The sequence below is a fragment of the Thunnus maccoyii genome, chromosome 22 (genome assembly GCF_910596095.1).
Source record: "Thunnus maccoyii chromosome 22, fThuMac1.1, whole genome shotgun sequence".
Classification (NCBI taxonomy): domain Eukaryota; kingdom Metazoa; phylum Chordata; class Actinopteri; order Scombriformes; family Scombridae; genus Thunnus; species Thunnus maccoyii.
Genome location: NC_056554.1, coordinates 21,181,026 through 21,323,494, shown reverse-complemented (window position 1 = coordinate 21,323,494; position 142,469 = coordinate 21,181,026). Strand labels below are relative to the sequence as shown.

Below are 142,469 nucleotides of genomic sequence, written 5' to 3'. Positions count from 1 at the left end.
GAGGGAAAGTCCGAGGGCGGGGCCTGGGAGAAGTGAGAAGTAAGTAGGAGGTGGAGAGGGAGTGCACTCTGTTTGTAGTCACCCTCACAGCTGAGTGAAGTTCCCTTCATTAAGGTGTAGGGTATAAACACAGCGGCAAGCTTAGGGACTAACTTCCCTTTTTATTTGTGAATTTTGTGTATGTTTGTGTGTTTTTTCTGTTTCTTTTTGTTTCTTTTTTATTGTATTTTTGTATTTAAGTTGTGGGCAGTTCTCATTTCACAAAAAATGATGGTCCTGATTTTGTTAATTGTCCAAATAGCCCATTAAAACTGTGTTGACTGGCCATATAAACCTGTGTGTTTACTCTTTTCATCTTTAGCACTACAAACTCACTGGGTTATATTTGCATTTACTACGTTTCGCATGTAACTGCCAATCCAATGGCACTCTAACACTGCAAGTATAAGTGGAGTACTGAAAGCCTGTTTTGCATTACTAGAATTTATCTGTGGTCATTAATGACATTAATGTTTTCCCTCTGAAACAATAAATGTGTTCACCTTTTCCTTTATGGCACCTAAGTTTGTGGTCAGGAGTATAGTGTAGATAATACAGGTCATGACATTTATTGGGATATAACAATCAGAGGTTGTGAACATTCCTGTCTCAGGAGATATGAAGGATACACGAAGGGATTGTTGTTAGAATAGAGTTATATATCTCTTAAAAAACTAATGATTATCTTTAAAAAACGACAAAAAAAGCTTAAGTACAAATAATTATTAGTTTTATTACAAAACGTAATGTAAATCTAGGCCTATTTGCATATAAAACAAATAAAAAACATGTAATTTTACTTTGCAAAAGTGCACGTTTAAATTAACTGTCAGAAGTTTTGCGAAAAAAATCTGTCAATTTTTAAATTTTTTAGAATTTAAATACATTAATAAACTGTCGATATAAATGTTTTCTTTCTCTAAATGTAAGTTAACTGTACTTTTACACTGGAATTCTTCATTTCAAAAATAAGCTGCAAAAATGAATTCTTATTAAAGTAGAATAAGATTTGTCTGCATAATAACTTTAAACACTGAAATAAACAATGAAATAATGAAAATTTGCAGGAGACCCCCCCAACAGATGTTATACCATAGAATTAAAACTTAATGCCTGTAGCAACAATATGAAAATATTTAACAATACAAATTAAAAATTACACCAGAGGTCCTTTTTTCTTTTTTATTGATATAAATCCCTTCACAACACAAAATTTAAAAAAAAGATGACAAATCAATCTCTAAAATGTTTTTTTTCTGTTGGAACAGCTTATTCTATAATACAATAAAAAAAAAAGAAAGGAACCGTACCTGTTCTCTCACACACGCTACATAAACACACATACATATATACACTAAATTAAAGAAATATAACAAAAAAATTCAAATATATTTAAATGGTAAAGCATAATTAATCTGCAATGGGACATAATTTGCAATCAAAAGCTGACAAACCAATCTCTTAAAACATATCAAACCATCCAAGATACAAATAATAATAATAATGATAAGTAATAATAAAAAGAAGAAGAAAAACAACACGCATTTTGTATATAAATAAATAAAATATGCATACAAACTAATAAAAACAAAAATAATATTTAATACAAATATGTAATACATATTAAAAAATAAATAATTAAATAAATTAAAATAGTAAAGCAGAATGAACTTGCAATGGAAAATCTGAACAAGGGCTGAGTGATATGGACAATATCCAATATGACATTTTTGACCTAATACCAATATTGTGATATATTGGTTCTTTCACAAAATATTTCCACAATTAAATTTTTGATGAACAATACTTAACAATTTAGATCAGATGACCAAGCAAGTAGAAACAAATAATAAAATGGCTACAAAAGTCTAATAAAAAATTAATACGAAAAACTGTACCCTTTATTGCAATGCATCCTTTTAAGCTCGTAAAAAAGGCATCTGAACGCAGCCTTTCACAAGCATTTAAACACAAGAAATCTGACATCAATCCAGGTTTTAAAGGGTTAAAATGAGTAAAAGAAAAAGATAACTCTTATGCTTTATCACAATATTATGGTATCCAAAATTCCAGACGATATGCAGTCTTATATCATGACATTGATAAAACATTGATATACTGTTCAGCCCTAATTTGAATATTTAAACATTAGACATTACAAATCAACAAACAAACTAATATCCAAATTAACAAATTCAACTTGAAATGGCTTTTGGAACACACTTGATTATACTTTTGAACTGTACGTGTAAATTTAAGGATGCATTCACCACCAAATCCGGCAATGTGGCATCTTTTCGAAGGGTTGTGTGGAGGTGTGGGAGTGTTTATTTGTGCTTTAGCTAGCTCACTCGACCACCAACGCTTTCTCTCTCTCTGTCTTCTTCTCTCTTTTTAAAATGAATTGGGAAGCCAACTTTACTTTTGACTTTATCAAATGAAGAGAATAGCCTCCCCTCGTCTTAGTAATGTCTTTACTCCCTCACGCTACAATGAAAAATGTAATCTAAACACAAAGGCTCTTCCGGTCTGTGTGCCATAAATCATTTCATCTGATTTCGCAGGGAATAGAATTAGACAGAATAATTATATAGAAATGGCCAATCTTCTCTCTGATGGTCTCGTCTGCTTATGTTGGTCATACAGAGGCTTCATGACACTGTTTCATAACCAGTTAAAAGTTCCTTGTAGTAACTTTAATCTTATGAGGGACAAATGAAAGTTAATTTCCTTAGATATTTGGCTTTATTAACATTTCTTTTAATATCAATGGAACATTTCCAACATATGACAGCATCAATATCTAGACGGCACATAGAACTAAACAAAACAAACAAAAGTTAATGGTCATTTTCAAAGATACTTAAACATTTCTTTTCAAAAACTAAAACTACTGTAAAAAAAAACAAAAACAAAGCAACAACAACAATAAAAAACAGTAGAAAAATGACTGATATTAGTTCAGTAAATGTCAGACAACTGAAAACAAAACTTCCCTTCAGGGGTCAGTAGAGTTTCACAATGAACCACCAGCAGTTGTGTTGCTGACTTCCAGCTTCATGCTGCTCACCAGGCGTAGAGAGATGTCTGATGGCAGCCCACGTCTCACCAGTTCATCCTTAAGCTGGAGAGGGGAACAAAAAGTGGTGCTGAAATATGATCACTGTTATCTGAGATATGATATTATGATGTGGCAGAACTGATACAGATTACTCTGAACAACTTTTGTTTTCAGTCAGGAGGAACAAAACTATACTGTGCTTATATGAAACATTCTCTCTTGACACTTTTGATCTCAGATGGATACTGACATCAATATATTGTGTATGTGTGGTAAATTCAACCAAGTTCTTGGTACCCCCCCGAGGTTTGGTCTCCCTGCCTTGAAGAGCTGTTAACAACACCAGTTTTGGCTTAAATGAAGGGCTGACTTGAGTTTCAGTGCTCTAAGAACTCATTGAAACATTACTTTTTTCTTTCCAATTTGAAATTTTGTGTAATAATGAAAACCAACTTAAAGATCAACACAAATTAAAGCTGCAAGCAGTGTTGGTTGGAACCTCGCACTCTGGCCCGTCGGGATCAGATCATTTTGCTTTTTAAAAATGAGGGATATTGTGTGGTGTGCTTTTATTTTGAAAGATTGATTGACAGGATGAGAATTTTCTGCAGGGTGAGACATGTCTGTCTTGCTCACACCTGTGTCATCAAAATCATGCAAGTTGTGGGCCCATTCATTCGAATTTCAATTAGTAAATTGAAAACTCTTGATGAGTTTGTCAAACAAATTATTTTCCTAATTTTCATCAAGTCTATTTTTAGAAAAGGAAAGACTTTTAACCCACATCACCTGGTCAAAGTTTGATTTGAATGGAGAATGTGAGCGAACCCACACCTTTATGAACATTTACTGCTTCCACATAGTTTTAGATACAGTCTTCATTTGAACTTTGAGTGTGTCATGAGACTTTGACCTACAAATCTTGAATTTACATGTTTTTTCTATCTTTTATTGTTTTTGAGATATTAGAGTGTGAGTTTTAAAGTCTTTTCTTGCTCCTCCTGTGATTTTATAATGAGTGTGTATTGCGGAATGTTTCACAGCACTGTGGGAGTGACATCATCAGGAGCAGTTGGAGAGGAGGATTTTAGAGTACACTTTTTGTGAAATCTCCTCATAAATCCCATGACTTTGGTTACATCTTACATTAAAAATCATTTTGTAGTAGGAAATTTTGTGGTGAATCCATTGATACAGGTTTGAACATGGTCAGACTTATAGTTTAGATGTCAGGAGCCTTTGTTTGACACAAAGTTCATGCCCATAGATCCCCATTGGTTTACATTGTAAGGTGTGATTTGGCACTGCAACTTTCAGGGCTTACAGAATCCAAACCGGTCAGTTATTACAAAGTTTTTAACAACTTTTTTTCAGCACAGTGTCATAAGTCATGTATCAAAGTTTGAAGCAGATACCATTAACACCCTCGGAGGAGATAGCGTTTGTTCGGGGTCCAAAATTGGGGCAAAGTCTTATTTTGAAAGGCTGATTGTGGACTTCCTGTTGGATTTAGGTACTGTTTTACAGTAGTCCTCTGCCTTTTGGGCTCGGTCCCTAAAAATATGCTGACACCAAGATGACGGGAAGTGTACACTTTTTTTAATGATGTACAGTATGAGCCCATATTTATTGAAGGCTTTCTACTTTTAATCATCTACGTTGGTGCCTGTGATTGGATTTTTGGTGCCACACTCTGCAATTTATAAAGGCATATTTTATTTCCTTTTTAAATTTACAACATATTGTCTGTTAGTAGCACTGACTTTCAAAACAAAAAATATCAGCACTGACCTTCAAAATACCATATTGTACTGTTCATTTGTAATGTGAAAAATATTTCTATGTGCCTCAATGAGCTTGTGTGCTCTGGTTTGATCAATCTCAAAAAGAAGTTATTTCTAAAAGACATTTCTGCTGCATTGCAAACATAGTGATGAGAGAAGTCTGGCAATGTACCAGTGCTACTATTATGTAATTAAAAACGTGTCAATGAGCCACGCCACTACACTGGATCACACGTTCCTTCATCATGAAGAGTATGGGCACGTTAGTCTGTTTAGAAACGGCTCCAAAGACTAAGACTTCTTATGACTTCTTCAAAGACTTCTAAAGGCTTCTTATTTTCAGGTGATTATACACTAATTAAAACAAACTTATGAATATTATATTCCATTTCTGCCAAGTCTGTTCCACTAGTTGCCACTAAGTCCACACACTGCACCTTTAACTTAAAAGATTGTGATATTTATCGTTAGTGTGCAGGCATATGTTACATGACATTGTCTCTCAAATGACACACGTTGGTACCTACCCTTGTTTATTCATGTATTTGTTACAAATTCTATATCAGTATATCAGTAAATAAGATATCCACAGCATCCATCTGATGCTTTGACACGATTGGATGAGAAGAGATTTACCTGCTGTATGACAGTATTTCTGATGTAGTCCTCAGATAGTGGAGATGAAGAGGAAATCCTCATATTCAGACCTACAACAACTAGAAACACAATGGCTACATTACAATGAAGGCCAGAAGGGTGCTGAAACTAAGTAATACAGTAATAAAATACATTCACAGGCCACTCAGTGATGGTTAAAACATCATCATTCGTCATACTCACAGTTGTTTGAGATGTTGAGAGTTGTGTCTTGAGGTTTAGCAACTGAATGTGGACTTGTTGAACTTTGTGTAATAGATGTATTGTTTGGTGTTGCGGTCTGTGGTGCAGTTGCTGAAGAAAAATTGGTTGCACTTGCAGTTGTAGAGGGGACGTTTGTTGAACTTTGTGTAGTAGATGTATCATTGGGTGTTGTGGTTTGTGGTGTAGTTGTCGAAGAAAAAGTGGTTGCACTTGCAGTTGTAGAGGGGATGTTTGTTAAACTTTGTGTAGTAGATGTATTGTTGGGTGTTGTGATTTGTGTTGTAGTTGTCGAAGAAAAATTGGTTGCAGTTGTAGAGGAGACGTTTGTTGAAGTTTGTGTAGTAGATGTGTTGTTGAGTGTTGCGGTCTGTGGTGCAGTTGCTGAAGAAAAATTGGTTGCACTTGCAGTTGTAGAGGGGACGTTTGTTGAACTTTGTGTAGTAGATGTATCATTGGGTGTTGTGGTTTGTGGTGTAGTTGTCGAAGAAAAAGTGGTTGCACTTGCAGTTGTAGAGGGGATGTTTGTTAAACTTTGTGTAGTAGATGTATTGTTGGGTGTTGTGATTTGTGTTGTAGTTGTCGAAGAAAAATTGGTTGCAGTTGTAGAGGAGACGTTTGTTGAAGTTTGTGTAGTAGATGTGTTGTTGAGTGTTGCGGTCTGTGGTGCAGTTGCTGAAGAAAAATTGGTTGCACTTGCAGTTGTAGAGGAGACATTTGTTGAACTTTGTGTTGTAGATGTATTGTTGGGTGTTGCAGTCTGTGGTGCAGTTGTTGAAGAAAAATTGGTTGCACTTGCAGTTGTAGAGGGGACGTTTGTTAAACTTTGTGTAGTAGATGTATCATTGGGTGTTGTGGTTTGTGGTGTAGTTGTCGAAGAAAAAGTGGTTGCACTTGCAGTTGTAGAGGGGACATTTGTTGAACTTTGTGTAGTAGATATATCATTGGGTGTTGTGGTTTGTGGTGTAGTTGTCCAAGAAAAAGTGGTTGTCTTTTGTGGTGTAGTAGTAGAGGGAATGATGGTTGTACTTTTAGTTGGTGTAGTAGTTATTGGTTCTGTAAACAAAAGTGAATATAAAAGATGGATTATACATTCATTTTATTAATTCAGGAAATCATCAATGGAATTTAAAACATGAAGAAACAGGGAAGAGCTCTACTCACCAGTTCCAACGGTCACAATGACACATCTAAACTCCGAGTGATATTTGGCTGAACTGTGGAGATAAATCAATACTGTAGCTTATTTACAAAATGATGTTGCAAATTATTTTTAAATATTTTAACAGACAGTTTTTTGTTCAAGAGAGAAATGTAATGCAGATGTAAGTGTCCATACATACAGTGCTCAACAGTTAATTTTATTTATGGCTACTCTTGCAGATGTGACAAAACTTGCTATCGCAAACATTCTTCCATTTTAAAGGAATAGTTTGACATTTTGTGAAATACGCTTTCTCTCTGAGTGTTAGATGAGGAGATTGATATCACTCAAATTTATTTTTTACACATTAATTTTTGTACCAGTTAAACAAGATCTAATGTGTTAATTCATGAGCATTAGAAGTTTTCTACCTTCAGACAGAGCCAGGCTAGCTGGTTCCCATCAGTTTTTAGTCATTATGCTGAGCTAAACTAATTTCCTGGCTGTAGCTTCGTATTTGCTGTACAGACATAACAGTGGTATCAATCTTCACAAAATGTGAAATTATTCCTTTAAAGTTCAATAACCAAGACTACACAGAAGTAATGTTATGAGTGAATTTTGAAGGAAAAAGTAAAAATTAAAACAGATAATGCTACTCTCTCAACTGATAACATTCCCTAAAACACCTTTCTTTTATAATATCTGAATGTATGCATTAATGACCTGAAATGTATTTTGTAAGCAACACAGTTTAGTTCTTAATTAAGGTACTTCTACAGTTATTCCATATACTTTTCTAAAGGATAATGTTCATGGGACTGACTTCAACTTTGCCTGGACGACAAAACAGACAGGGTAGCTTTTTCCATTTTCACTCTCAGACGGTGTCCATCTCAGGATGAACTGTCCTGTTCCCAATGTAGTCTCATCTATGTTGTGTGGCCCGCTGAACAGCAGCTCAGAGATCCTGTAACAAAGAGAAGAGAAAAAAAGGCTTGTCAAGTTAAATACACATTTCCAAATCCTCCCCACCCACGAATGGAGTAAAGTTGTTTTCCGTGATGGCATGATTGTCGCTTTGGCATCTGACTCGGCTTTCTCTTTAATTTTGTTTCCTTCATGACAGTTGAGTCAAATGAGCTAACCATTATTAGCCTTTAAAACTCTACACTTGTGAAACTAATTCTGAATCATGGTGCAAAGTCAGCAGGTGCTTACACACAATGTATTGTAGGAAGTATTTCAGGTATTATTTTGGCTTTGAATGCATACTGTTGTTTCTAATTAACCTACTGTCTGTAAGGCAAGGCGACGCAAGTTTATTTGTATAGCACATTTAACAACGAGCTCAGTGTTTCACATAAAACATTAAAAGCATTAAAACAAAGTGCAAAAGCAACACATAAAGCAACATTTAAATACAATAAAAAATAATTAATAAAGAGTCGGGAGAATCCAAAATAAAAATAAGCTTATATAGCATAAGATAGATCAAATATGAGAATTAAAGTTACAGTGCAGTGCAGGAAACGAATCAAAAGCCTCAAATTTGATTTAATCAAGGCAGTGGCAAACAGAAAAGTCATCAGCCTTGATTTAAAAGAACTGAGAGTTGCAGCAGACCTGCAGTTTTCTGGGAGTTTGTTCAGATATGTGGAGCATAAATCTGAACACTCCCTGCTCATGTTTAGTTTTGACTTTGGGATTGAAGGCAGATCTGTCCCAGATGACCAGAGAGGTCTGGAAGGTTCATAAAGTTGTAGAAGATCAGAATTGTATTTTGGTCCTAAACCATTCAGTGCTTTACAATCCAACAGCAGTATTTTGAAATCAATTGTTTGACAAACAGGAAGCCAGTGTAAAGACCTCAGAACTGCAGTGATGTGATCCACTTTCTTAGTCTTAGTGAGGACTTGAGCAGCAGTGTTCTAAATCAGCTGCAGTGGTCTGATTGATTTTTTAAGGACACCTGTAAAGACTTTCTTGTAGTAGTCAAGTCTACTGAAGATAAACGCATGGAGAAGTTATTCCACTTTTAGTCGTTCTTTCTTGGCTCCAAAAACAATTACTTCAGTTTTGTCTTTGTCTAATTGAAGAAAATTCTGGTACACCCAATCGTTGATTTGTTCAATGCACTTACTCAGTGCTTGTATGGGATTATGGTCCCCTGGTGATATGGTTATGTAAATTTGTGTGTCGTCTGCATAATTATGGTAACATATTTTGTTGTTTTCCATAATCTGAGCCTGTAGGAGCATGTAGATGTTAAACAGAAGAGGCCCCAGAATGGAGCCTTGGGGAACTCTGCATGTCATTTTTGTCCTCTCAGATGTGTAATTACCTATAGACACAAAGTGGCTCCTGCTTTTTCAGTAAAAATTCACACCGGTTTGGTCCCATCCAGTTTTCCCATCTAGTAATATGTTGTAGTCGACAATGCTGAATGTAGCACTGAGATCTAGTAATACTAAGACTGAAATTCTGCAACTGTTTGTTTTTAAGTGGATGTCACTGAAGACCTTAACAAGAGCTGTCTCAGTGCTGTGATGTGGTTAAAATCCAGACATCCTAACATCACTATACAACTGGTACTGTTGCACTCTTGTCAAACCAGCCTTGTGTATTGGCACTGGGGTTACACAACACAACAGATCAGATTCCTTGTGCACCAAACATGGATAACTACTTCTTGTCTAATCAGAGAGTGTTCCACAGGAGATCATTTGCCTGTCGTATTTTATATTTATATTTCTAAATCCTTTTAAAAGTGTTTTCTTTTGACTTACGTGGAGTTATTTGCTTGTGCATTGATTCTGATTTCCAGGGTCTGACTGGCAGGGGTGTACAGTTGAGCTCTGTTGGCTGGGGTTGGAGGCAGGAACTTGGGCAGGTAGATCCCCTCTGTGCAGGATGGCACCACAGGATCCACTGGAACAATAAAGAAAAGGTTGGTCTGTCCATTAGTCAATCTACCATTTTGGTCTGGACTACAATATCTTGGCAACTGTTGGATGGATTGCCATAAAATGTTGTTTGTCCCCCAGAAGATGAATCCTAATAACTGGTGATCCCATTGTGTTGCCTCTAGTGCTACAAGCATGCACATTTTCAGACAGTTTCTCCTGGACGGAAACAGTTGTTTAAAGAAATAAAAAACAGCGCTTGAGAGAGAAGTTAAATCCTGACTCCTTTCTCACGTCCCAAGAACAGGCCAACCATAGCGTGAAGTGGGTGTGAATATTGGATTGTCAGATTCGGAAAACTACAGAAATTGTCAAAGCCCTCCTAATTCCGATATCGGCCAAAGTGTGGGTGGAGGGTAGGCATTTCCAAAGCTGTTTGGCCACCTTAAAAGCAGTTCTGTCAAAGCATACTGTCCCCTTAAGAGTCTATGGCTTAGACATTTAATGTCAGCGTGATAACATGCTTATGTTTTGCTAGTATAATGTTTACCTTGTTTATCATCTTCCTTTAGCATTTCACCATGCTAACATTTGCTAATTAGCATGAAAAACAAAGTACAGCTGAGGCTGATGTGAATGTCATTAGTTTTGCAGGTATTTGGTCATAAACTAAAATATTGGACAAAATGAAATTTTGGCCTGATGATGGGGTTATATATAAATGTCTGTAGCAAAATTCTTGACAATCCATCCCATAGTTGTTGAGACATTTCACACCACAAATGTCAACCTCATGGTGGCGCTAGAAGAAAAGTCAGGGAATCACGAAAGTCATTAGGATTAATTTTCTGGAAACCACGAACATTTGTACAGTAAGCAGTTATTGAGATATTTCAGTCTGAACCAAAGAGGTGGACCTACCGACCGACAGACAAACATTGCCATCCAGGCTATAAATCCAGGCTATCAAAACATCAAATCTTACCCTTTAATGCAAACTGGACAGGTATTTTGCTGATAGCATTGCTGGTAGTTTTCACCTCCTGTGAACCATTGGTTTGAATCAGTTTGATCGTCTCTCTGGGAAAGTCCTCCATCACCAGCTGCACGACGTACGCACCTTCATTACTGCTACTGGTGGGGCTGAATGACAGAGTACAAGACTGCAAAAGAATAAACCAGAGTCAGAGAAAATTAGAGACAACCTCAAAACCACTAGTTCAGTTCATGTAATAAAATTAAGGCTATAAAGCTATTTTAACACCAGTCAAAATTATGATCAGCTTTCGTTTTTTTACTTGTTTTCAGTTTGGAAAACTGGAACAATGTGGTCTCCACACAACAAGGCTGTTCACCATTGATATAATGGTGTTTTCATAAATTGTATTCTCACTTGAAAACCACGATAAATATGTGTTTTTTGGACTGACTTTACTTATTTGCCCCAAATATGTTGACTTGGATTATAATGGTGTCATCTTCAAGCGCTAGTGTCTGTTGCATCAGTATCTGCCCAGTTTGTTATAAAACATGAGATTCACTTACATAAGAGTTGATGTAGACAATGGCTACTCACTGATGAGAGGTTGAGAACAGACGGTGGTGTGCAGGGGTTACACTCTTGTAATGTGTCATTTCCATATCTGCATTTAACCTCATCTCCATCAGGGTCGAACGCCAAAAGGTTGAAATCTCTCAGACAGTTTGAAGGAACTCTGAGAGAGTGTGTGTGTGTGACAGAGAGAGAGAGAGAATTTTTTTAAATGCCTTTTATAATATTGTATTTAATTATATTGTTGATATTTACATATTATTGTGTAAATATTAATCATCCGTCAACGTTTACAATTTTTTGTACTGCTTTGGCAATATAGGTTTCTGATCTGTCATGCCAATAAAGCTTATTTGAATTTGAATTTGAATTTGAATTTGAATTTGAGAGAGAGACTGTTTGGCATTGTGCATGAGTTTCCATGTAAGGCATTTTTCAGGCAGCCAACCTGTGCCAAAATACATGTCAGACCTGTTTTTAATGAGATAAAGGTAAAGGTCAACTGTCAGTCTAGTGAATGACATTCTAATTGAATTCTATGGAACCTTAATTACTTTTTCTTAAATGTTTTTCTCCAGGAAACTACCATGCACCTTTTTGAATTTAGGCTTGAACTTAAACACAAGTCAACAGATTTCCCCTTTAAAAGGTGTTTGCCCATAAAGCTGTCATTTTTAATACCTTCTTTTGTGCATAACAAGTTTCAATCTCGGGGATAAAATAAAAAACCCTACGAAGTTCACCCTATGACATAAACTATAGCAAAGAATGCTGGAGGTGATACTTGAGCTGCAGAATACATTAGCACACATTTTTATATTGTGAAATTGGTATCTATAGATATATCTTTTTGTTTTTGAATGTTTTTTTAATTAATGCAGCATTTACACATATTATTTAATCAAATGAAAAATCCAATAATGCATTTAAAGTTCTGTTCATTGATTTGCAACACCCAGAGATACTAAAGGATAGCTACCACAGTATAAACATCTCTGAGGGATGACAAATTTATATTGTTTGATGGAATAAACAGCTGTTTTCAAATGAAAACACAAACACCATCAATCTGACCTCGTTGCTTACCAGGCTATGTAAGTTACTGAAGTGCTAAATATATTTTGATAGCAAAATGTGACCCAGCAAAATTGTTTAAATACATACAGTAATTAATAAAGGAAAACAGTGAGTAGGCTTACCTCGCAACAGGCAGTATGGTAGTCTGTGGTGATGTGTTGGCTTGGCCGGTGTCTGACCGGTTCCTCAGTTCCACCAGAGTCACAGCTCTCCAATATTCAATGTTATTTTTAGTATTGTTTATCCAGCTATTGCCCGCCAACCTTTGGTGGAAGTTCATGGAAAAATCAGTTATTATTTTGCTGCACAGAACCTGTATCCATGTGTAAATAAATAATTGGCTTTCCAGGAGGCACCAGCACATCAACACTGACCTTTGGCATGAAAAAAAAAAATCCAAACCACCTCCACCAAAGTGTGGAGGTGGTTTGGATTCCAGGTGGAGGTGGCCTTCAGTGACAATTCGAAAATGACAATGTTTGGCCTGCCGTGAAACAACGGATGGATGGACTTTACCAATTAAAATTTTTACAAAGTACACTCACACCAGCTGAAACGGAGCGTTGCTGGGAACCAGCCGAGTTGAGATTCCCTCTGTCTGACACCATGCACCGCTCTCCTCGTCGATGTTGCCCGTCACTAAGCTCTCATTTCCACAATTCCCGCTGAGGCACGTCCACGCTTCTTTTGTGCAAGAGTGAGAGTTTGACTTATAGCGAACTACCACCTGTAGTATTATAATGAAGAGATGTTATGGCATTAATGACAACAGCCATGATACAAAAGGGATGTTAACTTGGGAAAAGATGATACTTTGAGGACATTTATCTGTGAACCTGCTGATATACAAAAGTATCTTAATAAAATTATCTATATTGTTTTCTTGAGATAACAGGATAAGTATCACAAGATCTGGTTTCCAAACAGAGAAATCACATTGTTTTATGCGGGTGATTAAAAACAACAAGAACCTCAAGGAAAGATGTTTTCAAAAGTCTGTGAATCATTTTTTGGAAAAAAAAAAATCTAATTTGAATCCTTTATTGTACAGTTTATTTTTGAATAATTATATAATTACCCAAATCCCAGAAATATTGTTTTTTCTGTTTCTATTCCTTAAAGGTCAAACTTATTTACAGGACACTGTCACAAGTTTATGTGCTGTCAAAGTTCTTCTTATTGCATTTTCAAAAGGTGAACAACTTGGATTAGAAAGAAAATGTACGTACCGTGACAGATCCATCTGCGTGAGTGTTTTTTGGGTAGTAGGTCATCACTGTCCCATAAAAATGACTGGCCTGGGAGCTGCAAACCAGCAGCAGCAGCAGCAGCAGAAGGTGCAACATAGTGAATATAATCACCACACTACAGAAAGATGATAAATGAATACCAACACTAACCCATGTACTTCCAAAGACAGCCTCTTTTCACTCTCTCACTCCCTTTTTATTTATCTGTGACCTACACGGAAGAATGATTAGATTGAAAGCAAACAATACACAAGGTCTGGAATAAGGAAATGTCTCATGTCCTGGTTAAAAGTTTATGATTAGAATTGACAAATATAAAGAGAAACATTAATGTAAACAGAAGATAGAAATCTACCATCTCATCCAAAAAAAACATCTCTTTGATGACTGGTCTGACTGCACCACTGGTGAATTGGGAGCTGTTGATGTTGAGAGCATATGAAAGGATATCGCTGACAGTTTTCTACACTGGAACACTAATCTTCCCCAGGTTTGCTGTATCTCAGTTAGGCTGTGATAATTTGACTAAATTTGACTAGGCAAATTTTAGTTTGTATATGCTTCAGAGGCACGAAATTACCACAAACTAATTACCACTCACCTTGGGCCCTGGATTAGATGTGATGTTAAAAGTTTAAAAGTTTTTGTCTTAAATATCAGAGGCTTCTGGCTGTTATTACTATGAGGAAAATCACTTCATTGGTAGCTGGACTGATTCCAAAACTTAGTCTGGAGCAAAGAAAGACAGTCAAATTTGTGTCCCAACAATGAACAATGAACCATCTGAAAAGAATCAGCACCTGGGTAGACACATGTCTGAAAACCATTACCATCAAAAGTCTGATAGGGTGGAGGGACCAGTTCTTAGTGTGCGTTCAAAAGAAAATGCCACTGTGTCTAAAAATGCAAAGGTTGGCGTGAGAAAATGTAATTCAATCCAGAAACCTCTGTTTTCAATGATTTCAAGGTAAAAAACAAAACAAAAAACATATGCGCATTTATATATATAATGTATGTATGTGTGTATGGGGACTTTTGGAGATTCTGTACTTTTGACTGATATATATATATATATATATATACCCAAGTGTGTGTGTGTGTGTGTGTGTGTGTGTGTGTGTGTGTGTGTGTATAGGTAAAGCTACTGCATATTTAATTTATTTTTTATTCATTACTTCACCTATATAACATATACATGTATAACTTAAGCTATGTCTATAAGAACCATTACTTCTGCACATACAGTATTTTGCACAACTTCTATTTTTAAAACCCACAAGTCAGGTCATATATAGTCTAAGTATTGTAATATTTATATAATGTTTATAATGTATAATAATATTATAATGTATATCGATTTAATTAACTTGACTTTTTATTTTGTTGTGTTTATTACGGTACTCCTAGTTCTGTTTCCTTGTTTCCTGCACTGCTGTAACATGCAAATATTCTCTCTAGAACTTAATAAAGTCTTATCTTATCTAACACGCACACACACACACACACACACACACACACACACACACACACACACACACACACACACACACACTCTCTCTCTCTTTTTCTCCTATACACTTACTCACCCCCCACCAAACACACACACTCTTTTCCCCACTATACAATATTTATATATTTAGCAGAAGTATTTATCTCCCATCACTTATGTGCAGTACACGTATTTATATATTTACCATTTATGTGCAATGTTGCACCTTTGCACCAACTAATGTGCAATATAATGTATATTTGTATATATTTTATCTCGTCTCTCTCTTATCTTCCTCTTCTCTCTCATTTTATTATATATTTTAAGATATGAAAAGAGGCCAAATTTCACTGCCTTCATTGTTGCCACCCGCTGTGTTGCTGTGCATGTCAAGTCAAGTCAAGTCAAGTCAAGTCTAGTCAAGTCAATTTTATTTATATAGCGCCAAATCACAACAGAAGTTATCTCAGGGCACTTTTCACATAGAGCAGGTCTAGACTGTACTCTATAATTTACAGACACCCAACATTCCCCCATGAACAAGCACTTGGCAACAGCAGCAAAAGAAAACTTCCCTTTAATGGCAGGAAATCTTGAGCAGCACTGGTTTGGTTGAGAGAGAAAGAGGGAGGGGGAGAGGGGAGAAAGAGACAGAGAAGCACAGCAACAACAACAATAATAATAATAGAAATATAATAATAATAATAATAGCAGGCATGGGACAATAAAACATATTGACTCTCTTGAATCTTATCTTACAGTGTCCCAAATCTTAAATGTTTTATGATCCACCTTTGGTTTTTTAAATTTCTATACAAAAACAAAGGTGGGTTGTTAAACATTTGAGATAACATTACTGTGTCCCGCTCACTTTTGAAACTAAACCTGAATGGAAAGTGGGTATGGAGAGCCCTTTAATTCAAAACCCTACCCAAACTGCACACCACCTATCCAGTTACCAGACACCAGGGATCCTCACCAGACACCACCTATCCAGTCATCCTGTGCTGCCACCCAGTGGACAATGGGTGTCAGCACTACTTTTTAACTTAAGCAGTGTTTACATTAGCAAAGAGTAATAATTGTTAGCTTACGGATAGATTAACAGGACATTCCATAGATGTTGGGCCTATATGCTTTGAACTCAGCCACATCATTACATATTTTTGTTTTTTACATCTTTGAACTGTTTTCAATAGAAAAATGACTACTCTAGTTATTACACAATATGGGGTGCTGAAATTGAGTAAAGGAGATTATATACCAGGTACAAACTTTAAGCACATCCAAATTCCTCTTTTAAAAAAAAATCATCTGAACAAAACTTGATATAAATAGAAAACCTGCACACCAATGCAAATGGGGATTTTTTTGTCCAGAAAATAAAATGGAACCCTCATACAGTGATGATTCTATGACTCTTGATATCAAATATGATATACAGTGTCAAGTTCAGGGAAAACAATGCAGCAACTGATGTTGTGACGTCTGTTTTCATCGTTTTTACCTCTTGTTCCTACTTATAGACATCACATGGATGATCACAGCATGAAACATACATTTGTCATACTTACAATCGTAGGACTTTGGGTACTTGTTGTTGCTGTTGGTGTTGTTGTAAAGGCAACAGTCGTAATTTGTGTGGGTATGACAGTTGGTGTTGTGATTATGGTTTCTGGTGTAGTTGTTACTGTAGTTGTTGAATGAGTGGATGCAGTTGTGTTAGTTGTCGGGTCCATAAACAAAATTGAAAATTAAAGATTGATTATATATTAGCTTTATCAATCCAGGAAACCGGGTGTTCAGTACATGTACAACTAGTTTGGAGCCAGAAGAAAGAATAAAAATTGTCACAGGTGGTGTGTATCAGGCAGCAGGGTAGGGACCCAAAAGCAGACTATACAGTCAGGCATGGACAGTTCAGTAAATTTATTGTCAAAAGTGAAGATACAAAAGCTCACAGGCATGAGTAGCAAGTCCAAACAGTCTAAATAGCAGTAGTATTAAATCCACAGAGGTGCAGGGATGAGATATGGAGAAGTCCAGACAGGCAAGTAGGTGCAGATATTGTACAGGTCCAGGTAACCGAAAACAAACCCCGAAAGCACTGACAAAAAGCAACATGACATCAATAATGAACTGACAAGGGAAAAAAAAGGATCTGGGCCAGTATATGAAGTAAGTGGCTGATGAAGGAATGAGTTGCAGGTGAGGATGGGTGGAGTAGGTGAGGTAACTGCAGGACTGATGAGTGAAGTGGGAACAGCTGTGTCGATGGGGAAAGGAGGGAAAGTCTGAGGGCATCTGGTGGACAGTTTGAGGATGACAGGTCTGGGGAGGTGGAGGATGGTACAGTACATGGCCTGGGGAGGTGTTATCAGTTGGTTGCAATCTGCAACCTCACCTCTAGATGCCACTAAATCCTACATACTGGTCCTTTAAAAGACTGTTCTACTTCAGCTGTTTTTACACAACATTTTAACTCAGTACGTTCGCCTTACAATGATGAAAGTTGGGAAGTCAAAGAAAATTCAATGTGTGCTATCCAGTACTTGCAATTTGTGGCCACAAATAGGTCCATGGTGTACACAAAATCAACAGCAACAGCAGCAAAAACACTGAAGACAGTTGTTGGTTAGCAAAATAAAAACTTTTTAAAAAATTCTTCAGCAGAAACATGTTTTTACATTCATACATAAAGCCATTACAACCACAGGCTTAAGTAGTTTGTGTCTTTGAAGGTTGCCAACCTATTGGAGGAAAAACAGCCAGAAGGAGCAGAATAAAGGACCCTGACTTTAAGGGGAGAAAATGTGTTATACATTTATTTCCTCCAAGCAGATTTAACATCCCTAAATCTCTCTGTGAGGTTTGGTGTCTGACTGTATGCTACAAATAGAAAGCAGTTGATTGCACTTTCTCGCATTGTTTAGATTTTAAATACTCAATTCAGTTGCACCATATAATTTTAAATACTGATAATAAATTGTTTCACTGTAATTAAAAGTGTGAGCATGCACAATGATGTTGTGTTATTTGAAACATGGAAGCCATCTGAATCATTATTATTTTATACACAAACAGAAGAGTAATAAAGTGGTTGACTAATCAATTTGATTATCTAATTCAAAAGAATGCTCTATATTAAAAATAGTGAGTAAAAATAATGTTATGTGTGTTGCTAATTTCTGCTCACACACAGGCTGTACATCTAAACTGCAAACATTATGCTAAAAAAATATTCACATTTCTTTTCAAAAACTAAAATTACTGTAAAAAACAAAACAAAACAACAACAACAATAAAAAACTGTAGAAAATGACTGATATTAGTTCAGTAAATGTCAGACAACTGAAAACAAAACTTCCCTGCAGGGGTCAGTAGAGTTTCACAATGAACCACCAGCAGTTGTGTTGCTGACTTCCAGCTTCATGCTGCTCACCAGGCGTAGAGAGATGTCTGATGGCAGCCCACGTCTCACCAGTTCATCCTTAAGCTGGAGAGGGGAACAAAAAGTGGTGCTGAAATATGATCACTGTTATCTGAGATATGATATTATGATGTGGCAGAACTGATACAGATTACTCTGAACAACATTTGTTTTCAGTCAGGAGGAACAAAACTATACTGTGCTTATATGAAACATTCTCTCATGACCCTTTTGATCTTGGATGGATACTGACATCAATATATTGTGTATGTGTGGTAAATTCAACCAAGTTCTTGGTACCCCCCTGAGGTTTGGTCTCCCTGCCTTGAAGAGCTGTTAACAACACCAGTTTTGGCTTAAATGAAGGGCTTGACTGGAGTTTCAGTGCTCTAAGAACTCATCAAAACATTACTTTTTTCTTTCCAATTTAAAATTTTGTGTAATGATGAAAACCAACTTAAAGATTAAAAATCTTTAAGTTGGTTTTAAAGCTGCAAGCAGTGTTGGTCGGGACCTCACACTCTGGCCCGTCGGGATCAGATCATTTTGCTTTTTAAAAATGAGAGATATTTATTACAAGTATGGTGTGCTTTTATTTTGAAAGATTGATTGACAGGATGAGAATTTTCTGCAGGGTGAGACATGTCTGTCTTGCTCACACCTGTGTCATCAAAATCATGCAAATTTTGGACCCATTCACTTGAATTTCAATTAGTAAATTGAAAACTCTTGATGAGTTTGTCAAACAAATTATTTTCCTAATTTTCATCAAGTCTATTTTTAGAAAAGGAAAGACTTTTAACCCACATCACCTGGTCAAAGTTTGATTTGAATGGAGAGTGTGAGTGAACCCACACCTTTTTGAACATTTACTGCCTCCACATAGTTTTAGATACAGTCTTCATTTGAACTTTAAATGAGTCACGAGACTTTGACCTACAAATCTTGAATTTACATGTTTTTTCTATCTTTTATTGTTTTTGAGATATTAGAGTGTGAGTTTTAAAGTCTTTTCTTGTTCCTCCTGTGATTTTATAATGAGTGTGTATTGCGGAATGTTTCACAGCACTGTGGGAGTGACATCATCAGGAGCAGTTGGAGAGGAGGATTTTAGAGTACACTTTTTGTGAAATCTCCTCATAAATCCCATGACTTTGGCTACATCTTATATTAAAAATCATTTTTTAGTAGGAAATTTTGTGGTGAATCCATTGATACAGGTTTGAAAGTGGTCAGACTTATAGTTAAGAAGTCAGGAGCCTTTGTTTGACACAAAGTTCATGCCCATAGATCCCCATTGGTTTACTTTGTAAGGTGTGATTTGGCACATGCAACTTTCAGGGCTTACAAAATCCAAACTGGTCAGTTATTACAAAGTTTTTAACAACTTTTTTTCAGCACAGTGTCATAAGTCATGTATCAAAGTTTGAAGCAGATACCATTAACGCCCTCGGAGGAGATAGCGTTTGTTCGGGGTCCAAAATTGGGGCAAAGTCTTATTTTGAAAGGCTGATTGTGGACTTCCTGTTGGATTTAGGTCAGGGGTGTCAGCGTATGATTTGTAGGTCTTGATGAGACAAATAATTTTGAGTTAGTTGAGAGTTTTGGTTTGATCTCTCTACGACATTCCTACGGGCCACGAAAAACAATAGGGTCCTCGCCCTTAGGCGAGGACTACTGTTTTACAGTAGTCCTCTGCCTTTTGGGCTCGGTCCCTAAAAATATGCTGACACCAAGATGATGGGAAGTGTACACTTTTTTTTAATGATGTACAGTATGAGCCCATATTTATTGAAGGCTTTCTACTTTTAACCATCTACGTTGGTGCCTGTGATTGTATTTTTGGTGCCACACTCTGCAATTTATAAAGGCATATTTTATTTCCGTTTTAAAATTACAACATATTGTCTGTTAGCTGCACTGACTTTCAAAATAAAAAATATCAGCACTGACCTTCAAAATACCATATTGTTCTGTTCATTTGTAGTGTGAAAAATATTTCTATGTGCCTCAATGAGCTTGTGTGCTCTGGTTTGATCAATTTCAAAAAGAAGTTATTTCTAACAGACATTTCTGCTGCATTGCAAACATAGTGATGAGAGAAGTCTGGCAATGTACCAGTGCTACTATTATGTAATTGACAGTAGTACTGGTACATTGCCAGACGTCTCTAATCACTATGGGTAATACAGACACTAATAAAAGTAGCCAAAGTAATAATTGTGGTTGTTGTAGCAGTCAAGTAGTAAGAGCAAGAAAACTTCACTTTCAGACTTATGACAACTAGAAGAACAGTATTAGTACCAGTGCTAGTAGTTATGGTAGTAATGACATTCCCATCTACCCTTTCTGGCTCCAACAGATTCACCAGCTCACTCTTTTTCAATGGAAACAGCTGTCTTTGGTCCCAGTTTGTCAAACAAACACATCAAATAGGTTCACTAACAGAAAAACAATTACATTTCAGCTATAATCACTATCTTGTGGAACTGCACTCTGCACAATCGAACACATCTGTCAGCTTTGTAATATGATTGATGGCTTCTGGCTGCTGTTCAAAACACCACAGATTTACTGTACGTCAGTTCTACCTTGTTCAAGCTTCCTCATTTCACAAATTTAAGCATCCAAAAATGATTAAAACATGTCAATGAGCCACGTCACTACACTGGATCACACGTTCCTTCATCATGAAGAGTATGGGCACGTTAGTCTGTTTAGAAATGGCTCCAAAGACTAAGACTTCTTATGACTTCTTCAAAGACTTCTAAAGGCTTCTTATTTTCAGGTGATTATACACTAATTAAAACAAACTTATGAATATTATATTCCATTTCTGCCAAGTCTGTTCCACTAGTTGCCACTAAGTCCACACACTGCACCTTTAACTTAAAAGATTGTGATTGTTATGGTTAGTGTGCAGGCATATGTTACATGACATTGTCTCTCAAATGACACACGTTGGCACCTACCCTTGTTTATTCATGTATTTGTTACAAATTCTATATCAGTATATCAGTAAATAAGATATCCACAGCATCCATCTGATGCTTTGACATGATTGGATGAGAAGAGATTTACCTGTTGTATGACAGTATTTCTGATGTAGTCCTCAGATAGTGAAGATGAAGAGGAAATCCTCATATTCAGACCTACAACAACTAGAAACACAATGGCTACATTACAATGAAGGCCAGAGGGGTGCTGAAACTAAGTAATACAGTAATAAAATACATTCATAGGCCACTCAGTGATGGTTAAAACATCATCATTCGTCATACTCACAGTTGTTTGAGATGTCGAGAGTTGTGTCTTGAGGTGAAGCAACTGAATGTGGACTTATTGAACTTTGTGTAATAGATGTATTGTTTGGTGTTGCGGTCTGTGGTGCAGTTGCTGAAGAAAAATTGGTTGCACTTGCAGTTGTAGAGGAGACATTTGTTGAACTTTGTGTAGTGGATGTATTGTTGTGTGTTGCAGTGTGTGGTGCAGTTGTTGAAGAAAAATTGGTTGCACTTGCAGTTGTAGAGGAGACGTTTGTTGAACTTTGTGTAGTAGATGTATTGTTGGGTGTTGTGGTTTGTGGTGTAGTTGTCGAAGAAAAATTGGTTGCACTTGCAGTTGTAGAAGAGACGTTTGTTGAACTTTGTGTAGTAGATGTATTGTTGGGTGTTGCAATCTGCGGTGTAGTTGTCGAAGAAAAATTGGTTGCAGTTGTAGAGGAGACGTTTGTTGAAGTTTGTGTAGTAGATGTGTTGTTGAGTGTTGTGGTTTGTGGTGTAGTTGTCGAAGAAAAAGTGGTTGCACTTGCAGTTGTAGAGGGGACATTTGTTGAACTTTGTGTAGTAGATGTATTGTTGTGTGTTGCAGTGTGTGGTGCAGTTGTTGAAGAAAAAGTGGTTGCACTTGCAGTTGTAGAGGAGACGTTTGTTGAACTTTGTGTAGTAGATGTATCGTTGGGTGTTGTGGTTTGTGGTGTAGTTGTCGAAGAAAAATTGGTTGCACTTGCAGTTGTAGATGAGACGTTTATTGAACTTTGTGTAGTAGATGTATAGTTGGGTGTTGTGGTTTGTGGTGTAGTTGTCGAAGAAAAATTGGTTGCACTTGCAGTTGTAGAGGAGACATTTGCTGAACTTTGTGTAGTAGATGTATTGTTGGGTGTTGCAGTCTGTGGTGTAGTTGTCGAATAAAAATTGGTTGCAGTTGTAGAGGAGACGTTTGTTGAAGTTTGTGTAGTAGATGTGTTGTTGAGTGTTGTGGTTTGTGGTGTAGTTGTCGAAGAAAAAGTGGTTGCACTTGCAGTTGTAGAGGGGATGATTGTTAAACTTTGTGTAGTAGATGTATTGTTGGGTGTTGTGGTTTGTGGTGTAGTTGTCGAAGAAAAAGTGGTTGCACTTGCAGTTGTAGAGGGGACATATGTTGAACTTTGTGTAGTAGATGTATTGTTGGGTGTTGTGGTTTGTGGTGTAGTTGTCCAAGAAAAAGTGGTTGTCTTTTGTGGTGTAGTAGTAGAGGGAATGGTGGTTGTACTTTTAGTTGGTGTAGTGGTTATTCGTTCTGTAAACAAAAGTGAATATAAAAGATAGATTATACATTCATTTTATTAATTCAGGAAATCATCAATGGAATTTAAAACATGAAAAAACAGGGAAGAGCTCTACTCACCAGTTCCAACGGTCACAATGACACATCTAAACTCCGAGTGATATTTGGCTGAACTGTGGAGATAAATCAATACTGTAGCTTATTTACAAAATGATGTTGCAAATTATTTTTAAATATTTTAACAGACAGTTTTTTGTTCGAGAGAAATGTAATGCAGATGTAAGTGTCCATACATACAGTGCTCAACAGTTAATTTTATTTATGGCTACTCTTGCAGATGGGACAAAACTTGCTATCGCAAACATTCTTCCATTTTAAAGGAATAGTTTGACATTTTGTGAAATATGCTTTCTTTCTGAGTGTTAGATGAGGAGATTGATATCACTCAAATTAATTTATTTTTTACACATTAATTTTTGTACCAATTAAACAAGATCTAATGTGTTAATTCATGAGCATTAGAAGTTTTCTACCTTCAGACAGAGCCAGGCTAGCTGGTTCCCATCAGTTTCCAGTCATTATGCTGAGCTAAACTAATTTCCTGGCTGTAGCTTCATATTTGCTGTACAGACATAACAGTGGTATCAATCTTCACAAAATGTGAAATTATTCCTTTAAAGTTCAATAACCAAGACTACACAGAAGTAATGTTATGAGTGAATTTTGAAGGAAAAAGTAAAAATTAAAGCAGATAATGCTACTCTCTCAACTGATAACATTCCCCAAAACACCTTTCTTTTATTATACCTAAATGTATGCATTAATGACCTAAAACGTATTCCATAAGCAACAGTTGAGTGCTCAGTTTTTAATTAAGGTACTTCTACAGTTGTTCCGTATACTTCTCTAAAGCATAATGTTCATGGGACTGACCTCGACTCTGCCTGGATGACAAAACAGACAGGGTAGCTTTTTCCATTTTCACTCTCAGACGGTGTCCATCTCAGGATGAACTGTCCTGTTCCCGATGTAGTCTCATCTATGTTGTGTGGCCCGCTGAACAGCAGCTCAGAGATCCTGTAACAAAGAGAAGAGAAAAAAAGGCTTGTCAAGTTAAATACACATTTCCAAATCCTCCCCACCCACGAATGGAGTAAAGTTGTTTTCCGTGATGGCATGATTGTCGCTTTGGCATCTGACTCGGCTTTCTCTTTAATTTTGTTTCCTTCATGACAGTTGAGTCAAATGAGCTAACCATTATTAACCTTTAAAACTCTACACTTGTGAAACTATTTCTGAATCATGGTGCAAAGTCAGCAGGTGCTTACACACAATGTACTGTAGGAAGTATTTCAGGTATTCTTTTGGCTTTGAACGCATACTGTTGTTTCTAATTAACCTACTGTCTGTAAGGCAAGGCGACGCAAGTTTATTTGTATAGCACATTTTAACAACAAGGCAATTGAAAGTGCTTCACATAAACACTAAAAGCATTAAGACAAAGTGCAAAAGAAACACATAAAACAACATTCAATTAACATACAATTAAAAATAGTTGGTAAAGAGTCTGGAGAATCCAAAATAAATATAAGCTAAAATAGCATAAGACATGATAAAATATGAGAATTAAAGTTGCAGTGCAGTGCAGGAAATGAATCAAAAGCCTCAAATTTGATTTAATCAAAGGCAGTGGCAAACAGAAAAGTCATCAGCCTTGATTTAAAAGAACTTAGAGTTGCAACAGACCAGCAGTTTTCTGGGAGTTTGTTCAGATATGTGGAATATAAAAACTGAACACTTCCTCTCCATGTTTGGGGAAAGAAGGCAGTGATAGCATGATTGTCACTTTGGCATCTGACTCAGCTTTGTCTTTAATTTTGTTTCCTTCATGACAGTTGAGTCAAATGAGCTAACCATTATTAACCTTTAAAACTCTACACTTGTGAAACTATTTCCGAATCATGGTGCAAAGTCAGCAGGTGCTTACACACAATGTACTGTAGGAAGTATTTCAGGTATTCTTTTGGCTTTGAACGCATACTGTTGTTTCTAATTAACCTACTGTCTGTAAGGCAAGGCGACGCAAGTTTATTTGTATAGCACATTTTAACAACAAGGCAATTCAAAGTGCTCCACATAAACATTAAAAGCATTAAGACAAAGTGCAAAAGAAACACATAAAACAACATTCAATTAACATACAATTAAAAATAGTTGGTAAAGAGTCTGGAGAATCCAAAATAAATATAAGCTAAAATAGCATAAGACATGATAAAATATGAGAATTAAAGTTGCAGTGCAGTGCAGGAAATGAATCAAAAGCCTCAAATTTGATTTAATCAAAGGCAGTGGCAAACAGAAAAGTCATCAGCCTTGATTTAAAAGAACTTAGAGTTGCAACAGACCAGCAGTTTTCTGGGAGTTTGTTCAGATATGTGGAATATAAAAACTGAACACTTCCTCTCCATGTTTGGGGAAAGAAGGCAGTGATAGCATGATTGTCACTTTGGCATCTGACTCAGCTTTGTCTTTAATTTTGTTTCCTTCATGACAGTTGAGTCAAATGAGCTAACCATTATTAACCTTTAAAACTCTACACTTGTGAAACTAATTCTGAATCATGGTGCAAAGTCAGCAGGTGCTTACACACAATGTACTGTAGGAAGTATTTCATGTTTTCTTTTGGCTTTGAATGCATACTGTTGTTTCCAATTAACCTACTGTCTATAAGGCAAGGCGACGCAAGTTTATTTGTATAGCACATTTAACAACAAGTTCACAGTGTTTCACATAAAACATTAAAAGCATTAAGACAAAGTGCAAAAGCAACACATAAAGCAACATTTAAATACAATAAAAAATAGTTAGTAAAGAGTTGGGAGAATCCAAAATAAAAATAAGCTTATATAGCATAAGATAGATCAAATATGAGAATTAAAGTTACAGTGCAGTGCAGGAAATGAATCAAAAGCCTCACATTTGATTTAATCAAAGGCAGTGGTAAACAGAAAAGTCATCAGCCTTGATTTAAAAGAACAGAGTTGCAGCAGACCAGCAGTTTTCTGGGAGTTTGTTCAGATATGTGGAGCATAAATCTGAACACTCCCTGTTCATGTTTGACTTTGGGATTGAAGGCAGATCTGTCCCAGATGACCAGAGAGGTCTGGAAGGTTCATAACGTAGTAGAAGATCAAAAATGTATTTTGGTCCTAAACCATTCAGTGCTTTACAATCCAACAGCAGTATTTTGAAATCAATTGTTTGACAAACAGGAAGCCAGTGTAAAGACCTCAGAACTGCAGTGATGTGATCCACTTTCTTAGTCTTAGTAAGGACTCGAACAGCATTGTTCTAAATCAGCTGCAGTGGTCTGATTGATTTTTTAAGGACACCTGTAAAGACTTTCTTATAGTAGTCAAGTCTACTGAAGATAAAGGCATGGACAAGTTATTCCACTTTTAGTCGTTCTTTCTTGGCTCCAAAAACAATTACTTCAGTTTTGTCTTTGTCTAATTGAAGAAAATTCTGGTACATCCAGTCGTTGATTTGTTCAATGCACTTACTCAGTGCTTGTATGGGATTATGGTCCCCTGGTGATATGGTTATGTAAATTTGTGTGTCGTCTGCATAATTATGGTAACATATTTTGTTGTTTTCCATAATCTGAGCCAGTGGGAGCATGTAGATGTTAAACAGAAGAGGCCCCAGAATGGAGCCTTGGGGAGCTCTGCATGTCATTTTTGTCCTCTCAGATGTGTAATTACCTATAGACACAAAGTAGCTCCTGCTTTTTAAGTAAAAATTCACACCGGTTTGGTACTGTGCCAGAAAGTCCCATCCAGTTTTCCCATCTAGTAATATGTTGTAGTCGACAATGTTGAATGCAGCACTGAGATCTAGTAATACTAAGACTGAAATTCTGCAACTGTTTGTTTTTAAGTGGATGTCACTGAAGACCTTCACAAGAGCTGTCTCAGTGCTGTGATGTGGTTAAAATCCGAACATCCTAACATCACTATACAACTAGTACTGTTGCACTCTTGTCAAACCAATCTTGTGTATTGGCACTGGGGTTACACAACACAACAGATCAGATTCCTTGTGCACCAAACATGGATAACTACTTCTTGTCTAATCAGAGAGTGTTCCACAGGAGATCATTTGCCTGTCGTATTTTTATATTTATATTTCTAAATCCTTTTAAAAGTGTTTTCTTTTGACTTACCTGGCATTATTTGCTTCTGCATTGATTCTGATTTCCAGGGTCTGATTGACAGAGGTGTACAGTTGAGCTCTGTTGGCTGGGGTTGGAGGCAGGAACTTGGGCAGGTAGAGTCCCTCTGTGCAGGATGGCACCACAGGATCCACTGGAACAATAAAGAAAAGGTTGGTCTGTCCATTAGTCAATCTACCATTTTGGTCTGGACTACAATATCTTGGCAACTGTTGGATGGATTGCCATAAAATGTTGTTGGCCCCCAGAAGATGAATCCTAATAACTGGTTATAAAACAGCGCTTGAGAGAGAAGTTAAATCCTGACTCCTTTCTCACATTCCAAGAGCAGGCCAACCATGGCGTGAAGTGGGTGTGAATATTGGATTGTCAGATTCGGAAAACTACAGAAATTGTCAAAGCCCTCCTAATTCCGATATCGGCCAAAGTGTGGGTGTAGGGGAGGCATTTCCAAAGCTGTTTGGCCATCTTAAAAGCAGTTCTGTCAAAGCATACTGTCCCCTTAAGAGTCTATGGCTTCAACATTTAATGTCAGCGTGCTAACATGCTTATGTTTTGCTAGTATAATGTTTACCTTTTTTATCATCTTTCTTTAGCATTTCACAATGCTAACATTTGCTAATTAGCATTAAAAACAAAGTACAGCTGAGGCTGATGTAAACTAAAATATTGGACAAAATGAAATTTTGGCCTGATGATGAGGTTATATATAAATGTCTGTAGCAAAATTCTTGACAATCCATCCCATAGTTGTTGAGACATTTCACACCACAAATGTCAACCTCATGGTGGCGCTAGAAGAAAAGTCAAGGAATCACCAAAGTCATTAGGATTCATTTTCTGGAAACCACGAACATTTGTACAGTAAGTAGTTATTGAGATATTTCAGTCTGAACCAAAGAGGTGGACCTACCGACCAATAGACAAACATTGCCATCCATAGTGCCAACTAACATAGATATGCACTCCAAAACAAATGTTTTCACTCAGTCAAGATCAGCTATAAATCCAGGCTATCAGAACATCAAATCTTACCCCTTAATGCAAACTGGACAGGTATTTTGCTGATAGCATTGCTGGTAGTTTTCACCTCCTGTGAACCATTGGTTTGAATCAGGTTGATCGTCTCTCTGGGAAAGTCCTCCATCACCAGCTGCACGACGTACGCACCTTCATTACTGCTACTGGTGGGGCTGAATGACAGAGTACAAGACTGCAAAAGAATAAACCAGAATCAGAGAAAATTAGAGACAACCTCAAACCCACTAGTTCAGTTCATGTAATAAAATTAAGGCTATAAAGCTATTTTAACACCAGTCAAAATTATGATCATCTTTCGTTTTTTTACTTGTTTTCACAATTTGGAAAACTGGAACAATGTGGTCTCCACACAACAAGGCTGTTCACCATTGATATAATGGTGTTTTCATAAATTGTATTCTCACTTGAAAACCACGATAAATATGTGTTTTTTGGACTGACTTTACTTATTTGCGCCAAATATGTTGACTTGGATTATAATGGTGTCATCTTCAAGCGCTAGTGTCTGTTGCATCAGTATCTGCCCAGTTTGTTATAAAACATTAGATTTATTTACATAAGAGTTCATGTAGACAATGGCTACTCACTGATGAGAGGTTGAGAACAGATGGTGGTGTGCAGGGGTTACACTCTTGTAATGTGTTTGTATTTCCATATCTGCATCTAACGTCGTCTCCATCAGGGTCGAACGCCAAAAGGTTGAAATCTCTCCGACAGTTTGAAGGAACCCTGAGAGAATGAGAGAGAGAGAGACTGAGATGAGATTGAGGTTCTTTGGCATTGTGCATGTTAATCATTTTTCAGGCAGCCAACCTGTGCCAAAGTACATGTTGGACCTGTTTTGGAGAGATAAAGGTAAAGGTCAACTGTCAGTCTAGTGAATGACATTCTAATTGAATTCTACGGAACCTTAATTACTTTTTCTTAGATGTTTTCTCCAGGAAATTACCATGCACCTTTTTGAATTCAAGCTTGAACTTAAACACAAGTCAACAGATTTCCCCTTTAAAGGTGTTTGCCCATAAAGCTGTCATTTTTAATACCTTTTTCTGTGCATAACAAGTCTCCTCAGGGGTAAAATAAAAACCCTACAAAGTACACCCTAAGAAATAAACTATAGCAGGGAATGCTGGAGGTGACACTTGAGCTGCAGAATACATTACTACACATTTTTATACTGAGAAGTTGATATCTTTATAGATATATCTTTTTATATTGTAAATTTTCTGAGCAAATTAATTGATAAAATAACTGGACAGAAATGTTGTCGTTTTTTTTTAAATTAATGCAGATTATTTAATCAAAATGTGACCCAACAAAATTGTTTAAAGACATACAGTAATTAATAGTGAAAAACAGTGAGTAGGCTTACCTCGCAACAGGCAGGATGGTAGTCTGTGGTGATGTGTTGGCTTGGCCGGTGTCTGACCGTTTCCTCAGTTCCACCAGAGTCACAGCTCTCCAACTTACAATGTTATTTTTAGTATTATCTATCCAGTTGCCGCCTGCCAACCTTTGGTGGAATTTCATGGAAAAATCTGTTATTATTTTGCTGCACAGAACCTGCATCCATGTGCAAATAAATAATTGGCTTTCCAGGAGGCACCAGCACATCAACACTGACCTTTGGCATGAAAAAAAAAAAATCCAAACCACCTCCAAACTTTGGTGGAGGTGGCCTTCAGTGACAATTCGAAAATGACAATGTTTGGCCTGCCGTGAAATAACGGATGGATGGACTTTACCAATTAAAATTATTACAAAGTACACTCACACCAGCTGAAATGTAGTGTTGCTGGGAACCAGCCGAGTTGAGATTCCCTCTGTCTGACACCATGCACCGCTCTCCTCGTCGATGTTGCCCGTCACTAAGCTCTCACTTCCACAATTCCCGCTGGGGCACGTCCACGCTTCATTTGTGCAAGAATGGAAGTTCGACTTATAGCGAACTACCACCTGTAGTATTATAATGAAGAGATGTTATGGCATTAATGAAAACAGCCATGATACAAAAGGGATGTTAACTTGGGAAAAGATGATACTTTGAGGACATTTATCTGTGAACCTGCTGATATACAAAAGTATCTTAATAAAATTATCTATCTTGTTTTCTTGAGATAACAGGATAAGTATCACAAGATCTGGTTTCCAAACAGAGAAATCACATTGTTTTATGTGGGTGATTAAAAACAACAAGAACCTCAAGGAAAGATGTTTTCCAAAAGTCTGTGAATCATTTTTTGGGAAAAAAAAATCTAATTTGAATCCTTTATTGTACAGTTTATTTTTGAGTAATTATATAATTACCCAAATCCCGGAAATATTGTTTTTTCTGTTTTTATTCCTTAAAGGTCAGACTTATTTACAGGACACTGTCACAAGTTTATGTGCTGTCAAATTTCTTCTTATTGCATTTTCAAAAGGTGAACAACTTGGATTAGAAAGAAAATGTACGTACCGTGACAGATCCATCTGCGTGAGTGTTTTTTGGGTAGTAGGTCAGCACTGTCCCATAAAAATGACTGGCCTGGGAGCTGCAGGCCAGCAGCAGCAGCAGCAGAAGGTGCAACATAGTGAATATAATCACCACACTACAGAAAGATGATAAATGAATACCAACACTAACCCATGTACTTCCAAAGACAGCCTCTTTTCCCTCTCTCACTCCCTTTTTATTTGTCTGTGACCTACACGGAAGAATGATTAGATTAAAAGCAAACAACACACAAGGAAATGGTCTGGAATAAGGAAATGTCTCATGTCCTGGTTACAAGTTTATGATTAGAATTGACAAATATAAAGAGAAACATTAATGTAAACAGAAGATAGAAATCTACCATCTCAGCCACATTACCCCTGCTCTTTCGTCAATTATGAAGTATTGGTATGTTGTATTTCTACATCTGCTACAACTTTCTGTTCATTTTTATACTGCTGTTTTCTTTAATGTCCTCTTGTGAGTCTTGATAAGCTCACAACATCAACAGTTCAAAAAAAAAATCATCTCTCTGACGACTGGAATGTGAGTTTTTGTCTGACTGTGCCATTGGTGATTTGGGAGCTGTTGATGTTGAGAGTATATTAAAGGATATGGCTGACAGTTTTCTACACTGGAATACTACACTTCCCCAGGTTTGCTGTGCGTCAGTTAGTCTGTGATCATTTGACTATATTTGACTAGGCACATTTTAGTTTTTATGTGCTTCAGAAGCACGATTTACCACAAACTAATGAGAAAAACCACTTCATTGGTAGCTGGACTGACTCCAAAACTTGATCTGAAGCAATGAATGAAGGAGTACATACAGACAAATTTGTGTCTCAACAATGAACCATGTGACATCTGAAAACACTCACCACCTGGGTAGACACATGTCTGAAAACTATTACCATCAAAAGTCTGATAGGGTGGAGGGACCAGTTCTTAGTGTGCATTCAAAAGAAAAATGCCACTGTGTTTAAAAATGCAAGGGTTGATGTGACAAAATGTAAATCAATCAATCAGAAAATGCAGTGTCAGGAATCTGTCTACTATGAAAGCAGGATCTTATAGCTCTGGAAAGTTATCAAGGTGTCAGTAACTTATAATAATAATATCTTTATTTATATAGCACCTTTAAAAACAGAGTTTACAAAGTGCTTTGTGAGACAAGTCGACAATGTCAGTACAATGCAAAGCAAAGACACGACACATAAAGCAATAACAAGTCTGACATTAAGAAGACGGCAGTAGAAGACAAAGAAAAACAATAGAGAGATGATAAAAAGGTTAAAAGATGGTAGAAAGATGATCGAAAGACAACATTACATAAAAGCAAGTCTGTAGAAATGGGTTTTAAGAAGTGATTTAAAAGAGGTTACTGATTCTGCGAGCCTTATCTCCTCTTAACTTAACCTCTGCTTTCAATGATTTCAAGGCAAAAAAACAAACAAACAACATACATTTTTGACTTTTGACTGATAGGGTGTACATATATATATATATATATATATATATATATATAACAAATATATATATATACCTTGACTTTTTATTGTTGTGTTTATTACGGTACTCCTAGTTCTGTTTCCTTGTTTCCTGCACTGTTGTAACATGCAAATATTCTCTCTAGAATTTAATAAAGTCTTATCTTATCTAACAGACAGACAGACACACACACATACAGTGTCTCTCTCTCTTTTTTCCTATGCACTTACTCACCCCCCACCAAACACACACACTCTTTTCCCCACTATACAACATTTATATATTTAGCAGAAGTATTTATCTCTCATCACTAATGTGCAGTACATTTATTTGTATATTTACCATTTATGTGCAATATTGCACCTTCGCACCAACTAATGTGCAATATAATGTATATTTGTATATATTTTATCTCGTCTCTCTCTTATCTTCCTCTACTGTCTCGTTTTATTACATACTTTAAGATACTCGAAGAGGTCAAATTCCACTGCCGTCATTATTGCCAGCTGCTATGTTGCTGTGCATGTCAAGTCAAGTCAATTTTATTTATATAGCGCCAAATCACAACAGAAGTTATCTCAGGGCACTTTTCACATAGAGCAGGTCTAGACCGTACTCTATAATTTACAGAGACCCAACATTCCCTTCATGAGCAAACACTTGGCAACAGCAGCAAGGAAAAACTGCCCAGTCTCTCTCAAGAATCGGATGGGTAGAGAGAGAGAAAGAAGGAGGGGAAGAGGGGAGAGGGAGACAGAGAGAAGCACAGCAACAACAACAATATTAATAACAACAATAATAATAGTAGGAATATGACTAATAATAATAATAGCAGGCGTGGGACAATAAAACATCTTGACTCTCTTGAATCTTATCTTACAGTGTCTCAAATCTCAAATCTTAACTACCCACCTTTGTTTTTTAAAATTTTTATACAAACAAAGGTGGGTCGTTAAACATTTAAGACAACTTTACTGTGTCCTGCTCACCTCTGAAACTAAACCTGGAGGAAAACTGGGAGCTGCCTTGACTCACTGGTTGTAAAAGGTATTACAAACACCCAGCGAAGGACGCTTTGTATTAATATTTGAACGCGGCCCATCCCGACCGTCAAACAGCGCGATCAACCAACGTCTCTTTGAACCCGCCCACCTCCTCACCGAGGCCGCTCATTGGTCGAGCGCGCTGTCCATCACAGGTGTGACTCAGATCACAGTCATGTGACACATGTTTTTGTTGTTTCGCTTCCGCCTTCAGCCTTCTCGCCGTGTCATGTGGATGTCAAAAACCCTTAACTGACAGGCTCCGGGTGTTGAAATCTCCTGTACAGATCTTCCAGGAAATCTCCACCGGGGGTCCGAGGACTTCCCGCCGCTGCAGAGGCTTTTCCTGAGGGTGTTTGGAGCGATGGCGGACGGGGAACGGTCGCCGCTGCTGTCCGAGCAGCACGACGGGACCAACGGCTTCTCTCCCGGGGGCAGCTCGCATGGATATCCGTCAAAACCTCAAAGTATGTCGGCTGTTTAGTTTGCCACCTAAACAGCACGATACATACATATTTATATGTTTTATAACTGCAAGACAGAGCATTTATAGTTTGTATTTAGGCTCGAGAACTTGTAAACAAATGTCAGTTTGCAAGCTAACTTAGCTAGCTAGCAGTAAACAATGCAGTTAACAGACTCGTACAGGAGATTCAACCCCTGCTAATAAAGTTAATTAACGTCTGTAGGCTGTCACCAACCTTGCTAATATCATACTCTCGAATATTAACACACCCTAGTAAGTATTATTAAATTGATATGTAGTATATAAGATGGCTAAAGACAGAAGTGAAAGCCTTTCTGTTAGTTGACTGGGAGGTGGTTTACATTGTTGACAAGAGGTCAAAGCTCACCCAGGCTTTCTATTTGCTGTAATAAAGCTGTTATAATCTTCATATAGATTATTTATCCTGCAGCAGAGGTCGATTGATCAATAGTTGATCATCAGAAACTTAGCTGACAGCTATTTTTATACCCAACTAATAGTTTTTTTTTACTCTCTATTTTTATTGTTCTTATACGCAAATTAATAACAAACACGTGAGGGGAAAACCTCTATAAATCAAGTCAGAATTATGTATATGTCAAACAGATCTTTGTCAATTTACATTTAGGTACAGTGTTGCTTTCTCCCTTCAGTATAATGTCAAGTCCTCCCACTTTGTCTCCATTTGGTTTTCTTGCAGTGTCATAATGTGTGTCACTTCTTCCATTAAGTAGATTTCTTCAACCATCTGTATCCATTAATCCAGAGTTGGCAGGTCAGCTTTGCCCCATCTCCGCGTTGTAGCCTTTATACAAGCCACTATTAATATTTTAGCCAGATATTGATCATAGAACCACTTGTAAAATAACAAAAGTAAAGCAGAGAAACATCCATAGAAATATTGTATCTTACTATTCTTTTCATTGCTGTACATGCTGTTTACTAAATTAACTGTTTGAGTCATTTATGAAGTAAAAACCCCAAATATTCTCTGGATCTAGCCTCTTAAATGTGAGGATTTGCTGTATTTTTCTGTCTTTATATCAGTGTAAATTGAGTATCTTTTTGTTTCGGGCTGTCGGTCAAACAAACATTTGATCACATCAGCTCTGATTCTGGGAACATGTGATGAACACTTGATCTTAATCTCTACGGTATCTCTTCCTTCTAATTCTCCCCTTTATGTGTAGTTTCCTCTTAACTCTGAACTTAAATCGTCATTGTCACAATCGGCCTCTATCTCTCCTCCTGTCCTGTAGTACACTTGATAAAGTTTGGCCTTTGGGTGCGTCACTCGCCGATAACTGATACTGATTTGCAGACCAATGAATGACTCACTGCGAAAGGGGTGCGATAAGTTGTTAGCTTATGTTTGAAGAGGGAATTAATGGTGCAAATGATGTAATGGATCGTCCTGTGTGGTTACAGCAGGGAGGGTGGGGGTTATTTATATATATTTTTGGGAAATGTTTGTTTATACAAAAACTCAGGTGCTGTATTGACAGTAGTCCAGAAATGTCAAACAAAACTACCTAACAACAGAAAACATTGTCTCAGTATAATTGAACCATTTCCTCATGGTTGTTCCTCTCCAGGTTTGGCGCCGTTCCCCAGTGCGGTGGTGCCTGGTGAGCCTCCGCCCCCCTACTCACCACAGGGAAGCCCGGACAGCAGCAGCGCTCCGGTCATCAGCTGCAGGGTCTGTCAGAGCGCCATATCGGTGGAGGGCAAAACACATCAGCATGTGGTGAAATGTAGCATCTGCAACGAAGCTACGGTGAGTCATACAGACGCAGGTTCAGACACACAGTAGATGAGTCTCGTGTTATGCTTTCAGGATGTTCAACTGGTGGATTTGGCCTTTAATCCCGAAAAACAAGCATATTCTCGCTCACAGCTGACTGACATGGTTGCACAGTCATAAAATTTGTTACAGTATATTATTATATCACATCTCTTCACCCTGGAATGAAACAAGATGCAGCAATTAAGTTAAAAATGAAAAAGACACACTCTAATTTGAAAAACAATTTGTGTCTGACATGGATTTTCCACAAAAAAAAGTTAAATTATCGCGTTAAAATATATGATTATGTAAATATTGTTCACTTCAAAAGTTTAACCGCTGGACATAAGGCTTCAACTTTACACATCAGCCTTGTAGAAATTAAATACTGGACCACGATTGGCTACAGACTAGTTGTGATGTCACAAGTCATCCTGGTAAGTACAGGCCTTAAACTCAGGGTTTCGGAGAAGCAGAGAGAAACTTTCCCCCTTTTAGGCAGACAAATGTGACAACAGTGAAGCTTTGACAACCAACCAACCAAGAAAAACACATTTTTAGGGGGAATTTTTTTAGAAACATTTCCTTTCAGTTTTACTCAAGTTCTGGCGTTTTGTTCTGTTTTTGATTTTTAGACCATATCAGCACTTTAACTCCTACACGTCTGTGTCATGTTTTCGCTCTGAAATGATTAGTTTTGCATGTTTTTACGTTTGTAATTTCCGCTTATTATGTGCTGTGTCATGTTCTTTTTTGCTGCTTCAGCATTTTAGTTCCCCTACAGAAACATTTTCATGGGGGGGCGTCCTGGTGGTCTAAGACGCAAACCACATAACCGCAACAGCCACGAGATACGTTAACATTTTAGCATGTTGGAAATGTTTCAACAGGCTGCTGTTTTGAGTGCTCATCAACCAGACATCGGCATCTCGTCTTTCCAAGCTCTATCGATCGTCTCATCTGGGAAGATGTGCAGAATTTCTGCTTGGTGGCGTCACAGTTACTCAGAACCCCAAAGATCAGGAAAATCTATACACTGACAGTGAAAAATTTTGCGGCTTAGGTTTCTTATTCCTCTCTCTGGTTTGTGTCTTTGTTCTTTCTCTCTGCAGCCGATAAAGAACGCTCCCGTTGGAAAAAAGTACGTCCGCTGTCCTTGTAACTGTCTGCTGATCTGCAAAGTCACATCGCAGAGGATCGCCTGTCCGAGACCATACTGGTGAGACAGGAAAAAAACAGTGTGGGATTATTTTTCACCCATCTCAGTGTTGGCTTGTAGTCATACCATCTGTGCAGAAAAAAAAAACCCAGCAGTCATTCAGCAGTAGTCATGGATGAGATGCTGTTATTTTAGCTGCACCACACAGACACACAGGTTCTGCAGAAATCAAGTCATCACTGTTAGTCACACAGAGAAGTTTCATTTCATCATGACACCCTTTTTCTTTTGTGAACGCTGGATTGAAAGTGAAAAAGTTGTACGTGGAAAAACAGATCTGAAACAGCAGAGAGTGAGCAACACTCACCAATGTTTCCTCATCTCTTTTGGTATAAATGATGTTATAATGTTATTTAAGTTGTTGTTTCTACAGTTGAAAGTCAAACAGACTTTTGGGGCTGTCAGTGTTTTATCGAAAATACGTACATATACAGTCAAAGTCAAAGGTTTGGACACACTTCCTCATTAAAGTGAATGGGAAGGTGTGTCCGAACCTTTGACTGGTGCTGTATTTCCCCAAAGACAATGAGAAAAAAGTCAAAACAACCAGACAGAAAAAGCTCTGACATTTTTAACTGAGAAGTGTGACTGAGTAACATGATTTCTGCAAAAAAAAACTTGAACTAACTAAGGAAGTCAAACTTTGTCTAAACACAAGCAGCTACACAAGTCTGAAACTGACCAAATCCTAATAAATGAAGAATAATCAGAAACATTATGAATTTTACCAAACATGATGGCAGTTTTTGGTACTTGATGGTTTTAAGACTCAATTTCTCACACTTGATCACATATTCAAGTGTGAATAAACACCAGATGTTGTTGAAAATCATCACTTTTTTTTTTTTTTTTCTGCCAGTAAACGCATCATCAACCTGGGACCAGTTCACATCGGCAGGGACAGTCCTGAACCGCAGCATCAGCCCGTCGGCATCAGAGTCATCTGCGGACACTGTTCCAACACATTCCTGGTAGGACACACACACACACACACACACACACACACGAAAGCAGTCATGCATTAAAAAATGACAAAACAAATTTCACTTCTTTTATTATTTTATTTTTAATTTACCGCAGTTGCTGCATAACGTAATTATTTGCTGCATTTAATAAGATTCAGACCCATAACTGACACACACACACAGACCTTTCACTTCCTCTTTCTCTCCCAGTGGACAGAGTTTTCAGACCGGACCTTGGCGAGATGTCCACACTGCCGAAAAGTGTAAGTACTTCTCTGTATCTGTGTGTGTGTGTGTGTGTGTGTGTGTGTGTGTGTGTGTGTGAGAGTGCTGCTTGTTTTGAACACTACGGATGTTCTTTTTAAACTCATTTCTCCGTCTGTGATTTCCAGCTCTTCTGTCGGCCGACGGTACCCCAGGAGGAGGAGCCTGCTGTGCTTCCTGCTCTTCGTAGTGCTCGCCGCCTCCACTGCAGGACTTGTGGTATGTGTTTATGTGTGTGTGTGTGGAGAGTAACTATGGTTTTGTGATGACTCAGAAGTTGGTAGAGCAAATTTAGTATCAATCTAGTTTTAGTATTTCAAGCTAATCTTCTGTAAAACCCAGAATAAGATGTAAAATGATGAAGGCATAAATATCAAAATCATTCATGTGTGGCCAGCAAATCTTGTTTTGCTTTTTGTTTTTTTTAAAAATTAATTTAACCTTTATTTACCCCTAGAAAGAGCACTTTGAGGAACAAGAGCCTGTTGCAAGTTTTTAGCAACCAAGTATTGTGACAAAATAATGTCAACTCAATGCTTTTCTGAGCTCAGGGTATCTGTAGGTCAGCATTTAATTCAATTTCCTCCAAAAAAAATAAAAAAAAGCAGACTTGCCAACCTGTAGGCATCTAACAGCAAGAGGCAGCAGTGTGTAGCCTGACGAAAAGCAATAGAAGAAGAGTTTGACTGATCATAGAGCCGGATTCATTTCTCCAGCCTTCATCATGGATGTATAAACTGGTCACAGGAAGACAGCGGGCTTTGAAGCAAATTTGACAACCAAACCATATAATTACAATGTCATGTGATGCACACTGGCCCAAAAAGACTTTTTCCCATAGATTTACATTGTGAAAGAGACGTCTGTAAATCAGCAGATACATTTTTTTGAGCGTCACAACCCCCATGAAATGACTTGTCTCACTATCAGAATTTGATCCATTCAGTCCGATTACATTTCAAAAGCCTAAAAGAGCCGCATGATTGAATTGTTTTATCCAATTCAAGTTAGCCGGAGGGCTAAACCAGAAGTAGCTGACTCATCCAGCAAAAGTCACTACTGCGCTTGCTCTATGGGCCGCACAGATGCAGAAGCAATTCGGAAGAAGTTGAACTTTCTTGGCTTTATGCGCCACTGAGCAACTTTCATAGGAATGAACAGGGCGTCACCGCCGACGCTGTATCCAGTTCTCTTTATCCATCCATGCCTTCAGCCAAATATTAAGTGGGGATGATCATAATTGACAAATGCGTGTGTGTGCGGGTCTGTCATAAGCTACTTTTGGGGCCAAATTTCTGACTTCAAACCATTTAATTGGGGACGGCTAGTCCAACTGGGGACAAAAGTCAATTGTTCCCAATTGGTAAAAGGTTAATTTTTGGGTCGGTGGTCATGGTTAGGGTTAGGGTAAGTCTCCAGGAAATTAATGTAAGTCTATGTAATGTCCCCAAAAGTGACCTATGATGTGTGTGTGTGTGTGTTGGGACTGTAGTCTATAACTTTGCCTACTCCAGGAAAATTTCAAGGAAACACCCCCTCACTGCAAAAAAGTACAATATGTAAGGAGGGATGTGATGACCCTTACAGTTTCAACAGCCATGTTCATATTCAGCCTGTATTGTCATTAGGTCATCACACCATTAAATAATAGCCTTCCTATAATGAGAACAGTTTGTATTAAACAGCTCTAAAATATTTATTTCATTGTTGCCACAAAATAGTCTGTTGAGGCTGGTTTGGGTTTTACAGCTACATTGTCATCATCTGTTCAAATTAGCTGAAAATCATGTTTTCAAAAATCAAATTGGCTTAAAGTTTGATCATTGTGGAGGTTGTAAACAATAGAAACTATATAAATGCAGCAGTAGTGGCAGGTTAGTGTGTAGCCTGAGTGAAATAGTGTTCCTTGGTAAGCTGTGTGAAGTGGCATCTGCAGATATTTTTGTAAACAATCTGATATCGGTATCAAGAATTTTCATATCACTGTATCTCTTAAATTTTTGTCCGTTTGACTGCTGCATGTATGCAAATGATGTACGCATGTTTGCAAATTATGTACCATTATTTATTGTGCGAACAGCAGTGATTTGCATCTGATGAATCTAAGTCAGGGAAGTGGAACTCAAAAAAATTCGTCCAGGGTTGCCAGGTCTGAAATGCCATTAGGAGATATTTAAAAGGCTTACATAACTAGAAATTATTGTTTATACAGCTTGGAAGTATTGAAAATATGACATAAATGTCTATAAATTCATGTAGTTAATTAATAATTGTTATTGTCCCCTTCTGGTTCCATACTTTGACTAGTATGACAGTGAAAAATGTATTAAATTACTTTCTATGTGGTATTAAAAATGTCTTAAAAACTTAATTAGCGAATGGAATTGGCTCAGGTGTTAAATATGGAACTTGGTCATTTAATAACAAATATTCAATGTTAAGAAGTGGTTTAGTCATTAATGAACTTCCATACACAATTTTACAAAGAATTAGCGCAAAATCTGGTACAAAAATTACATTTTTCATAAACTGGCAGGAACTATTTTCACTGTCACTGGTTGTGGGTGATGTAAGACTACGCAAAGCATGAATATATTTATGTAATAGTAAAAAAAAAAAGACCATCTGAAATATTGATAGCGGTGTTTCATTAAACTATTAATCTGCAGCAGTGCTTCCCAACCTTTTTTGCATGTGACCTTTGAATACAAAGCAGTGTCTACTTAAGCAAGCGCAACTGACGAGAGGTTTTCATTTCTCAGACTGTTTCATTTGAATCATTTTTTAAATGCTTTGGAAATTGTAGTTTAACAAAAAAAGAGGAAAGAAAAGAAGAAAAAAATTCAGAAAATAGGCATGATTTTATGTAACGGACTTTGTCTACTACCCAGGAAATTATCTCATGACCGCGTAGATTCATGTTGAACCTCTGATCTACTGATTATAAACACTATAAAACATTTTAGTACTTATCAGCATGATTTTCTGTTCCTTCAATGTGTTCAAAGTCTTATAAACTCCTGTATGTGTGTGTGTCTTTTGTCAGTATGGTACTTTGCAGCGCGCCAGAGAATCTAAAGGGATCTACGTGTCATGGGCTCTGCTGATCCTGCTCGCTCTGTTCACCATGGCGAGAACCATCTACTGGAGGTGTCTGAAAATTAGCGACCCGATATCCAACATCACGTAGAGGGACAACAAGAGAAAGAGAAGGGAAGGAAGGAAGGAAGGAAGGTTAGAAAGTTGGTTGATATGTAGAGAAGGAGGGTAAACAGTGGTTGGTATAAACTGTGGTCACCTGAAAGAAGAAAAGTTGTATTTAAGATATTAAAAATTAACTCAGCATTTAAATCGGATTTAATGAGCTGCCAGTGGTGGAAAGAAAAGTGCTCATTGTCCTAGTTGATTACAAGGACTCTATTTACCATCACAAATTGGGGATTGTTGTTACAAGTGTGCAAAGAGGTTGATCTGATGTGTTCACAACGATATTATATTCATTGTTAAATGTCGACAGAAATACAGGAAGGTTTTTGTTAGTCTTTAAGTTATATAATCAAACCAAAATAGAGGGAAAAAAACAATAATAAATTGTAATCAAACTAAACAAATTGGAAGAAAGAGACAGGATGAGTTTATTTTTGTTATTTTTTAATTAAGATTCATTCCAACCTTTGACCTAACTCGATGTTCTTGTGTGTCTTCGCTCTCTGTGAAAATTTTCTGGGTCCAGTTGAAGAGTTTTGTTCCAAACCAAACGAACCCGCCACTGAATCCCAAATTACCTTTTTTTTTCTTTATGTCGGCATTAGTATTTAAATTTCAGCTGAAAAGTGCTGGATGATAAATTTGGATTGAACCGTTTATTCTGGGATCACCCAGACAAAATCAAACGGCCAGTAGTAGTTAACCAGTGTTTAACTACATTTCTTTTTTTTTCATCTTGCAGAACAATGATCAAACCGGTGAATGAGTGAATAAATCTTCCATTCATTCACCATTTTAACTTCTTTTCAATGACCAAGCACTAAAAATATCTCATGAACTTAAAATAAGCCAAATTGCACATATCATTTCATGTAAATACAATTTACACGTAGAACTACATATGCTTGATGTTTCGGGGACATTTAAGGCGCTCTGTGGAGTTTTTTTTACAATGGAGCAGTTTTGTTTATCTAATGCACGGGGATGCACATGCATGCAGGTGAGGCAATACACAGTCCTGCCGATGTTTACACATTATTCCACTGATCTACAGGTGGTGGCAACGCACCAAGAAATGGCGGCAATGTGCCAACAAAGACCTGGAAGAAGCTACAAGCTACTAGTATACAAGGATGTAAACAATGCAGGTTTTAAAAAATACTGAAAAAATCGGCTTTGCAAATGTTTTACATGGAAGGAAATACACTGAACACGAAGAATACACAATGCGTTTTGGTGAGAAACATTCACTGTAAACAACTTTTTGTTCCTTTTACGAGAAAACTCCACAGTGCGCCTTTTTAAAGGGAAAATGGGAAAAAAAACTAGCTTTCACTGATTTAAATTGTGACAGATTATTGCAGTTAAAGTAATTTTATTTTGTTTTATTTTAATGATCATGATGTTAATTATCAACATTCAAACATGATGTAAATGATACTTGATTAACACAGGAAGGCTTTCCTTGATAAGAGTTTATCTGTGATAAAACACGCTAATTAGACCAGATAATATTTAAAAAAAAACAGCTTTTAATAAGTATAAAGAAAATAAGCAAAACTAGTGGAAACTGGTATAGAATTTGATGAGTTAGTCTATAATGGATGTACAATGGGAAACTTGTAAATCAATAAGCAGGCATTAACAGTAAGTGGCATCATTTTTTGTTCAGTTCTTAGAAGTCAGTCTAGTAGCATGTCAGCATTCACATCATCTCACACAGGGATTATGGAGCATTTAATTTGATTTACTTATGTTTTGTTTCAACAGCTGTTCAATGAAAATGATTTGTGTCACAGAAACTAAAACATATTCTGATACTTTAAGAATCTGGGTTGATAAAGGGATAACTTTTCCACCTAAAAAGGACAGAAATAAGTGAAAATATTACAACATGTAAGATTTCAGAAGAAAAATGCTTTGTAATCAAAATCTAAAAGTGTTGTTTTCCTGTTTGAGTCACTCTTTAACATGAAATGACACACAGGGAATGATTGATTGATTTCAAATAATAATCCATGCAGTATATTACTTGAAACTAAATTCAGCTAAACTAATAAATGGAGTGTCTCCTTCTCTGTTTAAGTGTAAATATATTCTGTGGATGTTTTGGATTATACAGATTTATCAGAGCTGTTGCTTCCCCCTTGTGGCTGATTAATGTAAGTATCCGCTGACTGTGAAACATGTTGCACTACACTGTACTGATGTACTACTACTGTATGTTTCTGTCACAGTTATTCAGGTGAGTGGATTGTTGTTGTTTTTTTGTACATTGTGAAACAAAGTAATACTTTTAACAAGGTCCTCTTGGCTTCAGTGTGTCTTATTTTAAACTATTAATCATGTGTGTAACGGGTTTAGATGATTTTTGTTGTAGAATTTGTGTTTAGGATAAACCTAACTGCTGAAAAAATATATAACAACCTGTAATTGTAGAGGATAAACCTAACTGCTGTAAAAATACTATTATTATTATTATTATTATATAATACTATTATTTATGTTTATAGAACCTCAATAATAAATAGTTAATTTTCTTATTTTATACTATTAATCATGTGTGACAGGTGTAGATTTTTTTTTTTGTAGATTTAGTGTTTCAGATAAACCTAATAACCGTAAAAATACATAAGAAACAGTAATTGTGGAAGATAATTTGAACATTTTTTAGATTATAAAGAGTATATCTTATTATTTATTTTAATAGAACCTCAGTAATAAATACTGAATTTTCTTATTTTATACTATTAATCATGCGTGACAGGTGTAGATGATTTTTTTGTAGATCTAGTGTTTCGGATACCGCTAATAACAGTAAAAATACATAAGAAATAGTAATTGTGGAGGATAATTTGAACATTTTTTAGATTATAAAGAGTATATCTTATTATTTATTTTAATAGAACCTCAGTAATAAATACTGAATTTTCTTATTTTATACTATTAATCATGCGTGACAGGTGTAGATGATTTTTTTGTAGATCTAGTGTTTCGGATAGCGCTAATAACAGTAAAAATACATAAGAAATAGTAATTGTGGAGGATAATTCCAACATTTTTTAGATTATAAAGAGTATATCCTATTTTTTATTTTAATAGGACCTCAGTAATAAATAGTGAATTGACCTTTCAATATTTTATCATTTAAGTCTAATGTTTCACAACTCACCAAAGATTACCAACAGTTATGTCCTTTAAATAAGTTACATGTTAATTATAAGCAAATCATTGATTACTTCAGTTAATATGTTCTCATTTTTAGATTAAATGCGGAAGTATATTTAAAAATTCATGACTGAAACTATTTGTGTTTATATGGTTCTTTAAAACCACTTCTATAAATCTGTCATTGTGGAATTAGACGCACGTGCGCAAGCCTCATATCCACTCCTACAATTAGCCATAAACAGAGCCGTTTTCATACTAATACACTTCCTGCTCCACCAGTATTAACACCTGTTATGGAAACAAATGGGGAAGAAACTAAGGAGGTTCCCCCAACAGCGCCAGAACAGTTGTCATTGCGCACGGCTACGCAGCTGTTTATAGCGTCCATATCATTAAATCATTATATAGGCCTGTTATTAAACGTCAGAAATGTCATCAGTGCTCAGTTTGTAGCGCCCATATTGAAACAGTTCAGGGTGTGTCACAATAAAGGATATTATCAGCGTAATAAAATTATGAAACAGATTCTACAAAAGTAATTAATCACTATTACGCTAAGTGTATAAGTGTGCCTATGACATTTTTACAGATCTATGTGTAAATGTATAAAAATCACACATCAGGGCAGTTGATTATCAACCTAAACTAATAGAGAAGTAACAGGTGCGCTGCTGGTTTCCCTCGAACCACCAGTGCTCATGGAAGGAAATAATATGAAAGGAGCAGAATTATGACCAAAAAATGGCATAAAAAATCCAGGTCCGGACACTCAAGGTAGGTTAGAAAAATAAAATTCTTTACACCCTGAAGAAGGCACAAGCCGACACGTGTTGGTGTGTTTTTTAATGCCTCTAGTCCACTGAAATAAAGGCCTTTTATTTCTCTAACCTACCTTGAATGCCTGGACCTGGATTTTTTATGCCATTTTTTTGGTCATAATTCTTCCGCTCTTCTTCAGTGTTTCATTATATTTAGATTCTCATTTTTCCACCTTCGCTTCATCATATACACATCGTTTACACATCTGAAGTTTCAGACATTCAATCTCAGAGTCACTTCAGTGTAAAAATATATGTAAATTTTCCTCCTTCACAGAATTTACAACATACTGGCATAAAAGTCGGATGCAGTTAGCTCAAACCTGTGTAAAACAATAGATATAGAACATATCTATGGTTTAAATGTCACATATAAACACAGGCAATACATTTTCATGTACTTGTCACAGAGTACCACATGAGGTCACTATTCAACCAGACAGTGAGGGAATTAGACACTGGTGTCAACCTTTTTGCTGTTGCATCTTATGGTTTATAGTCATATATCCATTCATGGCATATGTGTCTTTTCCACATTAGGCTCTATTTTACTGGGCAAACACACTTTTACCCAGTTTTTTTTGGATTTTTACCCAGGCACTAGTATCTAATTTTTGCGTCTGCACCTGTTTGGTAATTTTCTGGCACCGAATGAACAAATACTTTTTTGCTTTAAAACCTCCTCAGACCACCTGTTATCGCACGTTAATTTTAATGGCTTCAGTTGTCAGAAGCAACTGAACCAACAAAAAACGCACACAGACCAAATACATTTCATTTATATGAAGTTTGGCCTCTGTTTGGTTGCTACTATCAAAATACAATTTATTTAATCCATTGTTAAATTATTATTTCTTCTCTTATTGAAATAGAGATACTGTAAGGTAAGAACAGGAGCCAAAAATATGAAAATGTTTTACACTTTCAAAAAATAGATAAATGTCTTAATGCGACTACAGAAGAGTCTTACCAATAATATCATCCACGTGTCAAGGAGCGTAACTAAGTGATCCTAAACCTTGTAGGAACCTCAATACTGATGTTCTGTTGTGATTAGTGAACTGTATTGAAGAGAAGATGACAGCACACTGTTATTCCAGTTATTTGATTGTACAGCTGATGTTTCAACCACGCTTGTATGATTTAAAATGGTCACAATACAGTTTGATTAATAACAGATGTATTCTAGGGAAATAACGCTGGTAAAACTCGGTAGTAAGTGAAGGATTGTGACCCTTTTTTTTTTTTAGTACAACTTATATCCCCGTCTCTCTCTCTCTCTCTCTCTTTCGTCTCTCTCTCTCTTCCTCCAGCTGCTGGCTCAGTGGGACGAGCGTAGAGCAGAGCAGCGTTCCTCCTGATTCGCTTTTCAGTCTCTCGCAGCTCAAATCCCTCTGAGCCACTAATGGCTTAAGCCCTCAGAAATCCAAAATGCTTGAGGTCTGGAATACCTGAAATTTTGGAATATACAAATATTGGTGGACTTTTGGGGAGCTAAGAAGATTTATTGACCCTTTTTTTGCATTGGTTTATTTGTTTTTTTAACTTTTTATCCAGTATTAAAGGTGGTTGGTGATGATCTTTGCAAGCACCCTGTGAAAGCGGATAAGTTGCCTTAATATTGTGGAACTATGTGAGGATTTGTAAGCTGCGTTCAGGAATTCTTTCTTCTGGATTAAACTTTTTATAAAGAAATTGAACAATTTTTTTTTGTATATATGGAAATAATTCAAACTAAATAGAAAGAGAAAGGTTCTCTTTTTCATGTTTTTGGGATTTAACCTCATATCTGGAAGTGTGCTTCTCGCCCAAAAATCTGCATCAAAAGGCGGCCTTTGTGAACGTGTATGCATATGTGTGGTTAGAGAAAAAGAAGCATATTAGAAGCGTTACGGAAGTGTTTACTTTGTGAGTGTGTGTTTGGGCACATATATGTGTATGTGTGTGTTTGGCCATGCTGGAAGGAAAGAAGGCCAGCGGTTCCCAGCAGCAGAGCTCAGCGGATGTCGGTCACCAAAAGGCGTCAAAGATCAACAACCATAACTCGACCACTGGCAAAACTACCAACCAGAACTTGCACAGCAGCAACACCATCGACCCTGCACGCCGGTGAGAACAGATATGTTTTTTTTTCTGTGTAAAAGAGAGCAATACCAAGTTTGTGCAAAATTTGTCACTTTGTTTTACATATGTCTTCACTCACATTCAAGTCCAGCAGGAGATGTATGACAATTATTGTAAGTAAAGAAAAAAACAGAACTGCTGTAGAAAAAGTTCAGGATTTAGAAAGCTAGATTTTATCTTAACCTAGCTTGTATCTCATCACCTTGCTTTCGCAGATTTTGTGGAACAATTCAAAAAGGTAGCAATGCGACTGACATAAAATCTGGTAACATTACAGCACAGGGTCAAAGTGAACATCTTAAACTATAGTTACAGTCAACAGTTGAGCTTTTAATGGCTAATCTAACATCTAGCTAACATATTTACAGTGATATTGATAAAAGTGCATTCCTTGTAAAAGATAAATTAAAAATGAGTAAATAAAATAAACCATTGCTTATAATACATTAAACTGCATGTAGTATTTGAAAAAAAATGTGAAAACATTCACAATCCCAAAGAGATAAGTTTACCATACATAATAGCCAAAACAACCTAAGGAAGACAGCCAGGTTATGCTAGCTGTCTAATAATTGCTAGCTTATCAAAAGAGTGTGAAAGCCACAAAAAGCTCCTGAGCTATTAACCTTAAAACAGTGCTTGTATAGGCCTAGTTTTGTACTTAACTGAATGTCACGTTAGCTTGAACCAGCAACAGAAAATACTACTGAACTGACAGAATCAGCGCTGAAGAATATGGCGGTATTAACGTTGATGTGTTCACTTGCTGCTGTAGTACTGAAGTCCAGCTAGTTGAATAATGGGGTTAAAAAGTGATAAAAAAGCAAAATTACGTAGTCGTGACAACAAATCTTTGAACTGAACTGAACAGTTATAGTTGTAAATTCTACCTCTACATTAGCTAACATTTTTAGCTACCGTTACAATCCTTCTTCTCCTGCTCTTTATAATGACACATCTTTAGTTAAATGTTTATTCTCTATAAGAAAACACCACAAATATGACAAAGTGCCAATTCAGGCCTGAAAATAACTAAATGGTAGTTATGCTAAGTTTAGTAAAACAAAAAAAAGTTTGGTGACTTAGCTAGCTAGCATACAAATGTTAGCCCAGCATCTTCTGTCTCTATCTTTCAGAGATAATTTTACTTGTGTAGGTTCGTAAACCAGTATGTTTTTAGGGTAGAGAAAGGCAGTTTGATGGGAAGGATGGGGAATTACATTTTAATTTAGTGACTTTTATTGTTGCATCAGTCGTCATATAATTGTTAGTGATGTTGTAGAGTTACGCTAAAAGGCAAAGAATCATGTTTATTTAGGTATGACCTCAAACTTTTACACCTCATTCAAATATTACAAATTTTCAAATTCCTTGATTTAGGCTGGATATTTCCGTCCCACTTGAGAAGGAAATGCACCACAAAAATACATTGTGAATACATTTTCTATCAATTGGGAAAAAAAGACAGGTGTTATTGGGCTTCAGAAAGTATCCCAAGTGATTCAACCTCCATCACATTTGTGTGGCGTTAGTAACAGGATCAAACTGTCTCAGCCATGTTGGGTAATATGTTGACTTTTAGACACAGTGGGTTTGAAGCGCCCTCATTCTTCTATGGCCATGTGTGCTTATGAAGCAATTAGCAAGTGTGAAATAGTCATCTGGTATTACCCTGGCTACCCCAGCTGACCTTATAGCTAAAACAAGAGGACAACTGTATGTGACTCAGTTATGCATGTATACGCGGGCGTCTCATCTGTCTAAATCCAAGGCTTTAAAAGTTTTCATCTGCTATGCGTGTCACACATACTGCCCAGACACAAAGTATCACCAAACGTGTTGGTCAGTTTCAGCCGCAGAGCAGAACATGATGAAAACAGGTTTCAAGAAATGTATTCAAATGTTTTAAACTTTAGCTGTGCCTTTTGAACGGGCGTTACACCATAAATGAAACAACTGCTCCAGTTGTATGTGATCCAAACCAAGTACAGCAAAGGACCAAAAGCACAAGAGTAGATTATTATTTTCAGCTACTTCTTCAAGTGGTATAAAAAGAGAATTTTAAGAGCCCAGACCGATCAGTCATGCAAGGCTTTATTACAAAAACTGGAATTTGTGATTGGATATTATAAACACAAACAAACTAAAATTTAAATAGTTAAATAATGGACCAAGGAATACAAACTGTAGCTGTAATTGCATATTTTCTTGGACATTAATGTCAAATTAGAAAAAAAGAAACCCCAAAGAGATGTTTTCTTCAAGTTATTCAATCAGTCTTGTTTAGAAATTGGGATTTTTATGCCCTGAATTCAACCTCACAAACATTGGCTGTACACAGTGGTAAACAAATTCGACCAATTAAGTGCTTTTGGTTAGAGATGAGTGTAAGACTTGGCTAGAGTGAATAATTCAGGATTTAGTTTGCAATTAGAAAGCAAAGCTCAAAAGTCCATTGACAGATAACAGTCCAATATTTTGGCAATAACTGAATAGGTTTGGATAAAGATGTTACTTTGCTGCTCTGATTTTTGTCCATTTCCTCGGAGTTAAGTTGAGACTCAAAGTTTTCTAACAGAAATCCAGGACAGTTTGTTAATTGTCATCAGAGCCAAAAATTTTAAAACCTTGTGACAACTTCATTGTCACCATGACAGCTTTTTATAGTCTGACCTTTACTCTTCAGGTCAAATCAGTCCTCAGTTGGCTTAACTTTGCCATCAGTCTCATTTATCCGCATGTGCTGCTTTCATGCATTTTATTTTAGTTTACTCAGTTCAGAGTAAACTCTAGAGATTAATTCATCTGTTTTTCATTCATTCATTCATCCTCCGCTTGCAGTCACTGCTACATACAGGCATTAATTCATCATTTGTTATGAATAAACAAGAAAACCCAATCATTCACTCATTGATTTATCAATTCATATATTTATTCGTTCATTCGTTCTTGCCTACAGTAATGTATTCACCACAGAATTTGGAGAGTAATTTAAACTTAGTGTCCAAAGAAGGTTTTCTACATTTTTTTTGCTTTTAAATTATATTTTGAATAAATGCAAAATGAAAATTTACAAAAAATGGACGAAACCAAGAACAAATACAGTTAATCTCATAATCTCTTCTCCAAAACACATTCAGTGACTTTCCAACAATCAGAAAGCAGAACAACATGAATTATTAATTTAAAATTGTTGGTATTTAACTGTCATTCAAGAATTCAACTTGCCAACTACCTTTAAAAAAAGCACCAGTATTACCACTCTCCATCACTTTATATCTGTTATGTTTGTTTGATTTTTAATAAACCTAACTTCAACCCCTCTTTTTCAGTTTCACAGTTACAAAATACTAACAGCAGAAGCATTCATTTAAAAAAACCTTTCCTCAGATATCGGAGCCACTCGAGAGGCATTTATTGCTCTGTTTTTGTGTGTGTGCTTGTGTGTGTGTGTGTTACAATCGCTTGCCTCGAGGCCATTATGGGTTTGGCTGGTCTCTGATGGTATGATAGTAAAAAGGGAACTAAATACCAGAAGATACTCCCCGGTGTGTGAGTGAATGTTACATGAGCTAAAGTTGAGGAAAGGGAATAGAAAAAAACAAGGGTGGGTACAAGATTCAAGCAGTAAACAGAGATGGCAAAGATGGATAGAAGAAAAGATAAGAGTAAGAGTGTGTGTGTGTGTGTGCGTGTGTGTGTGTATGTGTGTCTGCGGGAAGGAGAGATGTTTTTACGTAAGGTGTGAAATAGCTTCGGTCTGAAGCAAGGCTTTGCTCTGAGCTCTCTGTTGCTGAGGATTTAGACAGATGGATTTAGGAGTGTTTATGCATGTGTGTGTGTGTGTGTGTGTGTGTGTGTGTGTGTGTGTGTGTGTGTGTGTGTGTGTGTGTGTGTGTGTGTGTGTGTGTCTGTACACATAAGTAAATTTGATTTACATCTGTGTCCTCCTGGTCTATATTTTCAGGTTTATCACAGCTCTGTCATCTGATGCTTGTATCACACTTTATATAAAGCCTGATTTACAGCCACATGTGCACACATACACACTCACACACACACATACAGGGTTTTGAGGTGTTTCTATTCCTTCTTAGCACTCTCTGATTTATAACTGTGTGACAGGCTGTCGTCTATATTTGAGTCTTTCATTTGGATCCCGGGTCATCACCTCTCCATTACACACACACACACACACACACACACAGATGCATGTGCATGCATTGGTGGCAAAGGTTGCACTTATGAAGTCATTTTGAGATAGTGTCAGTAGATACACTACTGTGGCGGTCACACCTAGCCAACAGCTAGTTATGTGCAGGATCGCTTGTAGGCACAGGCGAGCTATGTGGTCACCTAGGACGCCAACCTAGTGGCAAGTACAACAGCTTGAATTGCAAAATGCAATGCCACTGATGGACGCTAGATGCTGGCTCCAATAGACTCCCCAGTTATTTATTTCAACAAGTCATTATGGTCTCAATCGCTAAATTTGGGTCATTTACTAAGTGTTCTGGTAGTCATTTTGGAAATGATTGCTCCGTAAATAGATTTGAAGACTTATAGTAGCTTTGATGTCTGCCCAAGTGGCAACGTCCAGAGCTGAAAAATGAAACCAATGCAGAAGTGCCAAAAACTGGCAAAACTGCAGTTCCTCAAACAGACATTTGGCTCCAAAAGCGAGTCAATCCCCATAGGCCCCCATGTTAAAATGCCAAACTTTACAGCACAAATAAACATGTTTACAATCTAGTACAAAAAACGGTTTTGCTCTATAGGTAATTTCCCCTTTCATGACAACTGTATGGGGGTTGAACTTTTTTATAACTCACCCGTTTAAATTTTACTAAGCCATAAAGTTATACATAATTAAGGACGTGGCTGCTTTGAGTGACAAGTCGCTAGCTGCTAGGTGGCTTGTTTCAGCAACCAGGCTTCATTTGGTTCGCCTCAGCTCCACCTCTTTGCCCATTTTGGATTAACTGGGAGTTAAGCAGTGTCAGGCACTGCCAAGATGGCGACGGCCGGAGCCGCCCACTTTGAGCTTCAAAACCGCTCTTCAGAAACCAATGGGTGACGTCACAGTGGCTACATCCATACTTTTTACAGTCTATGTGTCTGCCGTTAGCTCACGTGCTGCTCTCCCCGGCCCCTGTTTTTCACTTTAGTGGATATGAGTGTTAAGGCTGGTTTTGCAGCAGTAAAAGACTGAGTTTCAATCAGGAAAGTCAAGATCAAGTCGAGCTCAGCTGCAACCTGAACTGAAATAAAACTTTGAAAAGAACACATTGATGCAACAAAAAGCTCAAAAACACACAGACCTTGTATTGTGGCCTCTGTAACACCGTTGTCTCAGTCGCACACACATTTAGCCTACACACTCACCATATGACCAAACACCTCATAAATATTTGGGAAGGTTTCAATTTTAGGAATGCAATGGGTGTCATTGTCACTGTGTGCGTGTTACAAAGAGAGAACAGGTGGATTTAAAAGTGCAGCTGCTGCATTTCCTACATTTTGTTTCCTTTTTCACCATATCTTACATTCTTTTCATTGCTTCCGTCCATCTCTCTCTTACTGTCTCTTTGTCAAACGTACTGGATGTACTTAAGTTTACACCCTTGTCTTTCAGCGTCCTGTTGTCCTCCCGCTGTGCTCTCTCCCACCTGTTGACCATTAACACTTTAACACAACGTTCCACGCAGTCCTCATCCAGTCTTGCTGGTATCACAGCTGAGATCCAGAGATATGTTTTTGTCTGTTTTGAGATCAGTTGATGAGTTTACTGGTCATCATTTTGACAAACATGAGGTAATAAAATTAAGTTCAGAAAGAAACTGATCATTTTTATCAAGAACTCCCTCCCTTAGATTCTAAACCCATGCAAAGATATCAACTTGGCACTGTTAGCCTTGGTGTAGTGTGGTGATCAGGTCACTTTGTGTTGGACTCAATTAGTTCATCCAGTTGTGAAAAGAGTTTCTGGGTCAACCAGCCAGTCCAGGCACAGAAACAGTTATCAACTGTGATAACTGTGGACAGGACGTCATCGTACACAGCCACGACTCACTGACATGATTTTAACATTGCATGTGTATGAGGATAAAAGGAAGACAATAGAGATGCTAGAGAGTGAGAGAAAAGGATAAACTACTGTTGTGTTTACATTTAGATTATGGATTGTGCCTTTAAAAAGGATCCATTCCTAAAACGAGTAAGCATGAAGCAAGTTTAGAGGTTATTTTCACAGGTTCAAATCATAAAACATACATTTATACTTTTAAATTGATTGTATTTTTTCTTATGATCTGATTTATTTCATATTAAAATATGAAATAAATCTTGATATATCCCTCTAATCTCTGTTTTACTCTCTTTGGCTCGGTTTATATTTTTTTAGTCTCCTAAAATAGTAAAATCCCTGAAGCTATCTTACCGTATCACTTGTTATGGTGTCAAATGTATAAGACAGGATGACACATACTGTTCTTCGATGGTGATGAAAACTTTCCTCAGCTGATGATGTAACTCGAACTAGACACACACACACACACATTCACACTATGCTCGTGCCACATGATGCAGTATAATTTTCTGCTGTCCCATCCTGTTCAAGCTCCCTGTGAAGTTGGAGAGAAAATATAAAGATTATACATGAGAGATTTCAAACTGACGTCAGTCTGACCCTGAGCTCACACTTAGTGTTTCCAGTAACTGTCCAAGTGGCTATCCAAATAGCTTGTTTTTCTTCTTCTTTTTGGCTTTATTTGCAGTAGTTCCATTCAATTCAATTTTATTTATATAGCACCAAATCACAACAGAAGTTATCTCTAGGCCGTACTTTTTATTTTACAGAGACCTAACATTCCCCCATGAGGAAGCACTTGGGGACAGTGGCAAGGCAGAAACCTCAAGCAGAACCGGGTTCTAGGTGGGCAGCAATCTGGTTGGGTTGAGAGAGAAAGGGAGGAGGGAGGGCGAGAGAGAGACACAGAGAGGCTTAATAACAACAATAATGAAAATAATAATAGAAATATGACTAATAACAATAACAGCAGGCATGGTCATCAAGCAGGTCCTCAGAAGCCCACCGTCCGTAACTAGGGGGTCCATGACCATGATCCATATGAACCTGTGAGACGAGAAAGCACAAAAACTCCGGGGAAGAAGCCAAGTTAGTAACATGCATTAATGGTACATGAATGCATACAGATAAAGAGGGGGAGGAGGAGAGAGGAGTTCAGTGCATCATGGGAAGTCCCGTGGCAGTGGCAGTCTAGGCCTATAGCAGCATAACTAAGGGCTGGTCCAAGGCCCTAACTATAATCTTTATCAAAAAGGAAAGTTTTAAGCCTACTCTTAAACGTAAAGAGTGTGTCTGCCCCCCTGGACCGAATCTGGAAGATGGTTCCACAGGAGAGGAGCCTAATAGTTGAAGGCTCTGCTTCCTGTTCTACTTTTGGAGACTGGAACCACAAGTATGCCTGCAGTCTTGGAGCGCAGTGTTCTAGTGGGTAATAGGGTACTATGAGCTCTTTAAGATATGATGGTGCCTAACCGTTAAGGGCTTTGTAAGTGAGGAGAAGGATTTTAAATTCTATTCTGGATTTTACAGGAAGCCAATGCAGCGATGCTAAAATGGGAGAAATGTGATCTCTTTTCCTAGTTCTTGTTAGTACACGTGCAGCTGCATTCTGGACCAGCTGGAGAGTCTTTAGAGACTTGTTACGGCTGCCTGATAATAAGGAATTGCAATAATCCAGCCTAGAAGTAATAAATGTGTTGACTAGTTTTCTGCATCTTTTTGAGACAGGGCGTGCCTGATTTTTGCAATGTTAGGTTGGTGAAAAAGGCAGTCCTACATACAGACTGCACTGCAAAGGAAGCCTGCAGACACTACTCGGGGCTTAAAATGTATAATAGCTTTTCTGTATGTTTTTGGGATAAAAACATATTTTTTAATGCCAATATGGCAATGACAATATGTAAGATAGTAAAAAAGGCAGTAAAGATAAGTATAGTATTTCTAGCTATATTATATATCAAAGTGTAAGGTCTTTTTCAAGTAGAGGTTTGATAGAATATCTAATTTTTTGTTATATAATAATGTGATATCATAATTTATACAGACAAGTGATAAATTAAAGGAATAACCGGTACAGGTCTGAATGCTTGAACCCTACAGTGAGGAGATCTGGTGGCTCTGTTATGATGTGGGGGGCATTTTGCTGGCATAGATTGGGTCCACTTGTGCCCTTAGAGGGAAGGGTCACTGTAAATCAATAAAAGTTGTTCTGATTGATCACCTTTATTCCATTTTTATCCTGATGGGAGTGGTCTCCTCCGGGATGACAATGCCTCCATCCACAGGGTACAAGAGGTCACTGAATGGTTTGATGAGTATGAAAATGATATAAATCATATGCTATGGCCTTCACAGTCACAAGATGTCAACCCAGTCGAACACCTATGGGAGATTTGGACCGATGTGTTAGACAGCACCACCATCATCAAAACACCAAACGAGGGAATATCTTTTGGAGGATGGTGTTCATCCCTCCAGTAGAGTTCAAAGACTGTAGAATCAACACCAAGGTGCATTGAAGCTGTTCTAGCAGCAAGTGGTGGCCCAACACCTTACTAAGACACTTTATGTTGGTTTTTCCATTAATATGTCACCCGTCTGTATATATATAGGTAATATTGATAGGTATTGAATATTGTTCTTAGAAAAATATATGTATATATATAAGTTATTTAGGAGAAGTAGTACTTTACATATCATGACCAACACACAACATTTTATGTATTTTTGGCTTTAGTTGTGCGAACATTTTTGAATGTTACTTACAGTAAATCACAGAGGCCTTGACACTCGACTGTTGTGAGACCTCTTTGGACTTGTCTTTGACCTTTCTCGATTGCCTCAACGCTTGACTTGAACTTGCCCCAAAAGACTTAAAAACAGCTCTATGTAATAAATGTTGAGTATTTATCACCAACACACCACATGCGCATACTGGAGTGCACTGAACCATACACGAAATTGTGATACGTCGATGCCACCACTATAAATACTTCATTACATCTCCTCACACACAGTCCAAGGACAAATAAACTATTTTGCACTGTAAAGACTTGTGTGACTGTGTGTGTGTGTTTGTATGTGTGTGTGTGTGCACCATTTACCAGGAGATCTTGTGGTGCTGAGTGATTGCAACTCTCTGTTTGAGCCAGCGTTGATTTATTTTCATCAGCGCTCATTAGACCCTCTGCTAACTGCTCCTCAGAGGATGGCAGTGGCTCTCGCAGAATCCACACACACACACACAGAGAGACACACATACACAGCAGACACAGTATGTAGAACTGTGCACAAATTAATGAAAATAAAAAGAAACGCTCTGTACGTTTCTAAATTTTCATGTTACCTCCAAACTTATTTTCTTTTCTTTTCCACACATATTAAAAAAGATATTTTGGCTTAGTTTTTTCTTTTTTCAGAACATTCCTATCCATTTAGTCTTTTAAGGATATGAGATCGGGTTTACTTGCAGAGGTTAAAAATACAAACATACAAACATAATTTATTTTCTTTGTGATCAACTTTTTATTGATATATAAAGTATAAATATATATCTATATCATAAATAAATAAACCCAAAAACACATATAGACAAACTAAAGATACTACCAGATAAATGACAAAGTACAACATTTACATGTTAACAGAATAATAACAGAATAACAATATAAAAATAATGGATATAAACTGAAGGGGGGAGGGGGGCAAAACATTATGTAAGAAAGAAAAATTATAAAACAAAAAGTTCAAATTTTCTGTGAAACTTTAGGAAAAATGTCATTTCAACATGTAAGACTCTTCATCCGCCTCCCTCGAATCATCAATCATCGTCAAAAACATCAAAGTGTACTAAACCACAAGCGCTGCAGAGAGATTTATAACTCTGACATGTGTAGCAGCAAGGTTTGCCTGGTGTAAGTTACTGTGTGCACTCTGTGTCCCCACTGCACGATGATTTAAACCCATCTGTCTGTCGCTGGGTGCGTCGCCGACGGTACGGGGACTCCCAGGACTCACTGAGGTAACCACACACCCATGTCACATGACCTGTCAGGCATTAGAGACTGGGAGGGCATGTTGGGTGAGATTGACCAGATAAAAGGGGTGACAATTAGGGTTTTCACAGTCCGGCAGCTTATAATGACTACAAAAATATCTGCACAGCATCAATAGATAGATAACTGTAGTAATCCCATGAGGGGAAACAAGTTTTATCTTACATTTAAGTGCAAAAGTGTTAGGTACTAAAAGTAAAGTGAGGATGCTTTCAAAAATAATGCCATGAATATTTTTTATTATCAATTAGCTTCATTAAAGTTCATTAAACAGAAGAAACCTAAATGAAATCAGTATTTGGTGTGAGCAGCTTTGCCTTTAAAACAGAGGCCTTGGTACACCTGCACACAGTTTTTCAAGGTACTTAGCAGGGTTGGTTGTTCCTGCATCTTGGAGAATTTGCCACAGTTCTTCTGTGGATTTCGGCATCTCAGTTACTTCTGTCTCTTCATGCAAGAGTTGATGTTGAGATCAGGGCTCTGTGGAGGCCATACCATCCATTGCAGGACTCCTTGTTCTTCTTGTTGCTGTAGGTAATTTTTTTATGACTCTGACTGTATGTTTGGGGTCACTGTCATGCTGCAGAATAAATTTGGAATTGATCAGATGCCTCCCTGATGGTATTGCTGAACGGACAAGAATCTAAACATCTAAAATGCCTCAAACTTTTGCCCATTACTGCAGTACAAACTGACACCTGTTCAGTTAAATCCTTCAAGAATAGTGTGACATTTTGGGAAACACACGTATTTGTTTTCTTGCTGAAAGTTAGATGAGAAGATCGATACCACTCTCACGTCTGCACGCTAAATATAAGTGCCTTGCTCAGCGGTACCTTCTCATGTCTGGAGGGAAAACATTCCTTGGTGATCTTCCCTGCCCAAATTTTCACTTTTGCCTAGACAAGGAAATAGGAGCCATTTATTCTTTCTAGAAATATCCATCCAAGTTGAAGACAGATAGTAATTTGAGATTTCGCATTCCCTTTTGGCAGATTTCACATTCAATCCTGGGGGCAGTCGCCGTCCGTCGTCACTGATCTGGGGTCAGGTTACCTCCAGCCAGAATTGTTGAGATCATTAGAGAGGATCTGACCCTGTGTTATTGGGCAGGAGAGGTAGATGCTATAGATGCATGTGGCGACACTGATAAATGTGTGTATGTTCATGTAGAGGGAAGAAAGAAAGTTTTAATGCATGTTATAATAGTACCAGTTTATCCTGAAGAGATGTCTTAGGGAAGCTGCTGTGGGCTGCTCTTTAAAGGATATGACTGGTGATTTTCTATATTTTTCTTATTGTCAACAAATCTTATCTGCAGAGCCAAACCAACAATGAAATGATCTATTTACAAGTATTGTGTGTGTATCCAACGCCATAGACCTGTAGACCTCCACCATTGTCCAAAAACTATTAACAGGGATGTATTATATACATTCCCAGGTCTATATTTATATTCTTGGGCTCTACTGAAATATCTTTGTATGATTTACAATTCAAAAAACTCTTTATTTATCTTATACACGCCCTTTATGCCGCCCCTCAGTTCAGCCTCTGTCTGAAACAGGCCGTTTTAAGTCCTGTCTCTTTAAGACCCCCCTCCTGATGAGTCCACTCTGTTCTGATTGGCAGCTTCCAGAAGCTGCCCCTTGGGAGACTTCTGCCAACTCCGGAGGCTACATCAACAAACCATGAAATAAACTATAGTAGTAGGATTTCACTACTTTCTCTCGTTCATTACTCGAAATGTCACCTTCTCAAATACATCCTTAAGTGTTCAAGCTGGTATACGATCCGAAATATGAGAGTGGAAAACATGAACACATGGAAAAACCTTAGCAACAACCTTAGCCACAAAGACTACTGAACAGACAGCCGTTTATGGACATGCACAATGAGCTGAGGCTGCATCATAGATGTATTACAAGAGCTGGATAGGGTGTTGCTGCTCAGCCTTGCAGCCAATTATTCCCAGTGGTCACTGGTGGTACTGCAGCAAAAAAAAAGCATTTTCCCTACAGGCCACCATTGTAAAAGAGACGTCTGTAAAACTGTTGACAGGACATATCAAACTGCAAACAATGTCAATCATGACTCTTTCCATTACAAATTTTTGATCCATGGAGGTTTTATATTTGTAAACATTTCCTCGAGCCAACAAAAGCAGTCTAAAAACACAACATGGAAGCAAACCCAGAAGCTAGAAACTTTTTTTGGCGTATGTGTCAGCCAAGTAATTCCTATCGTACTAAATGGGCTCCATTTTTGGTCCAGTATCTGGCCCTTATAATACATCCATGGGCAGCACATGCTTTTTGTTCATGCCCCTGCGCAAGCTAGAAAAAAAACATTGCAAATGAAGTGTTCAGAACAGGTTGCAGCCCTGGCTTTTGACTGGTAGGGAGCATTTCTACATACATTAAGCTGAACTTTTGGAACTTTGACCATGTTTAACATAGATATCCAGCATCATAATCATATATAAATAACAGAAAATCAATAAAAAGCATGATATATCTGCTTTAAAAACATGTCAAAGAGCCACACCATTGCACTGGGTGACATATTCCTTGGCCCTGAAGAGTTGGGGCACATTAGTTTGTTTAGAAAAGGATCTTGTTTTCAGTCGACATGAGGAAAGATGATTTGAACTTTGGCTTGTAATTGTAGTTGTCACACAGGAAATTATAGTAATGATGCTATTTCAAGATGTCTAAGATGGTTGGAGGAGTGTGTGTAGTGCAAACGTGTGTCTGTGTTGAATTAAATCAAATTTACAAACAAAACAGTTTTGTCACAAAGGCATTTTTATGTCTAAATCTACCCTTGTGTCTCCATAAATATGTGTGCGTGCTTTTGTTAATTCTTTGGGACCTTTTCCGATATAAACACCAACCTTGTTGGGACCAGTAGTCCTCATGGGGATATGGGGTGTGTGTGTAATGGTGAGCTCACCACCATGAGACTGGGTTCTCTGACAGGGTTGCGATGACAGCCGAAAATAAAACCGAGCCTCTTTTGGCACACACAAACACACACAGCCAGAGGGATGCCAGTCAGCTGTCGTGTCGTGGTCAGGCGTTAAGCCCTGTGGTCCGGGGGAGGGGATAAAAGGGATATATTAGTAATTTGGTGCAATACCCAATAGGAATGATCCTTTAATTAAACTATTCATCGTCACCTTTTGATAAATTGTTGATTCAACAGTCTATACAGTCAATAGCCATTCATTATCAAGGCTTCAAGCTCATAGTCTTGCGGTGAGTATAAATCTGATCCGAATCCAGAAGAGTTCCGGAATGTGATTGATTAAAGGGAAAGTTAGGTATTTTTCGACCTGGACCCTATATTCCCATCTTTTTCTGTCTAAGTGACTAATTGGGACAACAATTTTTAAATTGGTCCAGTACTGAGTGAGAGCGCTGCAGCCAGCAGCCGCTAAACAGGCTGCAATGTCAACCGACGGGGCAATAGTGCCCTGTCAATGTACGTCCACTAAAAGTGCTTGTTTTTGCTACTGACAGGCTCAGATTGTTATTATAAGTGTCTGACAACATTATGGAAAGGACCATACAGAGAAATAAAACCTTTTGCTTGGTCCATTCTGTTTGTTATTGTGTTTAACCAAGTCTTGCTCAAGGAGAAGTCTTATTCTGAAATCTCACGTGAGCTGAGTTGTTGTTGAAATCAGCTAAATATTCAGCCATTACTTTGAAAATCTTTTAGATAACACTAAGTTACGCTTTCTGTACTTCAACACAACAAACTCCTCCCGGCACTCTTCTCTCCAACTCCGTCAATTCTGAATATTTATTCTAACTTCTAACTTCTCTGTTATATTCTAACCAACCTCCTCCACATCAGCATGTGTAATGCAATGGTGAGTAAGGGAAATAGACCGGTCGTCACTTATGGGAATTATATATTAGCAATATATTAACTAAATTTATTTGAGAAAAGTGCTTCTATCTGGTAGAATAGTGATAAAACAACCCTGTTCTTCTGCATTTTTGTTTTTGGTTCATTGAATTTGATGCTAAATTAAATGAGCTTGGTCATTTCTATTCATTACTGAAGGATACTTCATTTCCATTTCCTTAACTTGACAAATATTACCCCATATAGGTTGTACATTACAAACTTACAGTGATGAAGTCCGTTTTTAATGACATATATGATGATTATGATGTTAGGGTCTAAAAACACGACTTAAGACAATGATCTCATACCTCTCAGAAATTAATATAGTCACAAGACATTAACAGGAACAACAATTATGTTGCGTTTCTTTCAGAATAAAAGAATTGTATTAATCTTCAACATACTAAATTATAACCATCATCATAAACAAAACAAAAAAATGATCTGTCAATCTGTTATTGCTTCTTTGCACTTCTGGTTAGATGCTAAACTGCATTTTGTTGTTTCAGTACTTGTGCAATGACAATAAAGTTAAATCTAAACTAAATATTAATCATACCAGCAACTGCTCAATTAAAGCCAAAAAAGAAATTTGGTCAATAGTACAAAATATACAAGGAAACCAACTGCATTCAACAAAACATTTTATTATATAATATCTCCAGGGAGAGGGTAAAAGGTCCAGGCTGTTCCTCCAACCGTGGTCTTCCACACCTGTTGTCTGGGCCTTGCTGTCACGACTGCTGCTCACAAACCTCAGACTGGACACACACATACACAGCTTAACTCATATTGTCATAAGTGTACAAATGTATTTTTGTACAAAGACTGAATCAGCAATCTATACGGTTATCAAATACATCTCATGCAAATATGCTGTGCTGCCTCCATCTAGTGGCCATGAAGGTAGTGGTGTACAACCTAAATGGGCATTCATAAAAATGAAAAATATGGACACAGGTTCAGGAGCAGTGCTTTTCTTTATAGAGAGGCATAAATCTTACTCCTCTATCAGATTTTTTTCTGTTGTTTGGTTAAAAAAAGGATTTGGATGTCTTAAAAGGATTTGTGTAAAGATGGGTGTATGAGCTCTAACAGAAACAAGAGCAAATTTCATTCTTACAAAGATCAGATAAGCCATAAACTGTGTTTTTGAGTATTGGTCTATTGAGCATGACACTGTAGAGGACTGTTTGTAGGTCCATGGAGTATCACAAGGACACCAGAATTAAATACTTTAATAATCCAAAATCCACAGCCCTGGTCATTGTTCCACCATTGGTCCATCTCTCCACCAGCCTTGCAATTGCTCTTAGAGAAATGGTAAAGTGCTATATCACATATCTTATAGGGATTAAATAAACAGAAATTATGTCTGTGTCTAACTGTATCTTCAAACATCTTCAACTATTTAAGTGGCATTGGCATTGTAGTGGAAATAAATTATCAGAGGTAAAGTCTTCAATATGAGGTCTTTATTGAATTAACAGTGTGGCAAAGACCTAAGTTATTCTGCGCAGAGCAACTGAAAAATGACTGACAGTACAGTGTCATATATACAATACATCCCTTGACCCTCCCCGTCAATTTTATTGGTCTTTAGTGTTGTCATGGTGCCTTCCCACTTTATTATTGGTCACAGACAAATTTGGGTAGTGGCTATGTGAGTAGCCACTATTTACTTATGTTTGACAGGTTATTTATTTTATGTCCTGCTCTGAACCAACTGGGTGTACATGACATGGGAAGCATCAGGTTGCACTCTCATCTGGCAGTAACAAGTGGTTACATAATATTCAATTCATACAAAGGCTATGTGAGACAATAAGGCAATAGAGTAGGAGAATATATATGTATTGTAGGGGAGAACGGGGTTGACATGGGCCACTTTTTACATTTGATGATTTTACTGCAAAATGAAAGTGTATTTGTTTCAAATAATAGTTACTATATATACCTCAGGTTGTTGTGTGCCCATGGAAATTAAATCAAGTTATCTAATTATTATGGTTTTAGAACAATGACCCATCAAAAAAAGTTAGTCCTATGGCACAACACTACAAGAATGTGTGTGTAAATGTGCTTTTGTGTATACAGACAAGTGACAAATTAAAGGAAAAACTGGTCCAAGGGTGAATGCTTGACCCCTACAGTGAGGGGATCTGGTGGCTCTGTTATGCTTTGGGGGGCATTTTGCTGGCATGGTTTGGGTCCACTTGTCCCCTTAGAGGGAAGGGTCACTGCAAATCAATACAAACTTGTTGTGAGTGATCTCCTTTATCCTATGATCAAACATTTCTACCTTGATGGGAGTTGTTTCTTCCAGGATGACTGTAGTGGAAATTTAAGATGAATTCACAGAGAGCATGTTGTCTTTCAGAGTTTTATTGCAATATCCAGAATACATATTTGCAAGTTCAGATCTCCCAGTTTGCTTGGCTGAAGAGATATTGAATAAAGTTCAGTGTTGGTACTTGCATATACAGCCACAAGCATCACAATCATCCCATATTCATCAACCTAACAGTTATTTTTAATTAATGCACTATATCTCTAGGGAGTTTCTTTCGGTCTCTGCTGAGAATTAAGAGTTGAAGGTCAAATCCTTATCTGCCTTTCCTCCCTGGACATTCCCTCTAAAGTTACAGTGACCGAGTCCCACACCTCCCCTTTGATAGTACCTGTTAGGAACATTTTCACACGGGAAGCAGAGATCATAAAGTCTTACAATGAGCTTTTGACTATAAGGCAGTGTAACATAATCTTAATACAATAACATAAGTGTATATGTTTCCATTTCAATGACAATGCCCCAATTCACAGGGCATGAGGGGTCACTGAATGGTTTGATGAATATGAAAATGATGTGAATCATATTCTATGGCCTTCACAGTCACCAGATCTCAACCTATTTGAACACCTATGGGAGATTTTGAACCTACGTATTAGACATTGCTCTCCACCACCATCATCAAAACACCAAATGAGGTAATATCTTTTGATTGAATGGTGTTCATCCATCTAGAAGAGTTCAGAGACTGTGGAATGAATGCCAAGGTGTATTGATGCTGTTCTGGTGGCCCAACACCTTACTAAGACACTTTATGTCGGCTTTTCCTTTAATTTGCCACCCGTCTGCATGTTTGTGTGTGGCTTAAACTTAACATCAGTCAACAATTAGGTATTTATTCATCAACATTGTAACACTTGTAACAGTGATCAAACATTAACATGAACAGGATCTCTAGTCTCTAGAATATCAGAAAATAATTTTGGGGGGTAAATTGAGCCATTGATTCATCTTGCCCCCACATCACTGGCACGTTTTACCTCCATTTTGACAAAACAGTTTCACACAGTGTCTCAGATCCACAGTTATGCTAAATTTATGACCTTATTTTGTAGCTTACATTGACTTAAATTAACATGTAATAATATACAAAATGTATCTTTTTTAATTAAGATACAAGACTGATAACTTTAGCAACATGATGAATTCACTTGACATGACAAAAATCTTTTTTTTTGCTCTGTTTTGCTGACCACTCTCTCCATGTGCTTGAGTCCAAGATGGATTGAGTAATGTGAACTATACTTTCTTAAGTTGTGATCACATGAATACTTTTGTTTATGGTTACCGAGATAAAGGGGGTGGCTCATTTTACCCTCTGACTCTATTTACCCCTATTATGAGTTTCCACCACAGCATTAAGTTTTGCCAAGTATTTTTTTTTAAACTGCCCACCCTTTTCCAAACAGTTTTCATGGACGACTTCTCAGACAGTCCTGTGTAACAAACCATCTGGTGCTTCAGATTAGAAATTTGCAATTTGGATTTACTGCCAGTCAAATCACAGCCAAATTTTTTGCCAGTCAAATTTTTTCACTCAAAAAGGGGCTGGGGCATGACGCAAGAGCAAAATATTCAGATGTGCTGCTCTCATCTATCTGTTTGAACAGGAGGGGACCAGATGCATCTGTCAGAGCAAATAAAACATGAGCTCCAGGCTAGTATATTATTGAATAATGTTTCGATAATGGTATAATATTTCAATTATCAATTTATATTTTCAGTCAAAAATGACAAGTATGCTCTTGTTCCAGGTTCTCAAATATGAAGAATGTCTGCTTTTCTTTGTTTTATATCATTGTAAACAGAATATATATTTTTAGAAAGACATTTTAAAACGTCAGCTTGGGCTTTAGGAAGTTGTGATAAGCATTTTTTCTACAATTTTCTGACATTTTATGGAGTAAAAAACTAATTGAGAAACTAATCTGCAGATTAATTGACAATAAATTCATTGTTAGTAAGACTTGACACCTGATTGTATGTTCAACTGCAATTCATTTAGCTGGAGAGAATGACAATAAAGCTCTTTAATTAAAAACATTTAATTAAAATTTGTACAATAATTAATATATTTTTTGAAGCTTTTATTCTGAAGTCTCGACGCGCTTTGCCGGAAGTGTTACTTTCAGCTTGCTGTGATTTCCTGCTCACTAACAGGTCGAAGACAAGTTTGAGCAAACCAAAGCCGCAAGATACACCACAAATAACGAAAGGTATGCAACAGAAGCGTTATTTAGAAAAACCACGGAACCAAACCTAGGTATTTACCGAACCTGTACTCGGTTTGTCAACCGCTGGCCGTTTGTTGTTTAGCCCTGTTAAAGGCTAACGTTCATACTTGCTACCAGGAGCACGCCATTTTAGTTTAAGCTCGTTTTTTATCACAGTTTTACACGTTAGAAATGTAAAAACCCGTCGGACAACGTCTTGAATGTGTATAATGTGTGCTTTGAAAGTTGGTGAAAACGTAAACATCCGTAATTGTCGGTAAGTGTCCCGTTGACGTGACACTGTGTGAGCTGGAAACAGTTACTTTTTGGGGTGCTTGAGCCTACCTTAAAGGGAGGTTTGGCTATGACTCTGTTTGGAAAGAAACACTCGTAGCTGCAAGCATGTTGGCCTACTTGCTTTATGTCAGCACATCTGATATATACTAATCAGTTAATGACACCTCCACACGGGTATCAAAACTCAAACATCACAGTGTGATACAACCCACAAATATATGGGCTTAAATCAAAAACAGAGCTGCCTTCAAGGGATTGAGTCCTCATCAACAACCCATCACATACAGATGAGCACTGTTATCAATACAATTAAGACATCAAAAGCGAAAGTCACACCAGCCTATAACTAGGGAAGGGTATCATTAGGATTTTATCCATACCAATATAGGTACTGATGCTTATTTTTACTCTTATTGACACTACTTTCCATAATTTGGTGCAAAACTCAACAACACAACAAGACATGACATGAACAGATGTGAAAAGATTCAAGTTATTTATTTATGAATATAGTTAAATTAGAAGTGCTTAATCCTGTCTCAAACTGTGTCCTGAATCAATAACTGCAGACTTTCTTTTATAACGATTTTTAGCAGGTGATATCTAGCGTCAGCAACATTTTTTTGCCGACACTAGATATCAAACAAAAGCCACAGACTCATGTTGTAAGAGGAGCCAAACTCCTCCTTGCTCCCTTTTAGTTTTGGAGCCTGGCACAACAATCCGGGAGGACTTTGGACACAATATTGGTATGATATTGAATTCATAACACCATGTCTGCTGCGTTGGGGAAGCTGCTTTGAAATTATAGACAGTGAAACTGCAAACTGCTACTTATCAGAAACACTAAACCTTTGCTGAAAGTAGAAAACTACACTATAAGCCACTCATAAAAAGTAACTTAACATATTAATGCTATTAAACATTCAAAATTTATTTTAAGTTATTCTGAATTTAGGCAGTGTTCAGACTGAAATCAGCCCTGCTTAAAAACAGTGTAAGGCAAATACAATCCAAGAAGTCAAATTGGAGCTTATCAGACGCCAATACACTGCACATTTGTTTGTAATACACACAGATAGGATTTTACAACTCTGGTAAGTTATCACAGCTGTGGGTGTTTTATCTTTCGTCGCTACAATCATTAGGTAAACAGTTGGATACGGCATTCACAAAGTCATAAAGTAATCTAACAGGTATGTTTGCTTGCATGTATGTATGACTGGCCAACACAGCGCCTTGTTGGATGACGCCCTCATCGCATTGTGGCAAAAGTTGAGCCCGGTTCAACTTTTTTTGCCGGGTGACCGCTGCAGTGTTTTGGCACTCATGCTGCTTCAAGGCGTTGCCCCCATTCAAATGAATGGAAGGGCTGTGGGTTTTTTTTGTTTGTTTTTTTTTTTTTTTAATTGGGCGCTAATGTTGGTTTGACCACCCCCTTACTGTGCTACATAAATTAATCTGGTTGTAAGACCAGAGCAGCGGAGTTCTGTACACACCCACTGGTAAATGAATGGTATAGAATCTCCTTCCTTCACTGGTTGTATGTTCTTAATTTGTTGTGGTACGACTGGTTGGCCCCATCTGAATTAAGAGGTTGACAGATTGGAGCAGAGTGAGAGGTCCCGACCCAGCTGAGCCACCTGCTCTCTACTGCTAAATGTGTCTTCCTTGACCAACGCAGGCTCATTCCCAGCTCATCCGGTGCCGGCCGCAAACCTATGGTGGAGCAACAGACTCTGGAATGCAGTGCAGTCATATTTCTGAACTTTTTTCACCTTGAGAGCAAAAAAAAATGTAGTGTTTGGTGGTGTTACCCTACTACATAGTGGGAAAATAGCTGTCTACTGGAAATGTAAGAGTTACTCCACTTGGAGTAACTCTAGTAAGCTACTGTCAGGGTGGTCCTCATGAGACACTGATCTTGGATTTGTCATCTAAAAAATGATCTCTCTGTCCGCCTTTATGTCCAATATTGTGCATGTGTGTTTTTTTGTTTTTTTGTTTTTTTATCAGAAGGCAAAACTCAAAAGGTTCCCCCCATGACTACTGGGCCATGTGGATTTTTGTGACTTTTATCTTTCCACTGCTGTTCCAGTTGAATGAACTTTTCATTTTTAGGTTGTCACGTTATAAATCATGAGGATCCTGAATCCTGATGATGATTCAGTCTGTATTCCATCTTGTTACATTACCTAACCTTTAACTCAATAAATTATGATCTAGAGTCTTTGGGTCGATCAGAACTGGTTCTTATGACGTGTTGTCTGGCCATATCAGAAATCAAACATGGTTATTATTGTTCCGTATGGCCACGTTCGAAGACAGAGTGAAAAGCTGACCTTCATAGAGAGGTGGGAGGGGTTGATAATATTAAATTACGGAGATAATGGTGTATTCTTTTGGTCAGTCTCTCCTGGAAGACATTTGCAGTGTTGCACTCGTTTGTTCACATAAAAAGTGACAGAAATAGCTTTGTCAAGAATGAAAAAGGAGAGCCGGAGAGAGATGTTCAAACCCTGGTTCCTTTCTCACCACCACACAGCTGACTAGTCACTGTGTGAAGTGGGTGTCAATGTCAGTTCAAAAAGTCACCCTACCTCCCCACCCCCAATTTACCGTCAGAAAGGTGCAAGAGGAGGTTTCCAAAGCTATTTAACCATCTGACAGGCATATCAGAAGGAATATACCAGACCCTTTAGCTTAATCTGATGGTTAGTTAAACGCTCACTTACTACTAGCTACTTTTTTCAGGCTGGCCCAAGTCTTTCAGTATGGTCGATTGTGACATTCTGAAATTAAAACGGCAGATGTTAAATGTGCTTTGTCTGCTTGCTGGTTCCAGTCTTAAAGGGGAACTCCACCTATTTTACACATCAAGATCTGTCTACAGGTATCGGGGAATACTACTGCATATGTGAAAAAAGTTCTATGAAGCCTTTGGTGGCTCCACAGACAGTCCCTAATGTAGAGTTAGAAATGAGGTTACCAGACCGATGTAGTTCGCTCCTCATCTCTGGTTGAGGCTAGCGGCATGTCCCACCAAACTGCTGGTGATCAAGTTGCTTTGTGGATAATGTAGGTGCCAGGTTTTGACAGGGGAGAAGAACATGTGGAATAAAAAATTAGACATTTGTCAGTCTACTGCATTGATTTTGATCATTTAAAGAAAAACTGATCATTGTGAGTCTGATAAAACTGGTAATGTAGGAATAAATAAATTGGTGGAGTACTCTTTTAACTGTTTCAACCAGAGATTAGCATGGAAAGGACATGATGAGTTTGTGTCTGTTCCTGATGTTTCTTGTTAACTGTTGCTCTCTCTTTATCTGTGCTTTGTTGCTTTTGCTTCCTCTGTTCTTTATTGCAAATGACCAGGGGCCACATGCATAAAACTCTCTGCAGATTCATAACTAAAACTATATGTATGCACAAAGCCAGAAATATGCATACTCATTCTTTTCATCAGATTTATAAAGCTTTTCGTACACATGCTTCTGTTTTATAAATCTCAGTCATTGAGGAACTTGGCACACGCGCACAAGCCTCATTTCCACTCCCACAGTTAGCCATGAATGGATGAAGACCCGCCCCGAACCAGTCTTTTTCATATTAATCTGCCACCTGCTCCACCGGTCTTTACACCTGTCAATGAAACAAACAGGAAATGAAAACTGCTGTTTCACCGATTGTGTTGCACCGGCGAGGTTCTCCAACAGCCAGAACAGCTGTCATTACGCACAGCTGTGCGGCTCTTAAATATCGTCCATATGATTGTTTCCTCACATAGACCTGTAAACCATCTGCCGACGATGAAATGTAATCAGTGATCAATTTGTTGTGCTCATATCTAAACTGACTTCACAACTAAGGATAAAATAAAAGAATATTAACAGCTGGTTAAAATGTTGACTCAGACTTAATGTAAATTAAAAGTGATAAAATTAATCTCACAAAAGTAATTTATCAGATTTACCTTAATAAATGTACATTTGATTGGCATTTTACAAATATTTGTAAATGCAAAAAAATATATATATATCACACCATCAATGCAGCTGGTTATCAACCTAAACAAACAATGTTTTACTAAAATATGCTGTCTCTTACCTTATATTTCATCTCACCCCATCACATCTCCCTCAGATAGCTCTAGAAAAATATACACGTATGGTCTAAATTATGCGTGAGGTGCGCAGATTGTGTTTTTACAAATACCAGTTTATGTGCATGGCATATGCATGGTTTTTGTGCATACGCATTGTTTATACATGTGGCCCCAGGAAGTGAAATAGGCTGAATGAGTGTGTATCCAGCAGGAGTGGGCATCTCAAGACAAGAACTTCCACATGATGAATTGTACCCATCCAAGATGCCAAGGTCCTGTCTCAATCAATAATCCCTTCTTTTGTTTGTTTGTTTTTTTTTTTTTAACCTTTTCAGCATTGCGTTGCAATTGGAGCGTTGTGCCCCCTCTCCTGCTACAGGGCCCCTCAGGAGCCCCCTAATTGGAGGGCTCCCTGGGAGCTCGCTTCTGATTGGCCAACAGGCTGCCTCCTTGCGGCTGGCTCAGCTCAAAGCCCAGCTTGCTCTCACACAGATAAACAACGCTTTCTCTGTTGGTGGCCGAGCCGCTACCTTGATAACCAACTCCAACACATCTACTCCCTACATACCCTCGACACCCCCCTGCCCTACTGCTGCGGCCATCAATCTCCTCAACCTTCTGAAGATTGCAAACACCATGTCCCATCCCCTGTATAATCCCTATTCTTCTGGGAACCAAAGATCCACCCAGGGGCAATATGGACTCCCCAGTGTACAGGCAGAGATAGACCCTCGAAGGGCATCTCATGTGGGACCTGGCCTCAGCTCTTCTGGACTTTCTTCTGGGACTCCTGCAAACTCTGGGGGGATGCTCCCATCACTGGTACCTCACTCAATGAACTACAGGCCTGAACGTGGTAGGCCTGCAATTGATGAGGATATAGAGAGGTCCATAGACATGCATATTAGCAGAGCCAGAGAAAATGTGAGGCTTCTTGGCACACCGATGCATCAGCCACCAGGTCAGGGCAATTACTTAACCAGTACTCAAAGGGATGAGTTGCTCTCCTCAAGCACAGGGATGACCTCCTACCCCACATCTTCAACCTCTGCCTCTCTCGGACATTTGGCTAGACACCCGAAAGTTGAAAGTGGCAGTGGTTCTTTGGACTGGTTATCGGACTACAAGAGGCCCACTGCTGATGACCCCTCTAAATTTTATTCATCACCTGCTTCGTCTAGCTATGCAGATGGTGGGGACTGTAGGTTTAGTTCCTCCAGTGGAAGAGAACATGATACGTCGTCCATTCCAGGTTTAGGAGATTATGACTATCCAGTGCCAGACAAACCTGCAGCCCCTACAGAGTCCAGTCGTCCTAAATACACCTCAGAATCAGCTGCCAACATCCTTCTGCACTTTGGACTTGAAAAAGAGGACTTGGAACATCTCATCGCCTACCCTGAAGACCAGATCACTCCTGCTAACCTGCCATTTATTTTGCGCCAAATCCGCATTCAGAAGGCCAAAAGGGCTACAAGTGCAGTTCAGTCAAAACCATACCCTGAACCTCAACCCACCAGAAGCATGAGTGGAATGGACAGTTTTAGTAGTTCTGGAGGGACAGGAATGCGCCAGGAGGACACGTCATCTTCTATTCTACAGCCAAGTAAAGTGATTGACTATGGACATATAGGCAAATATGCTGGAGGGGTTGGGGATGAGATTGGAAGAACCAGTGGCAGTAGACCTAACAGTGGTGGGATGAAGGATAATTGTGATAGTCACAGTCACAGCCGGGACCCACTACAAAAAAATACAGCAATAGGAAGAAGCAGTACCTTGGGTTCTTCCCATGACCAGGCGAGTTCTTCTACCAGTCTCAGCTCTTCATACAGTTCAGTATTGAGCTCCGTGGTCCCCTCAAGCAATGACCCAACCAAACGACTGCAGACCAAACAAAACCAGACTCCCCAAGAACTCCTCAGCTCATTCTCTCTGCCAAAGAAAGACACAGACATCAGAATGCTCAAATGTGAAGCTTCCAAACCTAATTCTCTGAAAGAAACGGAAGTCAACCGCCACCCTAACCCAAAAGCTCAAACATCCTACACTCTATTCCGTGGTGTGCATCCCAGCCGACCTGGTCTTGTAGTCATTGGCAATAATGACAGCAGCGGCACTAAGGATCAGAGTAAAACTCAAGGACAAGGTTCAACGGTTTCTGAACCAATAACAAAGCAGCAGCAGATACAGAAGCAGCCAATGCAGCAGCAACAGCAGGCACAGACTCAACAGCAGCAGCAGACACAGAAGCAGAAGGCGCAGCACCAACAACAGGCGCAGAAGCAGCAGGCGCAGCACCAACAGCAGGCGCAGAAGCAGCAGGTGCAGCACCAGCAGCAGGCGCAGAAACAGCAGCAACAGCCAGCACAGAAGCCAGCAATATCACATTCACAGATGGGGCAGACAATCTGGCCCCCAGTTTTCTCTGCAGCGAAACCAGTTCCACCAATCCCCCTTGCTTCTCACATCCCCAGCATCACTGATGTGAGGAGCCATCCAATGTTCATCCCTGGTGATCACCATCGAACCATTATGATTCCTCCAGGACCACCTCAGCCAATCCCGATGAACTTTCTTCATACAACGCTGCCACCCTCCAACACACAGCTCCCAGCAAAGGTTGCAGTCTGCAAGGGTTTACCGACGCCAGCCATGATGTATGACTACGCAGCAGCCACGCCCAGAATCTTTCCACATACCTGTGTTCTGTGTAACAAAGATTGTACTCATATGAAGGTGAGTGAAAGACTGCACTCTGTTCTTTCTCCCTATGGGAATTTTTGGGATGTTAATTTCAACCTTAAGAAAAAGATTAATTTGTTTGTGGGAAGCATTCAAGGGCTTTAATCTTGAATAATTGAAAGTCCAAGGGCAACACTTTCAAGCCTATTTTAAAGACTTATTTAACATTGTCTTAGAATTTTAATAGGTCATTGCATGACATGGAGGCATATTGTTCTGTGTAACTGCAAACTTCAAGAGAGATTGAACAATACATTTTTTATTGTTCAAAACTCTGGTAACCCTGGATTTTGATGTACTCCCAACTAAATTATGTGTATCATAATGTTTCCATGAGGCCTGTCACAGCTAACAATGTGCTGTTATCTGTAATTTGGTCTTACAGTTTCTGATCTATATTTCATTTAAATAAGTTGAAATGTTTGTTAGATCATTGTTGTCTGATTTAAACAAGTGTGTAATGGCCATTGTCAGACTCACAAGGAGTGATATTTGTTGGACAATTTTATGTAAAATAATGAGAAGTGTTTTTTAAATGCTGTCCCACATGGTATATTCAGTTTTGGCTTTTTCTTTTTACATTTGCTAGTCAATGTATCAGTGTTCTCTTTCACAATTGGGGTTATTATTAATGCATTTTTTAAAAAACTGTTTGTGTTTATTTTTCCAATATGCAATCACATTTCATTTCTATGATCATGTAAATCACTTCTTTTTTTTCTTTTTTTTTAAACACACAAACAAAACTCATAGTTATAATTTTACTGAGATGTAAGCAGTTGATCTAATAGTAGTAACCTGCTTTTGGCAGTGGTGGCCATCGTTATGGAGCCGTGCTCTCCATTTTTTAAATATTATTGCATCCCAGAAAGGAAGTCCAATTGAGAATTGGACATTGAGCATATACAGTGAACCTGAAGTCCACCACCATAATATTTCATAAACCACACAATCTGCAGAAATATTATTTCATTTCTTTTTCCTGTTTTTGGCCACTTGTCATTAATTATTTACCTCCTTTGGCACACACAAAAGACTCAACATTTTGGCTACTCAACACAGACACACCCGCTTCCTCGTTCCCCCAGTGTCCACATCTTCCTGCCCCTTCTCCAGATGTAATTGCCTCAGCTTGTGTGTTGTCCTGATTCATACTTGATCCTGAACCCTGCCAGGAGGACCTTCACGTAACCTCATGCAACTTTGACACCACACAAGACATCAACTGAAGAACCAGCCACCACAGAATCAAGACCCCAAGAAGAAGTTTTTTATATTGGTTTTTGTCGTGATTGCTGTGATTCCTGTGTTTGTTGCGTTTCATGTTAAAGATTTGTTAGCCTGGAACTCTGGCTGATAAGCCAGCTAGAGGAAAAAAAGTGTCCCTAGTTGTAAAGATTTGTTTCCCATTATAATTTGTCTATATACAGTTACTCTCACCATGGTTTGACTGTACCAAAGACATTATGGAAAAATGAAATCTGTTGTTTTTGTGGACCTGCTGTTCAGCATCAACATTAGTCTACAGTTATTTCATACATACACCACACAACAGCGGACAATGGGATTGAGTACTCAAGGACTTGACAGACCCAACAGACAGCGAGGGACTTAAAACTTTTTCTTAAGGCTACTGTAATGTGTTTAATAAAAACATCTATATAGTCAGACAATCACAAAATGGCAACTATGATAATGAAGCTGATAGCAGTTGTGATGATGTTGAGGCCTGTCTAAATGCTGTCTTTGTTGTTTTGACTACTAGGATTGGATCTCTCACCAGAACACCAGCCTTCACCTTGAGAGCTGCAAACTCCTCCGCAGACAGTCAGTCTTTATTATTTCTTCTTTTCCTCCTATAAAGGTCTTGTTCATTAATTATTGTTTAGTGATGATTGCTTTCTTCAGAATATTGGTTGGCAGTGATTATTGGGGGTGCACCACAATATTTGAGACTTGATCCTCTTCTCCAGGACTGTTTGTCACTTCTGTATTAGAATTTGGACATCAGACCACAACATAAGATTTTTGGCAGATAAATTTTACATATCTTGGGGGAGAGTTTATGATGATGAACTTTTGCTTTTGGTACAACGTCTCTCTCATAGTGGAGCAGCTTTCATAGTTCTTTGCTAATGGCTCCCAACCACTGTATGGTCTCTCATTGGCAAAAAACATTCCTTGAAGAACCTCTGTTCTTTGAAGTTTGGTGGCACTACCCTTGTGTTAATAAATTTTTTATGATAGGGCTCTTCAAGGAATCTTTTAGTGGTTGTTATCTCAAGAAACCTCGTAATTCCTCAATACCTTTTAACTTAAAGATTGTTGCCCATTTAGAAGCACTTTAATACTGCCTGGCTTTTGTTTTTTGTGTCAAAATGTGACTTATTTGCTATGTTAATAGGCATGTTTGAATTTTTTTTTTTTCTTTTCAGATATCCACAGTGGGATGGTGAGGTAGCATTCGGGCCAAGGTACATTTCTCAGTTTGTGGAGATGTAGCAGCCACACCAGCTGTGAACCAGTAACCTGCTGATTTTGACTGACTTTGTCTCATCATTCATATAACCTTTTTTATACACTGTTCTCTCCAGTGTTGTAGGCAAAGATATCAAGCCCTCCCCCTCAACTTCTGCACAGGCTACCCATCATCGTCACCAGAAAAGCAGGCATGGCAGCCACTCCCATTCCCGCTCGCCCAGTCCACGACGTCACCACGGCTCAGAGGGTAGAAGGGAGAAACGCAGGAGCCGATCACAATCACCACACAGCTCTAGATACACTCACAGGTCTGTGAGACATAAATGACACAAAAATGGAACATCAGGTTCTATTGAAAATAAATTCTGACATAAGCAGTAGCGTTGGTGAAGATCATGAAATGTTTATACAGAACAACAGAACATCGTTACCCCTTGAGAAACCTAGAAAAGTTTCTGCCAGTTTTTAAACTATCAGTAGATTAATTGCATCATTCATCCGCACTTCCTTCAGGTCTCGTTCTCGCCATCGTTCTCGCTCGAGCTCCCCTATCTCTTCATCCCACCGTCATCGCTCACGTTCACGAAGCTACGAGAAACGATCATCACCACGAAGGGGCTACGAAAGACGATCGCCACGGAGGAGTGACGAGAGACGATTGTCACCAAGGAGAAGCCGTGAGAGACGATCGTCGCCTACAAGAAGTCACAACAGGCGACCATCACCAAGGAGCCAAGAGAGACGATTGTCACCACGGAGGAGTGACGACAGGCGTTTGTCACCAAGGAGGAGCCAAGAGAGACGATCACCACCACTGAGGAGTGACGACAGACGATCGTCACCAAGTAGGAGCCAGGAGAGATGGTTGTCAACTCGGAGGAGTCAGGAAGAGCGATCGTCCCCAACAAGGACACATGAGAAAAGACCATCTCTCATCACCCCTGACAGGTCATCTACCCAACAAAAGAAGTCGAGCAGTGCAGAGAGACTGGCTAAGAAACTGCTGGAAACATCAGGTTTGAGAAATTGCAAACCTTTTTAAGATCAGGACTTAAATAATGATTCTGTTCATCAAATGTAAATTGACTTACAACGTTATAAAGCTATATGCTGCTAAAATGTAGTGTAATGTAATATCCATAGTTTTTTATTGTAGGCTTTAATAATGCATAACTGTCTCTTCCACTCCAAAATTACATGTCAGCCAGCTCTGGATGATCCTCAACCAAAGAGTAGAAGCTAAAATTGCTTTCGTTTCAATATTACCTTATTGTTCAATATTACCTTATTATTCAATCAATATTATTGTAGGCAAATCATGCATCTCCTTTCTCCCAAACAAACTGTTAATGCTGTTTTGTGGGGGTTGTAAAGACTGAATGAACAATACTTATGGCAATTATGAGATACTGAATGCAAATATAAGTAACACTTTTAGATAAAATGATAATGATTTTAGATAAATGGTAACTCTACTTTTGTCTCTGTCCGTCTAGCTGTCCAGTCCCTGTCAAACCAGTCTGATCTGGAGGCTGTGGTTAAAACTCTGGCTCCTGCCTTACTAGCTGAGCTGGCAAAGATTAAGTCCTCCACCTCCTCTTCCAAAGGAGGAAAACGCTCCTTACCTCCACACTCTACAAGTGGAAAGAAATTGTCCTCTGCTGCTGCTGCTTCTTCATCCTCCCCTTCTATAGCAAAGAAGAAGGAGCCGACTAAAGCGAAGCCCAGTCTGCAGAAGAGCGAGACAAGTCCCTCTGCAAAGACTAAGGTATGTGCACACATTAGTCTATTAATTTACTGGTGAAATTTAGCAACAATCAGTCTATCATCTTGTGAATAATATCTTTCTCCATGAATGACTGAAGTCAGTCTCAAATGACACAAAGATGAGTCATAAAGGAGTTTCAGTTGTAAGTTTATGGTGACCAGATCTTCATGTGGTTAAAGTTGCTTCTCTCTCTCTTTTTCAGGCTGGTAAATCCTCTCCTCCGACTATGGTGAAGCTAGATGGGGTTCATAGTACTATCTCTCATGATGATGTAGTCGCTAATGTGGAGCGCTTTGGAAAAACGAAATCAGTTGTACTGTTTCGTAAAATGCAGCAGGTATGTGTATTTAAAGAGAAAATACTGTGTGTGTGTGTGTTTCTGCCAGCCAATCGTATATTTTTTAATGCTTCAACTTTCTTAATAATGCAAAATATAGTAGTTTTAGCTTAGTTAGTTTGTATTTTGCTATTTGGTATGACACTTTTATCCAAAGAGTGTCTGTAGGATGTTCATAAACATGTGAATCTAACCCCAACACCATCATGTCATCACCTCATGTAGGCAATTGTGTGTTTCGAGAAAGAGGAAGATGCAAAGAAATTGAAGAGCAAAAAAGACCTCACCATGAAAGGATTTCCAATCACTGTTGTCAAAGAGAGGGTACTAAACTTTTTTGTCTGCTCCTGAGACTTAAATATATTAACATTTGTCTACTGTAGTTTAGTCATGTTAATATTTAGATTAAAATTTGTCCGATCTTTTTACTGTTTACAGGTGACTGTTTCTAAGGAGCAAAAGAAGCCCCCTCAGAGGTAACATATTTCATACAGACCTCTTTTTTGAGGAGGGCTGTAGATTGTTTTATCTTATCATGCACATTTTAGTTAATTTATTGCATATTTAATTAAGTTTTTTCAAAATTTCTTTCACGTCGGGATCTTTTTGAACATACACATGGTATTAACTTCACTGAGATTAATTTCATGACAAAAAAATCTGTATATTTGTGTGTCGGTTACTTGCCATTAAAGTAATTTTAAAGATAAATTGCACAGTCCCAACAAAAAAAGAAATGTTATACCGTTATGAAAGGAAGAGTTTATTTTTATGCACTGTGCAGTAATTGTGTACATGATGGTGTCTACCCCCTGTATGACAAATATCATTCATTGTTCATTTCCTGTTCACCAATATTTGAAGGCTAACACATGGAATATATGTCATCCAAGGAATTCAACTCTTAAAGGACAGTTCTATCTTATGATTAACGCCATGTATAAAAAATTAACCCCTTGCACCTGATTGATAACAATTTTTAAAAATTTGCACCTCATCTTATTGAAATTATTACTCAATCAAATCTGAATACATAGACATGATACACATATTGATATATCAACATCCCCAATGTCCATCATCGATCAATGTCTATATATCTAATTTGAATTTATATACAAAAGATGCTCTTTGTTTACTGTGTTTTCTTCAGTTTCTTTTTTTTTTTATGGCATTTCTGGGTACCCCAATGTATTCAGAAACTTATTCTGTCATGTAGTAACTCTGCTAAAAGCCTGTAAAGCCTGTTCTTTTTTTGTTTTGTTTTGTTTTTACAGAAAACCTGCCACATCCAGTGTCTCCATACCTCAAACCACCAAATCCACCACCAGCACCACCAGAAAAACTCTCCTCGCTACACCTAATATGCCTCCGCTTACAGTGCCTAATAAGAAAAGTGTTACCAAGGGTCAGGCAACTGTCACTAAGGCAAAAGTCTTGGTTTCCAGAGCGAAAAATGTTTCAACAAAGCAGATTGCCAAAACGGTAAAAACGGGCAAGGTGGCTGCAAAGGGAGCTGTGGCAAAAGTTTTGATAGAGCAAAAGCCCACGGCTCCAGAAAATCCACCTGATGGTGGTGTCTCTAAGCAGAACCTTGCACCTGAAAAATCTGAAACCAATGTTGAAGAAACAGTGGTTGTTCTGAAAGAGACAGACGAGGTTGATAAGTCAACAAACACATCTGTTGCTGAATCAAGTAAAGGCACAGAGATCGTCATTGAAGAAAAGGCCTCTGCTTCCAAAGCGGAAACAGCCTCAGCTATGCAGAAACCCACGACTCCAGCAGGCACATTGGATGCAGCAGGAGCCATGACACAAGAAAAGGTAGAAGGAAAGCCTACAAAGACTGAAAGTATGCCACCCAAATCTACAACTTCAGAAAATCACCATGATGTACAGACTTCGAAGCTGGAAGATTCTGATACCAAGATTCAGGAATCTGTAATGGTGCAGAATCATGCAGCAGAGGTTGTTGAAACAGCAAATGTGACAGTTTCTGAACCTAAACACCAAGCAGAACTTGCCAAAGCTGATGTTGAAGCAAAAGAGGTTGAAGACACTGAACCTGTGGAGCCTGGTGTTAAAGACGCTGAACCTATGGAGCCTGGTGTTAAAGACGCTGAACCTATGGAGCATGATGGTAAAGACGCTGAACCTATGGAGCATGGTGTTAAAGACGCTGAACCTATGGAGCATGGTGTTAAAGACGCTGAACCTATGGAGCATGGTATTAAAGACGCTGAACCTATGGAGCATGGTATTAAAAACGCTGAACCTATGGAGCATGGTGTTAAAGACGCTGAACCTATGAAGCATGGGGAAACAGGAGTGGAAGTGGCAGAGCCCATGGAAGTTGAGAGATGTACTGAGGGCAACAGGGAAAAACCAACAACTACAGAGGCTGTACCTGAAATTTCAGCAGCCAAACCCAATGAGAGTCAACCACTAACCAGTACAGTTGAGACTCAGCCAGATGTTTCTCTACCAAAACCTCTTACTATTCCAAATCAGAGCACGGATGCTACTCCTGAATCATCTGGAGACACCAATACTCAGACCCCACAAACTGACATCAAAAGTCCAGAAACCTCTGTCACAGCTTCTCCACAGGTCCAGCAAAACACCCTGCCAACACCAGAGTCCTGTGGACAAGAACCTGAGACAAAGACAGATAGTTCACACATGGAAGAGCAGGTGGCAGGAAGCCCAGTTGAAGCTGCTATGGAGACAAAGCTAACGGAAGGAGGGGTGGAGACAAAAACAAAGGAAAAAGGTATGTTGGATACCAATTAATGGATGGATTGTTAAGTATGTTAAAATGTGGAATGTAGATGTACTGTACTGTAGATGGTGTTTTGTAGGAAATATTTAAGGAGAAAGGCTGCAGTATTTTAGATTTTTGTTACTGGCAAGAAATCTTACAAAAAGACCAAAACCAACAATATGTTAAGGCCAAAACGCACTGCTGCCGAACGGCGCTCGTCAAAACAACCACCCCAATTGTTTTCTGCGTTCAACCTCAACGCCCACGGCAACTAGGTGTGCGCCACGTCACAACACTACATGCCATACTGATATTCATCTTTATTCAATTTCATCCTTTGAAGATCCTATGACTGCAGTGAAGACACAAACGAATGCCACCCCAGTCGAGGATGCCTCCAGTACCTTGACTGAGGAGGACACATCTGTCCCAACTGCATCAACAGCTGCAGCGGCGAAAGAACAGCGACCGACAACGTCCACACCTTGTACAGCTGCAGTTACACCTCTGACTGTCGGGGAGATGGTGGAAAAACACCTGCATCAAAAAAGAATACGTAAATATATCCGAGTAACAGTGTGTCTGTCTGTCTGACTATGGCATCAACTTAATTTACAGTATATTAAAAATGTCCGCATGTGATCATAACACCTACTTTTCTTTTTCTCTCTTTTGCAGATTGCCTCAAGAAAGATACCTGCTTCTCACCAAATGTAGGTTTCTTAAAATCACCTGCATGACCTAAAATGTAGTCATTCATTTTTACCAAAGGCATAAATTAAACTTGGAGGTAGGTTTTGTTGTAGAAAAGTGAATTTTGGCTTAAAAAGTGGCTCTTTGAAACACTTGGATCAGTCATTTCCTGACTATGGATTCCTAGAATGAATTAAACAAATTATAGACATATTTGTTTAAGATCATGTAGGGCCGCCACAAAGATAATTGCCAGTATTTTGATAATAGATTAATTATTTGACACATTTTAAGCAAAAATGTCAATACATTTCCTAGTTCCATCACCTGGATTGTGAGGATTTGCAGTGTTTCTTTGTCTTATGTGATAGTAAACTGGATATGTTTAGGCTGTTGGTTAAACAAAACAACCAATTTGAAGATGTCACCTTTGGCTTCAAGATATTGTGATGGACATTTTTCAATTTTCTTACATTTTGATCAAGCAACAGTGAATCAAGGATATAAACAACAAAGTAATCGATAATGAACATAATCAACTTAAATCAACCATGCCTCTCATTGTTTTCTCTTTCTGTCTCTCTCTATTTGTGTAGTTTCTCTCACTTTCAAAGAAGCAGTTGTTCATAACCAACCTGCCTAAATATTACGATTGCTGCTACACGGAGGAGGACCTCGCCAAAGTACTCATGCCTTATGGATTTCAATATAAAGAACCCAACATCTATATTGTTCCTCAGACGCGCATGGTAGGCACCAGGGTTAAAAATCTACATCAGTTGTGTTTATGAATCCCATGTTTCTGCTTTTGCTCTTCAGTCCTTCCTTGTGGGGATCACTTCTTCCAAAGTTCAGTGTCTAATGCATTTTTTTTCCTTTTTTTTTTAATTTAAAAAAATTTTGAGACATTTTTTGAGGCTAATATGGAAAATCCCACCAAACTCGTAACTTGCAGTTCAATGTGGTAAACATTCGTTGGCTCATTTTAGACATGACATTACATTTTTCCATACATATTGGGATGGCTATATGATTACCATTATTATTTTTACCATGTGAAAAGATGTGAAATTCTAATGGCAAAATAATTTCTACTGAAACAAAAAATATTTGACCATTAACACAGTAACAGTACTACTGCTGCCCAATAGCAATTAGTATAAATGGCACTAATAAATGTGTTTCTGGGTTTCCTTTCAGGCCTTTATCGCCATGCCATCAGCGGAGAATGTGCAAAACATTATGAAAGCCACCAGAGGGAAGCCTTTCATTTTCAAGCGATGTGCAATCCGTCTGTATGTCGTGGACAGTGGCATCACGACGACAAGGGTAAGCACGTACACAAACCTACATTTTTATCATAGTTGTTTGTTGTATGATAATTGTATGAGTTAATTTATTGTTGCACAAATAAGAATCAAAAAGACAAGCAAGAAGAAAATTAATGTGCAGGGAGAGGAATAAAACCCGGAGGGGCTTATCGATTACCTAAATCATATACACACATAAATATGAAAGAAAAAAACAAAGTTACACTGTTAAAAATAGAAAACAAAATTATAATATGATAAAAACAAAATTAAGTGTGTTTCTTGCACAGTAGGAAACAAGGGAGGGAAAGGCTTTCTCCTGGATGCTGATTTCTTCCTCGTCATGTAAATGGGAATCAGGGTAGGAGATTAGAAACCAGCAACCGGACTTTCTTGTTCCTGAAGAATGCATAACTGGGTTTCTAATTGGCTTTTACATCTGAGTATGTGTATGACAAAGAGATCATTACACTTAGTGATGTACAGTAGCCAGTTTACTGCAGTGGCTGCCTGATTTCCCTGAGACTTAAACTGATTTTCACTCAGATTTTAATATGTGTGAGTATGTTGTACTGGTGAAGTATTTTTGACACTGGCTTCTCCGATGTTTCTGTTTCAGATTGGATTTTATAAATCATTGATGAAGCTGATGAATTCTGTAAGTAACACACACATTTAATTACTCATCATTCTTTAAAGGACTCAGTGGCTTTTCATTTTGTTGGTAAATGTAATTTATCTCAATTTTCACTTTAAATACAGTCCTTCATTTAACTGTTTTAGATACATAGCAAAGTCAAAGCTCCCCCTCGTCTCAGTTTGAGTTTTAGGGGTCATCTTCTGTGCTATTATCTTAAAAATATATCAATAATGTGATTAAAGTCTGTGAACAATCAACAGTGATGCTAAATGATTCACTTTTTTCCCAAATGTATTAATTGCAGCCATGCAGTGCATTTTATGAGTGTGTCTCTATCCTCTTGTTAACTTTTGCTCTGGATTTTCACCCTCTGTTCTTTATGCAGCCTTCGTTTGATGACGGAGCGAGAACAGTCTTCATCAAGAACATTTCACCAGTTGAGGCCCGGAAACTCAGAGAAGCTTTGAAAAAAATGGATTTTGTCATAAACTACCTGCCTCTTCTCAACAAGGTATAAACACACACACACACAATAGATATGTGTCAGTGACTCTAAAAAAGAGTGTTTGTTAAGGCTATTTTTAATCTGGGTCTCTACTGGAATATCTTTACAGTTCAGAAAACTCCTCATTTACAGTTGTTATGCAAAAGTTTGGGCACCCTACATAGTCAGTACGGTTTCGGAAATGGAGACTTTTGAAAAGGCTGCTGACCCCGTTTTAGTTTGAAAACTCTGGGATTGCGTTTTAGTCTGGACGGGCGGAAACGGAGACTGAGAAACGATGACGCTGACACCCATGTTTGCCTCCTGACTTTGACCATCTTTATCATAGATATGATAAAGCATCATCGGTATATAAATAACAGAACACACCCATGTGTGTGTGTTTTCCAGGTATTTGTAGAATTTGAATCCATTCGTGATGCAGATCGGATAGGAATTTGGTACAGCCTCCTGAAACAACCTCCTGGCTATGAAATCCACAGGCTGAAAGTACCACACAGTGGCTGTACATCACTACGTAAGTCTCTGAGAATTTTTCTTTTTATTTGCACACAGATACAACAACATAAAATCCTAAAAAGAAAACATGAAGCCTTTGTAAATATATAGATAAGACGCACTTACCGTTGCTTGCTTTTTTTCGGCAGCGCCAAGACTTCCTGAGAAAGCTCTGCCGGACAGCAGCGATGCTGTTTTGTCTATCCCATCAATAAAATTTGGCGTTCCACAGGGTAGCGTTTCACCATTTTGGGTCCCTTTGACAACTTATCCCTTCCTGTTCCCTACCATGTCTCCCTGGTTCACCATCCCGGGTAAGAAATCATCATATTGATGAGTTTAGGGTCGAAATGAGATTTAATAGTTTGAAACTGCCAAATTTAACATATGTAAATAAAAGTGTGTTTGCTTATTATTATTATTATTTTTAACTCCTAGATTACCTGACAGTCAAAGAAAAGGAAGACATTGAGGTAAGCCCATTTCTCCTCATAGCCACACACAATTTTGCTGCTTTTATTTGCTGCTAGTTTTCATTTACATTTGATTGTCACTAATCCAAAATAACATACTGTAGAAATTTAGAGCAGGATTGGTAGTCTCCAACTTCATGCATCTGTCCAACAACAAAAAAAACGTACTATATTTGACGTGAAAAATTCCAAATGTACCATAAAGTTGGATCAACATCTGTCTGACACAGTGTCAGCAAGGTGTTGGGGCTTTTCTGGTCACTTAATCTCAAAATGCAAGCCTGAGTGAATCTTTTAACTTTAAGTCTTGTGTCCTGTAGAAGGCCAACCGTCAGGGTGACATGTCCCCAACAATCATGTTGACCGGTTTGCCAGTAGACTGCTACACACAGGAGGACGTCGCCAAGCTGGTCTGGCCGTATTTTACAAAACGGAACCTTCACTCCCTCTACTACAACGTGACAGTCCTAACACTACAGAGGAGGGTAAGGACAACACACTACAGACTGTTACACTCTTGTTAATCAAATGTAGCTGTGTTATTTGAAATGTACGTTTTTTGTTTCCTCTGCTTACCTCCAGGCGTTTGTGTATTTCGGGGATTGGACTGCGTGCTGCGATTTTGTCCAAGATCACTTAAGAAATCCTGTTTCTGTCAAAGGCCACAAACTCTGTGTCCACTTCCTCCTGCAGCACATGTATCCTGAATCCACAGAGGTACGTACAACGGGAAAGCACCCAATGGCAGGCTGGGTTGTGTTTTATCAACATCCATGACAATCTGTGACTCTTTTCACAGGAGACCATGTACCAAACTCTGATGAAATTGAACAACGCTGTAAGTCATTAATCTATTTCTTTAAATGTAGTGTCGAGTCTAAGTAGCATTCTTTGGATTCCTGGTACTTAACAACAACTGTTTCTTGTTTCTCAGTGTGGTCCAGACCCAGAGTCTCTCGCGGAGCGGTTGCTGTGTGTGGAGATCTCTGAGACGACAACTCTTGTTGTCAGAGCGGTCGTGGAAGTGGTGGCATCGTGTGCAACTTTTCTCAGCTTCCTGCCACTTGCCAACAGGGTACAAGAACACAAACATCTGCACTTTTCACATTTAAAAACTGAATGAACTGCCTGATAATGTATCAGTGAAAATGGAATATATGTTGGTTACAATAAGACAAAGTTTATTGGTTGAAGGGCACAGGTGTTGCCATTCTGCTAGCAAACAGTTCATTGTGTTTGGGAGGCCGAGCTCAAAAATCTGAAGTTTCAAATGGTGCTCATTAGGGTCGGTTATATATAATTTTTCGATACTAGTGCCAATATAATACTTGAGTTTATCTACCTAAAGTTGTTGTTTTTTTTAATACTGAAACATAAACATAGTTTTCTACTAAGAGCAAAAGTTGTAAATGTGACAAAATCTGACAAATGTAAGAATCTGGCTAGACATCGCATCGCAGTTTTTCAGTACTTGACACCTTTGTACACATTTTGGTCGGTGCCTAGAAAGTATTGAGGTTTAATACCTAAGCCTAATGGTCATATTGACATGTTTCTCAATGGGGTTCTTTTTGTATTTTTATAAACAAAGAAAAAATGTACTTAAGACCTTTAGGGTTTTTTTTAATCTGGATGATTGGATGACAGGTTACTAGTACTGTATTTAGTAAAAAACACTGTGTGAGAGAATATCGTGACTCTAAACCAGAGCTTCTCAATCTTTCCATGACCAATTTGAGATGCAAAATTTTCAGTTCTCCAGCAAGTTGACTGGCGAAAATTTTGTGGAAAATGTTTGAGATGTATTAGCAGTGTAGTCGATAGGACAGAGCAGTCAATCAAAAAATGTTATAGTCAACATTTTTGCTTGAATATACTAAAACTTCATGTACAAGGGGTTCTTACGGCTAGTTGCTGTTCCCTTTCTGTTTGCTGCTTTTGTCTTTGTCACTGTCCTCATCTCTCCCTCTCCGTCTTTTTGCCCATGACTTTCCTTCTCCCTCAGATATGCGTTGAGATGGCTGACTCCGGTGGTGTAACGGAGGTGCTGAATAAACACAACACGATCTCACAGACACGTCCGATTCGGCCCACAGTTTGGTATGTGTGCTTCTTTAAAAATTGGGGGTGGAAAAAAAGAGGTTAATTACTCTCTAACCATTTATGTATTTTTTTTATTTTTTAATCCCTCATCTTCACATCCAAACTGACCAACTTTTTTTCTCTCTACCCAGGAGTAAAGTTCAGCGTTTTGAATCGTAAGTATATCACTTTGTAATTGATTCCTGTCAGGTTAAGAGAAGAACAGAACATATTTTTGGTGCTAAAATCAAGAAAAGAATCATTTTGATGACTGCTATGACCCACATGCTAACAGTCAACTGCAACTTTATATGATAGCCAGAGGTTAGCTGGGGGTCCCAAATCATATTTCATTAGATAAATGTATGTACATGCCCCTCAGGTTCGAGACAAAATATTGTAAGGTTTTACAGGAGAAAAGAGGGATTTTGATACAAAAACACTAAATTCATTGACATTTACAGTATTTGGAATGTCTCACTGGTCTTTTGTCACACATTTTGTGGGAACATTGACAATTAAGAGCCCATCTCTGTTTTTCATTTTAGTTTGAAGAGCCTAAAACAGCGTCTAGAAGATTCCAGTGAGATCACAATAGACCTCAAATTGGACAGCGACAGTGTCGAAGCCAAGTCACCAACTGTGACATGTCAAACTCAACCTCCTCCTCCTGAACTTTTGAATGATGGGTCTCACCTTGCTCTGCAAACGAGTAGCCCTGCTCCTGCTAAACTAGATGACCCTGCGGGATCCACCATTTCCACGTTGGTCACAGAAGGACCAAGCACTACCACCGTAAGTGACATTGCAATGAAGGAGGATGATAAGGATCCAGGAACTGAGATTGCCATGGACTCTGCTGTTGGTCCCAAGTCAAATGAAGAAGTAGAGAAAACAGAGGAAAAGAGGGGGGAGGAGGTGGGATCACCGCCAACTTCAGTGACTACCGATGATGTGACCTCTACCTCTGCAATCAGCAGTGAAAAGGCAGTCCCTGCTGCTTCCAGCCCCGCCCCCTCAGCCACAGAGGTCATGCCTGAAGAAAACATCGTAGGACTTCCTCAGATTAGCGCAGAAATGTTCAAGGCCCTTACAGCAGCAGTTCGGCAGCACAGACTCACACAAGGGAGTAGGTTCGAGAGCAAGGGGAAAGAGGTGAGGCTTAGCTTTAAATCTCTTTCAACATATACATTATCTAATAGCGTATGGATGCCATAAAAATCACTAGAGCACAAAATGTGTATTAATCCACAGCTGAATATAGTCAATCAAAAGCCTTTTTGAGTAATATTGGAATTATAGTACATAATAATTATGGTTCTGGGAAGATCTGTGAACCTACCAAGAGAAGGGTGTTATGGGTAACCGTAGCTCCCAGAAGAGCCAGTGTAGACACCATCCAATGTCAAGCAAATTGACCGCTGGAATCAATTGCTGTCAGCAGGCGGGTCCAAAACGGAGACGAACACAAATGACAATGTGCTACAAGTGTTTTGCGAACTATCAAACATTTACAAATATTAAATATTTTTTATAAACTACTGTAAACAGAATTAGTTCAGAAAAATGTGACCAAAAAGTCGTAGCGGCAGGTCTGCAAATAGAAGAGAAAGTTTAGTGTTGTGCCATTTAGAAGGGTTGCTTTGTGTTATAACATCGTCAGGCGAATTTGCTATGAAATTTTGAAAAGACAATGGTTATAATTGTTCACGTGTCTTCCAGTTTATTCTACTAATCCGGAAAAACTTGATTTAATATATGTATTTGTTTTCCAAGCAGAGTCCAAGCAAAAGCATCACAAGCTCAAAGGATGAAGACACATCGGAAGGAAAGGTAAACATGTTTTTTATTCACACAAACCTCTTATTCCCTCTTTGTGCCATACTTCAACCTTTCATCTAAACAGGAAATAAGACCTTCAACCCTGATGATATGATTTTCTCAGAATTTGCCACGGACAATTCTCCAGTCCTTTTTTTCACCAGTTCTTGTTAAAAGCAATTAGTGAATCTGTCAGTTATATATTGATTAATAAGCTGATTCATTGTTTCAGAGATTCATTTCTTCTTTGTTCTTCTTCCAGGATCAAGATGATTTTACAGATGATATCATTTCTTCAGATGCCTACCTGTTTGATGAGCAAAATTTCAACATGGATGACTTTGTCACTGTTGATGAAGTTGGTGATGACATCGGAGACACAAGCCCTGATCCACAAATCTCAGCCGAGCCCGTCTCCACATCCAAGCAGTCCTCCAGAGAAAAAAGTGAAAGACAAATCTCTGATGTGTCATCTGCTGCCAAACATACCTCAACAAGGTCCTCAAAAGACTCTAAGAGCTCAGCCTATTCCTCATCCTCTTCATCCTACTCATCCAGGTCGACTAGAGGCTCCTTGAAAAGCAGCCCATCCTCTACCTTGCCCGTTGTGTCACCAAATAAGTCAAAGGACTCATCTGAGCCCACCAAATCCCCTACCAAACCCTCATCTTCTGCCAGTGTCAGTAAGGCCTCTGTCTCTTCCTCTTCTTCACTGTCTGCTGAAACCCTTTCCTCCCCTAGTCAGAAAACACAGAGCAAGGCAAAATCTCCAGCCGCAGCATCAAACGCTGCATCCCCGAGTTGTAGGACCCGGTTGTCCTCGACTGCACATGAAAGGGAAAAGATAACAGCAGCAGTAACTGTCGAGGCATCAATAGAGCCATTTAGAGAATCCAAAGCTGGAGAGAGCGCAGTGGCAAAATCTCACCACAAAGTGTCAGCAGAGGGAATTCCTGTAAAATCTGTTGAGTCAGAGATAAAAATAGAAACATCATCAGAGATGCATCCACCTCCACAGGGACAGGGGGTAGACTTGACAAGCCAAACCCAGAAAGGCTCACCTTTCATGGGGAAGGATCCCCAAAGTCTGGAGATTGATTTTAATGATGACACACTGAAAGACGTGAAGAAAATCAAAGAGGGAGAGAAGGAAGGTTATGTTGAAAAACATACAGAAGAGGAAGAGGAGGAGGACGAAAACTACGAAATCCTTGATTCACTCGATGACCAAACAGACGAACAGATGGACGATGGGGGCCAAGATGGCAGCTCTGAAACCCAGCTAACTGGCCCCGAGGAAGGCCAGACTTTGCACGAGGAAAGCTATCAGGTCTTAGATAGTGTCAACGATGAAGGGAAAGTCTGCCCAGAGGAGTACAGTGAAATGGAAATGGACGGTTCTTTCCAAGTGTTAGACAGCGTTACTGAAGACCAAGCAGCTAAAGGTCAAGAGGACAGTCACCTGGTTGAAGATGATGATTCCACAGTAAAGCAGCTCTCTGAGGAAGATGTGATTCCAGTTGTCAACAAATCGGATGTTAAATCTGCAGTTGAAAATACAGCAGATGAAGAGAAGGAGACAAATGACAATAGAAGTTTCCAAGTGTTGGACACAGAGAGCAAGCAACCTCTAAAAGGCAGGGGAGATGGACAAAAGAGAAAACTGAAAGAGGAAGAGGTCAAAGACCAACTGCTTTCAGTGGAAATCTCGAAAGTTTCCAAAGGTGTTGAAAGTCCTGATGGCCAAATCATAAATGAAGACCATGACAACAAAGACACTTTAAAAGACCCTGACAGTGATGTTACTGAGCAAGAAACCTTTGAGGTATTGGATTCAATTGATGATCAAATTGCAACAGAAGATGACAGTCAAAAACTTAGCCCACATGTGACCCAAATGCCTGAAACTCCCAGTGACCAGATATCTAAAGAAGACATAGAAGAAGAGGAAGATGCATATCAGGTAATTGATTCTGTGGAAGATCAGCCAATGACTACTGAGATGGAGTCAGAGACTGACAAGGACAGAAGAACCAGGAAAGGGGAGATAACTGCTCGAAAAGACGAGAAACCAACAAGGAGTGGTCCCACAACCAGAACATCCAAAAGTGAAGAGAAGGAGAAATCACCAAAGAAACATGATAAGACAGTTAGAAAATATGAGACAAGAACAAGGAAGGACACCACTGCAGGAGTTTCTAAAAAAGACAAAGAGATCAGCGAAGTCCCTGAGGAGACGGTGTATGAGATTGTAGATTCTGTTGAAGATGAACCGGTTCAAGATGCTGCCAGCACAGAAAGGTCTGGTAGAAGAAGGAGTGCAAGAGGAAAGAAAGAGGATAAACTGACACTGAATCTCACAGAAATGTCTGAAAAACCAGACGGGGATGAGGAGGTAACATACGAGATTTTAGATTCTGTGGAGGACGAGACTGGCAAAGACGAACCAACCATCACAACAAGATCTACCAGAGGAAAAAGGGAAAGAACAATTAAGAAAGAGGACACACCAACAAGAAGGAGGCACACTCCTGCCAGAGATTCACAGGAAAGAAACCAGGAAAGAACACCAACGAAGCAAGAGAGAGTACCTCCAAAAGAGAGCACACCAACAAAGAAGAGTGACACTGTCATAAAAGAGGTAAGTGAGGAGGAGGCTACCTATGAAATTGTAGACTCTGTAGAGGATGAGGTCATTAAGGATGATCCACCCGCTACAGAAAGAAAAGGAAAAAGGGGAAGACCAAAGAAAGAGGTTAAAACGGCCAAAAATGACAGTGCAGCATCAAAGAAGGGTGACAAAGACTCCTCTGAAAAAGTGTCTGAAGAAGAGGCAACATATGAAATTCTGGATTCTGTGGAGGACGAGGCGGGTGACGATCAGCCCCCCACAGAGCAGTCCAAGAGTGCGAAAAAGGAGACACTTGCAGAAAACAACAGCAAATCTCCCAAAAATGAGGACGAGGAGGAAGAACCTATGTATCAGATAGTAGATTCTTTGGAAGACGATCAAGTTCAAGAGGAGCTGACGACCACAGAAGAACACAGAAGTAAGGCAGAAGATGAAACTCACCCTAAAGAGGAGGCAAAAACTGCAAAAGATGACATATCAACATGTAGTACCACTGCAGCAGATGATTCTGAAAGGGTGGTTGTCAAGCAAGAGACTATATATCAGATAGTTGATGATTTAGAAAAGGCGAACAATGATCCATCTGCTGCAGAGGGGGAAGCGAAGCAGGAAAGTTCACCTAAAAAAGACAAATCACCAACAAAGTCCCAGAGAAACGGGGAAGGGAAGACCAAACAAAAATCACCCAAGAAATACGGCGCAACAGCTGCCGCCAGCGCTCTGGTGAACCTGGATGAGGTAAGCGAGGAAGAAGAGGATTACCCTGATGACACAGCTGAGGAGGAAGAAGTGAGGAAAAGGCAAGCGGCCGCAAAAGAGAAGCAGCTCGCCAAACACCGCAAAGAGAGGAAGACCAGGGAGACGGAGGAGAGGGAGAGGGAGAGGGAGCGAAGGAGCCGGAGCAGCAGCAGAGGAGGAAGCACGAGGAGGACGAAGGAGAAAGGGAGGGAAAAGGAGGAGACTGTGGAGGTAGACGCCAAAGAGCTGGTAACTCTGGATGAGGTGGGAGCAGATGAAGCTGTAGAGGAAAGAGTACCGGAGAGCCAAGAGTGCGACGGAGAGATCACAGAGGCAGAGCTGCAGGCGCTGGTCACTCTGGATGAGATCGTAGAGGAAGAGGAGGAGGGAAAGGCAGAGCAAAACACGCCGGCGTCCCTTCCAGCCAACCAGGGCGACGAATCAGTGGACTCCTTAAACCCAGAGGTGAGGTTAAGATTTAAAGCCATTTCTTTCATGTGTTAGAAACACAAGCAAACAGAAACATCGATGCTAAATATCTCTCATCTCTCCTGTCAGACTCTGGTGACTTTAGATGAAGCAGGCGATGATGAGGAGGAGAAGGCAGACGAAGAGAAAGATGAGGAAACATCAAGATCTGCTAAACGCAAACACGATGACGACACAGGTGTGTATGCTGTGTTTATAGAGGTGCTGGAAGTAAAAGTCTTTGATTTTTCCAGAAGACAACATTTTACATGACTCGCAGTTGGAGCTTTTCTGTTGCTTGGATTGACGTGAAATTGCCCGGTTAAATCATCAGTATAAAAGATAAACAAGTGTGCTAGAACATAACGGGTTCTTTGACAAGGGTCAAAGGTACAAGACTGTGAACCAAAACCTAGGAGGTAGAAGTCAACTACAACTTCCAAGGTGCATTTTGGCAAAAAAACATCCAATCAAGAGCTTAAAATTCTGTCAGATCCGCCACTAACTGTGGCTGGAAGCTACAGATTATGATGTTGAGAAAACTGAAAAGATAATCTGCAGCTTGAATACATTCACACGCAAATTTTGTGTCAATTGTGTGTGAATTTAACAATTATAGTGCTATATTTTGAATTTGCGTCTCTGACTGGCTTCTTCAACTTTTTTGTATTTTTAACCATCTGCCAAAATGATGGACAAAACATGATTTTTCAGAAACAGTTAAAATAAAACTGGTGGCCATAACTTAAACCTATAGGATCGTTACGTTATCTTGTTTCTGGTTCTTGTTTAAAGGATAATTTGAAATGGGAAAACATAATGATGGGGGACTGAATATATATATATACATATATATACTGTATATCAACAATTCTGAAATGCTTAGTTTAGAAAGATTTAGCGTAGCTTAAAAGATCTGTTTATATTATTTACTCATCACATAGAATCGTAGTTTCTATAAAGCACTAGTTAGTGAATTTTATTCAGCAATGTTAGTGCAAAACACACAAAAAGAAGATTTTGAAATGCAATATCAGATGGTGATGATGGTCCTTCCACTTTCCAACTTGGTTAAAATGAATCCCTTCAACATCATTTTCTGAATTGTTGTTTTTCTTGTCATGTTTTAGAAGAGAATATGCACTTTGTGACAGTGGACGAGGTGGGAGAAGTTGAAGAGGAGGAAAAGGAAGCAGTAATAACCAGGACACAAAGCAGAGCCAAGAAGAGAACCAGACAGACTCCTGGTAACCCGCATCTTTGTATTTAAAAAAACATGAAATTTAATCTACTGCTTTATTTTTCTACTTCCCTTTGCCTCATCTGCTTCGTTTTGTTTCACCACAGTGAGAAAATCTACCAGAGCGAAAAAAGAGAGCAGCGAGAAAGAGGAAGAAAACGAACCGGCTGGCACTGATGCTCCGCCTCCCACTTCACTCGACGCCTCCTCGTCATCAGACAAACAGTCCTCGACCGACAGCCAGGTGGAGATTCAGAAGACAGACGTGGAAGAAGCGAGCCAAGCTGCATCTGCTGGGCAGGAACTGCAACTGGAGCATCCTGACAACCAGAACCTGGAAGCAGGTGAGGAGGAGGAGGAGGAGGAAGGATGGAGCAGGGCAGACAGAATGATGGATTAAGGCTATGAGCCCATTATCTTCTCTATCACCAAATGATATATTTTTAGCTCTAGTTACAGTGTTGATGGAGCTCAAATGATTTACAGATTGTTCTTTCCTCCTCTTCTCTAGTCGTGAATAAACGGAAGAGCGAGCTCATCGGACCTGAAGCCAAGCGATCTCGTTCTCAGTCTCCTTGCGTTGCCGCAGACTTCAAGCTGCCGCCATTCAAACCGAACAACCCGCTCGGTAAGACGAGGACACAGTAGTTTTGTTTAATTATTTTAGATTAAAATGTTTTGTTATATTTTTTTTTTACCTGTGTTTCTCTCTCTCTCTCTCTTCAGGTCAGGAGTTTGTCGTCCCTAAATCGGGGTATTTCTGTAATCTCTGCTCTGTTTTCTACCTGAATGAGACCACAGCCAAGGATCTCCACTGCAGCAGCCAGAAACACTACAACAACCTGCAGGTACACACACACACACACAATACTAAACACACACATAACAAAACTAAACACACTTTAACATAATATTGTGTGTTTTCCTCTTTTTTTTCCAGACACATTACCAGAAGCTTCAACGGAAACCATCAAGAAATTCAACACAAAGCTCTCACGGCTCCATTTCGGATTAATTTTGACTCAAACTACTGATTTTTTTTTTTCCCTTTTTTTTTTTTTTTTTATTTAAAAATGTGAAGATGAGCAAGTGAAACGTCTGCAGCTTGACGAACCACTAAGGACCGATTGCTGTCTGGAGCCTTCTTTCATGTAAATGTTGTGAATATATGAATATTTTAGCATGGATTGCCACATTGGGATTCGAACTTTAGAGTTTTTTGGTGCCTTGCTCTGCTTATAATTTCACAGTAACATTGCATCAGTTTTGTCTTGCAAAACCAAGAACATAAGCAGTATTTCATAGAGTATAAAAAAGGTTATAGGTCAGTTTTTAAAGGTGCTACATGTTACAGTTAGACACCGTAAAGGAGCAGAATCTAAGCCTGTGATCGATGTGTTTCTTTGCTATACGGCACAAAACAGGAAGAGGGCGCTGTTCCTCCACATCGAACTGAGCTCCAGCCTTCAGTGTCTGTTGACGGCAGCACAAAGCTTGGGGGGAAATTATTTGTTCATCCTCTTGAAGTAAAGATGCCAGAAGAGGAAGCGATGGTACTGACGGGAAATGTGATCCGTTGCACAAAGTAGAGAAACAGACTCTGACAATCAGCTTCGCCCTGATCTCATTTACATAAAGTAGTATAATCTGATGTTATACAACATGTAGCATCTTTAGAAAGATTAACTGTTACTCCGGGACCCCTTTTATTTTTTAAAGCTGTATGAACACAATTTAATCTTGCACATGATGTAAAAAGGTCATAAATAAACTGTTAACTGCTCTAGTTTTATTAGCTTTGCTAGTGCAAATTTCCATCACTGTCAGATCAGGTGTCTTAACGAGCATTAGCAGGGTTAAGAATAATGAGAATTTTATGAGAGTAATATAATCTTGTCTGTCGATGACAATGTGAAGAGAGTTTCCTATTGTTTCTGTCAAGTCAGTACAAATCATAGATTATGTTATGTTTTTCTTTACTTTGAAAATGTATGTGAAATGGCACCTTTCATGCTACAAAATCGGCTGTTTTTCAGTTTCTGCACATGCATTCAGACTATGCCACTTTTACTGCTCTGCAATTATAAAGCAGCAGTGAGTCAGAACAAATATGTTTTTTTTTTAAAAGGAAAAATGTGTGTGTGTGTGTGTTACAAAAACAGAAGCTATTATTTTGAGTTACTAAAGTCATAAATGGTAGCAGACAAAGAAAGGTCACTATTTCGATTGTCTTATTACTCACATTTCTCTTACTAAGGGGCGTCGTTGGGTGCTGTTTCCTTAAACGAGGGTCCAATATGTTGACTTATTTCTGTTGTGCACTTTGTTTTGTTCTGTTTCTATAAAATGTTAATTAAAACTTGAGTAAGTTACAGGATTTCTGATCATGGTTCATTCTACAGTCTGATAAATACATTTTAACAAGTTTACAATTCATCCTGGTGTTGTAGAGCTTCACTTCTGTATGAATTGTTAATGGATAAAATAATGATTGAAGGAACCTGATGAATATTAAGATTCTTGTGAGTACTGATGGAAGAATTAAATGAGTGACGAAGGAGGGAACATATGCTTTACCAAATCATTATCAAATAAGACAAAGTAGCTACAAAAATACTTGAACAAGGAAGATAGAAGTTGAAAAATTACTGCATCAGAGTTATCATCTCATATCAGCATCTATCTTTTAATTAAAGATAAATCATCTATCAAACATTTATCAGCAGCATTGTGTGTGTGTTTTATAATGTCCCAGCATGTAGGTTAAAGGTACACTATGCAGGATTTTCCTGAAAAACAATGTATGGACTCTCAATCATCACTTATGACTCACTAGAAGTGTGTGGCGGTGTGTTTATCTGCAGAGACCCTGCTTTCTGCCTGTATGTTCTTATTATTTTGCTGTGTTTGGGACGCTTCTGGGCATCAACCTTTGGGCAGTGGGTGTGTAGCCCCCAGACAATAACAGCGTGCAGGGTGTGAGGTCGGGACTTGTAGCATAGCGACCAGGTTACATCGCCGTCGCTGTTGCTCTGCTCTGCTCTGCTCTCTGTCTCTGTGTGCAACACGGTATCACGTGAAAGAGTGTAACACATCCGCTGGTCCACCATGTCAGTGTTGATTTTTGCCTCACCAAGGTTTGAAAAGTGCACGCATGTACGTTAGGAGCGTTTTCTAATATGGCGCCTCTATCAGCAGTAATTGGCAGGACAACATAATTTGACTGCGCTTTATAAAACTGTTACAAATCATTATTAAAATATAATGATGTTTTATGATGTGACAACGCTGTGGTTAAGGCCTGGTTAGGTTTTGGTACAAAAACAACTTGGCTTGGCTTTCCTTCCCTCCCGCAGGGTTGTGCGAAGGTGTGGGTGTGTTTATTTGCACTTTAGAACATAACCAATGTGAAACAATCAGAAAATAACACTTTATTTATCTGATTCACAGCTTTGTTCGCTCTCTTCATTCACTCTCTGGGGAGGAGGGGCCAACTTTGAATGCTGTGTGTTTACAAACGCCAACTGAAAAATCCTGCATAGTCTACCTTTAATGTATTAAAGCTAACGTTTAACAGCTGACTAACTTTTCATGAGCCTAGCTAAAATGGAAAGTTGATATGATTTATTTGTGGATAATGGACACAAAAACAAAAATCAGAGGGATAACATGTTAAAGTGAAAACACTTATTTCCACCATGGTCCCAAGATGTTAAGACAAAGAAACAAAGAAACACATGATATTTAACATTAAAACTAAACAATCATGAAATGCAAAGACATCACAACAATTTAAGAAATAAAAAGTTAACTCCTTCATCAAAGTACAAGGACAATTTGATAGCTGAAGTAACAATGTCATTGCAGATTTCATTATAAATCTGTGACCCTGTTCCATAAATGAGTCCTATTACCTGACTTCTATAAGCCCCTCTCATTTTTAACAGCTGGATGTGTAGCAAAAGACTGCTCCACAACATGCCACCAGTGCAAAGAAAAAAGGAACTTCTGGCTTCATTATCTACTTGAGACACTTAACATGAACACACAATGGCCCGGGTATTATAGTTATGCTGAGTATGAACCATTGTTATCTGAGTACACAAGCACTGTGGAGCATACCCACTGATAATATTGTACAGTCCTACCATTCTGAATTCATCACTACCAACATGAGCTGGAGGAGATGCATTTAATAAATACTGAATAATATTATCTTGCATCACCTGCAGTTTGTTCCTAAATTTGGCTGTCAAACCACACTACCAAGCCTCGTTCTGCTAAACAGGAACTTGAGTTTGCTGGCACACTTAGATAATATCTTAGCAGCAACAGACTTACAGGAGGGTGTCTGGTCCAATATTATACCTGAAAATATATGAAACAATTGTCAGAGATACAATTTCTGTTCCATTACAAGAGACTTTGAACCAGTGATGAAACCAGTGAAGAAGAAGTAAAAGTACCAATACAGCAATGTAAAAATATTACAAGTAAAAGTCATGCATAGAAAATCTTACTTAAATAAAAATATTGGTAGCTTGATGTAGTTAAAGTATTGCAGTAAAAGTAGTGGTTTGGTCCCTCTGACTGATATATTATTATATATGACATCATTAGATTATTAATACTGAAGCATCAGTGTTAGAGCAGCATGTTACTGTTGTAGCTGCTGGAGGTGGAGCTAGTTTCAACTACTTTATATACAGTTAGCTAGTTTAGTCTAGTGGTTCCCAACCTAGGGGTCAGGCCCCTCCAAAGGGTCAGCAGATAAATCTGAGGGGTCGTGAGATGATTAATGGGAGAGGAAAGAAGAAAAAACAAAGTTCTGATACACAAATCTTTGATTTTTGATGAAATATTGGATCATTTGAACATTTATTGAAATGAAACCATGTGAGAAGTTTAGAGGGAAAAACCACTATTTGATGGAGCTGTTAACAACTCATAGACATCTGAAGTATGACCCCTACTACACACTGCTTATTGTAAGACGTCAAAACCCAAAAAAGGTTGAAAACCACTGATTTAAAGAACTTGTACTTTACTTGAACATTTCCATTTGATGCTACTTCATACTTCCACTCCACTACATTTCATTTCTTAGAAAGAAGCAGTCTCTAGCTGGAGCTCCTTGTCATGAGTTGTTTGCAGTTCCATTAAAGAGACTTTTCACTCCTAAACTTATCATGTGGTTTTATTTAAATAAAACCACATGATAAGTTTATATATATATATATACTGTCATACTCATGAGAAACTATCAGCCACCAATAACCCTGATATGTCATCGCCACAATACATTTTTCCCACAAATTCAAAAGAGAAGTTGAGAAACTATTTCATCAGAGTTGCTGCATTAATTTCCACTGTGGCACCAAGAGTGATGAGGAGTTTTCCTGGAGTATTCTGTAATTTCCTGGAGTAATTTGCAGGTGTGTAATTTAAATTAGTTTTTAGAGCATTTTACAGAGAGGATGTGGGATATGTCATCGCCACAATACATTTTTCCCACAAATTCAAAAGAGACGTTGAGAAATTATTTCATCAGAATTTCCACTGTAGCACTAAGAGTGATGAGGAATGAGGAACATCTCATTTAATGCTAAATCATCCGTGAAGGCTTTCTTTGCCTTTTGCACAACATCAGTGTATGAAGAACTCCCCAAAATATACCAGTGTCTGTGTTTTACAATGCAATATGTTACATGAATATAGAAACATTACAGATATAAAATCAGGCCATGTGGTGTAATTTTAATGTTTTAGGGACTGTTGATTTATATTGGCTAATATACAGCTTGTTTTGTCAATTAAATCTGTGCATGAAATATACTATAATGTTGAAATGTGTTGCTACTTGCTTCAGGGAGGTAATAACTGTGACATTTCAGTGTAATTTTCTTGTCCTCAGCTGAAATTATTTACTAGTTAGTTAAAAGTCACCAAAACATTTTGCAAGCTATGTAAGCTTAAATGGTGCATAATTTGGAGTATTATTTTTTTACTTTTAAGTTTTTATTATTACAGGTTCTTAAATATTATGCTAATTTCCTGGAGTAATTTCTGGTATTTAACAATTAATTTGTATAACATCTTACAGAGTGGATGGTGCAATTTGGTACAAATCATAAGAAGAACAGAAAAAAGTGTTATGTTGATTTATTTGGGAAGTGCTAATTCATTATATGCAGATTCATATGTAGTTGTTAATTAGCAAAAATTCTTAATAAATTAGATTCTTAACAATTCTTTGACGGACAGAAAATACTTAGTTTTCAGTGTGTAGTTATTGTGTCAAACTACATATTAGCATGTTAGATACATTTCACGTATACTTCCAAATGACATAACCCTTACAAAGAAACATCCTAAGAATTAATACTTACTGCAGCTACTTTTAAGAAATTACTGAAAAAACCTATTATGTTAACATATTGTTTGACATACAAACCAACACACTCCTAAAAATAGCTGCTGTGTGACTGTTGTTCACTTCCCAGAGATCCCAACAGTGTTGCCAGTGTGATATCAGTCATATTGGCACTTGGAAAAACAGTATGCCACTTCACATTCAAGTAAGCCAACCACTGCTGGGTGATGATTTTTCCCGGGCATGTCGCCACCGACACCCAGTTTGTAATACTGCAAATGCAAGAGCTTTCATCAGTGGGCCATAGGCTAATCAATTGTGTTACCTCATTAGGTGATAGATACTGACTTAGCAAACATTTATTTTAATGTAAAACTTTGAGATTATTACTTTTAATGTTGTAATTTAACATGCACCACAACAGGTGTCACATCTATGTATTGAGTTGTTGCAACATTTCTCTGTCATATATTTGTATGCATATTTTAAACTTAGCTATAATTATGAACAATTATGAAGTGAGTTTGAAATTGCACCAAGAACATGGCAATACAACATAAATTAAAACCACATCTAACTTTAATCTTTAGGAAATTGTCTACAGTAATGTAGCACAAATTCCTGTGTCCTCAGCAAATACAATCTCTTGACAAATACCAAAAGACAATGGTTACAAGCCTACACTGTAAAAAACAGCAAATTTAAATTGCAGTTTGAATTGAACATTTTGTTAACTGATTTAATTGATGATAAAGGTTTGTTCTAATCCTGAGTTTACAGACATTACTGATGAGAACAAACATTTAAGATACACTAAATATATCCTTTTGTTTACATTTAGATTACAGATTGTGCTTTAAGTTTCTGAGTATATTTTACCTTGTAATAGTGTTTCTTTATGAGTGTTCGTGAGTTCCCTGTTTTGTGTGAGATGTCAAGATAAGTAACTGTACCTAAGAGCTGCTTGTCTTGAGCAACATTATTGAAGCTTGTCATCACCATCATCTCCAACATGAAGATTCTGACTGTGTCTGCACTTGTTTGTGCCTTGATGGCTCTGACCACTGCTGACGGTAAATATTATATAGTAATGGTGTTATGTAGGATGAACAGGAATTTTATTTGTCTATATATAACAAGAAGAGATTAATCAAGTCAATAACTTCTATGTCAAACTGTCCAGCTGTTCAAGAGGCAAAGGCTACAAAGGATCAAACAGGTCAGTGTGTATTCTTGTAGATTTCTCTTTAACTTTGTCCTTACCACGCCAAGATTTCGTGTTAATTTACCAGTTTTTACCTGAGAAAGGGAGAGGCTTGCGGGTAGCGCAAGTTAGTTCTGATATTATGATAATTAGCTGCTTTGCTTACATACATCTTTGTATTTTCAAAGTGTATGTTTTCACTTTTTAAAGTTGCAAGTAGGGATGCAACTACTGATTAATTTCTTGATTCTCAAAAGCTGCTAAAATGTCCATCACAATTTCCTAGAGGCCATGGTGATATTACCAAATGTCTTGTTCAACAAACCCAAAGATATTTAATTAACTATGATGTTAAGACAAGAATAAGCAGCAAATTCTCTCATTTAAGAAGGTGAATACATGTTTGGCAGTTTTTCTTGAAAAATGACTTTAACAATTAACTGATTATTAAAATAGATGCAGATCAATTTTCTTGTGACCAGCTAATTGATTGATAGACTAATCATTGCAACCCTAGTTACAAGAGAAACCATTTTTAGTTTGAGTACTAAACAGACTGGATATGTCTGTCAAACGTAACGTTATCTCAGAAAATGCTGGAGTGTAAACTTTCCCTAAATCAAATAAAGATCAGAACAAAGCCACTAACGTTAGCTTAAACTCTGATAGCATCCAGGACCAGTGGGAAACACTGCACAGTGGTTGTGCTAGTTGTGAACAGGGCATTTTTTAAAATGAAATCTCTAACTTCACAAACTAAGTTAGTTAATGATGTGCTCTTTGGCCTCAGAAGTAACGTTGTTGGTAGTAAGCTAGGTGGCCAGACATGCTAACGATAACAGCTTACGTAAGAGCAGATAAACATATAATTTGGTGCATTCCTTACTCCTTTGCTTTTGTATTTTTGGCTTTGGAAAGGGTAAAAATAAAGCATGCCACACTCTTTAAATACCAAGTATCAAGAAAGCAAATAAGAGTATTTTTCAAAATGTCAAACCATTTCTTTAAAATCACCTCTAAAACTGACCAGTAAAGAGAGACCAGAAAAGGGGTGATGGGGTCTTGTTCATGTTGATGATTTAAGATTCCCCAGTATTCTCTTATTTGTTCTCAGATCAGAGACAGCTGGTCAAAAGGCCAATATATTGTCCCAGTGGTTGGAGTCGGTTCAGAGGTCGCTGTTTTCGGTACATGCCAAGAGCCATGAATTGGGCTGACGCTGAGGTAATCAGGATAATTTCACCTCAGTCTTCTTGTTTATTTTGCTTGCATATAAGATAAATGGTTAATTGACATATCGATGGCCGAAGAGCAAAACCTTCTATCTGAAAAATGCACTTTTTTGAGAGAACTAAAAAAAACTTTTGTTTTCTTCCAGAATGCTATTTGTCAAGGTTGCTCAGTACATAATATATTATGTGTTAACAATACCGACTAGGTATTAGTACCTAGCAAAGTGCAGATAGGAGGTTTTTCCCCACTTTTCCTGGATCTTTTTGCAGACAGGAGCTTTTGCGCTTGGTGCAAGTTGGAAGAGGTTCTACATAACAATGCTCTAAATTAAGTTAATAATTCAAATTAAATTAAAAATAAAATTAAGTTTGTTTTCAGGTAAAAAGATGGGCCAGTGTAGTAAATGTAATACATTGTAGTATACTAGGGCCAGAGGTTTTGTGCCTCAACATGTTCCCAGCGAACCTGATTGGAGGTTTTCACCAGGTGACTTTTCTGTCACAACAAAGGGCGAGATTATCTTGCAGACAGACTGAATATGAGCAGCCTTCCTTATTCTCATCATCTAAAGTGAAATCCGCCAATCAGAAAATTCTGCAGATAGGAGGTTTTGCGCTTTGGCCATCGATATTCTGATTTGGTTTCCTTCAAATCCTCTATTTATTTGTTTCTCTCCATTTTATTTATTGTAGAAAAAGTGCCAATCCATGAATGCAAACCTTGCATCAGTACATAACATAGAGGAGTACCATGAGATTCAGCGGCTGATATTGACAGCCACTAATGGGTATAAAAAAGCATGGATTGGAGGCTCTGATGCACAAATGGTATAGGTATTCATTATAACACGTCGTTTCATTCATTTTTTAAAATCATGTCTCATATTCTACTCTGTTTTCTTGTCTAGGAGGGCGATTGGCAGTGGAGTGACGGTTCACGTTTCATAGATCTGAACTGGTGTTCTGGACAGCCTGACAACGACTTTTTTGGCCAGGACTGTTTACAGATGAACCATGGAGGTGAATCAAAGCACATTATTTCCAGTGAGAGTGTAAAGTTACAGCTACTTTGTCAGAAATACAATAGAAGGGCAACTTGTGTATCTATTAGCAGTGCAGGTAAACAAACTCAGGTTGTTTTAATAAAGAAGTCAGTCAACAATAATTGCAAATGCAATCTTATTTTATGCTAGTTTTTCTTTGCTAAAAACATTGAAAATGTTCAGTTTTTTGGACTCAAATAATTTTCGATAAACAATTTTGAAGCATTTAGTGCTATCCTCAGTAACAAACAAATTGTGTTTCCTGTGACTGCTTCACAGTTAAAGCCGCCCCAGGTCCCACCAGATGAATGGTTTTATTGTGAAGCTGGAGCAGTAGGAAATGTCTTTTTATTAGCAATAATTTGATCTCTTTACATCCACTGAGTCGCTGGCAACCCGCTTATGCCAGTTTTAAGCAGCTTAGCATCACAGTAATGAGTAAAAGCAATTGGCACAATTTGGCCACTTGGAGACGTTTGAAGAGGTTTGGGGACACCAGTGACACCACAAACTAAAAACTCCCTAGATCTGATAAGGTTAGACCTAGAGGTCTGGAATTTTATATATGAGTGCTTGACAAGATGTAGAAGATATGTGGTGATTTGCATAGTTCTAGCACAAAGCATGTCCTAGTTATTGTTATTCAAAATATGACTCAATATAGATGAGGACCAAAAACACTTTTTTGAGCCTTATTTGAACTGATGTAGTTTTGGTTGTGTCTTAGCCACATGCTAAACAACACATTTCCAGAAACTAGAAGATATTACCTTTCAAATAAAGCATAATACATGCATTATGGTTCTTCTGTTATAAGCTTTTCCATTTGGGTATGCCAAATAGGCGAAAATACAAAAAAAAAAAAAAAAAAAAGAAAAGGGTGCATGTTAAGAGGCTACTACAGCTCTGATACTACTGTAACAGATTGAACAGTAAACAATGAGGCTGATATCAATAAAAATGAAATTAAAACCAGTAATGTTGGATTAGATGCTGCATCGTGTCCTGTGAATCCCTCGAGCCTGTGAAGGCAATCTGAATCCTGGGTGGGATCCCGACACTGGCAATGAAAACTACTACATAGAAAGGCATTTACAGAATGTAAAAACATTAAGTGCTGAAAATGCAGACCATAGATTGAATCAAAAACTGGTTTGATTTAATAAAAATCTTAAGGATTATAACTTTAATTTATGAGTGGTATAAATGATAATGGGTTAAAGGAAAAAAACAGGGGAAAAAGCATAATGTTTTGGAATTTGCCGAAAGGATTAATTTTTTTGCAAAAGCTCTCTGAATAAAATATTCTTTGGTTTAATTAAATAAGAATTACATTGTAAATGGTTTCTGATAAATAAGTAAGAGAAAGATTGGTCTCTTATGAATGTTTTTCACAGTAACCATAATGTTGTTTTAACATTCAGTAGTTTTCTATCTGGTGATGTTGGTATACAGAACAAGAACAAACGCTCCTGTGTTTATGGTGTTTACAGAAAACAACTGCTGGGATGACACGAGGTGTAGCCATCATCTCCCGTTTGTCTGTGGCAAGGAAATCGATGGATTCCTGGGTTGAGGCATGAAGTAACTCAAAATCACTGATGGATGTGTGTTTATATTTGCAAAATCATCTTTGCTTTATCAGTCTCATATACATGTATAACCTGAAGTCGCTTTGACATCTTTATTTCTTTACTATCGCTGTAACGCTACTTAAGGAACGAAGTGACAAGTGACATAAACTGGAGCTGGTTTGTCTGTCAGGTCTTGTACCTAAAGAGCAGACTGAATGTGTTTTGGAAATAATGCTTTTAGCACCTTATTCTAGAGAGTGATCTTGTCTTTCTTGTCTTGTTTAAAAGTAAAAGGCTGAAGCATCAAAACAAACTGGTCTGTGAGTCTCTGTTAAATCTACACTGCTGTTTTTTTCAATAGAGGGAACCTTTCTTTACTTTTACTTATTTGAGTCATTTATGGACATTACATTTATGCTACATCATACAATCATCACGCTATTTACTTCACAGTTTGCAGCAGTGTCTTGAACAGCATTTTGTTTTCAGAGGAGGAACACAAATCAATTAAGGAACCTCCTATTTGTGCCTATTTACAACCGCATACTGTCTTCTTCTTGTTCTTCCTCTTCCCCCTACTGGTTACAACCCAATAAGCACCCAAAATAATGACTGTTCAAAACAGAGCCAGTGCATTAGTGGCAACCTTTTCTAACTATGGTTTTGCTATCAGGGTTTTCCCTCAAAAAACCAACACACCACCAATGCACAGCACTAGTGCTAGTCTACAGCAAACCATGTCTAAATTCTGACTTTAAACTTTAAATGGCCCTAATCCTCTTCCATAGTTATCTTGACAATCCACATTCATCATCCCTTCTCTGCAAAATGTACCAGAGGCTCCGTAAGACAAAATGTGTCGAGAGAGGAACACCACAGTAAGTGACAGTATGGTCATGATGTCCTTGTGTTTTCAACATTTCTTTTGACTTGTGTCTCTTTTTCTTTTTTATTGTTCTGGATCTGTTCCCAGTTTCACAGTGGAGCTCCATCAGACTATCAGTGTGGATCATATGGATATAACAGCCATGGTGATTATTTGTTAATCCATATTTACCAAGGGTAGGTTTAAATGAGAGTGAATTTCTTTTTAAGCAACGCCCTGCTGCACATTTACATCTTGCAGCTGCTCCGCTTAACATAAGGGCTAAAAGGTCAGTCCACCCAAATTACAAAGAAATCTCACTTACCTCAAATGGTATCTCGTAGGCTAGAAATAATCATGCGGTAGAATTAAAATATTGAGTGGAAATCCTTGCACACGGATTTCCACTCAATATTTTATTTGTGATTACAGAAAAAGTTAAGGGGCAACAAAGTTTATCATATTCAAGTGCGGCCACAACATCTGTCGCTACATCCGTATAAATGAAATGCAAATATGTGTTTATGCCTCTTTCTGCCTTGTTTAACAGATGTTTTGTGGCTGTACTGGAATTGCATCATTGTATCATCATTGCTGTTATTAACCTGGATATTGTTTATTTTGTCTGTCAATGTCCTGATTGTAAAATAATATGAACAGTGAAAGAGGTTTTCCTCACTGTAATCATTCCTCCTGTTCATACTGGATCCCCTTCAAATGTGATTTCAATGTAAGTGATGGAGGCCAAAACACAGTGTTTCCACACAGTCATTTTGTGCAAAAATGCATTTAAAAGTTGATGTTAAGCTTATATGAGGCTTCAGCAGTCTGAGTTAGTCATATCAAGTGGATATCTGCCGCATTTACAGTCTTTTTAGCATCAAATTCCCTCTTTGTCTTTCCTTGTTGAGCTGCGGTGGAAGTATAGTAACAAAAAGAGGAACTTTGGCACTAAAAAGACTGTAACGTTGAAAGATATCTACTTGATTTGACTCATTTGGACGCTGAAGCTTCATATTAGCTTCAGATAAACTTTTAAATACATTTTTGCAAAGAAGGAGGACTGTGGATTTTGTCCCCCATCACTTACATAGTAAGTGCATTAGTGCATTCTAATAGTCAGTATGAACAGGAGGAATAATTATGGAAAGAAAAAACTACTTAAGTGTTAATTATCACATCCTAACTATTGCTTTATGAAAGAATTGAAGAAATGTCAACCCCTCCATTAAGTTCCTCCCAAATACCAGATTGCTCAGTGGGTCATACGTAGCTTGGAACAGATACCCTTTAGTAAGAAAATACCTGTAATACAGTATAAATTCTTTGTAAATTACCAGGTTTAATTATACTGTATATGCTAATGAATATGATCTAATATGATTAGAAAAATCATAAAATGTTGCACTTTATCATTTGATATGATCTATGTTTCAGCTTCTCCATTCAACAACCCATCCGTCCATCTATTTTCTGAATAGTTTATCCAGGTGACACGCTGTCGTGCCAATAAATATTCTGCAACAGGAACACTGTATGTCTCTTAAAACACTAATTAGCTGTTTAAGTAAACAACAGTGTAGGAAGTGGTGCCAAAGTTTATGCACAGAATCTGATAAGCCTTTATAGAGGGCTTTCCATGTGGCTGCATTTTATGATCCATACACCGGGGTGGAGTAGGCTGTGGTATTTATTTAAAACAAAGATAGATAGATACATTTTTGTATATAAGAGCTCGTCTTTCTCCTGTTCAGCACCTCTACACAGGACGACTGAAGCTTCAAGCTGACACTGAGTGAGAAGACAGAAGACAAGATCATCCTGCAGCAGGTTTTTCTCTTTTCTTCTCTCTCTATTCTCTCTTATTGTCATCTCTGCTCTCTTTGGAAGCATTACTAACATGTCTGTCTTGCTTCATTGAAGATAATCATCATCTTTACCATCTGCACTATCTACACCATGAAGATGCTGGCTGTGTCTCTACTGGTTTGTGTCATGATGGCACTGACCACAGCTGTTGGTGAGTATTCACACGGGGAAAGACCAGAAATGGCAAGTCCCCCTGCACCTAAAAATGTGTTTTTCTTATTGTTACTTTATTTGGATGTTTGAGTTTCACTATACAGAATGGGACAACATTTCTCTGTGCTCACTGAATTATCTAAAAGCATGACTTGTAACTTCACAACTAGTTTGGAGTCAATCATGGTCCAATATGCAAATGAAAATGGGAAAATTGTGTCCAGCAGTTTAACTTTTGTAATGTAATGAAAAAATATTTGCATTTTTATACATTCTGGATTTTCCAATAAGAGAGAAGGAAAAGATGTAAATTTAAGAATTTCAAGCAGAGTAAATGAACTTCTTTTGTAGAAAAAAAAACAATCAGGACGCAGATTATTAATCAAAGCAGAATATTTTTTTATCTTAAAACATTAGTAGAACTAATCTTTAACAATCAATATTTCCTGAAAAAGACATTCTGTCTGTTCTTGTTTCAAACCTGCAGCTCTTCCAGAAGCAGACCCTGGTGAGTTGTATTGTAGTCTCTTTCACCTCATTGCTTTTCATAGCTGCAACTTTACTGTTTTGGTTCACTTTCACTGCTCTTGTCAACTGCATTTCCAGCTGCAGCAGGCAGCTGTTTTCAGTTCTGATACACTAACAGACCGGCACCAAACAGACAGATAAGATGATTTAGCACAATATTTAGCAGCTGAAGAGCCAGATATCAACTTTATGAGGTGACATACATAACATTTCCATGTCTTTATTTACATTTTGGGGATCTACTGGAATATCTTTACATGATTTACAGTTCAAAAACTCCTTATTTATCTTATAGTGGCCCTTTATGCAGTCAGTTCAGCCTCTGTCTGAAACAGGCTATTTTAGCCCCTGTCTCTTTAAGGGCCCCCTCCTGCTTCCCGGAAGCTGCCCCTCTGCAGACTTCCAGTGGCTAGAGAGGCTACATAAACAAACAGAAGTAGTAGGATTTCACTTTTCTCATTCTAAGCCTAACTTCTCATATACATTTGTACACATCATCAATTATAAATCCAGTCCGAAATATGTGAGTGAAGGCTACCAACAGAGGGCTATTTGTGGGCATACATGAACAATTTGACATCATCACGTGGAGGAAATAGAGGTAATTTTGCAAATGAGGCGTTCAGATCAGGATGAAGCCCTGGCTTTTGACTTCCAGGGAGCATTTTTACATATGTTCACCTAAATTTTTGGACCTTTGGCCATGTTTAACAGAGATATCTGACATCATAACAGTATATAAATATCAGAAAATCACAGAAAGCATAATATGTCCCCTTCAAATCAACAATATGAAATACCACACAAGGAGGAGGTTGGGGTGGTGGAGGGAGCTGCAGCAAACTCCGATGGAAAGAGCGAAAGAGCGTAATTGTCAGCATGAACTGTGATTGTGTCAAGTAAAAATATCCACGGTGTACGGACGAGTATGTGATTGTGAAACAACATTGAAAACATCTGAGGCTAATCGTCTGAAACAAGCACAACATCAGTGCTCTGCCTTAATTAACACTATTTTAAGTTCTTTTTTTCTAAATATGTTTTCAGAAAAGAGTGACAAAGTCAGGATATCAACAGTTTGTCCCAGTGGTTGGACTGGTTTCAGCGGTCGCTGTTTCCTCTATGTTCAAACACCCTTGTCTTGGGCTGATGCTGAGGTAATCAGGCTGATTTGGTTTCTGAGCAGAAAGTTTCTATACTATGTTAATTCTGCTGGTATAGACTTACACATTGTTAATTGGCATATTCTTCTAACTGGGAGTTTTTGTATTACTTGATATGTAATATGTCCTTTGTGTGGCTCCACATAACTGCACTCTCTCTGTTCTTCTCGCCTCTGTAGAGAAATTGTCTGTCCCGTGGTGGAAACCTTGCATCAGTGCAAAACATTGATGAGTATCATATCATTCAAAGTATGATACTGAGAATAACTCACACGTATCCACTTGCATGGCTCGGAGGCTCTGATGCAGAACAGGTATATTGATTGAACAAAATCTAAAAGTTACCTAATAAACCATTCTGTCCACTATATTGTATTATACTGTATTCTCATCTTCTAGGAGGGCACTTGGTTCTGGAGTGATGGTTCACCTTTCAGCTTTTCATACTGGGCTCCAGGGCAGCCTGACAATCGTGCGTCGGCAGACTGTTTGTTGATGAACTTTGGAGGTAAATTTAAATTTAGCTTGAGAAACATTTCCTTTTTTTCCCCTGAGGTCTGAGCAGGGTTTGGGCAAATAATTATTCAATGCAGACATCAAAACAAGTGACGTCTGCATTGGGTCAAGTTTGGTAAGTTTTTTTGTTTGGTTTCCTGCTGATGATGCCCGATAAATGAGAATAAGTTCTCAGAACTATTGAGTCTAGGTTGCTAAAAGAGTTTACATTGGCTTTATGACAAATTTGTTCGCTGAAATCACTAGCGCTTAATCTATTAGATCAAATAATATCTTGGCTTGACAAAGTAAGAGAAACTGGTGCTGTATTTTTAGATTTGTGCAAAAGCAGAAATAGTCAATCATGAAGAACAAGAGAGATCACAGCCTCTTTGCATTGGCTCTCCCTGTGTCCTTTTACAGATTATAAGAGATTTGACGACCAGCCTTGCCATTACACAAAGCCGTTTGTCTGTGCCAGAAACGAATGAGATCTCTTTGGATGCAAAGAAATGCAATACCTGTCACAACCAGAGGAAGTGGGTGGATGTGTGATGGTGTGTTTGCATACTTAACTATCTTTATGTCTTCATCACATGTAGGCTCCTGCATGTAGTAATCCATACTTCTTTCCTATTGCTGTAACACTACTCAAGGAACAAGTTTGTGCTTTTAGTACAAACTGATTCCAGAGAGTGAACTGGTGTTTCTTGTACTCTGCTCAATTAAAAGGCTTAAGCATTGAAGCACGTCAGTCTGTGTGTTTTATGAATCCCGTTACACAAGCACAAACATTTATACACTCATTAAACTACACCACAGAAGAAGTTTATTGACCTGTAAATCTCTATGTATGATTTGTCTAAGATAGCATGAAACAATACTTACAGTAATAATACTGTAAGTATATTATAGTATATGCTGGTTGAAATACTTACGTTAAAAAGTCAGGCTTGATGCGCCATCTAAAGGATAAAACAGGAAGAAGCAGTTAATTTTGAAATGCATGAGTGTGTATAAGTATTATTGTACTGAGAAACATCATCAGAGAACAACAAAGCTTAGTATAAAAACAAATTGGTGAAGGTTTGGCCAAATACTTGCAAGACCATGATCTGCTCTCATTTTCAAATATCACACTGACTGAGATCAAATTGAGAGCAGAAGACTTTTTTTCTGAGAGTTATATCCTTTAGTCTTAATAATAGTTATTATTAATTATTAGTTTTGAATGGGTTTTGTACTTTTCATTTGCCAGAACTGCGGCTGTAAACTGTGGTTGTAGACCTCTGTTTCAAAGCTGATTCATCCTGCCTCCTGGCTGCAATGTAGCCAGTAATGTTAGCAACCCTTCATGGACATGGTGGACATTAACAAGAGATTTATTTCCCCTCTGGGGCAGTAAACACAACATAGGTCAGTAGATAAATGCTTCACTAGAAGCTTCTGGGTTTACGAACAGTAATGTTAACACACACCAGGGCTAAAACTGTGTACTGGCACAACACATAAATGTGTTTCAGAAATGTGCCTCTGTGATCTGTAAAGATCCCCTCCACACATTATAAGTCATATAAAAATACTCTGTGTTGAATAATAAGTCTACTTGCAAACACTGTACATACGTCAGTCTGGACAGTGAAGGTGAAGTAACACATTGAGTGGAGTGAGACTTTAAAACTTAGCTTGCAGAATTTGAAGGTGTATTTACATTTTAAGTATAACATTAAATATAACACCAAGGGATGTAGGAGAGGTTTTGTCAGCAATGAAAGAGAGACAGAAGAAGAAGGTAGCTGTACAGTAATTTGTCTGCAAGGTGGCGCTGAGGCCAATGTCAGCAGAGACAGACCCTGACATTGTCTCTCCAAGTGCTTGATTGCCTTTATAAACCTCATACTTTGAAGAATGAACAAACCAGACCTCTATCTGTGCATTTATTTAACATTAAAATGTTAATTTCTACATTTTTACAATATTTCTTCTCAAAATGGGCAATACCTCATTCAGAGTTTTCAGAGGTGTAGCAAAAGACTGCTCCACAACATGCCACCAGTGTAAAGAAAAAAGGAACTTCTGGCTTCATTATCTACTTGAGACACTTAACATGAACACACAATGGCCCGGGTATTATAGTTATGCTGAGTATGAACCATTGTTATCTGAGTACACAAGCACTGTGGAGCATACCCACTGATAATATTGTACAGTCCTACCATTCTGAATTCATCACTACCAACATGAGCTGGAGGAGATGCATTTAATAAATACTGAATAATATTATCTTGCGTCACCTGCAGTTTGTTCCTAAATTTGGCTGTCAAACCACACTACCAAGCCTCGTTCTGCTAAACAGGAACTTGAGTTTGCTGGCACACTTAGATAATATTTTAGCAGCAACAGACTTACAGGAGGGTGTCTGGTCCAATATTATTCCTGAATATATATGAGACACTTGTCTGAGATACAATTTCTTTTCCATTACAAGAGACTTTGAACCAGTGATGAAACCAGTGAAGGAGAAGTAAAAGTACCAATACAGCAATGTAAAAATATTACAAGTAAAAGTCATGCATAGAAAATCTTACTTAAGTAAAAGTATCAGCAGCAAAATGTAGTTAAAGTATTGCAGTAAAAGTAGTGGTTTGGTCCCTCTGACTGATATATTATTATATATGACATCATTAGATTATTAATAGTGAAGCATCAGTGTTAGAGCAGCATGTTACTGTTGTAGCTGCTGGAGGTGGAGCTAGTTTCAACTACTTTATATACAGTTAGCTAGTTTAGTCCAGTGGTTCCCAACCTAGGGGTCAGGCCCCTCCAAAGGGTCAGCAGATAAATCTGAGGGGTCGTGAGATGATTAATGGGAGAGGAAAGAAGAAAAAATCAAAGTTCTGATATACAAATCTGTTTTCAGTTTTTGGACTTTTTCTCTAATCTTTGATTTTTGCTGAAATATTGTATTTGAATATTTATTGAAATGAAACAATGTGAGAAGTTTAGAGGGAAAAACCACTATTTGGTGGAGCTGTTAACAACTCATAGACATGTGAAATGTGACCCCGACTACACACTGCTTTTTGTAAGACGTCAGAAGCCAAAAAGGTTGGAAACCACTGATTTAAAGTACTTGTACTTGAATATTTCCCTTTGAGACTTTTCACCCCTAAACTTCTCATGTGGTTTTATTTAAATATCTATCTGAGGCCCAAAGAGATCTGCAATATTTCACAAAAAAATCAAAGATTAGAGAAAAGTCTGAAAAATGAATGCAAATTTATGTATCAGAACTTTATGTTCTGTTGTTAATCATCTCACAACCCCTCAAATTTATCTTATGACCCTCAGGAGAGGCCCGACCCCTATGTTGGGAACCACTGGACTTAAGTGTATATAAAACTAGCTCCACCTTGAGCAGAACAACAGTAAATTTTACACACTGATGCACCAGTATTAGTAATATACTTTAATGAATGTATTAATATATCAGAGGTTTTCTGCAAAACAAGAAATTTTACTTTTAATACTAAGTAAACTGATAATACTTTTGTTCTTTTACCTTAAATAGGATTTTAAATGCAGGTACTTTTACATTGTGATATTGCTACTGTTACTTCAGTAAAGGATCTGAGTACTTCCACCACTGCTGATGAAGTATTGTGCAAAAAACTAAACAATTATTTATTTATCAAAAACAGTTATTGAATTTAGGTGAAAAAATACCTATATATATGCTCTCATACTCATGAGAAACTCCATTCACCAATAACCCTGATATGTCATCGCCACAATACATTTTTCCCACAGATTCAAAAGAGAAGTTGAGAAACTATTTCATCAGAGCTGCTGCATTAATTTCCACTGTGGCACCAAGAGTGATGAGGAGTTTTCCTGGAGTATTCTGTAATTTACTGGAGTAATTTGCAGGTGTGTAATTTAAATTAGTTTTTAGAGCATTTTACAGAGAGGATGGTGCAATTTGGTACACATTTTGAGAAAAAAACAGAAAAAAGTGTTATGTTGGTTTATTTGGTAAGTGCCAATTCATTATATGTAGGTGAGGAACTATCAACCACCAATAACCCTGATATGTCATCGCCACAGTACATTTCTCCTACAAATTCAAAAGAGACGTTGAGAAATTATTTCATCAGAATTTCCACTGTAGCACTAAGAGTGATGAGGAATGAGGAACATCTCATGTTGATTTATTTGATCCCAACAGTGTTGCCAGTGTGATGTCATACATATTGGCAGTTGGAAAAACAGTATGGCACTTCACACTCAAGTAAGCCAACCACTGCTGGGTGATGGAAAATGCGTCACTAACTATGCGCCACTCGTGATTTTTCCCGGGCATGTCGCCACCGACACCCACTTTGTAATACTGCAAATGCAAGAGCTTTCATGAGTGGGCCATAGGCTAATCAACTGTGTTACCTCATTAGGTGATAGATACTGACTTAGCAAACATTTATTTTAATGTAAAACTTTGAGATTATTACTTTTAATGTTGTAGTTTAACATGCACCACAACAGGTGTCACATCTATTTATTGAGTTGTTGCAACAATTCTCTGTCATATATTTGTATGCATATTTTAAACGTAGCTACAATTATGAACAATTATGAAGTGAGTTTGAAATTGCACCAAGAACATGGCAATACAACATAAATTAAAACCACTTCTAATTTTAATTTTTAGGAAATTGTCTACAGTAATGTAGCACAAATTCCTGTGTCCTCAGCAAATACAATCTCTAGACAAATATCAAAAGACAATGGTTACAAGCCTACACTGTAAAAAACCAGCAAATTTAAATTGCAGTTTGAATGGAACATTTTGTGAACTGATTTAATTGATGTTAGAGGTTTGCTCTAATCGTGAGTTTACAGACATTACTGATTAGAACAAACATTTAAGATGCACTAAATATATCCTTTTGTTTACATTTAGATTACAGAATGTGCTTTAAGTTTCTGAGTATATTTTATCTTGTAATAGTGTTTCTTTATGAGTGTTTCGTGAGTTCCCTGTTTTGTGTGAGATGTCAAGATAAGTAACTGTATATAAGAGCTGCTTGTCTTGAGCAACATTATTGAAGCTTGTCATCACCATCATCTCCAACATGAAGATTCTGACTGTGTCTGCACTTGTTTGTGCCTTGATGGCTCTGACCACTGCTGACGGTAAATATTATATAGTAATTGTGTTATGTAGGATGAACAGGGATTGTATTTGTCTATATATAACAAGAAGAGATTATATATAACAAGAAGAGATTAACCGAGTCAATACCTTCTATGTCAAACTGTCCAGCTGTTCAAGAGGCAAAGGCTACAAAGGATCAAACAGGTCAGTGTGTATTCTTGTAGATTTCTCTTTAACTTTGTCCTTACCACGCCAAGATTTCGTGTTAATTTACCAGTTTTTACCTGACAAAGGGAGAGGCTTGTGGGTAGACCTAGTTAGTTCTGATATTATGATAAGGAAAATGTTAATGTGTATGACCATATCCCTGTTAAGCTGCTGTGCTTACATACATCTTTGTATTTTCAAAGTGTATGTTTTCACTTTTTAAAGTTGCAAGTAGGGATGCAACTACTGATTAATTTCTTGATTCTCAAAAGCTGCTAAAATGTCCATCACAATTTCCTAGAGGCCATGGTGATATTACCAAATGTCTTGTTCAACAAAACCAAAGGTATTTAAGTGACTATGATGTTAAGACAAGAATAAGCAGCAAATTCTCTCATTTAAGAAGGTGAGTACATGTTTGGCAGTCTTGCTTGAAAAAGGACTTTAACAATTAACTGATTATTAAAATAGATGCAGATCAATTTTCTTGTGACCAGCTAATTGATTGATAGACTAATCATTGCAACCCTAGTTACAAGAGAAACCATTTTTAGTTTGAGTACTAAACAGACTGGATATGTCTGTCAAACGTAACGTTATCTCAGAAAATGCTGGAGTGTAAACTTTCCCTAAATCAAATAAAGATCAGAACAAAGCCACTAACGTTAGCTTAAACTCTGATAGCATCCAGGACCAGTGGGAAACACTGCACAGTGGTTGTGCTAGTTGTGAACAGGGCATTTTTTAAAATGAAATCTGTAACTTCACAAACTAAGTTAGTTAATGATGTGCTCTTTGGCCTCAGAAGTAACGTTGTTGGTAGTAAGCTAGGTGGCCAGACATGCTAACGATAACAGCTTACGTAAGAGCAGATAAACATATAATTTGGTGCATTCCTTACTCCTTTGCTTTTGTATTTTTGGCTTTGGAAAGGGTAAAAATAAAGCATGCCACACTCTTTAAATACCAAGTATCAAGAAAGCAAATAAGAGTATTTTTCAAAATGTCAAACCATTTCTTTAAAATCACCTCTAAAACTGACCAGTAAAGAGAGACCAGAAAAGGGGTGATGGGGTCTTGTTTTTTTTGATGATTTAAGATTCCCCAGTATTCTCTTATTTGTTCTCAGATCAGAGACAGCTGGTCAAAAGGCCAATATATTGTCCCAGTGGTTGGAGTCGGTTCAGAGGTCGCTGTTTTCGGTACATGCCAAGAGCCATGAATTGGGCTGACGCTGAGGTAATCAGGATAATTTCACCTCAGTCTTCTTTTTATTTTGCTTGCATATAAGATAAATGGTTAATTGACATATCGATGGCCGAAGAGCAAAACCTTCTATCTGAACAATGCACTTTTTTGAGAGAACTAAAAAAAACTTCTTCCAGACTTTTCTTCCAGAATGCTATTTGTCAAGGTTGCTCAGTACATAATATATTATGTGTTAACAATACCGACTAGGTATTAGTACCTAGCAAAGTGCAGATAGGAGGTTTTTCCCCACTTTTCCTGGATCTTTTTGCAGACAGGAGCTTTTGCACTTGGTGCAAGTTGGAAGAGGTTCTACATAACAATGCTCTAAATTAAGTTAATAATTCAAATTAAATTAAAAATAAAATTAAGTTTGTTTTCAGGTAAAAAGATGGGCCAGTGTAGTAAATGTAATACATTGTAGTATACTAGGGCCAGAGGTTTTGTGCCTCAACATGTTCCCAGCGAACCTGATTGGAGGTTTTCACCAGGTGACTTTTCTGTCACAACAAAGGGCGAGATTATCTTGCAGACAGACTGAATATGAGCAGCCTTCCTTATTCTCATCATCTAAAGTGAAATCCGCCAATCAGAAAATTCTGCAGATAGGAGGTTTTGCGCTTTGGCCATCGATATTCTGATTTGGTTTCCTTCAAATCCTCTATTTATTTGTTTCTCTCCATTTTATTTATTGTAGAAAAAGTGCCAATCCATGATTGCAAACCTCGCATCAGTACATAACATATGGGAGTACCTTATGATTCAGCAGCTGATATTGACAGCCACTAATGGGTATAAAAAAGCATGGATTGGAGGCTCTGATGCACAAAAGGTATAGATTTTATTCATTATAACACGTCGTTTCATTCATTTTTTAAAATCATGTCTCATATTCTACTCTGTTTTCTTGTCTAGGAGGGCGATTGGCAGTGGAGTGACGGTTCACGTTTCATAGATCTGAACTGGTGTTCTGGACAGCCTGACAACAACTTTTTTGGCCAGGACTGTTTACAGATGAACCATGGAGGTGAATCAAAGCACATTATTTCCAGTGAGAGTGTAAAGTTACAGCTACTTTGTCAGAAATACAATAGAAGGGCAACTTGTGTATCTATTAGCAGTGCAGGTAAACAAACTCAGGTTGTTTTAATAAAGAAGTCAGTCAACAATAATTGCAAATGCAATCTTATTTTATGCTAGTTTTTCTTTGCTAAAAACATTGAAAATGTTCAGTTTTTTGGACTCAAATCACTTTCGATAAACAATTTTGAAGCATTTAGTGCTATCCTCAGTAACAAACAAATTGTGTTTCCTGTGACTGCTTCACAGTTAAAGCCGCCCCAGGTCCCACCAGATGAATGGTTTTATTGTGAAGCTGGAGCAGTAGGAAATGTCTTTTTATTAGCAATAATTTGATCTCTTTACATCCACTGGGTCGCTGGCAACCCGCTTATGCCAGTTTTAAGCAGCTTAGCATCACAGTAATGAGTAAAAGCAATTGGCACAATTTGGCCACTTGGAGACGTTTGAAGAGGTTTGGGGACACCAGTGACACCACAAACTAAAAACTCCCTAGATCTGATAAGGTTAGACCTAGAGGTCTGGAATTTTATATATGAGTGCTTGACAAGATGTAGAAGATATGTGGTGATTTGCATAGTTCTAGCATAAAGCATGTCCTAGTTATTGTTATTCAAAATATGACTCAATATAGATGAGGACCAAAAACACTTTTTTGAGCCTTATTTGAACTGATGTAGTTTTGGTTGTGTCTTAGCCACATGCTAAACAACACATGTCCAGAAACTAGAAGATATTACCTTTCAAATAAAGCATAATACATGCATTTTGGCCTCATGGTTCTTCTGTTATAAGCTTTTCCATTTGGGTATGCCAAATAGGCGAAAATACAAAAAAAAAAAAAAAAAAGAAAAGGGTGCATGTTAAGAGGCTACTACAGCTCTGATACTACTGTAACAGATTGAACAGTAAACAATGAGGCTGATATCAATAAAAATGAAATTAAAACCAGTAATGTTGGATTAGATGCTGCATCGTGTCCTGTGAATCCCTCGAGCCTGTGAAGGCAATCTGAATCCTGGGTGGGATCCCGACACTGGCAATGAAAACTACTACATAGAAAGGCATTTACAGAATGTAAAAACATTAAGTGCTGAAAATGCAGACCATAGATTGAATCAAAAACTGGTTTGATTTAATAAAAATCTTAAGGATTATAACTTTAATTTATGAGTGGTATAAATGATAATGGGTTAAAGGAAAAAAAACAGGGGAAAAAGCATAATGTTTTGGAATTTGCCGAAAGGATTAATTTTTTTGCAAAAGCTCTCTGAATAAAATATTCTTTGGTTTAATTAAATAAGAATTACATTGTAAATGGTTTCTGATAAATAAGTAAGAGAAAGATTGGTCTCTTATGAATGTTTTCCACAGTAACCATAATGTTGTTTTAACATTCAGTAGTTTTCTATCTGGTGATGTTGGTATACAGAACAAGAACAAACGCTCCTGTGTTTATGGTGTTTACAGAAAACAACTGCTGGGATGACACGAAGTGTAGCCATCATCTCCCGTTTGTCTGTGGCAAGGAAATCGATGGATTCCTGGGTTGAGGCATGAAGTAACTCAAAATCACTGATGGATGTGTGTTTATATTTGCAAAATCATCTTTGCTTTATCAGTCTCATATACATGTATAACCTGAAGTCGCTTTGACATCTTTATTTCTTTACTATCGCTGTAACGCTACTTAAGGAACGAAGTGACAAGTGACATAAACAGGAGCTGGTTTGTCTGTCAGGTCTTGTATCTAAAGAGCAGACTGAATGTGTTTTGGAAATAATGCTTTTAGCACCTTATTCTAGAGAGTGATCTTGTCTTTCTTGTCTTGTTTAAAAGTAAAAGGCTGAAGCATCAAAACAAACTGGTCTGTGAGTCTCTGTTAAATCTACACTGCTGTTTTTTTCAATAGAGGGAACCTTTCTTTACTTTTACTTATTTGAGTCATTTATGGACATTACATTTATGCTACATCATACAATCATCACGCTATTTACTTCACAATTTGCAGCAGTGTCTTGAACAGCATTTTGTTTTCAGAGGAGGAACACAAATCAATTAAGGAACCTCCTATTTGTGCCTATTTACAACCGCATACTGTCTTCTTCTTGTTCTTCCTCTTCCCCCTACTGGTTGCAACCCAATAAGCACCCAAAATAATGACTGTTCAAAACAGAGCCAGTGCATTAGTGGCAACCTTTTCTAACTATGGTTTTGCTATCAGGGTTTTCCCTCAAAAAACCAACACACCACCAATGCACAGCACTAGTGCTAGTCTACAGCTAACTGTGTCTAAATTCTGACTTTAAACTTTAAATGGCCCTAATCCTCTTCCATAGTTATCTTGACAATCCACATTCATCATCCCTTCTCTGCAAAATGTACCGGAGGCTCTGTAAGACAAAATGTGTCGAGAGAGGAACACCACAGTAAGTGACAGTATGGTCATGATGTCCTTGTGTTTTCAACATTTCTTTTGACTTGTGTCTCTTTTTTTTTTTTATTGTTCTGGATCTGTTCCCAGTTTCACAGTGGAGCTCCATCAGACTATCAGTGTGGATCATATGGATATAACAGCCATGGTGATTATTTGTTAATCCATATTTACCAAGGGTAGGTTTAAATGAGAGTGAATTTCTTTTTAAGCAACGCCCTGCTGCACATTTACATCTTGCAGCTGCTCCGCTTAACATAAGGGCTAAAAGGTCAGTCCACCCAAATTACAAAGAAATCTCACTTACCTCAAATGGTATCTCGTAGGCTAGAAATAATCATGCGGTAGAATTAAAATATTGAGTGGAAATCCTTGCACACGGATTTCCACTCAATATTTTATTTGTGATTACAGAAAAAGTTAAGGGGCAACAAAGTTTATCATATTCAAGTGCGGCCACAACATCTGTCGCTACATCCGTATAAATGAAATGCAAATATGTGTTTATGCCTCTTTCTGCCTTGTTTAACAGATGTTTTGTGGCTGTACTGGAATTGCATCATTGTATCATCATTGCTGTTATTAACCTGGATATTGTTTATTTTGTCTGTCAATGTCCTGATTGTAAAATAATATGAACAGTGAAAGAGGTTTTCCTCACTGTAATCATTCCTCCTGTTCATACTGGATCCCCTTCAAATGTGATTTCAATGTAAGTGATGGAGGCCAAAACACAGTGTTTCCACACAGTCATTTTGTGCAAAAATGCATTTAAAAGTTGATGTTAAGCTTATATGAGGCTTCAGCAGTCTGAGTTAGTCATATCAAGTGGATATCTGCCGCATTTACAGTCTTTTTAGCATCAAATTCCCTCTTTGTCTTTCCTTGTTGAGCTGCGGTGGAAGTATAGTAACAAAAAGAGGAACTTTGGCACTAAAAAGACTGTAACGTTGAAAGATATCTACTTGATTTGACTCATTTGGACGCTGAAGCTTCATATTAGCTTCAGATAAACTTTTAAATACATTTTTGCAAAGAAGGAGGACTGTGGATTTTGTCCCCCATCACTTACATAGTAAGTGCATTAGTGCATTCTAATAGTCAGTATGAACAGGAGGAATAATTATGGAAAGAAAAAACTACTTAAGTGTTAATTATCACATCCTAACTATTGCTTTATGAAAGAATTGAAGAAATGTCAACCCCTCCATTAAGTTCCTCCCAAATACCAGATTGCTCAGTGGGTCATACGTAGCTTGGAACAGATACCCTTTAGTAAGAAAATACCTGTAATACAGTATAAATTCTTTGTAAATTACCAGGTTTAATTATACTGTATATGCTAATGAATATGATCTAATATGATTAGAAAAATCATAAAATGTTGCACTTTATCATTTGATATGATCTATGTTTCAGCTTCTCCATTCAACAACCCATCCGTCCATCTATTTTCTGAATAGTTTATCCAGGTGACACGCTGTCGTGCCAATAAATATTCTGCAACAGGAACACTGTATGTCTCTTAAAACACTAATTAGCTGTTTAAGTAAACAACAGTGTAGGAAGTGGTGCCAAGGTTTATGCACAGAATCTGATAAGCCTTTATAGAGGGCTTTCCATGTAGCTGCATTTTATGATCCATACACCGGGGTGGAGTAGGCTGTGGTATTTATTTAAAACAAAGATAGATAGATACATTTTTGTATATAAGAGCTCGTCTTTCTCCTGTTCAGCACCTCTACACAGGACGACTGAAGCTTCAAGCTGACACTGAGTGAGAAGACAGAAGACAAGATCATCCTGCAGCAGGTTTTTCTCTTTTCTTCTTTCTCTATTCTCTCTTATTGTCATCTCTGCTCTCTTTGGAAGCATTACTAACATGTCTGTCTCGCTTCATTGTAGATAATCATCATCTTTACCATCTGCACTATCTCCACCATGAAGATGCTGGCTGTGTCTCTACTGGTTTGTGTCATGATGGCACTGACCACAGCTGTTGGTGAGTATTAACACGGGGAAAGAGCAGAAATGGCAAGTCCCCCTGCACCTAAAAATGTGTTTTTCTTATTGTTACTTTATTTGGATGTTTGAGTTTCACTATACAGAATGGGACAACATTTCTCTGTGCTCACTGAATTATCTAAAAGCATGACTTGTAACTTCACAACTAGTTTGGAGTCAATCATGGCCCAATATGCAAATGAAAATGGGAAAATTGTGTCCAGCAGTTTAACTTTTGTAATGTAATGAAAAAATATTTGCATTTTTATACATTCTGGATTTTCCAATAAGAGAGAAGGAAAAGATGTAAATTTAAGAATTTCAAGCAGAGTAAATGAACTTCTTTTGTAGAAAAAAAAACAATCAGGACGCAGATTATTAATCAAAGCAGAATATTTTTTTATCTTAAAACATTAGTAGAACTAATCTTTAACAATCAATATTTCCTGAAAAAGACATTCTGTCTGTTCTTGTTTCAAACCTGCAGCTCTTCCAGAAGCAGACCCTGGTGAGTTGTATTGTAGTCTCTTTCACTTCATTGCTTTTCATAGCTGCAACTTTACTGTTTTGGTTCACTTTCACTGCTCTTGTCAACTGCATTTCCAGCTGCAGCAGGCAGCTGTTTTCAGTTCTGATACACTAACAGACCGGCACCAAACAGACAGATAAGATGATTTAGCACAATATTTAGCAGCTGAAGAGCCAGATATCAACTTTATGAGGTGACATACATAACATTTCCATGTCTTTATTTACATTTGGGGAATCTACTGGAATATCTTTACATGATTTACAGTTCAAAAACTCCTTATTTATCTTATAGTGGCCCTTTATGCAGTCCCTCAGTTCAGCCTCTGTCTGAAACAGGCTATTTTAGCTCCTGTCTCTTTAAGGGCCCCCTCCTGCTTCCCGGAAGCTGCCCCTCTGCAGACTTCCAGCGGCTAGAGAGGCTACATAAACAAACAGAAGTAGTAGGATTTCACTTTTCTCTTTCTATGCCTAACTTCTCATATACATTTGTACACATCATCAATTATAAATCCAGTCCGAAATATGCGAGTGAAGGCTACCAACAGAGGGCTATTTGTGGGCATACACGAACAATTTGACATCATCACGTGGAGGAAATAGAGGTAATTTTGCAAATGAGGCGTTCAGATCAGGATGAAGCCCTGGCTTTTGACTTCCAGGGAGCATTTTTACATATGTTCACCTCAATTTTTGGACCTTTGGCCATGTTTAACAGAGATATCTGACATCATAACAGTATATAAATATCAGAAAATCACAGAAAGCATAATATGTCCCCTTCAAATCAACAATATGAAATACCACACAAGGAGGAGGTTGGGGTGGTGGAGGGAGCTGCAGCAAACTCCGATGGAAAGAGCGTAATTGTCAGCATGAACTGTGATTGTGTCAAGTAAAAATATCCACGGTGTACGGACGAGTATGTGATTGTGAAACAATATTGAAAACATCTGAGGCTAATCGTCTGAAACAAGCACAACATCAGTGCTCTACCTTAATTTACACTATTTTAAGTTCTTTTTTTCTAAATATGTTTTCAGAAAAGAGTGACAAAGTCAGGATATCAACAGTTTGTCCCAGTGGTTGGACTGGTTACAGCGGTCGCTGTTTCCTCTATGTTCAAACACCCTTGACTTGGGCTGATGCTGAGGTAATCAGGCTGATTTGGTTTCTGAGCAGAAAGTTTCTATACTATGTTGATTCTGCTGGTATAGACTTACACATTGTTAATTGGCATATTCTTCTAACTGGGAGTTTTTCTATTACTTGATATGTAATATGTCCTTTATGTGGCTCCACATAACTCCACTCTCTCTGTTCTTCTCACCTCTGTAGGAATATTGTCAGGCCTATGGTGGAAACCTTGCATCAGTGCACAACATTGATGAGCATCATATCATTCAAAGTATGATACTGAGAATAACTCACACGTATCCAGTCGCATGGCTCGGAGGCTCCGATGCAGAACAGGTATATTGATTGAACAAAATCTAAAAGTTACCTAATAAACCATACTGTCCACTATATTGTATTATACTGTATTCTCATCTTTTAGCATGGTACTTGGCTCTGGAGTGATGGTTCACCTTTCAGCTTTTCATACTGGGCTCCAGGGATGCCTGACCATTATGGATCAGCAGTCTGTTTGATGATGAACTATGGAGGTAAATTTCAATTTAGCTTGAGAAACATTTTCTTTTTTTTCCTGAGGTCTGAGCAGGGTTTGGGCAAATAATTCCCAATGCAGACATCAAAACAAGTGACGTCTGCATAGGGTCAAGTTTGGTACTTTTTTTTTGTGTCCCACTGATGATGCCCGATAAATGAGAATAAGTTCTCAGAACTATTGAGTCTAGGTTGCTAAAAGAATTTACATTGGCTTTATGACAAATTTGTTCACTGAAAGCACTAGAGCTTTATCTATTAGATCATTAATATCTTGGCTTGACAAAGGAAGAGAAACTGGTGCTGTATTTTTAGGTTTGTGCAAAAGCAGAAACAGTCAATCATGAAGAACAAGAGAGATCACAGCCTCTTTGCATTGGCGTGCAGTTGATTTTAGAATTGATTTTAAGGTTTTACTCATTACTTTTAAAGCACTCCATGGTCTGGCTCTAGCATACATAGCTTTTGTGTCTGTATGTAACTGTTCTCAATCTTAGATCTTGAATCTACAGTTAAAACTTAAGATGTGCATTTTCCGTCTGGAACAGTCTACCTGTTGAAATTTGTTTTGCTATCACAGTGACTTCCTTTAAATCTCTACCAAGAAACAATTTTTATAAACTTGCATTTTATAAAGTAAACGATGTTCATTTCATCTCCAGTCAGTTTAAGTGCTCCATGAATGTACAGCAAGAATCAGTGTAGGGTTTATGAATATATTAACAACCTTCCACAACAAATTAACAGTTTTGTTGTGTGTTGTTGTATTGTTCTCTGTAATCAGTTTGTTTTGGATTAAACACCTCTCCAGTTTTTGTGCAAAATTTAACAAATTCAATAGACAAATTCATTGGTTGCGTGAGAAAGAAGACAATTCATCCCTAATAAAACCTCTGTGTCTTTTTACAGATTATAAGAGATTTGACGACGATCATTGCAGGGAAAAACATCCGTTTGTCTGTGCCAGAAACGAATGAGATCTCTTTGGATGATGCAAAGAAATGCAATACCTGTCACAACCAGAGGAAGTGGGTGGAAGTGTGATGATGTGTTTGCATACTTAACTATCTTTGTGTCCTCATCACATGTAGGCTCCTGCATGTAGTAATCCATACTTCTTTCCTATTGCTGTAACACTACTCAAGGAACAAGTTTGTGCTTTTAGTACAAACTGATTCCAGAGAGTGAACCAGTGTTTCTTGTACTCTGCTCAATTAAAAGGCTTAAGCATTGAAGCACATCAGTCTGTGTGTTTTATGAATCCCGTTACACAAGCACAAACATTTATACACTCATTAAACTACACCACAGAAGAAGTTTATTGACCTGTAAATCTCTATGTATGATTTGTCTAAGATAGCATGAAACAATACTTACAGTAATAATACTGTAAGTATATTATAGTATATGCTGGTTGAAATACTTACGTTAAAAAGTCAGGCTTGATGCGCCATCTAAAGGATAAAATAGGAAGAAGCAGTTAATTTTGAAATGCATGAGTGTGTATAAGTATTATTGTACTGAGAAACATCATCAGAGAACAACAAAGCTTAGTATAAAAACAAATTGGTGAAGGTTTGGCCAAATACTTGCAAGACCATGATCTGCTCTCATTTTCAAATATCACACTGACTGAGATCAAATTGAGAGCAGAAGACTTTTTTTCTGAGAGTTATATCCTTTAGTCTTAATAATAGTTATTATTAATTATTAGTTTTGAATGGGTTTTGTACTTTTCATTTGCCAGAACTGCGGCTGTAAACTGTGGTTGTAGACCTCTGTTTCAAAGCTGATTCATCCTGCCTCCTGGCTGTAATGTAGCCAGTAATGTTAGCAACCCTTCATGGACATGGTGGACATTAACAAGAGATTTATTTCCCCTCTGGGGCAGTAAACACAACATAGGTCAGTAGATAAATGCTTCACTAGAAGCTTCTGGGTTTACGAACAGTAATGTTAACAAACACCAGGGCTAAAACTGTGTACTGGCACAACACATAAATGTGTTTCAGAAATGCGCCTCTGTGATCTGTAAAGATCCCCTCCACACATTATAAGTCATATAAAAATACTCTGTGTTGAATAATAAGTCTACTTGCAAACACTGTACATACGTCAGTCTGGACAGTGAAGGTGAAGTAACACATTGAGTGGAGTGAGACTTTAAAACTTAGCTTGCAGAATTTGAAGGTGTATTTACATTTTAAGTATAACATTAAATATAACACCAAGGGATGTAGGAGAGGTTTTGTCAGCAATGAAAGAGAGACAGAAGAAGAAGGTAGCTGTACAGTAATTTGTCCGCAAGGTGGCGCTGAGGCCAATGTCAGCAGAGACAGACCCTGACATTGTCTCTCCAAGTGCTTGATTGCCTTTATAAACCTCATACTTTGAAGAATGAACAAACCAGACCTCTATCTGTGCATTTATTTAACATTAAAATGTTAATTTCTACATTTTTACAATATTTCTTCTCAAAATGGGCAATACCTCATTCAGAGTTTTCAGAGGTGTAGCAAAAGACTGCTCCACAACATGCCACCAGTGTAAAGAAAAAAGGAACTTCTGGCTTCATTATCTACTTGAGACACTTAACATGAACACACAATGGCCCGGGTATTATAGTTATGCTGAGTATGAACCATTGTTATCTGAGTACACAAGCACTGTGGAGCATACCCACTGATAATATTGTACAGTCCTTCCATTCTGAATTCATCACTACCAACATGAGCTGGAGGAGATGCATTTAATAAATACTGAATAATATGATCTTGCATCACCTGCAGTTTGTTCCTAAATTTGGCTGTCAAACCACACTACCAAGCTTCGTTCTGCTAAACAGGAACTTGAGTTTGCTGGCACACTTAGATAATATTTTAGCAGCAACAGACTTACAGGAGGGTGTCTGGTCCAATATTATTCCTGAATATATATGAGACACTTGTCTGAGATACAATTTCTTTTCCATTACAAGAGACTTTGAACCAGTGATGAAACCAGTGAAGGAGAAGTAAAAGTACCAATACAGCAATGTAAAAATATTACAAGTAAAAGTCATGCATAGAAAATCTTACTTAAGTAAAAGTATCAGCAGCAAAATGTAGTTAAAGTATTGCAGTAAAAGTAGTGGTTTGGTCCCTCTGACTGATATATTATTATATATGACATCATTAGATTATTAATAGTGAAGCATCAGTGTTAGAGCAGCATGTTACTGTTGTAGCTGCTGGAGGTGGAGCTAGTTTCAACTACTTTATATACAGTTAGCTAGTTTAGTCCAGTGGTTCCCAACCTAGGGGTCAGGCCCCTCCAAAGGGTCAGCAGATAAATCTGAGGGGTCGTGAGATGATTAATGGGAGGGGAAAGAAGAAAAAATCAAAGTTCTGATATACAAATCTGTTTTCAGTTTTTGGACTTTTTCTCTAATCTTTGATTTTTGCTGAAATATTGTATTTGAATATTTATTGAAATGAAACAATGTGAGAAGTTTAGAGGGAAAAACCACTATTTGGTGGAGCTGTTAACAACTCATAGACATGTGAAATGTGACCCCGACTACACACTGCTTTTTGTAAGACATCAGAAGCCAAAAAGGTTGGAAACCACTGATTTAAAGTACTTGTACTTGAATATTTCCCTTTGAGACTTTTCACCCCTAAACTTCTCATGTGGTTTTATTTAAATATCTATCTGAGGCCCAAAGAGATCTGCAATATTTCACAAAAAAATCAAAGATTAGAGAAAAGTCTGAAAAATGAATGCAAATTTATGTATCAGAACTTTATGTTCTGTTGTTAATCATCTCACAACCCCTCAAATTTATCTTATGACCCTCAGGAGAGGCCCAACCCCTATGTTGGGAACCACTGGACTTAAGTGTATATAAAACTAGCTCCACCTTGAGCAGAACAACAGTAAATTTTACACACTGATGCACCAGTATTAGTAATATACTTTAATGAATGTATTAATATATCAGAGGTTTTCTGCAAAACACTTACACTTACTTTTAATACTAAGTAAACTGATAATACTTTTGTTCTTTTACCTTAAATAGGATTTTAAATGCAGGTACTTTTACATTGTGATATTGCTACTGTTACTTCAGTAAAGGATCTGAGTACTTCCACCACTGCTGATGAAGTATTGTGCAAAAAACTAAACAATTATTTATTTATCAAAAACAGTTATTGAATTTAGGTGAAAAAATACCTATATATATGCTCTCATACTCATGAGAAACTCCATTCACCAATAACCCTGATATGTCATCGCCACAATACATTTTTCCCACAGATTCAAAAGAGAAGTTGAGAAACTATTTCATCAGAGCTGCTGCATTAATTTCCACTGTGGCACCAAGAGTGATGAGGAGTTTTCCTGGAGTATTCTGTAATTTACTGGAGTAATTTGCAGGTGTGTAATTTAAATTAGTTTTTAGAGCATTTTACAGAGAGGATGGTGCAATTTGGTACACATTTTGAGAAAAAAACAGAAAAAAGTGTTATGTTGGTTTATTTGGTAAGTGCCAATTCATTATATGTAGGTGAGGAACTATCAACCACCAATAACCCTGATATGTCATCGCCACAATACATTTTTCCCACAGATTCAAAAGAGAAGTTGAGAAACTATTTCATCAGAGCTGCTGCATTAATTTCCACTGTGGCACCAAGAGTGATGAGGAGTTTTCCTGGAGTATTCTGTAATTTACTGGAGTAATTTGCAGGTGTGTAATTTAAATTAGTTTTTAGAGCATTTTACAGAGAGGATGGTGCAATTTGGTACACATTTTGAGAAAAAAACAGAAAAAAGTGTTATGTTGGTTTATTTGGTAAGTGCCAATTCATTATATGTAGGTGAGGAACTATCAACCACCAATAACCCTGATATGTCATCGCCACAGTACATTTCTCCTACAAATTCAAAAGAGACGTTGAGAAATTATTTCATCAGAATTTCCACTGTAGCACTAAGAGTGATGAGGAATGAGGAACATCTCATGTTGATTTATTTGATCCCAACAGTGTTGCCAGTGTGATGTCATACATATTGGCAGTTGGAAAAACAGTATGGCACTTCACACTCAAGTAAGCCAACCACTGCTGGGTGATGGAAAATGCGTCACTAACTATGCGCCACTCGTGATTTTTCCCGGGCATGTCGCCACCGACACCCACTTTGTAATACTGCAAATGCAAGAGCTTTCATGAGTGGGCCATAGGCTAATCAACTGTGTTACCTCATTAGGTGATAGATACTGACTTAGCAAACATTTATTTTAATGTAAAACTTTGAGATTATTACTTTTAATGTTGTAGTTTAACATGCACCACAACAGGTGTCACATCTATTTATTGAGTTGTTGCAACAATTCTCTGTCATATATTTGTATGCATATTTTAAACGTAGCTACAATTATGAACAATTATGAAGTGAGTTTGAAATTGCACCAAGAACATGGCAATACAACATAAATTAAAACCACTTCTAATTTTAATTTTTAGGAAATTGTCTACAGTAATGTAGCACAAATTCCTGTGTCCTCAGCAAATACAATCTCTTGACAAATATCAAAAGACAATGGTTACAAGCCTAAACTGTAAAAAACCAGCAAATTTAAATTGCAGTTTGAATGGAACATTTTGTGAACTGATTTAATTGATGTTAGAGGTTTGCTCTAATCGTGAGTTTACAGACATTACTGATTAGAACAAACATTTAAGATGCACTAAATATATCCTTTTGTTTACATTTAGATTACAGAATGTGCTTTAAGTTTCTGAGTATATTTTATCTTGTAATAGTGTTTCTTTATGAGTGTTTCGTGAGTTCCCTGTTTTGTGTGAGATGTCAAGATAAGTAACTGTATATAAGAGCTGCTTGTCTTGAGCAACATTATTGAAGCTTGTCATCACCATCATCTCCAACATGAAGATTCTGACTGTGTCTGCACTTGTTTGTGCCTTGATGGCTCTGACCACTGCTGACGGTAAATATTATATAGTAATGGTGTTATGTAGGATGAACAGGGATTGTATTTGTCTATATATAACAAGAAGAGATTATATATAACAAGAAGAGATTAACCAAGTCAATAACTTCTATGTCAAACTGTCCAGCTGTTCAAGAGGCAAAGGCTACAAAGGATCAAACAGGTCAGTGTGTATTCTTGTAGATTTCTCTTTAACTTTGTCCTTACCACGCCAAGATTTCGTGTTAATTTACCAGTTTTTACCTGACAAAGGGAGAGGCTTGTGGGTAGACCTAGTTAGTTCTGATATTATGATAAGGAAAATGTTACTGTGTATGACCATATCCCTGTTAAGCTGCTGTGCTTACATACATCTTTGTATTTTCAAAGTGTATGTTTTCACTTTTTAAAGTTGCAAGTAGGGATGCAACTACTGATTAATTTCTTGATTCTCAAAAGCTGCTAAAATGTCCATCACAATTTCCTAGAGGCCATGGTGATATTACCAAATGTCTTGTTCAACAAAACCAAAGGTATTTAAGTGACTATGATGTTAAGACAAGAATAAGCAGCAAATTCTCTCATTTAAGAAGGTGAGTACATGTTTGGCAGTCTTGCTTGAAAAAGGACTTTAACAATTAACTGATTATTAAAATAGATGCAGATCAATTTTCTTGTGACCAGCTAATTGATTGATAGACTAATCATTGCAACCCTAGTTACAAGAGAAACCATTTTTAGTTTGAGTACTAAACAGACTGGATATGTCTGTCAAACGTAACGTTATCTCAGAAAATGCTGGAGTGTAAACTTTCCCTAAATCAAATAAAGATCAGAACAAAGCCACTAACGTTAGCTTAAACTCTGATAGCATCCAGGACCAGTGGGAAACACTGCACAGTGGTTGTGCTAGTTGTGAACAGGGCATTTTTTAAAATGAAATCTGTAACTTCACAAACTAAGTTAGTTAATGATGTGCTCTTTGGCCTCAGAAGTAACGTTGTTGGTAGTAAGCTAGGTGGCCAGACATGCTAACGATAACAGCTTACGTAAGAGCAGATAAACATATAATTTGGTGCATTCCTTACTCCTTTGCTTTTGTATTTTTGGCTTTGGAAAGGGTAAAAATAAAGCATGCCACACTCTTTAAATACCAAGTATCAAGAAAGCAAATAAGAGTATTTTTCAAAATGTCAAACCATTTCTTTAAAATCACCTCTAAAACTGACCAGTAAAGAGAGACCAGAAAAGGGGTGATGGGGTCTTGTTTTTTTGATGATTTAAGATTCCCCAGTATTCTCTTATTTGTTCTCAGATCAGAGACAGCTGGTCAAAAGGCCAATATATTGTCCCAGTGGTTGGAGTCGGTTCAGAGGTCGCTGTTTTCGGTACATGCCAAGAGCCATGAATTGGGCTGACGCTGAGGTAATCAGGATAATTTCACCTCAGTCTTCTTTTTATTTTGCTTGCATATAAGATAAATGGTTAATTGACATATCGATGGCCGAAGAGCAAAACCTTCTATCTGAACAATGCACTTTTTTGAGAGAACTAAAAAAAACTTCTTCCAGACTTTTCTTCCAGAATGCTATTTGTCAAGGTTGCTCAGTACATAATATATTATGTGTTAACAATACCGACTAGGTATTAGTACCTAGCAAAGTGCAGATAGGAGGTTTTTCCCCACTTTTCCTGGATCTTTTTGCAGACAGGAGCTTTTGCACTTGGTGCAAGTTGGAAGAGGTTCTACATAACAATGCTCTAAATTAAGTTAATAATTCAAATTAAATTAAAAATAAAATTAAGTTTGTTTTCAGGTAAAAAGATGGGCCAGTGTAGTAAATGTAATACATTGTAGTATACTAGGGCCAGAGGTTTTGTGCCTCAACATGTTCCCAGCGAACCTGATTGGAGGTTTTCACCAGGTGACTTTTCTGTCACAACAAAGGGCGGGATTATCTTGCAGACAGACTGAATATGAGCAGCCTTCCTTATTCTCATCATCTAAAGTGAAATCCGCCAATCAGAAAATTCTGCAGATAGGAGGTTTTGCGCTTTGGCCATCGATATTCTGATTTGGTTTCCTTCAAATCCTCTATTTATTTGTTTCTCTCCATTTTATTTATTGTAGAAAAAGTGCCAATCCATGAATGCAAACCTCGCATCAGTACATAACATAGAGGAGTACCATGAGATTCAGCGGCTGATATTGACAGCCACTAATGTGTATAAAAAAGCATGGATTGGAGGCTCTGATGCACAAAAGGTATAGATTTTATTCATTATAACACGTCGTTTCATTCATTTTTTAAAATCATGTCTCATATTCTACTCTGTTTTCTTGTCTAGGAGGGCGATTGGCAGTGGAGTGACGGTTCACGTTTCATAGATCTGAACTGGTGTTCTGGACAGCCTGACAACAACTTTTTTGGCCAGGACTGTTTACAGATGAACCATGGAGGTGAATCAAAGCACATTATTTCCAGTGAGAGTGTAAAGTTACAGCTACTTTGTCAGAAATACAATAGAAGGGCAACTTGTGTATCTATTAGCAGTGCAGGTAAACAAACTCAGGTTGTTTTAATAAAGAAGTCAGTCAACAATAATTGCAAATGCAATCTTATTTTATGCTAGTTTTTCTTTGCTAAAAACATTGAAAATGTTCAGTTTTTTGGACTCAAATCACTTTCGATAAACAATTTTGAAGCATTTAGTGCTATCCTCAGTAACAAACAAATTGTGTTTCCTGTGACTGCTTCACAGTTAAAGCCGCCCCAGGTCCCACCAGATGAATGGTTTTATTGTGAAGCTGGAGCAGTAGGAAATGTCTTTTTATTAGCAATAATTTGATCTCTTTACATCCACTGGGTCGCTGGCAACCCGCTTATGCCAGTTTTAAGCAGCTTAGCATCACAGTAATGAGTAAAAGCAATTGGCACAATTTGGCCACTTGGAGACGTTTGAAGAGGTTTGGGGACACCAGTGACACCACAAACTAAAAACTCCCTAGATCTGATAAGGTTAGACCTAGAGGTCTGGAATTTTATATATGAGTGCTTGACAAGATGTAGAAGATATGTGGTGATTTGCATAGTTCTAGCATAAAGCATGTCCTAGTTATTGTTATTCAAAATATGACTCAATATAGATGAGGACCAAAAACACTTTTTTGAGCCTTATTTGAACTGATGTAGTTTTGGTTGTGTCTTAGCCACATGCTAAACAACACATGTCCAGAAACTAGAAGATATTACCTTTCAAATAAAGCATAATACATGCATTTTGGCCTCATGGTTCTTCTGTTATAAGCTTTTCCATTTGGGTATGCCAAATAGGCGAAAATACAAAAAAAAAAAAAAAAAAAGAAAAGGGTGCATGTTAAGAGGCTACTACAGCTCTGATACTACTGTAACAGATTGAACAGTAAACAATGAGGCTGATATCAATAAAAATGAAATTAAAACCAGTAATGTTGGATTAGATGCTGCATCGTGTCCTGTGAATCCCTCGAGCCTGTGAAGGCAATCTGAATCCTGGGTGGGATCCCGACACTGGCAATGAAAACTACTACATAGAAAGGCATTTACAGAATGTAAAAACATTAAGTGCTGAAAATGCAGACCATAGATTGAATCAAAAACTGGTTTGATTTAATAAAAATCTTAAGGATTATAACTTTAATTTATGAGTGGTATAAATTATAATGGGTTAAAGGAAAAAAACAGGGGAAAAAGCATAATGTTTTGGAATTTGCCGAAAGGATTAATTTTTTTGCAAAAGCTCTCTGAATAAAATATTCTTTGGTTTAATTAAATAAGAATTACATTGTAAATGGTTTCTGATAAATAAGTAAGAGAAAGATTGGTCTCTTATGAATGTTTTCCACAGTAACCATAATGTTGTTTTAACATTCAGTAGTTTTCTATCTGGTGATGTTGGTATACAGAACAAGAACAAACGCTCCTGTGTTTATGGTGTTTACAGAAAACAACTGCTGGGATGACACGTGGTGTAGCCGTCATCTCCCGTTTGTCTGTGGCAAGGAAATCGATGGATTCCTGGGTTAACGTTGAGGCATGAAGTAACTCAAAATCACTGATGGATGTGTGTTTATATTTGCAATCTCATCTTTGCTTTATCAGTCTCATAAACATGTATAACCTGAAGTCGCTTTGATATCTTTATTTCTTTACTATCGCTGTAACGCTACTTAAGGAACGAAGTGACAAGTGACATAAACTGGAGCTGGTTTGTCTGTCAGGTCTTGTACCTAAAGAGCAGACTGAATGTGTTTTGGAAATAATGCTTTTAGCACCTTATTCTAGAGAGTGATCTTGTCTTTCTTGTCTTGTTTAAAAGTAAAAGGCTGAAGCATCAAAACAAACTGGTCTGTGAGTCTCTGTTAAATCTACACTGCTGTTTTTTTCAATAGGGGGAACCTTTCTTTACTTTTACTTTTTTGAGTCATTTATGGACATTACATTTATGCTACATCATACAATCGTCACGCTGTTCATTTCTCTGTTTGCAGCAGTGTCTTGAACAGCATTTTGTTTTCAGAGGAGGAACACAAATCAAATAAGGAACCTCCTATTTGTGCCTATTTACAACCGCATACTGTCTTCTTCTTGTTCTTCCTCTTCCCCCTACTGGTTGCAACCCAATAAGCACCCAAAATAATGACTGTTCAAAACAGAGCCAGTGCATTAGTGGCAACCTTTTCTAACTATGGTTTTGCTATCAGGGTTTTCCCTCAAAAAACCAACACACCACCAATGCACAGCACTAGTGCTAGTCTACAGCAAACCATGTCTAAATTCTGACTTTAAACTTTAAATGGCCCTAATCCTCTTCCATAGTTATCTTTACAATCCACATTCATCATCCCTTCTCTGCAAAATGTACCAGAGGCTCCGTAAGACAAAATGTGTCGAGAGAGGAACACCACAGTAAGTGACAGTATGGTCATGATGTCCTTGTGTTTTCAACATTTCTTTTGACTTGTGTCTCTTTTTCTTTTTTATTGTTCTGGATCTGTTCCCAGTTTCACAGTGGAGCTCCATCAGACTATCAGTGTGGATCATACGGATATAACAGCCATGGTGATTATTTGTTAATCCATATTTACCCAGGGTAGGTTTAAATGAGAGTTAATTTCTTTTTAAGCAACGCCCTGCTGCACATTTATATCTGGCAGCTGCTCCGCTTAAACATAAGGGCTAAAAGGTCAGTCCACCCAAATTACAAAGAAATCTCACTTACCTCAAATGGTATCTCGTAGGCTAGAAATAATCATGCGGTAGAATTAAAATATTGAGTGGAAATCCGTGTGCAAGGATTTCCACTCAATCATTTTATTTGTGATTACAGAAAAAGTTAAGGGGCAACAAAGTTTATCATATTCAAGTGCGGCCACAACATCTGTCGCTACATCCGTATAAATGAAATGCAAATATGTGTTTATGCCTCTTTCTGCCTTGTTTAACAGATGTTTTGTGGCTGTACTGGAATTGCATCATTGTATCATCATTGCTGTTATTAACCTGGATATTGTTTATTTTGTCTGTCAATGTCCTGATTGTAAAATAATATGAACAGTGAAAGAGGTTTTCCTTACTGTAATCATTCCTCCTGTTCATACTGGATCCCCTTCAAATGTGATTTCAATGTAAGTGATGGAGGCCAAAACACAGTGTTTCCACACAGTCATTTTGTGCAAAAATGCATTTAAAAGTTGATGTTAAGCTTATATGAGGCTTCAGCAGTCTGAGTTAGTCATATCAAGTGGATATCTGCCGCATTTACAGTGTTTTTAGCATCAAATTCCCTCTTTGTCTTTCCTTGTTGAGCTGCGGTGGAAGTATAGTAATAAAAAGAGGAACTTTGGCACTAAAAAGACTGTAATGTTGAAAGATATCTACTTGATTTGACTCATTTGGACGCTGAAGCTTCATATTAGCTTCAGATAAACTTTTAAATACATTTTTGCAAAGAAGGAGGACTGTGGATTTTGTCCCCCATCACTTACATAGTAAGTGCATTAGTGCATTCTAATAGTCAGTATGAACAGGAGGAATAATTATGGAAAGAAAAAACTACTTAAGTGTTAATTATCACATCCTAACTATTGCTTTATGAAAGAATTGAAGAAATGTCAACCCCTCCATTAAGTTCCTCCCAAATACCAGATTGCTCAGTGGGTCATACGTAGCTTGGAACAGATACCCTTTAGTAAGAAAATACCTGTAATACAGTATAAATTCTTTGTAAATTACCAGGTTTAATTATACTGTATATGCTAATGAATATGATCTAATATGATTAGAAAAATCATAAAATGTTGCACTTTATCATTTGATATGATCTATGTTTCAGCTTCTCCATTCAACAACCCATCCGTCCATCTATTTTCTGACTAGTTTATCCAGGTGACACGCTGTCGTGCCAATAAATATTCTGCAACAGGAACACTGTATGTCTCTTAAAACACTAATTAGCTGTTTAAGTAAACAACAGTGTAGGAAGTGGTGCCAAAGTTTATGCACAGAATCTGATAAGCCTTTATAGAGGGCTTTCCATGTGGCTGCATTTTATGATCCATACACCGGGGTGGAGTAGGCTGTGGTATTTATTTAAAACAAAGATAGATAGATACATTTTTGTATATAAGAGCTCGTCTTTCTCCTGTTCAGCACCTCTACACAGGACGACTGAAGCTTCAAGCTGACACTGAGTGAGAAGACAGAAGACAAGATCATCCTGCAGCAGGTTTTTCTCTTTTCTTCTTCCTCTATTCTCTCTTATTGTCATCTCTGCTCTCTTTGGAAGCATTACTAACATGTCTGTCTTGCTTCATTGAAGATAATCATCATCTTTACCATCTGCACTATCTACACCATGAAGATGCTGGCTGTGTCTCTACTGGTTTGTGTCATGATGGCACTGACCACAGCTGTTGGTGAGTATTCACACGGGGAAAGAGCAGAAATGGCAAGTTCCCCTGCACCTAAAAATTTGTTTTTCTTATTGTTACTTTATTTGGATGTTTGAGTTTCACTATACAGAATGGGACAACATTTCTCTGTGCTCACTGAATTATCTAAAAGCATGACTTGTAACTTCACAACTAGTTTGGAGTCAATCATGGTCCAATATGCAAATGAAAATGGGAAAATTGTGTCCAGCAGTTTAACTTTTGTAATGTAATGAAAAAATATTTGCATTTTTATACATTCTGGATTTTCCAATAAGAGAGAAGGAAAAGATGTAAATTTAAGAATTTCAAGCAGAGTAAATGAACTTCTTTTGTGGAAAAAAAAACAATCAGGACGCAGATTATTAATCAAAGCAGAATATTTTTTTATCTTAAAACATTAGTAGAACTAATCTTTAACAATCAATATTTCCTGAAAAAGACATTCTGTCTGTTCTTGTTTCAAACCTGCAGATCTTCCAGAAGCAGACCCTGGTGAGTTGTATTGTAGTCTCTTTCACTTCATTGCTTTTCATAGCTGCAACTTTACTGTTTTGGTTCACTTTCACTGCTCTTGTCAACTGCATTTCCAGCTGCAGCAGGCAGCTGTTTTCAGTTCTGATACACTAACAGACCGGCACCAAACAGACAGATAAGATGATTTAGCACAATATTTAGCAGCTGAAGAGCCAGATATCAACTTTATTTGGTGACATACATAACATTTCCATGTCTTTATTTACATTTTGGGGATCTACTGGAATATCTTTACATGATTTACAGTTCAAAAACTCCTTATTTATCTTATAGTGGCCCTTTATGCAGTCAGTTCAGCCTCTGTCTGAAACAGGCTATTTTAGCCCCTGTCTCTTTAAGGGCCCCCTCCTGCTTCCCGGAAGCTGCCCCTCTGCAGACTTCCAGCGGCTAGAGAGGCTACATAAACAAACAGAAGTAGTAGGATTTCACTTTTCTCTTTCTAAGCCTAACTTCTCATATACATTTGTACACATCATCAATTATAAATCCAGTCCGAAATATGCGAGTGAAGGCTACCAACAGAGGGCTATTTGTGGGCATACACAAACAATTTGACATCATCACGTGGAGGAAATAGAGGTAATTTTGCAAATGAGGCGTTCAGATCAGGATGAAGCCCTGGCTTTTGACTTCCAGGGAGCATTTTTACATATGTTCACCTCAATTTTTGGACCTTTGGCCATGTTTAACAGAGATATCTGACATCATAACAGTATATAAATATCAGAAAATCACAGAAAGCATAATATGTCCCCTTCAAATCAACAATATGAAATACCACACAAGGAGGAGGTTGGGGTGGTGGAGGGAGCTGCAGCAAACTCCGATGGAAAGAGCGTAATTGTCAGCATGAACTGTGATTGTGTCAAGTAAAAATATCCACGGTGTACGGACGAGTATGTGATTGTGAAACAATATTGAAAACATCTGAGGCTAATCGTCTGAAACAAGCACAACATCAGTGCTCTACCTTAATTTACACTATTTTAAGTTCTTTTTTTCTAAATATGTTTTCAGAAAAGAGTGACAAAGTCAGGATATCAACAGTTTGTCCCAGTGGTTGGACTGGTTTCAGCGGTCGCTGTTTCCTCTATGTTCAAACACCCTTGTCTTGGGCTGATGCTGAGGTAATCAGGCTGATTTGGTTTCTGAGCAGAAAGTTTCTGTACTATGTTGATTCTGCTGGTATAGACTTACACATTGTTAATTGGCATATTCTTCTAACTGGGAGTTTTTGTATTACTTGATATGTAATATGTCCTTTGTGTGGCTCCACATAACTGCACTCTCTCTGTTCTTCTCGCCTCTGTAGAAAAATTGTCTGTCCCGTGGTGGAAACCTTGCATCAGTGCACAACATTGATGAGTATCATATCATTCAAAGTATGATACTGAGAATAACTCACACGTATCCAGTCGCATGGCTCGGAGGCTCTGATGCAGAACAGGTATATTGATTAAACAAAATCTAAAAGTTACCTAATAAACCATACTGTCCACTATATTGTATTATACTGTATTCTCATCTTTTAGCAAGGTACTTGGCTCTGGAGTGATGGTTCACCTTTCAGCTTTTCATACTGGGCTCCAGGGATGCCTGACCATTATGGATCAGCATACTGTTTGATGATGAACTATGGAGGTAAATTTAAATTTAGCTTGAGAAACATTTTCTTTTTTTTCCCTGAGGTCTGAGCAGGGTTTGGGCAAATACAAGTGACGTCTGCATTGGGTCAAGTTTGGTACTTTTTTTTCTGTCCCACTGATGATGCCTGATAAATGAGAATAAGTTCTCAGAACCACTGAGTCTAGGTTGCTAAAAGAATTTACATTGCCTTTATGACAAATTTGTTCACTGAAACCACTAGAGCTTTATCTATTAGATCAAATAATATCTTGGCTTGACAAAGGAAGAGAAACTGGTGCTGTATTTTTAGATTTGTGCAAAAGCAGAAACAGTCAATCATGAAGAACAAGAGAGATCACAGCCTCTTTGCATTGGCGTGCAGTTGATTTTAGAATTGATTTCAAGGTTTTACTCATTACTTTTAAAGCACTCCATGGTCTGGCTCTAGGATACATAGCTTTTGTGTCTGTATGTAACTGCTCTCAATCTTAGATCTTGAATCTACAGTCGAAACTTAAGTTTGCATTTTCCGTCTGGAACAGTCTACCTGTTGAAATTTGTTTTGCTATCACAGTGACTTCCTTTAAATCTCTACCAAGAAACAATTGATAAATGATGTTCATCTCATCTCCAGTCAGTTTAAGCGCTCCATGAATGTACAGCAAGAATCAGTGTAGGGTTTATGAATATATTAACAACCTTCCACAACAAATGAACAGTTTTATTGTGTGTTGTTGTATTGTTCTCTGTAATCAGTTTGTTTTGGATTAAACACCTCTCCAGTTTTTGTGTAAAATTTAACAAATTCAATAGACAAATTCATTGGTTGAGTGAGAAAGAAGACAATTTATCCCTAATAAAACCTCTGTGTCTTTTTACAGATTATAAGAGATTTGACGACGATGCTTGCTATCACAGATATCCGTCTGTCTGTGCCAGAAACGAATGAGATCTCTTTGGATGATGCAGAAAAATGCAATACCTGTCACAACCAGAGGACCTGGGTGGATGTGTGATGGTGTGTTTGCATACTTAACTATCTTTGTCTCCTAATCACATGTATACTCCTGCATGTAGTAATCCATACTTCTTTCCTATTGCTGTAACACTACTCAAGGAACAAGTTTGTGCTTTTAGTACAAACTGATTCCAGAGAGTGAACCGGTGTTTCTTGTACTCTGCTCAATTAAAAGGCTTAAGCATTGAAGCACGTTAGTCTGTGTGTTTTATGAATCCTGTTACACAAGCACAAACATTTATACACTCATTAAACTACACCACAGAAAAAGTTTATTGACCTGTAAATCTTTATGTATGATTTGTCTAAGATAGCATGAAACAATACTTACAGTAACTTTAAAAAGTCAGGCTTGATGCGCCATCTAAAGGATGAAATAGGCAGAAGCAGTTAATTTTGAAATGCATGAGTGTGTATAAGGATGACTGTACTGAGAAACATCATCAGAGAACAACAAAGCTTATTATAAAAGCATATTGGTGAAGGTTTGGCCAAATACTTGCAAGATCATGATCTGCTCTCATTTTCAAATATCACACTGACTGAGATCAAATTGAGAGCAGAAGATTTTTTTTCTGAGAGTTATATCCTTTAGTCTTAATAATAGTTATTATTGTGTTGTTCTTCTCACTCTTTATTCTTATTCCGTCTTCTCCGTCTATACCAGCACGTTTTGTGCCGCGTTTCAACTGCTGCATACTTTGTGCTATAAAAACCATTCAACTGTCAACCAGTGCAACTCACTCAGCAGGTGTGTGCTTGTATTTTTCTGAAATGTAACATGTTTCAGCGATTTTATATAATTTTTTAAAACATTAAAATTTATAATGGCAGTCTATGGGACGAACCATCCAACCGAGTTGGAACCTTGGTCACTTTGACACTCAACTGCTCGGATGTCCCTTATCGTACAGACGCCATTCAAACTGTAAAATGTTCACAAAACTTTGAACTTTCAAAGTTATCAGATTGTTTAGTGATATCTTTTGTAGTTTTTCAGCAATTTAAGCCCAAAGTCAGGGGTTTTTAACTCACTTTTAATTTTAACTCCTCACGCACCTATCTTGCCTCAGTATGTTGCCACAAGCCTCCTCTCTCTCAAAATGTGAATACATTTCACATAGGACGTATAGTTTTTGAGATCAGAACCTCAATTGATAGAGAGTCCCTGTCATGTTCTCATTGACTGCAATACAGTCTGCAGGATGTGTGTCACCTCTCACTCTGTTTTCTTAAACTTACAGATTCTCTCTTCCTTCAAACACTTTTTACACATATCATTCATTCTCATGTTAAACTAGTCTCGCTTTCACTATTGATGTACAAATCTCTGGGCTTCAAGCTCTAGTTTGAGACAAATACATTTTCATCATCAAAAAAGAGATTTTTTCCTCTCATTTTTGTGAATGTCTGTTGGCTCAGTGGTTTAGAACACTGTTCTTTGATCAGCTTCACCTTAGATGACAAGGTTGTGTGTTTGATACCCACTCACATAGCATGTGTGAGTAGTCCAATGGGTTACGCTCATGTCATTTCTGAATTCCTTTTAGATCCAAAGGTTGTGAGTTCGAGCTCTGCTTAGGGCAGAACTCAGTAGAGTTGAAGGATGAAAGAGTCCAGGTGATGTCAATCTGCTTAATGAACTGAGCTGAACTGCTTTTTTGTCAATTTCATGCAAGTGACAGGCTAAATACCAGAATCTGGCCTGACCTTAGTGTGTGACATGTTAGCTCAGTGCACAGCATGTCTGTCTTAGTCTTGGTTTCAGTGCAGAAAGCTTCTACACTATTTTAATTCTGCTGGTATAGACTTACAAATGTTGTTAAT

The 142,469-nt window shown here is 37.8% G+C and overlaps 10 protein-coding genes and 1 long non-coding RNA gene across 22 annotated transcripts; 8 read left to right on the top strand and 3 right to left on the bottom strand.

The window, feature by feature from the left end:
* Positions 1–1,705: 1,705 nt before the first annotated feature.
* LOC121888884 (mucin-17-like) lies at positions 1,706–13,769 on the bottom strand. 2 transcript variants are annotated; one of them, XM_042400452.1, is made up of 11 exons: positions 13,651–13,769; positions 12,967–13,148; positions 12,544–12,684; positions 11,369–11,507; positions 10,778–10,955; positions 9,676–9,817; positions 7,713–7,856; positions 6,907–6,959; positions 5,725–6,798; positions 5,521–5,600; positions 1,706–3,163 (listed from the first exon to the last, which is right to left on the bottom strand). In XM_042400452.1, exons 1-11 carry the CDS (start codon positions 13,765–13,767, stop codon positions 3,056–3,058), a joined length of 2,358 nt encoding a protein of 785 aa, XP_042256386.1. In that variant the 5' UTR covers positions 13,768–13,769; the 3' UTR covers positions 1,706–3,055. The 2 variants fall into 2 exon arrangements, with proteins under 2 accessions (XP_042256386.1, XP_042256387.1); XM_042400453.1 differs by lacking the exon at positions 12,544–12,684.
* Positions 13,770–17,033: 3,264 nt separating this feature from the next.
* On the bottom strand, positions 17,034–23,189 carry LOC121889974 (protein PFF0380w-like). Its single transcript, XM_042402222.1, has 4 exons — positions 23,184–23,189; positions 21,876–23,119; positions 21,672–21,751; positions 17,034–18,656 (listed from the first exon to the last, which is right to left on the bottom strand). Exons 1-3 carry the CDS (start codon positions 23,187–23,189, stop codon positions 21,703–21,705), a joined length of 1,299 nt encoding a protein of 432 aa, XP_042258156.1. The 3' UTR covers positions 17,034–18,656; positions 21,672–21,702.
* Positions 23,190–29,060: 5,871 nt separating this feature from the next.
* Positions 29,061–30,920, bottom strand: LOC121889987. Its single transcript, XR_006093674.1, has 4 exons — positions 30,869–30,920; positions 30,185–30,366; positions 29,783–29,923; positions 29,061–29,139 (listed from the first exon to the last, which is right to left on the bottom strand). It is a non-coding gene; the product is annotated as an uncharacterized LOC121889987 (long non-coding RNA).
* Positions 30,921–33,586: 2,666 nt separating this feature from the next.
* Positions 33,587–43,653, top strand: LOC121890106 (type I phosphatidylinositol 4,5-bisphosphate 4-phosphatase-A-like). Its single transcript, XM_042402377.1, has 7 exons — positions 33,587–33,887; positions 35,503–35,684; positions 36,806–36,912; positions 37,772–37,883; positions 38,088–38,140; positions 38,270–38,360; positions 41,188–43,653. Exons 1-7 carry the CDS (start codon positions 33,785–33,787, stop codon positions 41,329–41,331), a joined length of 792 nt encoding a protein of 263 aa, XP_042258311.1. The 5' UTR covers positions 33,587–33,784; the 3' UTR covers positions 41,332–43,653.
* A 3,623-nt stretch (positions 43,654–47,276) lies between these two features.
* LOC121889973 lies at positions 47,277–96,124 on the top strand. The gene is made up of 35 exons (XM_042402221.1): positions 47,277–47,446; positions 70,829–73,232; positions 75,004–75,065; positions 75,674–75,712; positions 75,833–76,027; positions 76,233–76,735; positions 77,216–77,487; positions 77,690–77,824; positions 78,050–78,148; positions 78,263–78,300; positions 79,102–80,597; positions 80,932–81,144; positions 81,267–81,301; positions 81,878–82,030; positions 82,482–82,610; positions 83,211–83,249; positions 83,617–83,742; positions 84,127–84,253; positions 84,384–84,548; positions 84,673–84,707; positions 85,028–85,192; positions 85,290–85,424; positions 85,507–85,545; positions 85,642–85,782; positions 86,713–86,807; positions 86,942–86,965; positions 87,338–87,944; positions 88,566–88,622; positions 88,873–92,445; positions 92,539–92,647; positions 93,579–93,695; positions 93,796–94,032; positions 94,200–94,316; positions 94,415–94,536; positions 94,629–96,124. The coding sequence occupies exons 1-35, from the start codon at positions 47,292–47,294 to the stop codon at positions 94,701–94,703; spliced, it is 12,033 nt and encodes a 4,010-aa protein (XP_042258155.1). The 5' UTR covers positions 47,277–47,291; the 3' UTR covers positions 94,704–96,124.
* A 2,506-nt stretch (positions 96,125–98,630) lies between these two features.
* Positions 98,631–107,809, top strand: LOC121889167 (type-2 ice-structuring protein-like). Of its 3 annotated transcripts, XM_042400911.1 has the most exons (7): positions 98,640–101,134; positions 101,245–101,280; positions 102,380–102,489; positions 103,191–103,325; positions 103,406–103,517; positions 105,034–106,145; positions 107,734–107,809. In XM_042400911.1, the coding sequence occupies exons 1-6, from the start codon at positions 101,074–101,076 to the stop codon at positions 105,114–105,116; spliced, it is 537 nt and encodes a 178-aa protein (XP_042256845.1). In that variant the 5' UTR covers positions 98,640–101,073; the 3' UTR covers positions 105,117–106,145; positions 107,734–107,809. The 3 variants fall into 3 exon arrangements, with proteins under 3 accessions (XP_042256846.1, XP_042256844.1, XP_042256845.1); XM_042400910.1 differs by lacking the exons at positions 105,034–106,145; positions 107,734–107,809 and having other exon boundaries at positions 98,633–101,134; positions 103,406–103,911; XM_042400912.1 differs by lacking the exons at positions 103,191–103,325; positions 105,034–106,145; positions 107,734–107,809 and having other exon boundaries at positions 98,631–101,134; positions 103,406–103,911.
* Positions 107,021–111,026, top strand: LOC121889170 (ladderlectin-like). Its single transcript, XM_042400917.1, has 7 exons — positions 107,021–107,809; positions 107,903–107,999; positions 108,489–108,509; positions 109,577–109,686; positions 109,872–110,006; positions 110,092–110,200; positions 110,611–111,026. Exons 2-7 carry the CDS (start codon positions 107,939–107,941, stop codon positions 110,676–110,678), a joined length of 504 nt encoding a protein of 167 aa, XP_042256851.1. The 5' UTR covers positions 107,021–107,809; positions 107,903–107,938; the 3' UTR covers positions 110,679–111,026.
* Positions 111,027–113,967: 2,941 nt separating this feature from the next.
* LOC121889165 (type-2 ice-structuring protein-like) lies at positions 113,968–137,256 on the top strand. Of its 6 annotated transcripts, none has more exons than XM_042400909.1 (9): positions 128,795–128,930; positions 129,124–130,506; positions 130,637–130,672; positions 131,804–131,913; positions 132,620–132,754; positions 132,838–132,949; positions 134,473–134,592; positions 135,533–135,590; positions 137,181–137,256. In XM_042400909.1, exons 2-7 carry the CDS (start codon positions 130,446–130,448, stop codon positions 134,553–134,555), a joined length of 537 nt encoding a protein of 178 aa, XP_042256843.1. In that variant the 5' UTR covers positions 128,795–128,930; positions 129,124–130,445; the 3' UTR covers positions 134,556–134,592; positions 135,533–135,590; positions 137,181–137,256. The 6 variants fall into 6 exon arrangements, with proteins under 6 accessions (XP_042256839.1, XP_042256843.1, XP_042256842.1 ...); XM_042400908.1 differs by having other exon boundaries at positions 134,473–135,437; XM_042400907.1 differs by having other exon boundaries at positions 134,473–135,590.
* Positions 114,110–122,638, top strand: LOC121889168 (ladderlectin-like). 4 transcript variants are annotated; one of them, XM_042400916.1, is made up of 7 exons: positions 114,110–115,380; positions 115,511–115,546; positions 116,679–116,788; positions 117,495–117,629; positions 117,713–117,824; positions 122,048–122,123; positions 122,217–122,638. In XM_042400916.1, the coding sequence occupies exons 1-6, from the start codon at positions 115,320–115,322 to the stop codon at positions 122,080–122,082; spliced, it is 489 nt and encodes a 162-aa protein (XP_042256850.1). In that variant the 5' UTR covers positions 114,110–115,319; the 3' UTR covers positions 122,083–122,123; positions 122,217–122,638. The 4 variants fall into 4 exon arrangements, with proteins under 4 accessions (XP_042256850.1, XP_042256848.1, XP_042256847.1 ...); XM_042400914.1 differs by lacking the exon at positions 122,217–122,638 and adding an exon at positions 119,348–120,459; XM_042400913.1 differs by lacking the exons at positions 122,048–122,123; positions 122,217–122,638 and having other exon boundaries at positions 117,713–118,340.
* LOC121889172 (type-2 ice-structuring protein-like) lies at positions 122,231–125,714 on the top strand. The gene is made up of 6 exons (XM_042400919.1): positions 122,231–122,313; positions 122,803–122,823; positions 123,887–123,996; positions 124,182–124,316; positions 124,402–124,510; positions 125,421–125,714. The coding sequence occupies exons 1-6, from the start codon at positions 122,253–122,255 to the stop codon at positions 125,486–125,488; spliced, it is 504 nt and encodes a 167-aa protein (XP_042256853.1). The 5' UTR covers positions 122,231–122,252; the 3' UTR covers positions 125,489–125,714.
* Positions 136,926–140,985, top strand: LOC121889171 (type-2 ice-structuring protein-like). Its single transcript, XM_042400918.1, has 7 exons — positions 136,926–137,256; positions 137,350–137,446; positions 137,936–137,956; positions 139,016–139,125; positions 139,311–139,445; positions 139,531–139,639; positions 140,506–140,985. Exons 2-7 carry the CDS (start codon positions 137,386–137,388, stop codon positions 140,571–140,573), a joined length of 504 nt encoding a protein of 167 aa, XP_042256852.1. The 5' UTR covers positions 136,926–137,256; positions 137,350–137,385; the 3' UTR covers positions 140,574–140,985.
* The last annotated feature ends 1,484 nt before the right edge of the window (positions 140,986–142,469 follow it).

Excerpts from the sequence above, each read along its gene's own strand:
- LOC121889167 (XM_042400910.1), top strand. The coding sequence starts at position 101,074 with ATGAAGATTCTGACTGTGTCTGCACTTGTTTGTGCCTTGATGGCTCTG. Across the intron at positions 101,281-102,379 it reads GGCTACAAAGGATCAAACAG|ATCAGAGACAGCTGGTCAAA; the intron begins GTCAGTGTGTAT and ends ATTTGTTCTCAG. Across the intron at positions 103,326-103,405 it reads GAGGCTCTGATGCACAAATG|GAGGGCGATTGGCAGTGGAG; the intron begins GTATAGGTATTC and ends TTTCTTGTCTAG.
- LOC121889168 (XM_042400913.1), top strand. The coding sequence starts at position 115,320 with ATGAAGATTCTGACTGTGTCTGCACTTGTTTGTGCCTTGATGGCTCTG. Across the intron at positions 115,547-116,678 it reads GGCTACAAAGGATCAAACAG|ATCAGAGACAGCTGGTCAAA; the intron begins GTCAGTGTGTAT and ends ATTTGTTCTCAG. Across the intron at positions 116,789-117,494 it reads TGAATTGGGCTGACGCTGAG|AAAAAGTGCCAATCCATGAT; the intron begins GTAATCAGGATA and ends TATTTATTGTAG.
- LOC121890106 (XM_042402377.1), top strand. The coding sequence starts at position 33,785 with ATGGCGGACGGGGAACGGTCGCCGCTGCTGTCCGAGCAGCACGACGGG. Across the intron at positions 37,884-38,087 it reads ACTGTTCCAACACATTCCTG|TGGACAGAGTTTTCAGACCG; the intron begins GTAGGACACACA and ends TTTCTCTCCCAG. Across the intron at positions 38,361-41,187 it reads CCTCCACTGCAGGACTTGTG|TATGGTACTTTGCAGCGCGC; the intron begins GTATGTGTTTAT and ends GTCTTTTGTCAG.
- LOC121889165 (XM_042400905.1), top strand. The coding sequence starts at position 130,446 with ATGAAGATTCTGACTGTGTCTGCACTTGTTTGTGCCTTGATGGCTCTG. Across the intron at positions 131,914-132,619 it reads TGAATTGGGCTGACGCTGAG|AAAAAGTGCCAATCCATGAA; the intron begins GTAATCAGGATA and ends TATTTATTGTAG. Across the intron at positions 132,755-132,837 it reads GAGGCTCTGATGCACAAAAG|GAGGGCGATTGGCAGTGGAG; the intron begins GTATAGATTTTA and ends TTTCTTGTCTAG.
- LOC121888884 (XM_042400452.1), bottom strand. The coding sequence starts at position 13,767 with ATGTTGCACCTTCTGCTGCTGCTGCTGCTGCTGGTTTGCAGCTCCCAG. Across the intron at positions 7,857-9,675 it reads GCACAAGCAAATAACTCCAC|GATCTCTGAGCTGCTGTTCA; the intron begins GTAAGTCAAAAG and ends TCTTTGTTACAG. Across the intron at positions 6,960-7,712 it reads GTCGTCCAGGCAAAGTTGAA|TTCAGCCAAATATCACTCGG; the intron begins GTCAGTCCCATG and ends TTATCTCCACAG.
- LOC121889171 (XM_042400918.1), top strand. The coding sequence starts at position 137,386 with ATGAAGATGCTGGCTGTGTCTCTACTGGTTTGTGTCATGATGGCACTG. Across the intron at positions 139,446-139,530 it reads GAGGCTCTGATGCAGAACAG|CAAGGTACTTGGCTCTGGAG; the intron begins GTATATTGATTA and ends CTCATCTTTTAG. Across the intron at positions 139,640-140,505 it reads TTTGATGATGAACTATGGAG|ATTATAAGAGATTTGACGAC; the intron begins GTAAATTTAAAT and ends GTCTTTTTACAG.
- LOC121889973 (XM_042402221.1), top strand. The coding sequence starts at position 47,292 with ATGCTGGAAGGAAAGAAGGCCAGCGGTTCCCAGCAGCAGAGCTCAGCG. Across the intron at positions 78,301-79,101 it reads CAAAAGAAGCCCCCTCAGAG|AAAACCTGCCACATCCAGTG; the intron begins GTAACATATTTC and ends TTGTTTTTACAG. Across the intron at positions 83,743-84,126 it reads ACCTGCCTCTTCTCAACAAG|GTATTTGTAGAATTTGAATC; the intron begins GTATAAACACAC and ends TGTGTTTTCCAG.
- LOC121889170 (XM_042400917.1), top strand. The coding sequence starts at position 107,939 with ATGAAGATGCTGGCTGTGTCTCTACTGGTTTGTGTCATGATGGCACTG. Across the intron at positions 109,687-109,871 it reads TGTCTTGGGCTGATGCTGAG|AGAAATTGTCTGTCCCGTGG; the intron begins GTAATCAGGCTG and ends TCGCCTCTGTAG. Across the intron at positions 110,201-110,610 it reads TTTGTTGATGAACTTTGGAG|ATTATAAGAGATTTGACGAC; the intron begins GTAAATTTAAAT and ends GTCCTTTTACAG.
- LOC121889172 (XM_042400919.1), top strand. The coding sequence starts at position 122,253 with ATGAAGATGCTGGCTGTGTCTCTACTGGTTTGTGTCATGATGGCACTG. Across the intron at positions 122,314-122,802 it reads GGCACTGACCACAGCTGTTG|CTCTTCCAGAAGCAGACCCT; the intron begins GTGAGTATTAAC and ends TCAAACCTGCAG. Across the intron at positions 122,824-123,886 it reads TCTTCCAGAAGCAGACCCTG|AAAAGAGTGACAAAGTCAGG; the intron begins GTGAGTTGTATT and ends ATATGTTTTCAG.
- LOC121889974 (XM_042402222.1), bottom strand. Across the intron at positions 21,752-21,875 it reads TCTCGACATCTCAAACAACT|TTGTTGTAGGTCTGAATATG; the intron begins GTGAGTATGACG and ends TTGTGTTTCTAG.